The sequence below is a fragment of the Citrus sinensis genome, chromosome 9, assembly GCF_022201045.2.
Source record: "Citrus sinensis cultivar Valencia sweet orange chromosome 9, DVS_A1.0, whole genome shotgun sequence".
NCBI classification, from domain to species: Eukaryota; Viridiplantae; Streptophyta; class Magnoliopsida; order Sapindales; family Rutaceae; genus Citrus; species Citrus sinensis.
Genome location: NC_068564.1, coordinates 768,744 through 909,361, shown reverse-complemented (window position 1 = coordinate 909,361; position 140,618 = coordinate 768,744). Strand labels below are relative to the sequence as shown.

Sequence of the window (140,618 nt, the reverse complement as noted above, 5' to 3'; positions counted from 1 at the left end):
TTGTTCACAAGTTTGGATTTGGATTCTCAACAAGTTCATATTTGTAAGGCTTACATTTATCTTGAGCAATAAGTGTTGATGCTGAAATCTGCTCGCCCTTTGACCGACCAGATTCTTTCACCAACGTTTGTGTTATCTGTTGTTGCTCGTTCACTGGAACTGGAATCGTCCCCCTTCCTCTCAATAGACCTGCGCTCACTAAAAACGGATCAGAGACGCCGGTGGTTTTGCCGGCGTAAACCCTCTGATGCCTAAGTTAGCTCAAGGTGTTTACGGGAAAACAATGTGATTTGGGTTCAAGAAGTTTATCTGAAATTCGTAGGACAATGGTCTGGTTGCAATTTGGCAGCGTTTTCCCTCTCTCCGTTTTTCTGTCCTTTTCTCCGTTGAGTTCCTTTTCTTTTATAGCCGCTGTCCCCACCTTTCCGTTTGCCCTTCATCCCCCCCTTTTTCGGGTAGTGGCAGCCCCTCACGGGACTCTAACCGTTGCATTGTCGCAAACGTGGGGACTTACGTGTCCTTCAACGGTTCTGGGAAAAGCGTAACGGTCGCAATTCTGTGTTCTGTGAAAAGCATAACGGCCGCGATTCTGTGTTCTGGGAAAAGCGTAACGGCCGCGATTCTGTGTTCTGGGAACAGCGTAACGGCCGCGGTTCTGTGGGATCGTGTTCCCGCTTTCTGGGGGACAGGTATCGTTTTCCCTCTCTCCGTTTTTCTGTCCTTTTCTCCGTTGAGTTCCTTTTCTTTTATAGCCGCTGTCCCCACCTTTCCGTTTGCCCTTCATCCCCCCCTTTTTCGGGTAGTGGCAGCCCCTCACGGGACTCTAACCGTTGCATTGTCGCAAACGTGGGGACTTACGTGTCCTTCAACGGTTCTGGGAAAAGCGTAACGGTCGCAATTCTGTGTTCTGTGAAAAGCATAACGGCCGCGATTCTGTGTTCTGGGAACAGCGTAACGGCCGCGGTTCTGTGGGATCGTGTTCCCGCTTTCTGGGGGACAGGTATCGGCTTGGTGTATACCTCTGGTCGGTACATTCCCCTAGCAGGGGTTCCCCTCTGGTCGGTTTATGCTTGTCAGGGGTTCCCCTCTGGTCGGTTTATGCTTGTCCCTGTGTTCGGCTCGTACCATAGGCTGAGGTGATCCACGCCGGGGTGGAAATAATAGCATGACCGACCTGGTGCTTGTATTTACTTAACACGCACAAAGATTCAATTCTACTAGTGAGCAAAAAACACGAGGGACATGATAAGACTTGCAGCCTCTCGGGGCCAAAATTTTGGTTAATGAACCGTAGATTGAGAATGTGCAAATGGATAAGTTCTAACCTCAAGTCGTAACTATTAGTTGCCTGCGCCCCCAACTCAGTCAAAAGGTGCTACACAAATTACATATTTATTGGGAATTTGTTTTTTGTTTTGGTTGTTTGATTGATTGTGTAAGAAGTCAATGTCTTGAGGAACCACAGTGTCTAGATACTTATTAGCACATAAGATAAGCATGCTCTGAACTCCGAAGACTCAGCCACTGAAGTGATGATTTGTGAAGGATTCACCTGTATTTAATTGAAGGAAACTGAAATTAAGCTTCGCTTCATTTATTTAAATTTTCCTTCCCCTTGGTTGATTATGTAAGCCTTAAGCGAGTTGTTTATTAATTTGACGATATACGTATAGAGCCTTACTGAGCTGAAGTACAGGCTATATGTTATTACAATTATTGTATATGGTGATGACGATGAAGTTGATTTTATTTTTTTCAGGTCTCAGCACTCGAATTTAGAGGAAGGAACGCCGAGACTGGTTGCTGGTGTTGAAATGGACAGCATCAGTAGGAGCGAGAGAGAAGCAACAGTATCTGCTTTCCTCACTGTGATCGAAAGCTTGGGTAATGGAGTAAAAACATCTCTTCGGCAGATTCGTAATCTGTCGAGACGTTTCCTGGAAGCTAATTTTTGGCTGATTTATGTGTATTCCATGGTATTTGATCCTGTTTTCTTGTACCTTCCTGTGACCAACGATGACAAAAAGTGCTTCCAATTTGACAAAGATGTTATGACGTTTGGTATTCTTGAACGCACGGTATATGATACACCTTTTTTGATAATTAGAGCTTTACCAATATGGGAGAATTGGCGTCGAAATTGTAGCATATCTCGGTTGCCCGTCTTCCTATTTGATCTCTCCATCATTCTTCCACTCCCACAGGTAAATGTTTGTTCTGTCGTACTTTTTACTTATTTGTTCCAATTAGCCAAGCAAGGGCACGCGCGCACACCTATGGGCGCCCAAACCAATTTATGTTGGATTCCTAGCAAGCACGCATAGGTTGTATTTTTTTTTTCCTTTTCATATGGAATCATATTTCATAATTGATAATTCTATCTTTATGGTGTACAAACTGTTCAGGTGTTGGTGCTTCTAGTTTATAATCGACTAATGAATGTCCGGAAATTTTTCCATGTGATGAACCTTTTTATCGTCCAACATTTGGTAAAGGTTATGCGATTGTATGCATTGATTAAAGAAAGGAATAATTCAAATAAATATACTAAATGGGCCAGATTTACGTTCAATCTCTTTTACCTACATGCTGCTAATGTAAGTTTCCTTGCCTCCCAAGTCTCCAATATATTATATTTCTCTTTACTCTTTTTGGGTAATTTATAATTCCTGATGATCTACTTGATGGTTGTTTAGGTGTTTGGAGCATTATGGTACTTTTTTGCTCTACAAAGAAAGACCGAATGTTGGAGGAAAGCCTGCACAGATTCTACCAAATGCCGTCTCCTTCCTTTGCACTGTGACAACAGTTTAACAAACTACACATTTTCTAATGATTTTTGCTCTACAAAGACTCAAAATGCAACTATCTATGATTTTGGGATATTCTTTGATGCTATTAATTCTGGTGTTATTGAGCAAAACAATTTATTTCTGAGGTTGTTCCCTTGTATTCGATGGAGCCTGCAAAATCTCAGGTTAAGTTGTGGATATACATCATTCTCCTTGTAACAATCTTTGTGCATATGCCTTTCTATGTTTTTGGTGCATATAATTACGCATACGTATTTTTATGTTTTTTTAGCAATTAAACTCAAAAACATTGGTTCTAAATTTCTAATAAATTTACGGGTTTGACTTCCGCAGTTCTTTTGGACAAGGTCTCCCATTCAGTACTAATGTCTGGGAAAACATCTTTGTGATTTCAATTACCATCACTGGAGTAAGGCTGTTTTTCTTCTTGATTGGAAAGGTCCAGGTTGGTGTATCTTTATTTTATGTTATTTTATTTTTTTCTCGTCTGATTCTTGTCTCTTAAAATTGGTTCTTTATGCTTGATTGAGATGAAGCGCAATAAATTTTAATTTTCCATAAACCATTATTCTCGCGCAATGTGCAGTATGAAATGTCAAAAGCAGAGGAGATAAGACAGAAGGTACAAGAAATATACCAGTGGCCGCCCTTTAGAAAGCTCCCTAAGGAACTCCAAAAGAAGGTCAGGAGACATCCGGCATCCAAATTGCGAGGAACCACAGGGGTTGATGTAGAAATGGTGAATAATCTTCCAGAGGACCTCAGAAAGAGCATAAAACAAAACCTCTGCTTAGACCTGCTAAAAAAAGTGAGTAAGAAATCTTTACAACTATACTTGTCCCTCCTACTTGTGAATTTGTGGAACTGACAAAGAAGAGGCTGGCAACATATAAACAGCAATCCGAAAAACTAATGAAAATATTTTCCTATTCTTTAACTCAATCGAATAAACTCAAGGGTAAATGTTTGTAACTATTTGAACTTCTGCATGGTTTTGAAAGCGCAATAGCTAAGGTTCACATCACCTCAATGGAAACTCAAGCCTGACATGTGTTTAGTGATGGGGAATGAATCTCATTTTAGCTGAGATAGTTCTAGATCAATTTTTATTCTCTTCATTCAGAAGCTGAATTTCATTATCAGCATCGAGCCTTCTAGATTATAGTAATGATATTGGATGTATGTTTGTTTAGGTAGAAGAGTTTGGAAACTGGAGTGATTCATCGTTGGAGACACTGTGTGATGTTGTGAAGCCAGTCGTCTTCACAGAGCGCTCTTACATTCTCCAGGAGGGAAACCCAATTGATCAAATGCTCTTCGTGCTGCATGACAAGTTATGGACCTACACTTCCAGGAGCATAGCTGGATCCTCAAGCAATTCTGGTAACCCGAACAACCATCTGGAAGATGGTGACTTTTCTGGAGAAGAACTCATTGCTTGGGCGAAGGCTGACCGCGACTCCTCCAACCTCCCTCTATCAACTAAAACAATTCAAGCACTTACAAAAGTTGAAGCATTTCTTCTTATGGCAGATTATTTGAAGCAGGTGCTTTTGGATATTGATCATTAAGCAAAACAATGCAGCCCGCTGCATACAAGTATTCCGACAAACTAGAAAGAATGCACAAGCGTCCGCGCAATGAACGCCACCATCGCCATCTACAATAATATTTTGGGCATTCAGATCTGGTGCAGCAACTTTAGTATTTTAAGCCTTGTTCGTGATCTTAATTAAGGACCTATCTCAAGAATAAATTTGGACGAGAGTATTTTGAGTGAGATATTAGAAATCGATGCCTGGAACAGTTGATGTGTATAAATAAAGCTAGCAAAACTCCCCTACAGTGTTAATTATATATATTTTTATATACTAATTTCAAGTTCGGATTGCAGTATGGAACAAAGTTTTCACGTTTCCACCGACATTTCATTTTGTTCCATTTTAAAATCACACTAATTTGAATATAATGCGTCCCTGATTTTAATATTTATTCCATATTATAATGGTTTTTGAGGATGAGCTCGTTGAAAATTTCGTTAATCGAGCCAGTGCTGAGATGGCCACTAGCAAAACTACTATAATAAAATAAAATCTAAATTCACCCATAATCATATGACTTTCATCGAGTTTAAAAGTAAGCTATTAAAATAAGTGGTCATGTGTTATTAATTGTCAAATTAGGGATGGCAAAAATCCTCACGGGGATGGGTACCCTCGGGGATTTTCCCCATTCGGGGAGGGTACGGGGATAATTTTATACCCAATTTTTTTTTCGGGGAGGGGACGGGGAAAATTTTTTACCCAACTTTTTATTCGGGGAGGGGACGGGGATGAGGTGGAATCCCCATCCCCTACCCATTTCCCCATTTTAATTTTTAATTTTATTTTTATTTTTAAAATTACTAATAAATAAATAACAAAATTATAAATATTGTTAAAAATAATAAATATCAAAATAGTTGTATGTTGGGAAAGTGGTCACCCTTTGCCGGGAATTAGTTGAAGAGTATTAATTGAAGTTTTCACCAACTGTTTATTGCTTTGATTATACTGGTAGTAGTTCTTCTACTAGATCTACAGGGGATTCTTATAAGAAAGCAACCAAATGGATGACAGGTTTTAATGATTATGTAAACAATGGAGATTGTGCAGTTGTTGCAGATGAATTAGATTCATATTTGGATGAGAAAGTTATATCTCGGATGGAAGATTTTAATATTTTGAGTTGGTGGAAGACAAATGCTAATAGGTATCCTACATTAGCTCGAATTGCTAGAGATATTTTGGCAATTCCAATTACAACAGTTGCTTCTGAATCAGCTTTTAACACTAGTGGTAGAGTTGTGAGCTCATACCATAACAAACTTCATCCAAGCACATTGGAGGCCTTAATGTGCTGTCAAAGTTGGTTACGAGCTTACAATAGCGGTATGAGTTTATTTTAATATGATTAATTTAAAATCGAAAATAAAAAATGTATTAGACTATTAATTATTCGGGGACCGGGGACCCTCGGGGATCCCCTGTTATTATTCGGGGAGGGGATGGGGATTCTCTCAAGCAATTTTGACGGGGACGGGGAGGGGACGGGGACATATGCAAAACATCGGGGATGGGTATGGGGAGATTGGTCCCCTCCCCTCCCCTCCCCATTGCCATCCTTATGTCAAATGAGACCCATCAGACATTGCTAGAATTAAATCATCAACAAAGTATCGAAGGTCAAGGTCAAGGCGTAACCCCTGGTCTACATATATCATAATCACCCTATAAACTATAACACGGGAAGCAGTAAATCTCGCTCGTCAAGAAATCATGTGACGATTGGTATGAATCATTAGGAGACGCATATTCGTTGACTTGGAGTTGGAGAATCACCAAGTACGCTCACCTCCCTCTTCAAAAATGCAGGCAATGCAAAGGCAGCTGAGTGAATCTGTCAACACAACACGAATATTAAATGCAACCCATCATACTTTCACATCTAATACTACCAAAATATTAACTCAATGTTAATACAGCCATACAAGCATTTAGTTTATCTAAGAAAAGGAGTCGAGAAGCAATGACCAAGGAAAGCTACGCTTGAAATGAGGAGCCTCGTTTACCTCCGAGTTATAGAACCTTAGTTCTCTTTTATGCTTGTCAGCTCCCTCCAACTTCTCAATAGGATTAATGGGGTTCACAAAATCAACATGAGGTCCCTCTGTTGAGCATATCAGAAACCCAATGATACCACTGTAACCAAGAAAAGAACAAAAAAAGATTTAACGGCATACATTCAATTCGATAATCAAATCTTGTGTCTGGACTAATGCTATCTAAAGCATAAACAACAAACTTCCCACTTCTCAAAACATCACTAGGTAGAAAATTCAAAGTTTCAACTCAATGATAAAAATGATCCCTAATATTAAGATTAGTATTGAACTAGTAGAGATGTTTCTGAAGCTGTCAAACTTCAAAAAATTGATTATCGAGAGATTAATAGAAGAACTACAGATATCAATAGAACCGAGCACAACATTACCTTGGGTATGTTGGGACACTTGCCCAAGCATAATGTACAGAACCCTTAAATGTTTCACGACAAATAGAAATCATGTCCTCAATAAGGTGAGTATGAAGCCACATACTTTCTGCCATGTTACAGAGGACACCTCCAGGCCTTAATGCTTTAGCAATTGTGTCAAAAAATGGCTTCTCTACAAGCTCTTGAGCAGGACCTAAATCAGGAAGGGAAAAATGCAACTATAATCAACTTTCAAGTTAACAGAAGTCAGCTGAGTACGATATAAATATTTAATATTAACCTACCGGGCTGCATATTCAGAGGAAATATAAATATCCTTTGCCAATGCAGTCCCAAGGAAAAATAAACATGAAAATGGCTTAACGCTGGACTTTGGTGATATCTAAACATTACAGAGAAAATTGAACCATAATAGAGCAGATAATGCAGACACACCTACAGGGTCTGATGAATCAACAATAATTGCATCATATTTCCCTCTGGGCACTTGCCGTAGGAATTCAACAGCTGCAAACACAATGAACATGGGATCGACAACCAGACATGTACTTCAATTCTACAGAAATCCATAAATGAGTATTAGAACTGTAGATATGGGACAAGTATATTGTTCATGCATACCATCACCAATGTGCAGTCGTACACGAGGATCCTCAAAACCAACAGCTAGCTCAGGAAAATACTTTTTAGAAACCTACATTAAAAGAAATTATCACAACAGTTAAGGAAAACCTACGCAATAGCATATTACAAGAAAAGATGTATAAATAACTACTTACATCTATAACCATCTTATCAATCTCACATATATCAATAAGCTCAACAGAGTCGTGACGAGAAATCTCCCTAAGAACACCACCATCACCACCACCAACAACTAGAACCTAGATCATACATTACAATAGTGTAAGCCAATCAATGAAAAGAGAACATTGATCATGCAAACATATGAGGGCAGGAAACACACTCACCATACCAGTCTCACATCTTAATGTATGTTACATGAAATCTCTTAACTTACAAAGAAGATTACAAGAAAAAGGCAATGAAAAAAAAAAATCAACACAAACATACATAGTTTCATAAGTAAAAGATAATACTGCAAAAGTTATTGGATATTACGGTTTTCGGAGATGGAATCGAACAAAGGGGAAGATGAGCTATCATCTCCTGGTAAGCACATTCATCTTTCTCCGTTAGTTGAACAATTCCATCAAGAACAAGCACTTTCCCATATGCCAATGACTGCAATAAAAAAAAGTGGGGGAAAAAACACCTCATATGTTTGAACAAACAGACGGACAAAATGTGAGAAAAAGTAGAAAGGCAAGGCAAACAACCAATAACAAGCCAGATCTATCTGAACAATCTAGTAAGAAGAGGAAAATGTCAAACCTCAAAAACCAGGACCTCTTGGTACTCAGACTTTCCCTTGAATAAAATTTCTTTTACTTTCAATGAATGGGCCTCTCCTGCAAATGAACATGAACAACATATGGAACATACGTGGTGCAGCAAGCGGTATGCTAAAGATAAAAACAAAGATGCTTATTAACTAAACAGGTAAATATTTACAATAAAAACAGTTCTCTTGTAAAGAGAGACATATAAACAAGCAATTTTTCTCGTTAAGTGAGCATAAGAAACTGTGTCTAATAAAGTTGTCCAACATTGACCTTATATGTCTTCATTCCACATAGAAAAAAGTGTATAAATTTGCCAGAGTTTTTTTTCACATATAATCAACATCTTATGATTTAGTTTCAATAAACAACAATCTAAAAAAAGGGGGAGAAAGAGAGAGAGAGAACAAAAGGTAATTATGAACAAAAGGTAATCATGAGCTACCTGGTCCACAACTAAAGTGTATTTAGTCCATTATTTATTAATACAAATACTCGTAGTTTCTTATAAAATAATAATAATAATTTATGAAGCTTCCTAGTACTTAGGAAGAGGTTTAGCACCTAGATGCCAAGTAGAAATGGCTTTGTAGGCGAACCAAAATGGGAAGGATTAGATGATAGAGAAAACCAAACCATGAGAGTAAAACCCACCTGGCCACATTGGATTGTTGAAGTACATTGTTTTGCCAGTTTTATCTGAAATAGAGAAAATTAGGAAAGTTAATGAATCAATGATGACATCCATATGTTTGAACAACCAACATGCAAATGCGTTTACAACTAAACAAAAAATGAAAAAAAAAAATTGGACTTGAAAAAAAATTGTAGATAATAACCAGAGGTAGACTGAGATTCTGAAAACCACCCAGAAACAACAGTGGAGTGGCATTTGGCATCAAGCTCTGGGGCTGAAGCCCTTGCTTTCAAGCAACAAGAAGGGATTGCCCCCGCTGAACCATTCTTGTTACTCTCCTTCCCATCCATAGTCTTCTGGCATCCCAAACCTTTTCCTTCGCCGCCCTCCATATATGATCTTTTTCTGCTGTAGCTCCAGCCTCTACATTTGAAGATACAGTCATAAGGTATTGTGAAGAGAATTTCAACAGTTCATATCAATCAAACAAAGAAAACACACTTAAGAGAAATCTCTGCTTCTGCAGTAAATTGAAGAATCCATTTCTAGCAGTTCAGAATTTCATTAAAACATAATTGAAATATAAATTCAAAAGGAAAAAAGCCAACAAAGAGAAGAAGGCAAATGCTCGAGTGGAAACTACTAGAAGGACCATCACACAAACGGCAGACAGCAGCCCTTAATTAGCAACCAAACCCATTAACAAGAGTGGGAAGTGAAGTCTTATCCCAATTAAAGTTTGATAACCAAACTTAAGTCAGAGAGACATTGCTTTTACAAAAAATAAAAACACATCCAAATTCTTTTGATAAAATAAACAAATAAATAATTAATTAGCTCAGTGACACAACATTAACTGATCCCAGCCTAGAAATAACAAAAATTTTCAAATCCTTTTGCAACCTTAAATAATCCCAGCAACCAAATTACTAACAAATTTCTATGTTCCTTTTCTCATCGCGCAAAGTAAACTCAATATTATTTTAACCAAAAAAAAAGTCAAGACTCAACTATCTCACGTTAGGCAAAAATAACTTTTTAAAATAAAAAATAAATAAATAAATCGCTTGCTGCAGGAAAAAAAAAAATTAATAGAAGATAATAAAACGAACTTGTCATTAGCTTAAAATACTAAACTCAAAATGCTCTATCACCACACACATAAAATTCTATTTTTCTATTCGGCGTGGGGTTTACTTACAGAGAAGAAATTTCCATAAACGGAAATAATCATATAGGCATAAATTGAGTAATTCAAAATCAAGTAAAATAAGAAGCAGATATAAAATAAATGAATCACATTTTGCTTGCCAGAGTGATTAATTACATTATAAACAAAAAATAAAACTCAAGAAATAGCTAAAACTTCATATGGATAGCAAAGATATGAGAAACAAAATAAATAAAGATTAAAAAAAAAAAAAAAAGGCTTGCCTGGCGTTAACGACAGTGAGAGTGAGATTGATTAAGCGACACCGTATCCGTGGAGAACAAAGGAATGAGAGCGGGAAACACAAATAAAGCAAAAATGAAACAAATTAAAAAAAGAAAAACCGGTTTTGCTTCTTTTTGTTTTATTTATTTTTTTTCTCCAGGTTTTGCTTTTGCTTGGACGGTAATGGCGTGTGCTAATGCCGTATCAATATATATACACACAGAGACGCCTTGATTTCTTTTTTTCTTCTTTTTAATTGTTTTGAACTTTATGTCTCATTTTTTTTCTCTGTGAAATGACGTCTGTGCCCATCGTCTATCATTGCATGGTAAGTACGTTTGTTCTAGATTCCTCTTTCTTTATCGAGCCGATTTTCAAACTATGCTCATCACATGTACGACCAAGTCATTAAGGGGCAAACAATACAACTTTTTTTTTTATTGGTAATAAATTTTTTGTTCCTGATATTTTTCATGACATGTATGTCGTAAAAATGATGAATTATATGCAACATTATTAATATTATCGTTATTAATAATAAAAAAAAAGTGTTACGGACGATATAAAATTTGTGATCAATATATTGTGAGTGGGTGGTGGTACGTGTATTCACTTTATAAATTTATTGAGACTATCTACATTTGAGTGTATATTACACAGTTTAAATATTTATTTTTATAAATATTGAGGAATTTTTACCCCACCTAAAAATCAATGAAAAAAAAGTCCATTCCATAGCTACCTAAGTTTAAATCAGGAGAGAAATATTTTCTTTCTTATAAGGGGATTTCAATGCGCTACTCTTCACATGACTTCTCGTGGTAAGTGAAGCTTCGATGTGGATTTTTAGTTGAATATAATAGATGTCTTTTCAGCCCAATATTGTCATCGAATCCAAAAGAATGATTATTACATTAATTATGCAATAATAAGCTTGATTGGGTTTTGTGTGAAACTACCACTATTGGTTGCATATAATATACATATATTTGTACGTTATTTATTAAAACGTGTGTAACATCGATGAAAAGATCTTTGATTCCATGAATAATAAAGGGAGGGCTTAAGTTACGTTTAATGTAACTTACGCCCTCTCCCAGTGGTACTGTTGCTGTAAGAGGGGTAAGTTACGTTAAACGTAATTTAGTTCCAGTCATAATACAAATATTTTGCTAAGAAATTTCTCACTCTCTCTCTCTCTCTCCCTCTATATATAGAAAATTTTAAGTGTTGTGTTTTCATATCTTTCTTAATATGAGCATGCAAATAAATTATATAATTTAATAAAATTAATATTAAGTTTATTATAAAGACATGTAATTCAATAGCATTTGAACTAATTCTATTAAATTATTTGATTTAATAGTGTATTCGCATGAAAAGAAAAAATGAAAACACTCACATAAGATAAAGACTATATATAGTGAGAGAGAGAAGACTATAATAAGAAATTTCTAACTCTATTAAAATTAGAAACAAAGTAAAAAAAAAAATTAATACATTACTAAACAAAAATATTTACACCACATTGGAATTTGTCTTTTTAACTCATTCTCATAAGGAATTCTTGAATTGAATATTATTCTGTATATTCATAATATAATTATGCTATTGCTTAAATAAATAAAGGAATTTCGGAATTTCGTTTATCACTCTAAACTAGCAAGTGAATAAATAAGCATTTTTTTATGTAGACATTAAAAGTAGCTAATCAAAGAAAGTAAATATATACTTCTTCTTTTTTGGGGGGGAAAGGAAGTAAATATATGTTTAATTACATACAAACAATGATAATTGCAGATCATGATATTGGTGATCGCAGAGATCATTAATAAGATTGATTGCATCATGATTGTTTTCCTTTACCTTCAACCTCATTCACTGCATGCACTTATAACATTTATTTTAAAATCAATAAGCACATAAAAAAAATTGATTAAAAAAGTATCTTACAGTCCTAGTAAAGCATGAAAACAGATGCCCATCGTCTATCATTATATATACATAGAGGCGCTTTAATTTCCTTTATTTTTTTTTTAAATTCTAATTGTTTTGAGTTTTATTCTCATTTTCTTTGTGAAATGACATATATGCCCACCGTCTATCATTTCATGGTAAATATGTTTGTTCTAGATTCCTCTATGTTGTTCGAGCCGATTTTCAAAGACGTGTGCGACCAAGTCATTTAAGGGGCAAATACTACACTTTCTTTTTCTCTTTTTTCTTTTTAATTATTGGTAATAAATTTTTGGTTATTAACATTTTCGTGGCATGCATGTTGCAGAAATGATATGTTACATGTAGAATTATTAATATTATCCTTATTATAAAAAATATATATATGTTACGGGCGATATATATAAAATTTGTGGTGAATGCATGGTGAGTGAGAGGTGGTATGTGTATTTACTTCACAAATTTATTGAGACTATCTAAATTAGAGTGTCCATTAGACAGTTTAAATATTTATTTTGTTATAAATATTGAGGAATTTTTACTCCACCTATAAATCAATGAAAAAAGCGTCCACATCTACCTAATTTTAAATCAGGAGAGAAATTTTTTTCAAGGAGGGGACTTCAATTGGCTACTCTCACATGATTTTTCGTGGTGAGTGAACTTTCGATGTGATTTTTAGTTGCTTTCCAGCCCATTTTTGTCATCGAACACGAAAGAATGATTATTAATTTATGTAATAATAAGCTTGATCGCGTTGCATGCGAAACTACTACGATTGGTTGCATATAATATACATACTCGTACGTTATTTATTAAAACGTGTGTAACATCCGTGAAAAAATCTTTAATTCCATAAACAACACAAAATACAAAATATTTTGTCAAGAAATTAACTATGTTAAATAGCGCGCACACGCACACACACACACATATATATAGGGTGAAAAATTTTTAGGTACGGTGCCTTTATATATATATATATTTTAATATGATCTTGCTATCAAGTTATATAGTTTTATAGAATTAGTGTGTTAAGTTTACCATAAAATCAAATAATTTAATAGTATATCTAAACTGACTTAATTACACTATATGCCTTAATAAGAGTATCCCCAAGAAAGAATGATTATATATATAAAGTAAACTACAATCAAGGATTTTTTACAATATTAAAATTAGAAACAAACTAAAAAAAAATTAAAACTCACAGATTTTAATACACTTCTAAGAAAAATATTTTCAATATAATGGAATTTGTCTTTTTTAACTTATTGTGATCAGGAATCCCTATTTCTTAAATTCTTAGATAAATAAATAAAGGAATTTCGTTTATCATTCTAAACTAGCAAGTGAATAAATAAGCATTTTTAATGTATAGACATTAAAAGTAGCTAATCAAGGAAACTAAATATACACTTAATTATATACAAACTATGAAAATTGCAGATCATGATATTGGTGATCGCAAAGATCATTAATAAAATTGATTGCACCATGATTGTTTCCTTTACCTTCACCCTCATTAATTACAGTTAAAACATTTATTTTAAAATTAATAAACACGTAAAAAAAATTAATTAAAAAAGTATCTTATCGTCCTAGTAAAGCACGAAAACAGATGCTGTATTCATAATCTGATGAATCATATTCTCCCCAAACCTTATAGTATATTTTATAGAATAAGATGGGGTTTGAATGCTCATTTTCATGCTTCTTTATTATAAGAAAAAAGCAAATAGAACATTTACTAACTTTAAATGAGCAAGGCAGCGCATCAATTTTTCTAGTGCCTAATTAATTAATTCAGTCATTGTATCATCTTTTATTTTGGCTTATCATAAAGAAGATGCCTCTGATTATATCCTTTCGGAACAAATTTCTTTTCTTTTTTTTTTCAGTTGATATTTATAATGTAAAGCGATGTGCTTTAACAAAAGAGCCTCCGCACGCCCCATATATAATATAATTTTTATAGTAGGAATTTTTCAAAGTGGATCAAGGACTGGTTCTTATCACAATCCATTGCCTCATTGGCTCATCATATGAGGCTGGTCCATAGAACTCGATATAACTAGTAAGATTTGAGCACGTGTTTCTGCATTATTTATTAATGATATGCGATTCCCACCTGGCATCAGAAACAAAAATGAGCTCGACTCATTGCTGTGGGGGGTTAATTTGATATTATATAAAAACAAATCTTATTAACTCACATTTAAAAACTAATTCGATCGTAATTACGAAGGTCGCCACAAGATAATTATAAAAAGATAATTTTAACTTTTGTGTTATCATCACCAAACGTTATTAACAAGTCTGTCTCATTTGTCGACAACGATCAGCACGCTCTCTTTTTGCTGTCACTTCCAATCTTTTGGCTAGAGAACAAGTAGGAGCATTGTGTAATGTTAAAGCTCGCGAGAGCTATCACTTTCATTTTCATGGCTCTGTTTCTGATCAACTGTGCACGGACCCCGCTGTTTAAAGCCTTGACTAATAAAAGCTCTTGATATCGACTTGACACGTGTGTGATGCATATGCCCTTTTCTTCCTCTTTTTCTTTTTCAGTTTTTTTTTTTTTGTGTATAATGCGTTATTGGTGATAGTTAAGAGATAGCTTGTCAAAATCACTCAAATCCACATCCGATGAGATGATTTAGACAAAACGTATAATGATAAATTAATTAAGGGTTTCGTTACGATGAAGTTGTTTTAAAGTTAAGCACTCTTTTATATTTATACTATTAGGGTTATAATAAATTTTTTATTATTTATTATTTTATGTGTGTAGTTAAGATTTATACTCTATCGTAAATTTGTTCTAACATAACCATAACCATTAATTAATTAAGCACGATCATCTCTTGGCGCTATTTTTTTTATAATTAATTAATTAAGCACGAAATATAATTCTATAAAGGTATAAAAAGTAGTCAAATTACTAAAATTGTCAAAGAATTTCATTTTTTTCTTTTGAAAAAAAGGGTTCTAATAACGTGTATGGTCTGGAATCCGATCGAATTTGAAAGTTTCTTTTAGTCAAATATTTTATTCTAAATAATATGCTCTCTTCTGTTTCTCATCCTCATCCTTTTTTTTTTCAAAGTATTAGAAAAAGTCAGATTCAATAACAATACACCGCCTGTCCACAATTTTTCACTAATTCTTATATAATAACATCATGGGTGATTCGAAAATTTCACTGTCATTTTCATATATAATTGGACTAATTAATTAAAAATAAAATAAATAAAATAACCCATAAACCATGCCTAAGCAGTAATGCGCACTCATTCAGATTATCTATTTATGGCGTGCGATAATTCTTCATTTGTTGTAAGTTCCTTTTTTTTTATCATTAACTCTCAAGAATATCGAGATGATAATCTTTATCCAGCCAGAGAAACAAAAGAAAAAGAGATAAAAGGTTGTGAAAAAACTTTGTTGATTGCTTTTGCTTTTACTTTTGCTTTTGCTGCATGCACGTTGGCCCTGGCTTGTAAATTAATGAATAATGATGAAAAAGGATTGTTAATGGAGGGTGGTGGGTTGATGAACGCTGATGGCGACTCCGACTCTCCTTGCTTTTGTTTCTTGAAATCATCATAATCATAATGATTTCGAGACACGGTTACCTTGACGACAACAACGTTTGGACCTGAGCAAACTGGCGGTCTCTGTCAATGTTCTATCAATCAAATCCCATTTCAGCCACGTGTTTTTAACTATCAAAGCATTTTAATATTGATGTGATATTTGACGCGTTATTTATCTCAGATTTTTTTGGCTAATTGATATATCTTCAGATAAGAGTTTTTATATTTCAATTTTTTTATGTGTTTTAGTATTTTAAAGGGAAAAAAAAAAACTCCAAAACTAATGAAAGAGAGAGGATTATAATGAGGGATTGATGATAGAGACTAATGATCATTTTTAAAAGTAAATCAGCAGTTAATTATTGTTAGTTGATAACATCCACTCAAACGTTTTACACGCGGCCCACCTACCCCTTCTCCATTTTCCCGTTTTACTTCAATCATTCAAATCGTTGCTTGCATATTAGATTTCCTTAAGTTCCATTGGATGTAACTTGAACAACTCAATTGTATGCATTAGATTTTAATCCAACCCATGAAAAAAAAAATTACAAAATGAGTAATTAGTGGGCCATAAACTAAAATGCCTTGTGCTTATTGACTGAACACACACACTTTACATTCTACAAAATATCATATGGTATCTAATAGGACATTGAATTCATACATTTATGATACAGCCTAAAGTTCTACCAAACATAGGTCATAAATAAAAAATTTAATGTCAACTAATAACAAGATCTAACCCCATGAATAGAGAGATATATGATTCCTATATATTTGCAGATGTATTTACCCCACATTTGTAACGCACCAACCCAGTCCTTTGCTCAATAGGTTAATATAGATGAAAAAAAGTAAAGCAACCCAGTCGTTAGGAGCCATGTCATTTCAGTACTTAAAACCTTTTTTTTTTTAATCTTCTTTTCTGAGAGTAAAGCAACTCCTAAACTTTCCACATTGTGAGTAATATTAAGTGCTAGAAGATGGAATATAAGTTCATATTTAATCGATATATAATTCAATATAGCTTGCGAAAGGAAAATGAAACACTCCGCATTCCATACAATAACGCGTTAGCTATATATTTCTACAAATGAAAACAAATTTGGCATTTGGAATCAAGTTCATAAATAGCATTATATATAACTTTATACGTGGCATCATTTTTACCTGTACATTGAGTTCTTAATAGTACATATTATATGTACGTTATGTTTCATGCGTATTATGCAAAAGAAAAATTACATATTTCATGCATGGTGACGTAGCTTATAACATGCAAAGTCAGCGTTTCCAATTACATTACTTCGGCTGTTGTTGACTTACATGTAGCGTTAAGTTACCAAAAGGTGGTCAATCGATACAAAAACGTCGTAATAAATGAAATAATTAGGAGATTATAGGTAGTAGTTATATTTGAATATATTATAAGTTACAGATGACGTAACTATTTCGACATTTCAATTATTAAGAAAATGTTATGTGCCCTTTCCTTGGTTGTTATAAATCCCTTATTTAGATAATTGACAATGATGTTCATGAAAATTGTCACATTGTAAATTTTAAAAAACTTCAGACTTTGAAAAACTTCAAACTTTGAAAAATAAACTTGAGTTTCGTTGCTAATATCGTCTTTACTAAGGTGTTAGCTAATGAAATTGGAAAGGGTTTGTTTATGTTAGATTTCACTGGAGTATGAATCTCAGCCACACATGTAAAGTGATAAATAATAAATAATAAATTATAATAAACTTTTTATTATTTATTATTTTATATGTGTGATTGAAATTCGTGCTTCACTGTAAGTGAACTCTAACATAACCATAGCCATAGCCAATTGGGAGCGGAAAAACATTTTTCCTTCTTATATAAAAGAGTAGTACCGGTCCAAGCCATCTGTACGACACCTCTAATTGACAAAAAATAACCTTACTATATATAAAACCAGGTTTCAATAGATTTTTTAGCAGTACCGATAGTCCAACCCGTTAATACAGGCCTACCATCCGCCAGGCCGGAAAACCCAATCTACAAGCCCATAAATTAAAAAGGCACAAATCACATGAAGAAACAAATAATTTATTCAGATTAATCAAGCAAGCTGTTAATATGAAGCTCCACTTTGTTCATTGGGCGAGGAAGAAAAAAAGAACAATTTAAAGTTGACCAAATGAATTAAATGTTACATACAACAAATCCCCCTTGAAAAGCTCGTCAATTCAACAGAGCTCCCGCCGCTCTCGGTTCATTTTCTGAATTGAAAACATGGTTTCTACCTAAACAAAACAATGGTTAAAATCTTCGAAACGAACTCTGTTGCTGTTTATTAAATTTTATGATGCACTAGGAATTAAACTTGGTAGGTTTATTTAGCTCAACTACTATGACGCTTATATTGTCACTGCTGCCCCGAGAGATGGCTAGCTCGACCAGCACTGCTGCTGCTCTGGCAGCGGGGTTTTGGTTCCCGGCGTCGACGGAGGATGCCCATTTTATCCGGCCGCTGAAACATCTCCTCACGACTTGGCATGCTGCTTCATTTGATACAACATCCCATAAGCCATCGCTAGCAAGTATGAGGAATTCATCGCGGTCGCTTCTTTCAGTCACCATCACATCTGGCTTTGATATCACAAATGGTTTCAAGTATTGATCGCCTACATGGTTCAAACTTACAAATACCACGTTATATTGACCGCACTAATAAGAACTTTTCTTAATAATTTTAAAAAATATATATATTCCATGAAATCAACCTCATCATAAAAACTTATGGGCCTAAAGTTAGCTCAAGAAGAATTAGCCGGTTATCCAAGCCAATTAATATACTTAAGATAACATCATGTATATGTACTCATCATGCTAATCATATTACTATCCAATTCATTAAATTGAGTGGTGAGTGATTTGTGTATAACTTTTCTTGATAGAATTTATTAAATTGATGTAATCTAAGATACTAGGCACAGGATGTATTTAATTACATACCTATAGATCTGGAGGTGGCAAGAACTCCTAAGATTCGGGGGCCGTTCCAGTTTATGACCCTTCCTCCAGCAGCTTCTACTCTTGTCAGTTCATCATGTCTGTCAGGCTTCGTACAAAAATCCATATCAATAAATAGTTAATATAACTATTAATTAATTGTGTCAATGGAACATACATACTATTAATTCTTTAATAATTGATAAATATTAAAGCTAATGTGAAGATGTTTGTATAGGCTTCAGCCCATAATCAAGTGAACTACTACGCATCAGCTCCAATGTTCCCCAAATTATGTACTTATCCATCCTTGGTGGCATGACTAACAGATCGGGTACGAGAAAGTATTGGTCAGGTACTCTCTCTCCCTCTCTCTCTCTCACTCTCTCTATATATATATATATATTCCAACCTGAATTTTAAAATGCAGAAAAATTTGTGAAAACACGTAAATCGTGCTGTTTAAACGCTTTAAGTTTTAAGCCTTTAAAACCCTACAACTTTTCCTTCACTTTAAGATTACAGACCGAATATATGTATATATGTATGTATTTATGCATACTATCATTTGCTAGATTCTTACTAAGTGTACTCTTTAATCATTACTACAATCTAATAAATAGAAGCGTACACTTGCATCCAAGATTTTCACCGTGCGGTACAAATATAAATAAAACATCTTCAAGATTCAAAGTGGCTGCGGAAAAGTGGATTAATTTGAAGAAAAGTTATATTGGACATGTGTAGCTAGAGGATGAAGTGAAGCTGAAATGTTGAAATTATGAATCAACCATGGCCGATCATAATGATGTATACAAAAATTGATGACATAATAGCAGGCCAGAGGATAGATCGAGGGCTCTTTGCTTTGTTTTGCTAAATCATTAAGAAGATCTGGATATTCTAAGGCTTGTTTGCTAGCTACCAGCCAAAGTCAAGCTGTCGTCAACAGTCCGTTGACAGCTAGAGCCTTTGGCAGTTTTGGCTAAAATGAAAGAAGGATATTAGAACAATGTTCATCCTTCAAAATCGATTTTTTTTTTCTTTTTTTATGCCCACCCTTCAAATTTATGCAGAGCCTCAGCGCAATCATGGGGAATACCTACTGTCTAATTAAGAATAAATTCCTTCACTTCCTCTCTCTGTCATATGCTTCAAGCTCTCAATGAGATCTAGTGTTAAATAATATTGGATGGAATGTTTCATGTTTATATAATTAATCTTGCCCCCCAAAACTTACAAATTCAAAGCATCACTTTGAATCTCCTCATTTCTTGACCCCCCATAAGCAAGGAGACAATTGCCATGTCTTCTTGTTCGTATTGGTATGCAATTATTAAAAGTTAATTAACTGAAGGAAAAAAAAAAACTCACTTTAACCAAAAACGATTCCACAAAAATTATAATTAATCCAAGAAGAACTTATTCTAATGAACTCACAACAACAAAAAGGAATTGAAGTAAATGTGTGTGCATATATATATATATAGAATTTAATTTATAATAATTAAGTACCTTATGATCAACGGACAATGGCACAACAACACCACCTCTAGAGAGCACGGCCCTAGAATCCCCACAATTGGCCACCACCAACTCCTCCTTTCCGACCACCGCCACCACCGCCGTGGACCCCACCATCTCCTCCCTTAACCTCCCTCTATTCACTTCCTCATCCATCTTCCCAAAACACCCCTCCATCACCCTCTCCCACTCAATATTCTTTTCGCCATATTCCTCTCCTGCTATCACCTCCACCAACACCTCGTGCATCCTCTCCTTGCACGCCTCCGCCACCCGGGCCCCACCGTGCCCATCATACACTCCGAAAAAATCATACTTCTTCTGATCATCATCATCATCGCCATCACCATCACCACCACCCCCACCCCCCATACACCCTAACTCAACTCTCACTGCATCTTCCATCTCCTTCCTCCTTCCGATGACAGACATTGTCCCGTGTGACAAGCACGTGACAGTATTAGTGCGTGCCTTCTTTTCTAAAACGTCGTAGTTTTCTGAAGAAGAGGACGACGACGAGGAGGAGGTCAGCGACAACGACAAAGACATCACCGTTTCTTTGTTTTTAGCACTCAGTCGCCAGATTTGCAGCCTTTTATTCCGGCGGGCTTTATTATTCTTTGTTCTGATAACACCCAGCTGGCGCATTTCTCTCCGGCAGCCGTTCTTGTCCTTCTTCACTAGCATCATTGCATGAATAAAAAAGTTAGAAGCTAACAAGTCATCGAGTCATCAACTTTTTTTGACATTAAAGTGAAAGCTTATTTATGAATTAAAATATCCGAGACTATAAAAAGCATTAAATCGCGGCCGTTGAATTGATCGTGGTCCATCTGGTGGTTGCCACATGGGCCTTTGTGAGCCACTGACTTGGATTTTTCAACGGGAGACGTGGACGGTTTGAAATCTGTCTGGAGACACGTGGAGCTCGGATTTGGGAGCCAGTGATTCGATTTCCACCCAATGCGTGGTTCTGGGGCCCAGGGCTCTTGATTGGGACTCTAGAATGTGAGTACGTGTCCTCTCTGTGCAGCTGCTTTTTGAGTTTTGGCTTTTTTGGTGTGTTTTTGAAAAAGATTTCACAAGGAATGTTCAGTTGTCATGTCGGGCGGACACGTGTCCGGAAATTGAGGTAGCGTGTAACGAACCTCGTCACTGACGTGCCGATATTTCGTGTTCGGTGTTGAGTTGTTAAATTTTTGTCTAAAGAAATATGTCAGATGAGATTTTAGATTTGGACACATTCGCAAAACTGATTGGCTAACCGAAAAATTATAAAAATGATAAAGACTATTTTACCCTGAACCAACCCTCATCAATCTAACTTTTTATTAACAAGACCGAAGCATTAAAAAATAAAATATATTAAAAATTATAACAAAAAGATTTTGTCTTTGACATTTCGTCTTGGGACTCCATTCCAAGATTGAAGCTTATGAGCATCTTTGATTGATTCACATATTTGAATTTTATATAAATTTAGTTCAACCGTTGTGATTACTTGATTATAAGAAAAATACAACATGACTACTCAATTTGATCATGGTTGGCTTTTTAAGAGATGTAAAAGAAAATGGTTTCATCATGCTTCATATTTTTCTTGCCTTCCCTCTTAATTCAATTTAATATTAATATCTATTTGATTTTACATTTCTCTTCATAATTTTTTTTGTTATATTTCTTAAGATATTTGTTACCTGTCTCAATTTATGTCAATTTATGTTACAAGGCACGAGTATCATAATATTAAGAAACTTTAAAAAAAAAAAAAAATCTTGTGTACGATAACAAAAAAAAAAAAAAAATCTTTTGTATGATGAAGGCAAGTTGGCATTTTCCTTTGTTTAAAAAATAGTTGCTTGTCGTGATCAAACAATATCAAGAATAGTCATTGAACCATTGGCCATGAAATAAAATAAGCTCAAGCTTTTGTTTCAAAGGCAAACGGGCAAAGAAATTAAATATTTGGTATTCTGAAAGGCAACAAAGTCGGGCATTAAAAATGGATTTTCAGGAAGGAAACTAATTGTGACACGATAAGCAATCTAGGTACATGTGTCACTCACAGGATTTAACGAGATTGGAGCTGAGTTGAGAAGTGGAACTCTATGATTGGTTTGTTGGCTGATGTGTGGCAGTGACCCCATCTTAAGTTGCACGTGAATGCATGTGACAAATTACAGGAATTCAATAAACTTTTCATGACTTTTGGATGGTGAAAGTTTGCTTTGATGACTCGTATATATTTTGATCACAGAGAGGTTTTTTTTTTACAGTCAAAAAAGAACAGAGGAAAAGAATCCAAGAAAAACGGACAGCAGAACCACCACCAGTAAAGCTAGTGAATGTGTACATAACCAACTTTAATTTTTACACACAGAACAAAAGAAAGCATACAAATGAAATGATGCATCCTTAGCCTTACTGAACCAGCAGCAAACAAGACCTATTTATAATTGCATCAGCAGAACAAGCAATGGATGCTCTAAAATGGAAACAATGATAGTGTACAATTACTTAAAAAACTGATGACTAATCATAGCTACCAGTTATCTCCTACTTCTACAACAACTTGGGAGTGTTGTCCGCAGCATAAAAAATGAAATCGGAAGCATATCACCAGTAGTCATTGCAAGAGCATTTTCCATCCTTGATATGGTGAAATCGGTTTGAATCTCTCAAGACAATTTCACGCCCTGTAACCATAGAGATGTATTTGATAGCCGTGTGACAATCTCCACAAACACGGAGATTCTTGAACACCCGGATGGGTTTTGATTTTGATGTGCTAATAAGACCAAATGCAACAGCGATTTTCTCACTGTGTTGGAACAGATATTGCACCTTTTGTTCCTCCTCTAATTCGTGAAGAACAAAGTTGGTATCAGGGAGGTAGCCAAATTCCTTTATCTTTAAAGCCAATTGGTCGAGTTCAGCATAAATTTCCAGGGTTTTTGGGTGTGACGTTTCTCCCACATGGAACTTGTGTACCTTATTGTCCGCCTCTATCCAGCTACAGCCCGCTTCTTTAATCAAATTTCTCTCTTTCATTCTCTTTCTGATATTTGCCACATATTCCCAGTGGCCTGCAGAAGCATACAAGTTTGATAGTAAGATATGTGCTGCTGGATCTTGGGGATCCTGCTCAAGTATCATTTCTGCAGCATGTTTTCCCAGCTCTGTATCCCCATGGACTCGGCAAGCTCCAAGAAAAGTACGCCATACCAGAACATCAGCACTGAGAGGCATTGATCTGATAAACTCAAGGGCTTCTGTGAGGGACCCTGATCGACCCAATAAATCAACCATGCATGCATAATGCTCCATTCTTTGAACAATCCCATGCTCATCATACATTGACCTAAAGTGTTTCCATCCCTCAGAAATTAAACCTGCATGGCTACAAGCTGACAAAACAGCAATATAGGTGATACCATTTGGTTTTATACCATCTGCAAGCATTTTATAAAATATTTCCAAAGCTCTTGCTGCAAATCCATGTTTTGCAAAACCAGTAATCATTGAAGTCCAAGATATAACATTCCTATCTTCCATCTCCTTAAAAACTTGGAAAGCAGCTTCTACGTTTGCGCACCTAGAATACATGGATATCAAAGCATTATAAATGCAGTGATTTGATTCAAACCCTGATTTTATTATCCGGGCATGGATTTGCTCACCCTTACCAATTGCACCAATACTTGAAGCTCCACTCAAGAGACTAGCAAAGGTGTAAGCACTAGTCCCAACCCCTGTATCTTCAATTTCATGAAGAAGTTCAAAGGCCTTTTCAGAATTCAAATTCTTGGCATACGCATCAACCATCGTATTGTAAGAAACCAAGTTCTTCTCAAATAAAGATTCAAAAGCCTTCCGAGCATCTTCCATCCTCCCAGACCTAGCATACATGCTGATAAGAGAATTTCCCACACAATCGTCCAAAGCACGGCCCCTTTTCACGGCATGGGTGTAAACCTGCTCTGCTACGCTTGAATCCAAAAGATTTCCACATGCTTTTAGTACACTAGCAAATGTGAAATGATTTGGCGCCACTTGACCCTGTATCATGTCAGAAAACAGTTTCACAGCCTCCTTATCACGCCCTCCACTTTGGACATACCCTGTAATAATTGCAGTCCAAGACATAACATTATGATCCAGCATCCTATCAAACACCTTCCTGGAATCATCCACAGAACCATCCACTGTACACTTTGCATACATATCCACCAAACTACAACCAACACAAACATCCAAAGCCAATCCCGTCCTTATAGCCCACGAATGTAACTGCTTCCCTGAAGTAAACAACTCTAACTCAGAACAAGCTGAAACAACCCCACTCAGTGTAAACCTATCTGGTAGAAACCCACTTAATATCATATCCAAAAACAACCTGATAGCATCTCTTGGACAACCCAATTGTGTACATCTCGTTATCATCAAAGTCCATCCAACAGTATTTTTCTCGGTCATTTTATCAAACACCTTATATGCTGACTCCAAATCAACACTGCCCTTCACAAACATATCAATCAACGCACACCCAACACACACATCGCTATCGAAATAACCACATTTTAGCAGAAATCCATAAATTATGTGCCCTATTGCAACATTCTCTGTGTTCGAACAAGCCCTGATGACAGCCGAAAAGCAATACTCATTTGGGCAAAACCCCAATTCAAGCATTTCAACAAACATATGAATTGCGTCAACTTGTTTACCACGATTTACATAAGAAGAAATCATTGAACTCCAAGAAACTATGTCTCGTTTATTCCCCATTGATTTAAATATCTTATTGGCTTCATTCAAGTCACCGCATTTCGAATACAAGCTAATTAAAGAGTTCAAGATAACTGAGTTCGGCTCGAGTTTCGACCGAGTCAAGAGGGAGTGAACAAGTTTGCCGAGGTGAAAGTTGCGTGACCGGATGCAGGATTTGAGGAGAAGGGAATACGTGTCGAGATCCGGGTGGTTGCCTTTTTGTGTCATGAGATCGAGGGTGAAGATTGCCTTCTGGACACGGCCTTCATTGAGGTGGTAGATCAGGCGGTTGCTGAGAGGTTCTGAAGTGGTGGGTTGGGCGATGAACGGTGGTGATGACGACGGAGGAAGGTTTTGGCGGGAAGGGTTTGAGGGTTTGAAAGAAGAAAGTGGAGGGATTTTGGCGGGAGCGGGAAGAGAGAGCGTCATCATCTTTAACGGCTAACTGGCTGTGGTTTCCATTCTGTTTATATATATTTTTTTTTTTTAAGATAAGGGGTGAGCAAGCTCAAATAAATAAATAATAATGCTCAATTATAATTTTTAAGAAAATAATAAAGGAACTAAAAGAAGAATAAAGGACGACAGAAATGCAGCGCTCATTGCTGTTTCTCCGTTTTTTTAGTCTTCTTTTAGTTTTGCGTGGGCCCATAATAAATAATAAAATAAAGAATTAATTGTATGGAAAACAGGTATAAATTCAGTTTTTTATCTCCTCCCTCCCTAGTTAGATTTTCCAGTCCTTAGTTTACTCCCCTCCTTCGTTCTTCCCTTTCCGTTCATTTGGAAGGAAGAGGAAATCAATCCCCCGCAATTGGTCATCTCCATTTCTACAAAATAATTAACATTTGTATTAAGAAACTTATATAACATTTTTGTCCAGTAACGAAAATTCCTAACAATTTAAATATATAAAACACATCCACAAATTTTTATAATTTATTCCATTATATCCGGCAATTTAAATTATAAAATCCTAACAACTTAAATATATAAAACACATCTGGAAATTGTTATAATTTATTCCATTATTTTCAGCAATTTAAATTAAAAAAAATCCTAACATATATAAAACACATTTAGAAATTGTTATAATTTATTCCATTATTTCCAGCCATTTAAATTAAGAAAAATCCTAACATATATAAAACACATTCAGAAATTGTTATAATTTATTCCATTATTTCCAGCCATTTAAATTAAGAAAAAATCCTAACATATATAAAACACATTCAAAAATAATTATAATTTATTCCATTATTACCACCCATTTAAATTAAAAAAATCATAACAATTCATAACAATTTAAATATATAAAAAGAAAAAATCTATGAATTTTTACAATTTAAGTTAAATATTCTAACCATTTAAATATATAGAACACAACAAAAGTTTTATTTGAATGTAATGAGAGTCACCAACTTACCAATTAATCAGTACCAATTTTATCAAGTTGCCTCTGTTTGCAGATCCAGATCTAACTTCTTCCTTGTGATAAGCGAGATACAAAGAGAGAACTGATTTTTCCTTGTTAAATGCAGATGACTCACGTTAAATGAGAGGTGAGAGATGGAGAGAGAGAGGACAACAAGAAAAATTAATTGTAAAAAAGTGTTGCTATTGTCATCTCTTTTCGTTACTTTTGTGATTTCCTTTTCATTATTTTAATATTTTCTTCTGATTATTTTTATTTTTTAAATAAAAAAAGTAACAGATAAATGATGATGAATGGAGTTGAAGCAACAGACAAAGAGACCCACGTTTCTGTCGTCCAAGAGTTCAAATAGCAGAATTCTAATTTTTACTCTCTTATTATCCTTAAGAATCAAATTCGGATTTTGATAGTTAGCTCATGCTAGTTAGCTCTTGTTACAACTGCATTGCAACCAATCTGACCACACCCTTAGAACTATTTTATTTGTATAGTTAGCTCATGCTGGTTTATTATTTTTTAATTCATTAAGGAACTTAATTAGAAAATTTTTATATTTTGTACTGCGGAAAAAATACACAACAGCTAATAATAAAAAGCATTTTTTTGCACACTCTACGCTGATCACAACCAAAAATCATTATATACAAATTTATAATTGGAGGCCTAAGCAACTGGAGCCGAAAATCATGCATGATCATCATCATCATCATCCGCAGCAGCAGCAGCAGCAGGTAGTGGCGGCAATCTGGCAGGAGAATTTCTACAGACAGGACAAGTAGCATTCAAGCGAAGCCATTCATCAACGCAATCTGCATGGAAGCAGTGGGTGCACTCCGGTATTGTCTTGAGTGTCTCCTTGGGCTTGTACTCCGCCAAGCAAATAGGGCAGGTGTTGTCATCGGGCTTCGGCAGTCGCCGGCTCTCTCCGAGGACTATTTTCGGGTACGACTCGATTGTCGGGCCATCGAGGCCGGCGATGACTGTGGGCTGCGGGGCAACTGTGGGGTTGAATTCCGGGAAATTATAGTTGCTGCGGCGTCTTCTTCTTGTGTCGGGGGAGTTGAGCTTGGCACAGATGATGCATGCAAGCCCTAGTAAGCATAACATTGTTGGCACTCCTGCTCCCACCATTATTGCAATCCGTGCAGCCTTTGGAATTTCTGCGAGTTGATTGAATTTAGTTAATTTTTAGTAACAATTCTTCTGTTTGGTGATGATTAGAAACACTACTACTAAGTGGTGATTACGTCTGTATGTTTATGTTCTTGCAACTGTTGCAGCCACTTGTGAATAACCATCAAGTATTTTGTGGAACATGAAAGCTTGTCAGGTTCGAATGGCATCAAGCCTCAAGCTAGCTATTTGCGGTGGAAAATCTTCTTATGCTTAATATTTAAGGTATTGACTAAAATCAATCAAGCCGTTGGCTCGGCGGTTTCATGTCAAGGTCAACTTAACCGAAAGCCATGATTAGAGTCTGGAAAGCATATATTGAACCCACTCAAAAGAAATAATAATGATCGCTCCAAATCTCTTTGTTGATCGTCCATATTTTGATAATTTTGGAGTTATATTATAATATTAGTCAGCCCTTATCTTCAATAAGGCCAATCACTTGCCTTATATATAACAATAATAATAATAATAATAATAATTTTAATCAAGGAAAAAGCACTGAAAAATCCGCACACAAGGCTGGCTCAAAGTCAATACAGATTAAAATTAAGTTGCTGACTATTTCAATATTGATCACAGTTTAACTACTTAAATATTTGCAGTACATAAATTACTAAAATAAAAATCTTAAGCCATAATCAAATTAAGTCTAATGAATTCCTTAAAATGTTAAATCAATCTTAGTCCTAATGCTTATTATTTTAGTATGCACATATACTGTTTCTTCAACCCTTTACTTTGTCAGATTGCGAAGTACTTCGAAATTTTTATATGGGGTTGACAAAGACCGAAGAACACATCTTAATCTGCATTCTCTAAACTCAAACTTGGCATGTATTAAAAAAGATGAATAAAAAAATTAATTAACCCTATTTTATTATACTACAATATAACTGTTGTACGGCACAACGCCCTCACTCTCTGATAAACTCTAATTTTTTGTTACGACTGCAAGTTTTGTCCTGCTGACTTTTAAGTTTTCTGTAATTAATACACAAATTATCATAATTAAATCAGCGTAATGAAAACTTAAAAACCCAACTATGAAAAACTTGAAGTTTCCAACAGAGAGACTGAGGGCACATTGTATCAAAGTTTCATAACTTTGATCTTATATTTTGCTCGGAAGATAGAAAAGGCCGGCCTAACTTTTATTTAACCTAAAGAAACGATCTACAACCCAACTTAATTCCCACAAAAAGAAAGAAGAAATGCCTTCTGTCAACACTAATTATTTTTAGTACTAAATGACGAATCAAGCAATTAGAAGAAAATTGAAAAGTGCATTAAGAAAGTTAATTAGTTAATGGAAGAATTATTACCTCTATGATGTAAAGATAAGCAACCAATTTCGGTGCTGGAATTGTTCTTGAACCCACAGCGCCCCCCTCCCTTCTCACAGTCTCCACACTGGGGTTCATCCCACGTGAGCCTGAGATTATCACTCAGGTCCGAAGACACCACCTGGTCATAAAATGGCCAATCAACAGGAACCTGAACCCTCGCGACAAAGCGACACGATGACGATTGTATAAAGTTATTGACAACTCTAGTCGATGAAGTAGCAAAGATTGTAAAATTTGCACCACTCAAGCAACCAATCGGATTCAAACGGTACTGCAAGTAACTCGAAGAGCAATTAAAGAATGTGAATTGTTGATTGTAAAGAGCTTTGAATGGAGAGCCTGAGAGGTTAAGTGAGAGAATCTTTTGCGGGAGGCAGTTGCTTTGGTCGTTGATCCAAATTTGTTGTGCGTCATAGTCTATAGCTTGGAGGGAAAATTTTCCTGACGGGAGTTCAAGAATTGTTTGGCTTGAACTACTGTCACAGGATACATTGAAGCCTGGATAGCCACAGGATTCCGGCTGCCGGGTTGTGATCCGAAAGGGGAACCGAATCCAGGGCTCGTCGCGGCGACAGCTGACGGAGCTGCAGTTTTGTATGGTGGTGGTTGCTGTGAAGAATGAGAGGGACGAAGAGATGACGACGATGATGAAGGAGAGCTTGAAAATGTGCATTTTGGTAAAGAGAATATTAGTGCTCTTGGATTGATGCGTTAAGAGTATTATTAATTAAAGTTCAAAGCGTGACATTGGAATTTTATATTACAAGGTTTACTTAATGAAAAATTTTTGATGAGGTCATGAGTTTGTTGACCTTTAATATATGAAAGGCCACAATGCACCGTGCAAGATGGCTTCACTTTGGTGTCATTTTGCTAATGGGAAGAAGGCAAATGTGATGTGAACGATTCACTTGTTTACATAATCCTATTTTAATTAACTTTGGTGTCTTTTGCCCTTTCGAGATGATTTTATTTCATCTATATTGGGGATATGAAATGTTTCTTGTAATTATTATATAAGCAAAAACAAAAGACAACACTTCCAAAACTTTTATGTGATAGAAATGGAATGTCAAATCCGTTATATCAATTCTCATGTGAATAAATTCGACCTCCAAGTCTCTTATATCAATACCACTCTCTTCTATCTTTCTCTATTTGTTGTCAAATGTGATTTTTATTAAGCCAATTTAAAATATATATGTATATAATATTTCTAACATTTATTGGATTAATGAATTTAAGCCTAAAGTTTTTACTAATATCAATTCTAAACTTGTAACTATGCGCCCAATCTTATTATTCAATGCAGTGTCTGTTCTAATATCAATTGATATAATTTTATATGTAGAATTAACATAGTGAAAACATAATAAAATAGTGAAACATAAAATTTTAGATAATTCCGTGGGAAAATAGAAGTTTTGTTGATCAAAAGATCATTAAACATGTAAGATAATATTTTTGTTAAACTAATAAATTCAAACTCCAAGTTTCTTATATCAATACCACTCTCTTCTATCTTTCTCTATTTATTGTCAAATATAGTTTTAATTGAACCAATTTAAAATATATCTATATAATATTTCTAACATATATTGGAATAATGGATTTAAGCTTAATGTCTTTACTAATATCGATTCCAAACTCTGTAATGATTCTTCCAATCTTATTATTCAATGCAGTATCTGTTGTCTTACCAATTGATAGAATTTTATTTGTAGAATCAACATAGCGAAAACATAATAAAATAGTGAAACATAAAATTTTAGAGAATTCCGTGGGAAAACAAAAGTTTTGTTGATCAAAAAGATAATTAAACATATAAGATAATATTTTTGTTAAATTAATAAATTATGTAAGAAAGACTATCCTACTTGAAAAAAAAAAGGACTTAATAGCATAACAATCCAGATGTGACTAACAATAAATCTGAGTTGACTAACTAATGGAGGCTTCCTAAATAACTAAACCTTAATTTTTTTTTCCCGCATGAAGAATTCATCGCAGCTTATATGCGAGTTTATGCAGTTTACAGTAAACACCCTTGTAAATCAGTAATTTTATCCCAAAATTAAGACGCAGCAATCTAAAATGTTTGATAAGAGGGGTATTTTAGCACTTTCTCATACCAAATTGAGGTAGAATTGCACAACTTAAGATAGAGTGGGCTTTTTTTTTTCTCTACCAATACCCACTAAATTACTCAAAATTCCATTTTTTAATAAAAAATTATAGTACTAAAATGCTCCTAATATAAATTACTGTTATAGATAAAGCATATGTTTATATTAAAAAAAATTACTCAACTTTCGTCTTGAAACTATTTGTAAATATACTTTATATCCACTCATTTTTCTTTGAATTTTTCTTCATCACCCCCTTTAATCACAAGAAGATCCAACAAAGTTGTTAAATGTTTAGGTTAACAGCTTCTCTTCAATTTCACTAAGAAATTTTCCCCATGCTAAAATGGGCCATTGTTAATTGCTTAAGTTCTACTGTTTAGCATGATTATAAAACATTGTTCATCAATTGTTGCTTTCCTAAATTTTATTCTAACAGTGCATTTAAAATACATGGAGAATTAAGGAGAAAAAAATAAAGCGACTAAAGTCGATGAAGTATTTGATTTGTACATGTCCTTAACATTAAATTAAAAGGAGAAAGAATTTGAGAAAGGGCTGTAGAGAAGTAGAAAGAGCCACTTAAAAGAATTGGAGAAGGAAAGAGGCTGCAGAATTCTGAAAATTGAGTTATTGCCAAGGGCATATTAGGCATTAAGATGAGTTTTATTATTTTTATTTTTTTTACTTGAAATATGAGTTTATATAATATTAAAATTTAGTGAGTGGGTAGAGGGGTTTAAATAGTCATTCTCTTTAAACAGCCGAGCGTAGTAATGCAAAATGCTAACAAATAATTTTATTTTATCTTTTGCGATTTTTCTTTCCTTTTAGAGACAGAGCTGAGCTGATCAGAAAGCAAAGAAAGAGCAAGTTCAAGTGAGAAGCAAAAACGATGAGGCGAATTCCGCGAATTAAGTTCCCACAGAGACACCCCAAATCATCAGCCTCAGGTAAATTTTTCTCTTTGTTTCTTAGTTTTAATCTTTATTACTTCTTTTATGAAATTGTATATAAATTTATATGATTGCCTTTGACATTTTGCTTCCTTGTTGCTTGCGCTTGCTGGGTTCCAAATGTTCTTTGTATTAAGTCATGGCTTTGCCTGCTTAAATTTTGCTCTTTGATTGGAATAATTGGTGGGTTTTCCAATTTGGTTGAAAATTTTGATCTTTAATAGAATTTGGACTTCGTATGTTGAAATTTAGTGGAATGATCTTCAGTTTGACTCATTTTTGTGTCTGAAAGTATTTTGAGCTTTTTGAATTGAACGAAATGCCTTGAGTTACAGATGCTGGATTTAGTATACAGTTGGTTGTTGTGAATCTATTTAGTGTTGAGGACACTGTTATCGAAAGATAGTTATAATATATGAAGTTTCAATGAGGAAAAGAATAAGATTAGTGGGGAGGGTCCCATTAATGTGGGAATAGGGCAAAGACTGCTACCATAGAGAAGGAACTCGAACATGAACATACTTTGCATATGTATATCAGTATGAGACATTAATAATTGGTTCTTGAAACGACATTTCTTCTTAGATGGCTTAATTCCAATTCCTCAGACAGAGAGGAGGATTTTGAATCTATGTTTATCCTGAAGATTTGATTTCTTGAAATTGCTTTGTGTACATTGTATCCCAAACAAGGAAACACGAATAAGTTGAGATAGCTGGTTTCATCCAGATAACACAGATTTTGACAATCTTGAAAGTTAAGAGTGAAAGTTGTGTATCTGTCACAATTTTATAAGGTTGAACTCTATTTATTTCTTGTTTTATATTCTCCGTTCTGGATAAATCATGTTTCATATTCATAATCATCTTAAAGAATCTTGATTGTCTATGAATAGGCTCTGTTTCACAAACCCAATCTGCATCAAATCAAAATCTCAGTGCTAGATCAAGCTCAGATGTCCCAGCAGCACCTGCAAACACTGCTGTAGGAGGAAAAGCTTCTCTTCAGCCAAAACGTACACCTGTTTCTAACAGGGAGATAGAGGCTATAATGGTAAGAATATAATTTATTTTTCCAACTTTACTAGAACTTAAGAGTTCATAGCTTTTGTGTTGTTTGAAGTAAGCTGCTTGCCGAAGCTTTAGAATATTTCATGAAGGGCTTTTCCAAGCCATGCTTTCAAAGTGTAAGTGAGTCCATGAGGCCAATTTGCAATCTATGATAACCAGAATTTCAGTTAGCCTCCGTTACATGTGATTGTCTATACGCCTTTCCAAAGAACTTGAAACTTTCTAGGAAAGATTTTATTTGATGTATATAAGGTTTCGAAACACCCAATGTGCATGACTTTGTGCAAACCACAATGCAATCTAAGTGCGCTGTTTATTTGTGTGTGTGCGCTTTTTCCCTAGTTTCTTTTCTGATATTTCTGTGTGCGCGCTTTTTTTAATTTTTTATTGATCTTATGCAGATGGGATTCACTGAAGAAGCTTGATGTGCAAACCAGAGTTGGAGGTGGAAGCATCACTTATGCAATCTAATAGTTTTCTTTGCTGATATTTGTATTTGATGATTTCATGGGGTGATAGATGAAAGAACCTCCTTAATTCCACCTAGCTTATTGTGGGTTATTGAAATAATTTTTGCTTCTAATTTCTTGGATTGATAAAAAGATGGGGACCGGCAGAAATATTTAAGGTCTTTTAAAAACTTGCAATACAGTTTAGCCTTAGCAGCTTCTACATGAATTCGTGACCTGAATTATTCAGAATTGGAATAAAGATTTTGGCAACCTTGAGAAGAGAGAAGAGCTCCTAAATAAAATACCATATTTTCTTTCCCAATCAATAATTAAAAAGAGAACTGTACAATGTTCCGTCATAATTAACCAAACTCATAACCAACCAAAGCGCCGCAAAACTATAAACAAGAAAGAACGCCAAGTTTTACTTTAACCTAAAAGGCTAAAAAAACCTATATTGAATCGCCCAATGCCTGCCTTCTCGCTTTCTGCTCAAGCTAAACCTCGCAAGTCCCTCACCTCAGCCATGTCTCACTAGATACCAACAGACTTCATCATTTAACTAGCAGAATCCATGGGGTTCTGGAACAAACTTTTGTGTATTGTGTACCGGTTCTGTTTCTTTTTAACCACTGTATGAGAAAGAAAATAATTGGGATCACCTAAGTCATGACAATGTGTTGCTGCTTCTTGTTCAAGTCTTGCGGCCTCTTGGTGAAGCCTTGTTGCATCTTGACAAAATCCTCCTCTTGGCTGTCGCTAGAAGAGCTGAGGTAATTGTCCACTTGAGCAGCAGCTTGGCGGCCCTCTGAGATTGCCCATACCACAAGAGACTGGCCACGCCGGCAATCCCCAGCTGCAAAGACACCATCCACACTGGTTGCAAAGCGACCGTATTCTGCCTTGAAATTTGATCGGTTGTCTCGCTCCAGTCCCAACTTTTCTGCCACCGTCTGGGGGGAAGAAAATCATCAAATATGAGAAATACTTTCAATGGTTTTAGTACGAAGAAAGTGTAATCAATAGAAGAAATTTAGAATACTTACCGCTTCAGGGCCAAGGAATCCCATGGCCAGAAGGACTAGGTCGGCCCCAATTATTTCCTCAGAGCCTTCAACCTCTTTGAATTGAAACTTCCCACTAGTATCCTTCTCCCAATGCACACGTACTATCTCTAGTCCTTTCACAACCCCATTTTCATCTCCAATAAACCGCTTTGTCAATACCTCATATGACCTTGGGTCTTTGCCGAATTTGGCAGCAACTTCCTGGTGTCCATAGTCTACACGGAATACACGAGGCCACTGCCAACCCAAAAGGAGATGATAATAAGTACATAAGAGTAAAGACATGTAAACAAGGTGCACAAGTGTGATATTCCCTTGCTCAGTACACTATACCCTGACAGAAGATGGGACAGCATTAGAAAACATAGTACCTGAGGCCAAGGGTTGCCAGGAGCCCTAGTTTGTGGAGGCTGAGGGAGAAGCTCTAGATTTACGATGCTACTACAACCATGACGAATAGATGTACCTATACAGTCCGTACCAGTATCTCCTCCACCAATAACAACTACTTTCTTCCCCTTGGCAGAAATGTAGCTATCATCCTCGAGATTGCTATCTAGCAAGCTTTTGGTATTTGAATGAAGGAACTCCATTGCAAAATGGATGCCTGACAAATCCCTTCCGGGTACAGGAAGATCCCTGGAACAAAAAATAACCATGTTTAGATAGTCATTCACTTAATTAATTAGTTCTAATGATGCTGACTAACATAACTAAAAACAGATAGACAACGCAACAATAAGAAATTAGTTATCGACCATCTACGACATCCTTTTATCTGTAGCCTACCTAGGTTTTGTGGAGCCTACTGCTAATACAATAGCATCATTCTCCTCCCGAAGCTGATCAAGAGAGTACATAGGATCAATTCCAACATTAGCATTCACCACAAACTTGACACCTTCCTCGGCCATAAGGTTAACCCGCCTTTGCACTACATCTACTTTGTCAGCCTTCATGTTGGGAACACCATACATCATAAGCCCACCAATTCGATCTGCACGCTCATAGACAGTCACCAAATGGCCCATTTTGTTTAGCTGATCAGCTGCAGCCAACCCAGCCGGTCCACTTCCAACTATTGCAACTCTTTTCCTGTGATTACAACACCATAAAGGATGGTCTCAGAGGAAGAATAAACTATGAACATAAATAGCTGGCAAAGTTAAATAAAAAGGGAACATTTCAGTCGAGAAACTGATTGAATAGAATTAGTCAAAGATAGCTTGGGGAAAGAAAAGGACATACCCAGTTCTCCTTGGAGGTGGGCGGGGCACCATCCACCCCTCTTCAAAGGCCTTATCTATAATGGCACATTCAATATTCTTGATAGATACAGGATTCTCAATAATGCCTAGTACACAAGAACCTTCGCAAGGAGCAGGACAAACTCGGCCAGTAAACTCTGGGAAGTTATTTGTCTCAAGAAGCCGATCTAGTGCTTCACGCCACCTATTTTGGTACACCAACTCATTGAATTCTGGTATTTTGTTGCCAAGAGGACACCCAGAGTTCTCCTGCAATAGTTATGTGAATGGTATTTAGTTTAGGTAAAAGTTTGAATAAAGAGAACCTAAAATGGTGCAATACATACCTGATGGCAGAAAGGAGTACCGCAATCCATACAGCGGGCTGACTGCGTCTTCAGAAGAGGGCCAGGTTTTGATTCCTCCATAACTTCCTTCCAATCATTCATACGAATGTTAGGATCCCTATATTGAACACCCTCACGCTCATAAGCAATAAAACCTCGATGCTTAACAGCATCAGCAACTCGACTAGGCCTCTTGGTTGGTTCAACTTGTTCTGCCTCCTGTAAATTTCCACATTCGCGCTAAGATTAGACACATGCGCAAACTAATACAAGCCACCATTAGGCTAATTCAAACATCAACAGACACCACTTTTTACCACAAAAACTATGTGTTGGTTAATTCCTAATCTCAACCTGGAAACAAATACATCAGCTCTCAAAAGGTTTAAAACCGTTATTTGTTGACAATAATTACACAACAATTTAAAGGATAGAGATTTTCCTTTAAAAATTGCTTTTAAAATAATTTATCTACCCTTTCTTTTTTGGAAAAAAAATAGATTAGAAATATAAGAAAATAAAGATGGGGAGAGAATTAAGGGTAGAAATGGACTAAAAAATGCAAGTGTTAAGGACTACTACTACCATGCACAAGCTTCTTGAGATAATGAAAAGGAGAGAAGTATAAAATGCAAAGGCCAAAACCCGATATTCTCTTGTTATTATCGGTGAGGTAAGAACAAATGTGAAGATTCAGTTTTAGGTCTTACCTGATTTGATTTCTCATTCAAAGATGCAATTGCCATCTTCTTGAGCTCCTCAAAGGCATCTTTCTCCTTGAAGTCTGCCTCATCAGGCTCCTCAGCATCTTTAACAGCATCTTCCGCTGCCTCTTGGGCAGCTGCTACTTTCATGCTTGCAAGAACACGTTTGTAATCCCTAGGGAAAACCTTTATAAATTTAGGCAAAAGATTCTCGAAGTCAGCAAGTACTTCTTTGGCCAACTGGCTGTTTGTGTAACGCTGATGTTGCTGTATCATCATTCTCAGAGTTATAATATCCTCTTCTTCTTCAACCTTATCAAGATCAACAAGCTCAGGATTGCATCGAGATCTAAATTTTCCATCCACATCAAGAACATAAGCTATACCACCACTCATACCAGCTGCAAAATTCCTTCCAGTTTTGCCGAGCACAACAACCGTCCCGCCTGTCATGTATTCACATCCATGATCACCAACACCTTCTACAACAGCCCTTGCCCCTGAATTACGGACACAGAATCTTTCTGCTGCCATGCCATTAAAATATGCCTCTCCGCTTGTAGCCCCATAGAGAGCCACATTACCGATGACTATGTTTACCTTTGGATCAAAAAGACTTCCCTTTGGAGGATACGCAACAATCTTGCCACCTGATAAGCCTTTACCAACATAATCATTGCTGTCACCTTCAAGCTCCAACAAGATGCCAGGGCAAAGGAAAGCTCCAACGCTCTGTCCTGCACTTCCAGTAAGTTTTATGTGAATGGTATCCGCAGGAAGACCCACCAAGTGGTAACGCTTAGTCACTTCATGGCTAAGCATTGTCCCAACAGCACGGTTCACATTGCAGACAGGTGTTTCAATGTACACGGGAAGAGCTTTCTCCAAGGCAGCCTTGGACAGTTTGATAAGCTTTTGGTCCAAAGCCATGTCCAAGCCATGATCCTGTTTTTGGACACAATACTGAGCAGCTTCAGGCCGTAAGTCAGCAGCAGGTCTAAGTAACAGGGAGAGATCAATATTCTCCAGCTTCTCATTGGTCTTTGTGACTTCCTTGTCAACTTCAAGCATATCTGAACGACCAATCATCTCAGTTATTGTTCGGAAACCAAGCTGAGACATAATCTCCCTCAACTCTTCAGCTAGCATAAAAAAGAAATTAATGACGTGCTCAGGTTCTCCAGCAAACTTTTCACGAAGAACTGGATCTTGAGTTGCAATGCCAACAGGACAGGTATTCTTGTGGCACTTCCGCATCATAATACAGCCAAGCGTAATAAGTGGTGCAGTGCTGAAGCCAAACTCTTCTGCACCAAGAAGTGCAGCAATGGCCACATCTCTCCCAGTTTTTAGTTGACCATCAGTCTGGAGAATTGTCCGGCCACGAAGATCATTAGCAACTAGAGTTTGGTGGGTTTCAGCCAAACCAAGTTCCCATGGGAGGCCAGCATTTTTTATGCCAGTCCATCGAGAAGCCCCAGTACCTCCATCATGACCTGATATCAAGACATGATCAGCGTGCCCCTTCACAACCCCACTGGCAATAACTCCCACACCAGCTTCAGATACTAACTTCACACTTATCCGAGCCCCAGGATTGGCATTCTGTGGAACATAGAACAGTGTCAGGTGGAAACAATTCAATGGGAATTATTTTTCCATTCCAAATAAATCTATTTTCTAAAAACCAAGACCTCAAATTCTACTTCAAGGAAATAGAAATAGAAAGAAGTTGAAGCAAGGCTTGAATGGCCATAACAACAAGCATATAAACCATACAGACCAAAGAAATAAGTAGATAAAGCAGCAAATGCATGTACCTTAAGATCGTATATCAATTGGGCAAGGTCTTCAATTGAATATATATCATGATGCGGGGGTGGACTGATAAGTCCCACCCCAGCCGTAGAATTTCTGGTGACAGCAATGTCTCCTATAACCTTGTGGCCAGGAAGTTCACCACCTTCACCAGGCTTGGCTCCCTGTTTAACCAGGCAGGGCAAAGTTAAAATAAAATTCATCACAAAGAAGAAAAGAACACAGTTAATATTTAACCTCACCAAATTCAAGTGTAGGTATCAGTTAAAGATGCAAAAGCACCCAGAGGTGCTTAGGTGCTTTTGCAGAGACAGCATCATCTGCCATGAACATAAAATCATAAACATGGGAACCTCTGTTCCAAAAGGAATACAGGGGCTAAATAGGAAGAGATGACATTAAGAGGGTAACCATATAACCTTTTAGTCGCATAATTATCAGAAGAAATATTGTCAAACATGTACCTGAGCCATTTTTATTTGTAGTTCATCAGCATTTGTTAGGTAGTAACTTGACACTCCGAATCTTCCACTTGCGACCTGCTTGATCGCACTTCTTTTTGGATTCATGGAACCATCAGAAAGAGGCTCCATACGAGATGGTTGCTCACCTCCCTCACCTAAAAGGATATTAAAAAAAAAAGTTCAAAATTTTCATCAAATAACATAATATAGAAAAGCTAATAAGGAACCAGTTGAAGTGCGCGAAGATTAAAGCCTGGAAGCCAGCAAACGCTAGAAACCATAACTTCAGGCAATTCCCCCGGAGTTGACCCCCCCCCCCCCCCCCCCCCCCCCAAAAAAAAAAGCTATCCTTCTTATCAAGGAAAGATTATAATTTTTGGTATATTAACATTAACATATTTTTAGAAAAACAGATAGGGAGCTTTGATAAAAGTTATACCATAGTTCTAACAGACACTTCAATTAAAAGCAACAACACAACACGGTACGCCAAAAACGTACCTGTGTTTGATTTACCACCAATTTTATTCATAGCAGTCGCCAGTGTTGTGTGCGCTTCCAATGATATAGATCCATAACTCATGGCCCCCGTACAGAACCGTTTTACAATTTCACTGGCTGGTTCTACTTCCTCCAGCGGTATTTTCACATCTGCCTCCTTAAATTTTAAGAGCCCCCGCAAATTGCAGGTTTTATTTAATTCCTGGATGCGCTTGGAATATTCCTTATAAGCAGCAACACTGTTACCCCTTGCAGCTTCTTGCAACTTTGCTATCGCAAGAGGATCATTCAAGTGAATCTCACCACCTTTCCTCCAATGATAATCCCCAGGATTTGGCAGAGCTACAGCTTCTGCACTTCCAGGAGGTAAAATCCGAGTTGGAAAAGCCAACTCATGCAAGTGAAGAGCGTCACTGGCAAGCACCTCAAATGTTGCTCCGTCTACTCTGCTAGGAGTTCCTGCAAAGCACTTTTCTATCACTTCTGATGAAAGGCCCAAAGCTTCAAAAATCTGAGCACCCTTATACGAAGCCAAAGTGGAAATCCCCATTTTCGCAAGAACTTTCATCATTCCATAGTTGCTTGCTTTGAAGTACTTCTTGACCAGCTCATCCTTTGAATGAAATTCACCACTAGCTTTTGGTGGAATTTTTCCATCAACTTGCAATCTCCAAATTGCCTCTGTCGCCAGGTAAGGGCATATAGCATCTGCACCAAATCCAACCAGTGTACAGAAATGATGCACTTCTCTTGGTTCAGCCGATTCAACTATCAATCCTATCCGAGTGCGCTCAAGATTTTTGACAAGATGGTGATGGACAGCACCAACGGCTAGGAGGGAGCTCACAGCAACACGCTTCGATGAGAAAGCTGCAGATTAAAAGGAATGGTCAAAGAGAGAGAGACAGTTTATAAATTTTTTCAAAAAAAAAAAATCAGACGGATAAGATGTTTTCTTGTCATAGATTTGAGAATATAAATCCACTCTCAATGCAGCCAATGTGATACCTCTGTCTGAAAGAACTAATAACGTATAACCCTCCTTGATTGCATCACGTGCTTCAGCACAAATCCTGTCCAGAGTCTCCTCCAATCCCCTCCTCCCATGGTCCTTTGAATAAGTTATGTCGAGAACCTTGCTTCGCCAACCTCTATAATTCATCCTTTTAATTGCTTCCATCTCTTCAATAGACAATAGAGGACCTTTTAGAGAGAGGCGATGACATTGTTCCTCAGTTGTTTCTGTCAGGACACCTTCTGGACCAATCATGCACTCCATGGAAGTAACTATCTTTTCTCGGATGGGATCAATTGGAGGATTTGTTACTTGAGCAAACATTTGCTTGAAGTACTCAAAAGTGAGTTTTTCTCTATTAGACATTACTGCCAAGGGTGCATCATTGCCCATTGAACCAAGAGCCTCTGTGCCATCTTTTGCCATGGGAAGCATCAACATTTCCAAAGCTTCAACAGTGTAACTGCAGATGGACACAAAAGTTTGAATGTTATTTAAGATCCACAGAGGCATATAAAACAAGCCTTCTATACAAAATGAAAGACATAAATTAACCTACCCAAAAGCTTTTAATGGAGCCAATAAACCATGAATGCCCATATTCTCCATGTTGTCATCGTCATTAGATGCCTAAATTTACATTATAAACCATCATGAATATCAACTGAGAAGGAGGAAAATCATTGTAAAGCATCAAAGTGAAGCAAGACGTACAGGTAGAACTCCGGCTATGCCAGGAGAAACCCTTTCAGATTTGTGAATGGATTCAACTATATTCTTGAGTTCTATCTTTTGCCTCTGAAGCCACTCCCCATAAGGCCTTGCCAGTGAATATTGCTGCTTCAAGGCTTCATCATCTACAACAATGCGCTTCTCAAAATCTACCAGAAGCATCATACCAGGGTTAAGTCTTCCTTTTCTGAGAACATCTTCAGGGGGAATATCCACTACACCAACTTCACTAGCCATGATAACCCGTCCACTGTGAGTGATGTAGAATCGACCAGGACGCAGTCCATTGCGATCCAAGGTAGCTCCCAGATAACGGCCATCAGTAACTGCAAATGAAATTTTCCATGAGAAACAATTTATTTTAAAAAAAAAAAGAAGGAAAAAAATTCCCAAATAGAGCAATTTAAATGGAAGTGAAATTTACATGATATAAGGGCGGGTCCATCCCATGGCTCCATAAGAGCTGAGAAGTATTCATACAAGGCCTTCCTCTGAGGATCCATGTTCTTATCATTTTGCCACGCTTCAGGGATCATCATCATTACGGCTTCAGGAAGACTTCTACCAGCTCGAACCAGAAGCTCAAGGACACCATCAAAAGCTCCTAATTGTGGGTACCAGAAACATCAGATACATACATTTCAAAATTGATAGCTGCCCATTTGACATGTCTTCATAACTTCTATAGAAATTGAATGGCCAAACATAAAGTATCCATTCATTTGATAATTCTAAACCTTCGTTAATGAATAAGCATCAGTCAATGTAAAGTTAAAATTCACCTGAATCAGATGAACTAACATCTACAATTGGCAGAAGCTTCTTCATCTCATCCTTGGACAGGCCAAGTTCCTTGCACTTAAGTAGACCCTCGCGTGCCTTCATCCTGTATGGTCAGTCAGTATTATTTTAATTACTCCCAAATTTAACAAGATCAGTGAAGTAAAAGTATTCATACAAGCCAGCTCATACATTATTCAACAGTATAAATTACTAGTTTCTTTAGTGATTACCAGTTTACATTGCCTCGTAGGGTGTTAATTTCCCCATTATGGCCCAAGATACGCATGGGTTGAGCACGATCCCAGCTAGGAAACGTATTTGTAGAAAATCGTGAATGTATCTGCGTCCAACAATAAAAATAATGCAGATTGTTATACAGAATTTGATCTAATACTCTAATTCAAATATGGGAAACTGATCTGAAACTTCTGATATGAAATTGCGCCCAGGGCACTTAAATAAACTTCATGCAACAGTGCAAATACAAAATGCATGGAAGCCCTAGCAATATTGGCCAAACACAATTGCCTATCCACCACTAAATTGGAAGTTCAACCTCAAACAACAGACCATTGAGAGCACTGCAGCAAGTTTCTGCAAACATGATGTACTTGACAATGAGGTTCCTTACCAACTCACCCAAGGCATCCAATCCGGCATCCAAATTCAAATAGTAATCAAGGGAGTGGAAGAACTTAAGAGATCATTCAAACTTCAATGCCTCAGAAGTCATTCCTCAACCTTGCATCTCTTCAGTTACCGATGGATCCATGCTGTTTGTTAAAGTATGAAGTTAGTGGACAAAGAAGGAAAGTGAATGGATTATATATTTACCAGGGCCATGTAGCTCGTAAACCTTTCATTGCCAAGATCTGCATAATAGTAATCCTTCATCTGAATGGGTTTTAACTGACCTTTGTAAACAACAGTCCTGCATGAAGAGTAATGATATTTAATATATTCTCTATATTATAATAGATTATACCATAAACCAACAAGATAGCTTTTTCTGCACAGACCGTGAGGAAAGGGAACATATATAGAAGTCCTTTGCACCCCCATGTTCAAGGTTTAATGACTCTCTTATAGCAGCCATTGAAACCCTCCTGAGTATGTACATCTGTAAAGCAGTACAAAGTACAAACATCAATCAACTGTTTGAGCTAAAAACAGTAATCCAACGATCCCATAAAGATATGAAGCTATGGTACTCCTGTAGAAGATCAATCCATAAATTATTTAAATGAATGAAAAAAAACTGAAACTAAAGCAAATGCCCCATACTATCCATGCCAAATTTATCTTATTCACAACTTATAAGGTTGTTAAGTTATTTCAACAAGTATTGTTAGATTATTTTTAAGAAAAGAGAATGACACAATATATGTTTGAAATCCTAAGTCAATACACAAAAGTTGCACCTGATTCTCAAAATCAACTTTTGACCTAAGGGAGGGTGTAAGGAACACTTGCTCCACCACTGGCTCTGTTTGCAGGGCAGAATTGCCCAATCCAGAATTATCAGTTGGCACAGCCCGCCAGCCAAGAACTGTATGGCCCAAAGACTCGGCAACCTTCATGGACAACAATTTTCCTCAAAATATTAAAGCATGTACCATCTTTAAAAGATGAAGAAAAATTTGGCAACATAAAAAAATGATGGGCAAATGAATATATGAGAAACATACTTGGTTCTGAAAATTACCTTAGTAAATACTTTCTTGCTTTCCTCCCTCCGGTTCTCAGATTGGGGCAAAAAGAACATACCAACAGCATACTCACCAGGCGGGGGAAGTTGAAAACCAACATTCTTGGCAGCCTGATTGGCAATTCAACAATAATCATTATCAAGATTTAAAAACCCTGAAACAAACTACCACACACTGAATAGTAGTGAAACAGTTGAATGACTAACAAATCTATGCTAGTAACATACCATAAAATTTAACCCACATCAATTAAACTCAACATTCAAAATCCAAAATTGAATTTTGTAGAAGAGGCGTTATTTAAAAACACACCACACTCAAAATAAAATAAAATAAAATAAAATAATATAAATTCAACAATAATCATTATCAAGATTTAAAAACCCTCAAACAAACTACCACACACTGAATAGTAGTGAAACAGTTGAACGACTAACAAATCTATGCTAGTAACATACCATAAAATTTAACCCACATCAATTAAACTCAACATTCAAAATCCTAAATTGAATTTTGTAGAAGAGGCATTATTTAAAAACACACCACACTCAAAATAAAATAAAATAAGTGCTTATTTCATATAAACAATTCAAAAGAATTAATTTTTTCTCCCTGAAAAAATATCAAATAACAAAATAGAATAAAATAAATTGAACAAAATTCCTATTTTATTTTATGGTTACATGAAATTATATATAAAATTAAAAAGAAAAAAAAGCAAAAACACAAAAAAAAATTTTAAAAATCAAATTACCTCCTTAAAGAAATCGTGTGGAAGAGCAACGAGAATTCCTGCTCCATCACCAGTATTAGTTTCACATCCACAAGCACCTCTATGCGCCATCCGTACCAACATTTCTAAAGCATCCGTTATCTACAAACATCACAATTAAATAATAAGTCAACCAAAACGCCAAACAAAACACGAATGCATTCATAAATTCCAAAACGCACCGTTTTGCGGCTGCTTTCGCCGGACAATTCCGCGACAAACCCGACACCGCACGAGTCCTTATCAAACTTTGGATCGTATAATCCGAGCGGCTTCTCTGGAACTCCAGACAATGCCGACCGGACCACCACTCGAAGCTTCGGTGACTTTCCTGGACCGTCAGAGCGCCACAAGTGCACCCGCTCTGATCCGGCCAAGCGCAGCTGGTTTCCGAAGAATCTCCTCTCCAAAACCGTCGATTTTTTCGCCGCCGCGCATCGTGCGGCCTTCGCTCTGCCTCCGCTAGACAGAGGACTGACAATATTCGACTGAGGATAACCGGACTTTCTGCTAAGCGAAGTAAGCGAGGAATTCGCTCGTAGTTGGACGAAAGAGCTCGAGGCCGTTGCCGACATTATTGAAAAGTCGTCGAATCAAAATTTTTGATTTCGTTTTCGTTTGATTAATAGTAATATACTTTTCGGAGTAGGCTTGACGTTTTGATAAGTTACGGATCCGATGGTTAAAATTTGAATTTGGTTACAAATCAAACTATCCCGAAACAGATCTATCCAACGAAATTTTTGAAATAGAAAATCCAAAATCTCCTTAAAAGGCGCGCGGATTCTTCGAGATTGAGGTTTGAAGGACTGTAACAACAACAGAGAACCGAAAGAACTCGTTTGTTTTGTTTCCCAGGAAAATGAACAAATTTTCCCAGAAAATGAGCGAGGTAGCGAATAAAGAGATTGAGAAAAAGAAATTACTTTTTTTTTTTTATTTGGATTAGGGCAGAGCGCCTACCTGAGAGGGGCTGGCTGCTGCGCTTAAGTTTTATCTTGAGTAAGAAGTAGCTCTTTGGGACGGAGATAAGCGTTTGGATTTATAGACAGAAAACGTAGAGTGAGGGGGTGCATGTGGGGACCACAAACCGGATCTCACCATCCCTGGTTACGTGACAGCTCAGGATCTCAAAAATAGCCACGTGGACTATAAACTATGCGGCACGAGACAGCCGCTCGTGGTGGGCCCCACCATTGGCTGGGTCCTCTGCGGTTGGGATTTAGGTTCGGCGCCGAGCCTCCGCGGGCTACCGTGGTTAAAAAAAAAAAAAATTGTAAAAAGTGTTTAATTATTTGTGCACTTATAAATTTTTATTTGATTGGATAAGAATGAATTTATGAGTTATCTGTTATTTTGCCTTATTGGAACGGCAGTTGTGGTGTGTGCTTAAAAGGGAATAAATTAATACAGATATCTTCAAAATGGAAGTATGTGCCGGATTTTAAGATGTGTTTTAAATGACTGATTTGCCCTTACTAAATGCCATTTTCGTACCTCATATTTTTTTAACTAATTTTTATAGAATTTGAGATTATTTTCTATTTGTTAGACTTAAATTTATCTTCATCAAAAAGTTAGACTACAAAAAGCAATCATCTTAGGAAGTATATAATATTCTTCTAATTAAGATTGGACTCGATATCTTCCTAGAAAATTCGAGATAAAAAATTACAAAAAAAATTTCAAGCATTGAATATGTAAAAAAATACGTAAATATCCATTTTATATTATTACATATTTTGGTAGTTAAGAGTTGGCGGAAATCAGTAATAGCCGAAGTACAATTTTAATGGATAAATAAATAAACAAGAAATCAGTAAAATAAGTTAATATCCACCAAATAAACGTTAACAATTTATATTTAAAACCTAATTTATTGTATAATATCATTAACAACAATTTTTTTTATCATATATACAAATAAATGGGTACAAAAATACTTTGGGTAGTTGAGTAAAATGGAGTAGCCGCCGCAAGTTGATTGTTGGCCACGTAATGTGACGCTATGCATGACGAAAACAGACATATGTATTAATTACTCCACGTCACATACGCGGCCAATGGTAAATGTGTAATTGGTCCGCCAGCTGATTTTATGTGGCCAACAGTTAAACCTTTTCTTAGCCTTATCATCATTGACTTGACATACCAAGTTAAGGACTTGCTTTTTAATTACTCGGTTTTTAGTTGTACTTAGTAAATTTATTTCTATATTTTTTTAGTCTAAACTAGCTGCGCCAATTGTTTATGAGTTGTTTTTGACAATGCAAAATAACATAGAAGAGTTCTTTATTTACCATAATAAATGCTACGCGGAAAATACTCCTTACCTCAATAGAAGTTAAGAATAGAAGTCTCTTCTGATCTAAGTTTTATTGAATTTTTAAAGATTTTATGTTATTATATGTCTTTTAGTGATAGTGTATGGGTAAGATTTAACTTTTTTAATTTTTTTTATTTACTAACAACCAATTAATAATTAAGTTATTTACTCATAACATGATTAGATTAGAAGAGAATCATGATCATAAAGTTTAACCATCAAAACTACCGAATTAGGATGTATTGATGTGATTCCTCTATTTTTAAGATATTAAAATAACGAATCATGAATTTAAAAAGACACCCGGAAAATATATAATAATTAAAAAATCCTTATATATTATTGGAGAGCCTACCCATTAAGTAATCATACAATAAATTAATTTATTTTCACCTACGTGTTGGTAAGTTTAATTTCATACCTTCGACTATGGTATCCCATATCTCAAGGGGTACAACCTTAGTAATCCCTAAATTCTTGTGTATTTTATTTTTTTCTTTTCTTTTCTTTTTTTTGGGGGGAGGGGGGGGGGGTGCGAATGTGTCACAAGAGATTTCTACACAACAATAAAAACACTTGCCAATGATAAAATATTATAAATACATTGAATTTTGAGCCAATCGTATTTTCTTTTGAGTTATTAACGAAATCTCACGAGTTCCATGCTCTATTCAAATTATTATTTTTTCACTATGGCCTCGCCACTTCTAGTAAAAAAAGCTAGTGCAAAATGTATAATTTATAAAGCACAATCTCAAAGAAAATTATGAATCTACCAATCAATTTGTGGCATCATGTCAAAGAAACTACATGGAACGTTTACATTTTCTTTTAATTGCAGCGCAGGGAACATATCCTAACGGAGAAAATAATAGTAAAACTAGAAGCTTTAAAGAATAAATAGGACCGTTTTACTAAATTTCGTTGTTGGTTTTTCTAGAATTTCTTTGAATAAACATTCTCTTTTTTCTATTTTCTAATAAATTGATGTTTTTAACGACGTAAACTTATATTTTTAATGATGATACACCCTATTCATGTCAACATGAACTTTCTCGCTACACACCATATTTTTTTTTATAAATTTTTTTTGTAATAGTAGATTAATAAAAAAGCGATTCGTAATTTAATGAATTATCTAGAGTTATAAACTCAAATAACAACTAAAACTTCTTGAGATATGAACAGTGTTTATTGTTGACGCACCAATCAAAATTTATCTCTTACTAATTTTTATTATAGTATTAATAAATTTATATACTATAACAAATAGAAATTTCTACGACACGTGCAGAGATTTTACATTTTCTTTTATATGTCAATAATTTAATCATGATCATAAGATGCTGTTACCGCTCCCAATTCCCACTCATTACACCACCAAAGTCACAAACTACCGTCGACAAACTCAAAAGGGACTTAGAAGTAAACTTATGAAAAATGGAGGCACCTGTTGTAAAATAAAGTTATAAGGACTCCTCGTTATCAAATCTACCGAAAAGTACGGAGGCTTTAATGTTTAAATTTTCCTCGTTTACAAAACGAAGCCTGTTGCACGTCTTTTCATTCAATCACAAAGTTCTAGATACGGTATCACAGATTTAAGTTAAAATATAATTATATCCAATAACTGAGTGACACGTAGACACATGAAAAATGGCAATGAAACAACCACCAACCTCCCTCCACGATGGCACGATGGAGTGGCTTCGGTGCAAAAGTCAAAAGGGTTAAAAGTGAAGGACACAAAAGTTGACCGTTTGTCCATGCATCCCATCAAGAATTTTTTTTTATTTTTTTTTTTCTAATTAGTATATGGGCTTTGGTTACCTTTAAATTATTACTACGTAAGGTACTTAATTCTCACACAGTTACGTGATAAATATTCAACAGTTACAAAAATAATATAATTTTATATTTTTACAATCGTTAAATTTTTATTAAATAATTATAAAAAAATTATATAACTTACATAATAATGTAAGGTAACAATCATTTCCTTCTCAATTATTAGATTATCCTTTTTATCGCAATTCAATATTGTTATACTCACATTTTTTTCATAACAGGATTCTTTCACATAAATGAATGGGCCCTCATATCAAGTCCTAAAATTCAATAACATGTTATACTTTAAATAAAATAAAATAATACAAGTTTTTATTTTTTGGCAAACTTAAATACTATAAAAGAGTAGATAAGTTTTTTTTTTAATTTAATTATACTTTTATCATTTCTCTTATATAAAGAGACTACAATTAAAAATATAGAGGATACATAATAAATAGATATATTGGAGGAAGGAGTATAATATCCTCTAACATTTTCTCTTACTCTTGTCTCGCGCTAATCTCGATCTCTTTCATTATTTATTTGTTATCATGTTACTTTTGATCTCTAATACCTTCAATGACCCCTAATGGACTATTGTTTTGTAAGATCCCGACAATCAAGCTCTTCGCTTTCAACAAACGGCAATTCCGATGACTTCAAGCTCCCTAACAGCTTATTCCCAAATAAAACAACTATTTTTTTAACTCTTATCGTCGATCCAAAATTTGGTATCAACAAACACAATAGTAGAATTGATAGAAAAATAAAATTCTATGGTCGCAAACTTTTTTAATTCCTCAAAACAAATGTTTTTAATTTGATTGGAGGAACTTATGGTACTTCAATGATTATATTCACAATATTTTAAAGTCTAATTTAGAACATGGATGTTAAATTGTCGCAATAGGATATTGAATCGTTGATGCAATATATGATGATATATTCTATTAATTGATAATTAACTTTAAAAACACAGGAAAAATGCTAATACTTTTTATTATTATTATTAATGTAGTGTAGCACTTTAATTTTTTTTGTCATGATTTTTTTTAATTGAGATTGAAATTAATTTCAACATCATTTATTAAAACAAAATAACTTTTATTCAATTTTTAATTTTTTTTAATATTAAATATATTCGGTATACTAAAAACGACCCAACATACTGTGTCTCATGAAGGTAACATCAACGTAAATATTAGTGCAGATCAGAACGCAGTTGTAGTCATCGGGTTGCTTCAATTTTTGTTCTATGTAATCAATAATGCATGTGGTCCACTTCAGATCATGACCTTTTATGCTTAAGTTGATTGAATCAAAATCTTTTCTATATTTTGTTTGTGCATGATCAAAATTTTCCAATGGATAGGGAAGGTTCTTCTATGACTTACCATGTTTTAATTTATTACGAGTTGGTCATAAAAAAAATATTATTATTTTACCATCAAAGTTATTTTGACACATCATATCAATATCACGGTTGGCCGAAAAGTTTATTTTACCACCAAACAATTGTGTCGTTATCAATTTACTACATTTTCGTTAAAAACTGTGGTACTGATACGATATATCAGAATAACTTTAGTGATAAAATGATAATATCCTTAAAATTAATTATAAATATTCGAACATAATTCTTATTTATAATTTAAACTCATTTCAGTTATGGCATGAAGTTTGAAATTCGAACCTCCGTAAATATGTATTTAAATTAAAATAACCTGAAAGTCTATTTACGAGTTGGATGATAATGATTTTGCATAATTTTTAATTAACCATTTCAGAATCTATATAATAGAAGCCGTGTCATTTGGGATTTTTCAAAAAATAAACAGTTGGAAAAGCTGTAATTACTTTTTGACTAACCCAACTTTTTTTTAGGTAGATTTTTTTACTATTAATGCGAGAAATTAAAAAAATAAGGTGAAAATTAAAAAAAAAAAATGAACCAACAACGAAAGGTAAGTGCAAAATAAATAAATAAAAGGGAGGAAAAGGTGAGCGAACAGTAGATGGGTGGACCACAAACACTGAGACAAAGTTGCGCCCGTTTCAGTGACAGCGAGTGTGAGGCTGAGAAACTAATTGGCTTTGGTCTAATGGGGAAAATTTTGTATTTATAATATTGAGCGTAAGGATTTAAGTTTTTATAAAAATATTATAAAATATTAGTTTTAGTTCTTTTTTAATTATCAACTAATTAAGTAGTGACGGTCTTTTTTTTACAAAATATGAGGGGAGTAGGTACTCTTTAAATATTATAAAAGATTTAAAGTATTTAAGTAAGTACTTTAATAAATTAATATATGACGGTGGTCTTAATTATTTAATATAATTATAAATATTATAATTATAATATTTAATATAATATCAGTAACAATGTGGATAACAAAATTTAAAAAAGAAAATGTGAGGCTGAGTCGAAGTGTTGTGTTGGGTCGCGTGGCAGATGCATGCAACCTGATTTCAAAACGACTTCCATGTCATCAGCTTAACTCTTACCAAAAAAAAACCACTAAACGACATTTTACACGACATCCGATCTCAACTCTTCCTTTGTTATTATTATAATTAATTTTTACATTCTTTTTTTTTTTTTTTGTCTTTAAAGATTTTAGATCCTACTTTTCACTTTTCGCAATCTCCACGAATTTACCGCGGAGAAGATCTTGTGAACGTGAAAATAACGTTTTCTAATGGAGACAATATTGGACAAATGGACACGTGTGGAGCAGGCACACTACCTTAACTTTGCCGATGCATTTGGTCGTTAAAGACCTGCCAAGATTGTTACGATATAGCATGAGTTTTTGGTGTGTCAAGACCATAGACAATATTGGACGAAGCTCAAATTTGAGTTTTTGGTGTGACGAGCAGATCGTCTCGACTTGGAAGGGTTATTTGATGATCTCGAGCAGTCACCTCTATCAACAAGTTATTTGCTGATCTCAAGCAGAGAAAATGATTCTCTCTTGATTTGATTTCTTTTGAGTTTTTCAAGATCTTTTATCATGTGTCTTTTAGTGATAGTGTATGAGTAAGATTCAACTTCCTTTATTTTTTTATTTATTAATCACTAATCAGTAATTGAATTATTTACTCATGATATGATCAGATTAAAAGAGAATCTTGATCCATGAAGCAGACTACTTTAAAATATGAGTCTCAATTTGATTGTTGGTATTGTCATTTTAAAGGTCAGATTAAATGAAAAAAAAATTGTTATTATAAAACAAAAGTTTATAGCATTCATTAAATATAATTTTTAAATAATAATTTTAAAAAATTATTAAAAATATAATAAATTCTTTATAATACAATTATAAAATTAAATCAACTTAACTTCTAAAATATAAAATTAGTGTTTATTAAACACGTTATTATTGTAATTTTATAATTGCCCAACTTCAATCACAAATAGGTCCTAAATCTTAAAAGACTTTGAAAGGTATTCATTATTGATTCAAATTCAACAAATCCGAGGAATTTTAACTAAAATTAAAGAGATGAATACGACATTTAAGAGTGGATATATAATATATTGCTTATATGGAGATGCTTCTAAAAGATAGTGCAAAGTTAAACCAACTACCAATAAGATCAACATATCGCCGGCACTAACAATTTAACTTGAATTTGACAACGAATAGACAAGAAACCTTAAGCAATGAATGATGTTTTATTTCTCCAAAAAAAAAAAAAAATTCAACCAAGTAAACTCAATAATTGATCCAATTTTTCTGGTTTTGAAATTTCAACGCCAATAAAACGAAAATCCAAACGTGTGATAAAGTAAGATTCTATGGCTCCATGCACCACACTATCACACTTATGCTAAAGTATAATAACAGATCTAGAGATGGCCAATCGGCCTGGCCAGGATCAAAGTAAGGCTTATGCGTGCTTGTGTCTATGTCGTACCACATTCACCATGTGTTTCGTGTCGTACCGTGTCGTGCTGAATTTTTTTTTATTTAGGCCCAGCCTGGCACACGCGTCGTACTCACACGTGCCATGCCATGCTGTACCTAAGAAAAAAAGTCCAATAAGTTTTTTTTTTAAGAGTGCATGCCAAGTTGTTCACATATTTTTTTTCAAATCTATGTATTTTTTTTTTAGATCTATGCCTTTATTCAAATTTAATAGAATCGAAAATTCAAAACTAAAGTCTATATTCAATAATAATAAACTAATAATAGTAAGAGAATATAATATTAATTACTAAGTTTGACCTTATAGTATTAGAATTTTTTAATACTTAATAACAACAATAATTATTATTTTTTCTTAAGGGTTAACTGAATTGTTAACTTGAACTTACATAGAGTTATAGATTGTAGTTCACAATAATATTAATGTATGTTTATAAATTATGATATTTATAATTTTATTCATAAAAATCATGATATCAATTGTTTATTTAATAAATTATAAATATAAATCAATTACAATATTTTTTTGAAACCAAAATAAAATGAATTTAAAAAAATTAATTTCAAGTTATTTGTAAAATTATAAAATTTAAGTTTACTTTTATTAAAAAATAATAGAACGTGTTTATTGCAGGTCTTTCTATCGTGCCGTACTTAATCCATCTCTAATCGTGCCATATTTTTAAGACCTGCGTATCTAAAATTCTAAGCCTAGCCCGATTCACATCCTATACTCATATTGTGCCATACTATACAGACACGTGCCATAATCGTATCGTGCCATGTGTCATTCAGCCGATTGTCCATCTCTAAATAAATCCACACAAAAACATCTTTCTCAAAAAAGGAAAAATCAGCCACGTATTGGGGTCCGTGAAATGACCCTTTAAAAATGGATCAACAAAAAATGGGACTCTACTAGGTCCACACGTGCCTCCGCTTTCCCAAGGAACCTTTCTTTTCTAAAAGTGTAGAAAAGACGCAGAATAAAATTACAACTAAAGTTCTCTTTATTTATTTTGATGAGAAAACATAAAGTGATGTTGCCACCTTCCCAAGTGCCGCGGAACTAACCATTTTTTATTTAAGTGCCGTGGAAGTGTGGAACTAGTGATTCTTCTTTGTTTGGTATGTTTATGTATAACTACTTATTTAATCTCATAATTTTTTTTAAATTTATTATTATTATTTTTTAAATAATACTTTTGATGATTAAATAAACATTTTGCTTTTATTAGTAAAAGATCAGGTTTTTGAATTTTTGGGAATAAAAGTTAAAAAGTTATTGAAAATATTAAAATTATTTAAAATATCTTTTACTTATTTGAAAATCTTATTTCATTCATTATATAATATAATTTTAAAAAATTTATTTATTAGAGTAATTTTATAATTTTTAATAAAAACTTTGGTTGACAACCAAACAACTAAATTTTTTTAGTGAAAACTCTACTTAAATAAGCTTAATTTGAAAAGTTATATCAAATGGAGCCTAACTAATCATAATTCTATCTAATAAAAGATCATTGCATCTATTACCATAATTTACCTAACATTAATTTTAATTAACAATACCTTTATTAGTGAGAGAATGATAGAATATGTGCGTAATTCTTTCTTTACTTATTTCTGAAAATACAGGTTTGTTTTGATTTAAAAATTAAATAAAACCTAGATAATGATTAATGACTCTTTACTATCAAATAATGTGCTTATATTGTGATTCTTATTCTGGATAAGTAGTTTATTTTAACGACCAAGGATTAAAGGAGATGGATATGCTTATTATGTGGTCTATTAGTGATAATTAGTTTGATTCACCAATTAAAGATTATCTCTTTATTCTTCAATCTTTAGCTCCAATTATTGGGTTCCTTCTTATCTGTTTCTTTACCTCGATTTATCTATTTCAACTAAATTTATTCTCTGTAATATGACTCTGCATGTGTTTCTTATTTATGAATTATTTATTCGATAAATTATTTCATGGTATTGTTGCTAGGTTGGCCTAACATGGGAAAAAAGAGAAGTTAAAAGCCAGCAATTTGCATTATGTGGTTGAAGATTGTGAAGTATTAATATTTTTCTGTAGTTGTTTTTTAAAATTAGTGTGATCTCCATTTATGTATTGTAATCTTTTTATTTTTTTCAATGTATTAAATCATTTAGTATTCGAACATCATATTGGACCCCGATTAATCCTGATTTGAGCCGAATAAGACCACTGGGGCTCGATTAATCTAGATTCGAGCCGAGTAGGACCACTAGAACGTCAAAGCTCTCCCAACAAATATTTAACGTAATTGCATTCTTAAGTTTCAAACCGAGAACCTTGGTTAAGTTAGAATGTATTCCCAATATTTAACGCAACTGCATTCCCAAATCTCGAACAAAGATTGATTAAGTTATAACATCTCTATACCAGCTGATCTACGCACTTGTTGGTATAAATGAATGCTTTACTTTAGTTATAAATAAAATAAAATAAAATAATCGTCTTAATAAATAATACCAAATGTAAACCCTAGCTTCACCAACCAAAACGGATGAAAAATAATAACAAACCTTCGGTTTCGGCTGATGGTAAAATTACAGAAGCAAATCCGAACCAAAAACTTAGGTTAGGGCTCCAAAATCATGCAAGGAAATTCGTTTCATATCTTTCATCGAAGAATAAATTAAATAATTCAGACAAACAAGATATTAAAATATATAGAAACTATCTCTCTCTCTCTCTCTCTCTCTCTCAGCATTTTTAGTAAGCTCCGCTTTGCTTTTATTAAATTACACATCAATTAATTAATGAATTGCCTTCATATTATTCAAGAAACAAAAGCAATGAGAACAAGAAATATGTTGGCCCCGCGTTATATTTTAACACAAGCTTTAATCATTATTTAACTCATGTTACTAAGTGCAAGGAACAATATTAATGGAATAAAATAATTAAGGTGCAATTGATTAGTGTTAATTTAGTCTTAGTTGCGTGTTATGCGTGACGAGTAAGCAAAAACGAAGTTGAATAGAATTACTTAATAATTAGGAAGCGACAATTAAGTTTTATTAGTTGGAGGACGTTGGTTGCGAATTGTGAATCTAATTGATATGGATTATTTAATCATGTATCAGGGGAATTAATTTAATTAAAAGTGTCGTATTAGCCATTTGAAAGACACGAAATCTTTCGAATCTCCAAGGCTGGCCGCCGGTGGGGTTCCAAGGGAAATAAACAATTAATAAAGAAGCCTTGGAAGAGTGTGCATGCCTGCTTTCTTTTTTAAGTATTTTTAGAAAACAAATAAATCTAGGGCAACAGAAACAATTCAAACGAGGATGACCTGTTATATTTCTCCTTATGTGTAAAAATGAAGCACTTATTTTCAAAATGGGTATTGAATCAAACAATGGCAATGGCATGCCCTTCAGGAGATATTGGATAAGCCATTAGAGGCAGTAGATTCTTTGCATGAAAATAGAAATGGGAAACAACTAATGTTGGGATTTCAATTTGGTGTTTGCCCTTGAAAAGTCATTAATTACATGCAAAAGTGATAATTAGCTATACCATATTGCTTTTATCAATCAATTATATAAGCTAACTAGGTCTAATTTGGTGAGTGTTCATGTGAAGAAACAGTTCGTAAAGTTGGTGGCCCTTTACCCTTTCACAAATCAAAACTCCACAGGACAAATTTTAATTATTAGGTGTTCCCTGGTTGAATATCAGCACATTAGAATTTTTGGATCTAACGCCTTTCAATGCCATAAATAGAGCTAGCGTCTCATCTAAAGCTTTGTTTGGACCATGTGCATTAACATGTGACCATTGACGATTCTAAAGAAATTAAGTAACAGCTGAATAACTATTCTCAATCAAAATCAAAGATTACAAAAAAGTCTATTTATGGCTCCTGAATAAACGGTTTGGGTACTTATATTTTCTTCTTACTTCATTTCTTATTTGGATATCTTATGGTGTAAGAAGACACAACCATGCACATTGACTCTTCTTGCAATCAAGAATCAACCAGAGACTTTTTATTTGACAAGCAAAAATCAAATGCGGCTTCTCGCAGCGGATTAACAAAATCTTAGTTATAATATTTTCTTTAAAACAAAATTATTTAACTTCTTTTGCGAGAGGGTAAAAGCTTGTTTAGTCCCCATATTATAAGGTTAGTGTTCATTTAGTCCCTGTATTTTTAAAAACACCTCAAAACGTCCCTACTACTAAATATTGACACTTATGCCATTATTATTTTTTTATTTTTAACTTGTTTTTACAATATTACATTTTTACAATAATGTTTCTTTTTTGGATATTAATAAAAAATTAAATTATCAAATTAAACTAAAAAATAAAATAAAAACAAAAAAGGTATATATTAATTTTTGTGGAAGCTCACGTATGTCTAAAAAATTAATATCGTAAAAAATTACATTATCAATTTTTTTAGAAAAATTAATATTTTAACTCAAGAGTGTGTTCCACAAAAATTAATCTATATATATATATATATATATATATATATTTTTGGTGTTAAACTAGTAATTTATTTTTTTCTTTTTAATAATGTCTAAAAAAATTATTATAATAGGGTTATTTTTTTCTTTTTAATAATGTCTAAAAAATTATTATAATAGGGCAATATTATAAAAATAAGTTAAAAGGAACAAAAGATAATGACAAAAGTGTCAATAATTTAATGGTAGGGATGGTTTGAGGTATTTAAAAAAATATAGGGACTGAACGAGCTTTTACCCTTTGCGAGATCCAAAAATTGGAAGTTGCCTCATGTGTGTCGAGGTAGTAAGTGGTCATGATCCAATGAATTTGCGCCGTGTAAAATTAAAATACGAATCCTAAGCTTAAACCGAACCGACTTTCGGCCAAAAAAAAAAAAATTAATACTTAAAACCAAAATTGGCCATAAATTATAATTATATTCAACACTTGGATCGTGGTAATATATATATAATTGAAATGAGCTTTTAGTTAGTTTATTAAAAGAAAGAGAGAGGGGGGCAAAATTTCATAGAAGAAAAGGGCAACTTTGGCCGTTTGATTAGTTAAGAAGTTGCTAACCTTTACAACCTTGAGAGATTCCAAGGGTCAATTGACCAAGAGTTTAGAGGTAGAGCCATGCCCATGCTACACCAATATTTTTTTTTATTTGGTTGTTTAATTTTGGAAACGCACTCACCATTTAAGTAGTTGTTGCCAATATATGTTTCTTTATTATCTAATAAATTTTCATTTGAAACAAAATTAAACAAAAAGATACTTTAGGAAAACAAAAGGCAAAAGAAAAGAGAGCATTGTCACTTTTTAAGTCTTTAGTGGGATTATTGCATGAATCACGATTTCACGAGTTGTTTTGTAAGTATAGATAGGCATATGATTCCTATTTAGAACAATAAAGTTGCAATTGAAAATGAATTTTTTTGGCACGTGGAAGGCCTACACACACTTTAGTAAGAACACGAAAAGACTTTTATCGGTAAAGATGTTTTTTTTTTATGGCTATGGTTATTTTGGTGCTGATATGGAGCACGAATTTATGTCAGACACACGCAAAATGATAAATAATAAAAAACACATTATAATTTTGATTGTATACTTATGAATGAATACTCTACCTCAGAGTAGTTTCAACATAACCAGACCCCTTTTTTATTTCTTACTTTATAGATGATTTTCTTCTTTAATTTTCACTTTTTCTATAACACAAGAGATTTTGTTTTTATTTGACATTCAAACATGATTTCTAAGGCTATGGTATCCCACAAATTGGATATTGTCATATGATAACAAATTTAATAGAAATTAATAAAATACGACTATTTAACGGTGTTTCAACTATGAGATATAGTACTCCATAAATTCCACAGTAAAAACTTTACCACAAATTTAAAACCAATAATTTATAATTTAATTTAATTTATTTTTCTTAAACATGATACATGTTGATAATATTATTGGGTGCTAGTTCATGAACTTAAACTTTTAGATTATAACTAAGATTAGTTTGCATTAATCTTATGAAGAAGTCAAAATATATTTGTTTTGAGATGTGTGAAGAGTAAATGTTCTCCCATTAGGTCAAAAATTAGATAACAACAAGAGCTTTCATTAAGCTTCTCTTTTCTTCAATAAAAATCCGTGCAAAAATAGTTTTAATTCTTGGGAGTGAGCTTATAAATAGTAGGGAAGCTTCTTCATCAAAATTTCCAGATGCATATACCATGAAAAAGAACCGAAGAAGTACACATTCTTGACAAAGCAAAAAATATTTGTGCTAATTTTGTTGCCGGGAGTGGGATAGATGGTGTGGGTGTTGGCTATTTTTAAATTAAGAAGTGGTAGGTTTTGTTATAAGTAGTTGATGAACCATCGCTGCTGCTTCTGGGTAGCTCAAAAAAAGATTCTAAGTGAAGTTTCATTGGTTTACTTTCACTAAGAAAACAAAACAGTGAACAATTTCTACTTCATTTTCATTCATTATCATGATGTAAACTACTACTCACACCAACTCAACAAGCACTGTTGAAAATGACTACTATGCATCGGCTGTATGGTTCAGCCCTCACAAATAGTCACAATCTCCCTTGAAAAGTTCAGACTTTCGGCTACCCTCTTCAAATTTCATTCGTGACCCTCCACTTATAATATATTTTTGTATATTGCGCGAAAACTTAAGATGTCAGCAATGGAATACTTCAAATTTTCAACGGAGAGAGCAAGGAGTAGTTGACGTGTGAGCACAACTGGTGTTCTGTAGTTGTTGTAGGCACACACCTTGAATGGTAACTTTCTTCCAAGCTATTAATTCAAAAAGCAATCTTGTAAAAGTAGGGCATTGGCGTTGAGGAATGGCTCGTGTATCACGACTGTGATGGTGATCTTTGAATATATTCATTTTCAAGATTGTGGACTTCAGATTTTCTTTAACACACCAACCTTCGTTGGCATTAAAAAAAAATGTGTATGTTGGTTTGGTGAGATATGTTGGATTAATTATCATTAATTGACTGATCAATAATTTGTGAATGCTCACAATTTTCTTTTTCTCATTCTTTTGCTTCAGCTTTTAATAAGCTACAGCCTACAAGGACAGAAATTATTAAACACTGTCACCTCAGACTTGGCCCATAGCTTCAGCCTCCATGCATTATTCAGAGATGCAGACAGATCTTTTGTCTTGACATTGATTTGCTTGTTTGTTGATTTAATTTCTGATATTTCAATCAAAGTTTCGTCGGCTTGGGAAACAAGTTTTGGTAGTTGAAGGACATTTCTCTACTTGGGGGTAGGTAGGTAACTAAAATAAAATTATTATTAAAATTATTAAATTTTATTAAAAAAATAAATTGAAAAAGGTAGTTGAAACTTGGAAGATGATTTCACATATGCTTTTTGGTGTAAAGTTCATTTCAAATAGGGGTTTTATTAATTTATAATTAATGTAACTTAAAACCATCTAAAATATGTAAAAATAATAATATGATAGTAAAACCTATTGATTTTTTTACTATTAATTGTAACTTAACAACACCCTACACATAAAATCCCAAACAGAGACTTTACAGGACATGTCTCACCATTTACGTTTTGGGGTACCTTACTACTTCGTGGTATTTGCATGGCGTGTAAATTTGGAGATTGTAATAGCTTTTGTCAACGCTTTTTGTTTGGCCATTGGTGACGCAGTTGATTCTCTCATCCGTCTTTCTCTTTCATCATGCAATTTTTCTTTTGTTTTTTTTTTTCCTTTCATTTAACACTCCCATTTTTATTAAGATTCAAATTCAAGACTAAGTCCTAAGAATCTTGTTACTTACCAATAGAGGTGGACCTTTTTATCATGCAATTTCATTGACAGTAAATTCTAATATAATAAACTTCATCTGAAGGGAACCATTTGACCCAACTTATTTTAGGTGCAAATATTCAATCGTGATAGAGTTGCTTGATTATATTTGAGTAGATTTTTGATACATGAAATTGTAATGTTGATATTGAGAGAGAGAGAGAGAGAGAGAGAAGGACAAAAATGTGCTTTACTGAATGAAATTACATGGGTTTAATGGGTTTGTTTAAAATGCAGAGGCTGTTGAGTTTTTTCCTCAATTCTGTGTTACCCATAAGGATATCCGTTAAAAGGCCACTTACTTTTGCCCATAGCTGATGGAAAGCATGGTTCTGGCCACAACTATGAACAGCCATTGCCTTTTGATAGTCCATTACAAAATGGCCCAATTTTCAAAATCATTTTGCCCCAATAGGCCTGGTGAGGTTTTCAGTCCGAAGGAAATCCAATGATATGCAGAAGTTTCGACTCATAATGGATGACAAAGTTGCATTTAATACATGCTTTCGTCAAGCTTTTTGCAAATCATTTGCTCAGACTGGACCAGCTTCAGTTGAATACAAGAGGAGCTCAAATTGATGATTGCCAAAGCTTTAACCAAATTTAGTGGAAGAGAGAAATCAGCTTCAATAAAACCAGTCTGTGCCAACAACGAAATCTTTAGTTTCAAAGCTGAGTGCACAGAAACCAATCCCGCTACCACACATAAATGCAAGAAAAATAAACTACACGAAACTGGAAAATATGCAGAACTTATTAGCACAAAATCAGCATCGTAGTAACAAAGTTCAATGAATTAAAGTGTTCCAATAGCTCAACTGGGAGCAGGAATGGAAAGAAGACAGATATGGACCCAAAAATTCTTTGAGTGTCTCAATCGATGAATCTCCAATGAGTTTGAATAGTCTTAGAGTTCTGTGTCACATAATCGGATCATCAGTTCAGATATCATTCTTCGGGCAAAAGGAATATAGCTTAGACTATACCTGCAATAGTTCAAACAAAAAAGCAAGAGTAATGAGGATAGAGAATAACAAATATAAGATGAAACTTGTAAGTGCAACCTAGTATCTCACAAGGGAAGTCATTTGTCGAAAACCAAGCATCAAAGTATGAAAAAGAAGAATAAAAAGATGTTCTGAAAATAAATCAAGACATAATGTGCTTATAATCCCTAGGATTTTCCACAAACTTTGAGATTTGGGCAGAGATGGGTGAAGGCAAAAGTCAAACTTACCAGAGAAGGGCACAGATTTCACAAATAATTGCAAGTATTGTCAAAATTTTGCTATGGATCTGCAAGGAATAAATATAGTATGAATAGTTACAACTGTTTTAGCTAAAGTGAAATCCATCATTAACATCAGAATGATGACAAAGTTGTTCCCACCCTTCAGCCCCAATAGAAATAAAGCTGGAAAAAGAAACTTGGTTGCAGGGATTGCACAGGTGCTAACACATGAATGTACACCAAGAAGAAGGGTGGGGATACATTTTAACTGCTTTACTGAGTTCAGTAACTTTCAAGATTTAGTCCCGTTTCAGAGAATCAATAAACTTGCGAGTGAGTTTGTGTCAGAGTGAGATGTATAAATTTTCCAGTAGAATATGGAGGATCACGAGGACCTCTTGGTGCACAAAAAGAAAAGAAAAGGTCATAGATTCACCATTTTACAGATAAACAATTCTTAAATTTCATGTGATACTAATACTTTCCAGCAGCTTAATTACTCGAGGAAGAAAAAAGTAACAAAATAGGTATTAAAGAAAATTTGATATCTACTGAAAAGAAGGATCAGCACTCAGGATTCACCATTAAATTGCTTCTTGGTAGATATAAACTAAGATGAAACCAACAGAACCAACTCATGTCATTTGCTAAATAGTTACGGGAAATGAGAATGATTCAGAAGAGCCAAGTGCTTTACCAGGATAATCTGTGCCTAGGGGACATGAATACCTAAGCATGGACCATCTTCACAAGTTATACACTACCCATTGTTCGCTACCCACCAAACTTCCCTAAGTTTATACATTTAATTCACATCATTGGGTCAAGATTTCAAGCTTACCAAAAGAGCACAAATGAGAGCTATCAAAACACATACAAGGTAAACAGTTGTTGCATAAATACGGGCAGAATCAAACATCATATTTATTTGCTGAGCAGGCCCGATAACGAAGGCTGTGCTGCCAAAAGATCGAAAAAGAATTAGAATCTGAGAAATGTTGGGAAGAACATCATTGCAGGAGAAAACCAATTCTGAAAATGAGACATGATTGTCCTTTTGAACATTACAAAATCATCCTTCAAATTTCAATAGCTAATCAAAGTCCAAAATTGATCATTAAATACCACAATGCTCTTTTCTTTATTATTTTTATTCTTTTTTCATGATATCCCGAGCTAGAATCAGTCACCAGTTACTTGATTTTCTTCAGCATAAGCACGAAAATGAAAAAGAGGAGTACAGTTTCTCATATTACAAAAACCATGGTCCTCAAACATGAGTGATGCCGTCATCACCAGGACCAATAAACTTGTTGTGGTCCAAAACTTAGGATATCAGACTCAGTAGAAGTAACATTGAGAAGACTATATAATCAGTAAAGCCCATCTGTCAATTAAGTAAACCAGTGAACATACCTCCCAACAGCCAACAAGTTGCCAAAGGTGAATAATATTGCAAATTTGATGGGCCTGACAAACACAATTATTGACTGCAAAAGAAGCCAAAGTTATGAGAAAAAGTAGTAGAACCACCAAATTTCAAAATTTCAGTCCACTTATCAACTGACCTAAAAAATTCACATGACTCTATTAAACATTGCAAATTTGAGAAGTTAATTTCCATTAAATCCAGCATTTTTTACTTTGATCATAGCAATTTCTCATTATAACATTCCAAAATTCTGTCCCCGCAAACTAAATTTTACAACTTTACCTCCCGTACCATAATAGGCGATTTTACTAGTTGAACCAATTAGCACCCACAATACGAAGATTTTTTCTGTTTTATTTTGAGGCAAAATAGATCTCCTAGTCGGAACATTACTGCTTCCGGGAACTACACAACTATCTTGCCTAAGCTATAACTCTGCCTTGAGTATCAGAGATATGCACCCAATAACATTTCTATACACTAACTTAAGATTGCTAGCTCTGAACATAATCCAGCACACTATAAGTTTTGCACATCAACTATTATGAATCTAATATGTAGTCAGCGATCTGCTTTGTGGCTTGCTTATCAGCAATTCAGCTCTTCACAAGAAATTCTTGCTTCCAAAAAGCTAAGACAATAAATAATAAAAATTTCATATAAACACAAAGACCCATTTGTTTTCTTGATAAAATAAGCAAATGAAAAGAGCATAAATGGTCATACCAAGAACATACAGACCAGGCCAGCAAGCAAGCATGCAGCAAATGCATACATTCTCTGTATGAATTAAAAAAGTCCCACATCAATTGTGAACCAAAAAATGAATTTTGTGGACTAAATATTGAAATAGGAAATGTTGAAAGCAGGCACCTGTGTGTAAGAGAGTGAACAAATCCCATCTGATTCATCTTCCAAGAAACTCTCCTCTCTCTCTTCATCTCCAGCTACAAGCTGCTTCAGCTTCCACATTCAATCTCAAACTGTCAATTATTTATTTATTTTTCTTTTCTTGGGGCGAAACTAGAAAAGAAAACTCGGTTCTTCCTATGAAGTTGTTTGTACAAAAGTGATTCTGCTTTAAAATCTTGGGAGAGCGTTACTTAATGTAACCCACAAATCGTACAGCTTGATAATATATAACCGACACGTCGGTTCAATTAACTACCAACTTAAGTAAATATTAAATGATAAATATTAAATTATTTGTAATTATGCCATATTATGATTTATTTAATAATGGCAAGTTTTATTTAATTCCATAAATATTTATTATAATATTTATTATTATTTAATTATTTTTTGAATAAAATCTTTAAAATTTAAATAAGTTATTTAATTTTTATTAATAAAAATTTAAATTTTAAATTTTAAAAAATAATAGTTAAAAAATTATTTTTAAATGTTAAAATATTAATTATTTATTTTATTATTTTCATAATGTAACTTTAAAAAATTTATTTATTGAAATAATTTTATAAATTTTTAATAAATTTTTTTATTAATAACTAAAAAAATAAAATTTTTTAAATAAAAATTAAATTTTTAAAAATTATACTCATAAAATTTTTATTTTTTTATTTAAATAAGTTTTACTAGATAAGTAACAAAACGAGCTCACGTCTCCCCTTTAAACGGGTCTTTTTTTTTTTCTTTTGTGTTGTTGGCTGCAAATTTTAATTCAGACGTTCAGCAATACAAAATTGAAAACCCCTAACCCCTCCGTATCGGCAATTTCGCAGAGGAGCAAACAATGTCGTCGACACTGTTAGAGGTGACACGCGCGGCCCACGAAGAAGTGGAGCGGCTCGAGCGGCTCGTTGTGAAGGACCTACAAACTGAGCCAAATTCGAACAAGGATCGGCTGGTTCAGAGCCACCGTGTTCGTAACATGATCGACACAATCACCGACACAACGGAGAGACTGGTAAGTTCTCTAAACCAAAGAGTAACAATTAAATTTTTACCTTATTCGTCGAAGCTAAACGATATCTTTTTTTGATGTTCGATTTCAGATTGAGATTTACGCAGATAAAGACAATGCTAGGAAAGATGAAATTGCTGCTCTTGGAGGCCAAACTGCTACCGGAACTAATGTATTTAGTTCATTTTACGATAGATTAAAAGAGGTAAGTAGATTTTTTTTTTAAATTTATAGTTAGAATCAAAATCATTGGTAAAATTGTTTAATTCATGTGAGGTTCAGTAGAAGTGTTCTTTTTAAAAAAAAAAAATTGAAGTTGACGATTGTAATTAAATGTATAATTTTGTTCAAAGTATTAGTGAAGAATGTTCAATTATGTGCAGATTCGTGAGTACCATAGAAGGCACCCATCTGCTCGTGTTGCTGTTGATGCTAGTGAGGATTATGAAAATCTGCTTAAAGAAGAGCCTTTGGTTGAGTTCAGTGGAGAGGTAAACAGTGGTCTTTGTTGTGAACTCAATGTTGTGGAGAGATAAATACTAGTTTTATGTTGTGTTAGAAAATTTGTAAGACAGCAAAACTTTCTTTGCCAGCCGTGGTTTTAGAGGTGGATTGTTCGGTTGAGTGGAATGTCAGTTGTGGATTTTTTAAAAAAGTTTTTATAACTGGATACCCACTTTCTTTTTTGTTGTATTCTTACTTTTTTTTTTTCATTTCCTAGCTATTTTTCTCATCATTACCTTATATGGGATTTTGTTTCAGGAAGCCTATGGGCGGTACTTAGACTTGCATGAATTGTACAATCAGTATATTAACTCTAAATTTGGCAAAGAAATTGAATATTCAGCTTACCTTGATGTTTTTTCACGACCACATGAGATCCCTCGCAAATTGAAGATGACTAGGTAACTTTTCACATCTGTTCTTTCTTTTACTAAAATTTTTGTCGATATTTTGACTGGTAATCTGGTCTTCTGCATTTGCATTGATTCATCTATTATGATTTTTTGCAGGCAATACAGGGAGTATATTGAAAAGTTACTGGAGTATTTAATATACTTTTTTCAGCGGACAGAGCCACTCCAAGATCTCGATAGAATATTCTCAAAGGTTTGTTTCATGCGACATATTGTTATTTTATTAGTTATATTTCAAATTTTTTAATCTAGATTGTAAGATAGCCTTTATTATCTCTGATGTTACTTTATTCTATATTCATTGACAAGGAATTATTATGTACGTGTGTGGATTTCAAGGGAGATTTTATCAGCATAATTTTGTTTTCTTGGTATTAGTTGTGATTTGTTCACTATGTCTGAATTATTCATGGTAGGTTGTGGCTGATTTTGAAGAGCAATGGGTCACTAGCACTCTACAGGGATGGGAAACTGAGGGTCAAGAAAATGGGCATGTTCCTGCACAGCATAGTGAGTTAGATCTTGACTATTACAGCACAGTTGAAGAGCTAATGGAAGTGGGTTCTGAAAGGTTAAAGGAGGTAAGGCTGCCTAATCTTTAGTTAATCATATCATTATTCGTGGGTATGACCTTTGTTGCACAAAGTTTATTTTTCATTCTTGTGACCAGAAGCTGTTAGTGGTGGAGTCTGATTAAGGGCCAAGGACATATTTGCCAATTGCCACACATTTTCAACTTTTATATCACAGCTACAACCTTTTTTCTATAGCAGCTGTAGCTTGTAAGCCATAGCACTCAATACCAAAAAAGAGTAGTGTCAGATAAAATTAATTTAGCTTCTAAACCACAATAGCAAGTGTTTCTTAAACACTTTAGAACTGTAGCTTTTAGGCTACACTTACCCAACTGCAGTACCAAACAAGGCTTAAGCAGAGTTATGGTTCTTCTGCCTTAAAAGCATGCAGAAATTAGGATTTGTCATTTATGTTATTTTTAATGGTTGGCATTTTTGTTGTTTCTTTTCTTTGTGTAATTTTTGTTTAGTTAATCTGAATATGGAATGTTAAGTCTTAATTATATGAAAATTTTGCACTTCATTTGGGGTGAATTATGTTATCCAGTATGTGAAAAAAGGATTTGCACTGGTTCTTTTGCCATAAAATAATGTTGTACAAGCTTAACGAGTTTGAATGCAAGTTAAAAATGAGGTCACTATGCCTAAAAGAGTTAGAATTTTGAATCATAATTTTATTGTTACTGTTAATTGAAATGGGTATCTTTTTCACTTTGAAAGATAGGATTATAATCTCACCATATTTTTATTTTAGTTGTACATTGTGTTGTCCATAAAATTTCAAACTATATGCTATTGCTTTGTTTCCTTTTTCTGAATTTACTTAGTTGTTATTCATCACTACTTGGCAGGAATTGGCTGCAAAAGGACTAAAGAGTGGTGGCACCTTGCAGCAACGTGCAGAGAGGCTTTTCCTTACAAAGGTGATACTTTCTAGCTTTACGTCACGTAAGATTTAAGATCTCTGGGGAAAGATAAAGAGAAAAGAAAATATCTGAATTGCAAGTGCATCCACTAATTGTGCACTAGTTAAAATAATGTTCTTCATTTGACATTACTAATACGCTGGTAAAGAGAGGCTTTGCCTTGTGCCATTGTTTTGAGATTTGGTAATATCATTATGCACAGTAAATGGAGCATTACTTTTCTGACATTATTGATGACATTTTTAAATTAGGTACTATCCACATAAAATTCCTATGCTCTGTATCAGATATCTGAACTGACCTATTTCCTTCGTTGTCTTTTCTCCTTTGCACATAAAATTCCTATGGTCTGTATCAGATATCTGAACTGACATATTTCCTTCATCGTTTTGCTCCTTTTTCTTTCTTCTTTTGGTGCAGCACACTCCTCTAGACAAGTTGGACAAGAAACATTTTGCGAAGGGCGCACGTGGAAAGGAACAAAATGGAGTGGCTCCAGCAACCCAAGAAGTTGGCAATTTAAAAGACATTGCCCTGATGGAGGCTAAAATGAAAAAACTTTGTGACTTACTTAGTGAGGTTAGCACATGTATCTCATTAGTTGTCCTTTTTTTCTTGGTCCAAGGTGCAAGTACCACCCACCTATTGTTTGTGTCAGTCTAATCTGCGTTACATTTTCAGTGTGCATGATTTACAATTGTTCTTGGCTGCTAATGTTTACAATTGTAACAATATTTGGTGACTGCTTTATCATTCAATGGTATTTTGGGCTCGTGCAGACAATTGAGCGAACAATACAGAATGTCCAGAAGAAACAGGCACTGACTTATGAGGAAATGGAAGCAGAACGAGAAGAAGTAAGTTAATAGTTTCTAATTAAAGTTTTTTAAATATTGTCAATGCCTGTACAGATCATGACTTTATAAAACTTCTTTACAATCGATCGTGACTTTATAACACTTCGTTACAAACTTAAATAGAGATGCTATTAACAGATGAGAGTATACATCTTTGACAATAACTCCCCTCTTCATCCACATCCTCAAATAGAGCTCATTAGAGGTTCACTTCGTCCATCAAATGTATGAGGTTTTACACTATGATGATTCATGTCTGGGGGGAAATCTGGACCTAGGACTTTGTGAGAATGTTTTGCTTTTGAGAAACGATATCTGTGGGATTTTGTTCGTTAAGAAAAAGACCAAAATTTTTGGCTACTGTCTTGAGTGAGTAGTGTACTATATCTATCAGAGTGGGAGGGGCTTCGATTGCCTACTAACCATGCTTTTTGCTGCTGCATGTGCACTTATTAATATGAAATTGGTATTTATGTTATGATTTCTGATTAGCCTATTTTGCTTGTTTTTTAACATTTCTAGCAGGAGGAGACACAAGTTGACACTGAAAGTGACGATGAAGAGCAGCAGATTTACAATCCCCTCAAATTGCCAATGGGTTGGGATGGGAAGCCTATACCCTACTGGCTATACAAGCTTCATGGTCTTGGTCAGGTATTTTCCTCTCTTAATTGTTATAATCTCCTGCAAGATTTGGGATTCTTGTGGATTAATGTTTTCTATGAAGAGTTATGCTTACACTTTAAGCTCAATTAAGAAAATATTTCTGAAATTCATATCCATATTTTGAATGGTTAAAGGCGACAGACAAGAAATGAACGTGTCACATGTGACATATTCCTTATCTTCTGGTTTGGATGCCATAGTTTTACATCGACAATGAGACACAGAGGACCAACTTGTTCTTTATCTTTGTTTGGGTTCTTTATGATTTGTTAAATTGCTATTTCTTTTATGAAACAAAAGGCTCCTTTCTGCTTTCAATTTCTTGAGGTTCTTTTTGGCTCACGAGATGGTGATTCTTTTCCTGTTTTCCCCTCTTTCATTATATCACTAAAGTTTCTGATTTCCTTGATGAATCCAGGAGTTTAAGTGTGAGATATGCGGAAACTACAGCTATTGGGGCCGTAGGGCGTTTGAGCGGCATTTTAAGGAATGGCGCCATCAGCATGGGATGCGTTGCCTTGGTATTCCAAACACCAAAAACTTCAATGAGATCACATCAATTGAGGTAATTTTCTAATTTATTTTTTATCTTTTTCAGAGTTAACTGATGTTTTCAAATTCATCTGGCAAGAGGGGTTATTGTATTTGATTATCCTTGGGACTTATGTTCATAGTTTTTGCTTTTCGATAAATAAGAGCAATACCAATGGCTATGACTTATAACTAGAAATGATCAATAAGCTTGTGGAAGCATATTATATATGGTAACAACATCAATTGATAGACCTTTTGACTTTTAACTGGTTTGTTTATGCAGGAAGCCAAAGAACTGTGGAAGAAGATACAAGAAAGGCAAGGAGGGATCAAGTGGCGCCCAGAGCTTGAAGAAGAATATGAAGACAAAGAGGGTAACATCTACAATAAGAAAACATATACCGACTTGCAGCGCCAAGGACTGATTTAAGAAATTAGTGGTTATCTTTGAGAAGCCATTACTGGGCTCGACTTTCATTTCACCAATTGCTTGAGAGACTTGCATGAGATCAAGATGCGAGGCAAGGGCTCAGACATAATAGCTTGCTAGACAAAACTGTAAAAACCTGGGCTTGGCCCAATCAGTAACGGTCAAGGTGAAAGTTTTGATGGGTGCTGTATTTTTGTTGTAGTATTTAGCACATTTTGTGGCAGTTAAATGTAGCCGTGGATCCCTAATTTGTATCTTCTTGCAATTCTCTTTGAATTTTATACGGTCTTCCAATTAATTGTTTTTCCATGACAATAGGATCTTGAAAAGCCAGTTATATTTCGATGCGGTGGCTGAAGTTGTATCAGTTCTTTATTTTCACTACCATATGTAAAGATTGAATGCTGCAAATACAAGCAGTTAATACAAGTATGTATGGTCGTTATTCACGACCAAGATCTGGTAAACAGTAATGCTGATCCATTCACTCCACGGAGGACCAGAAACCTAGAGTCAACATATGTTCCACACACAAACTTTGACAGATCGAACATTTCAGGTGGAATTTGAGTTCTAACTTCTTGAACAATATTTTTTGCCGCATCAACATTGTGATTTAATGGGTGGCCTAGGCTCATAGTCAACTCAATATCTCCGGAAACAAGCTTGGCCACCGAAAGGCTTGACGGGATGTCCTTGAAGGGAACTGCTTTCCTCCACTTTCTACCGGATAATTTCTGAACCAAAGAATTCTGAGCATCTGACTGGCTTGAGAATAATCCTGGTGTAGTCTTTTCTTCCTTTATATATAGCCTTCTTCCAGCCATCAATCTGAATAAAGAGTTTATTTGCAGTTTCCCCGTGATACCGGTCTTGTCATGGGGCCATTCCCGACCCGTCATGACTGTGAAGCTGATATCTGATGTGAACGAAAGGTTGGTGTTGGACTTTGATGGTCTTGTAACTGTTAGGCGCACATAACCAACTAGGATGCGGGCGGGAGGCTGGCGAAGGGTCAGTCCTATGTGTCTGCCAGTACAGTACAACATACGCCATTTTCCTGGCAGGAACTCCAGCCAATTCTGCATGTTCCAAAGAACAAGCATTACAATAAGTTCGTGATCATCAAATTTTAGTAAATAAATAACATAAAGCTTCATATTTAGAAGTTGTAGAAGGCACACTAAATAAAGTTCCAAAAGATTGAAAGATGAAATCTTGATAAGTACTGAAAGTTCTTTGAAGAGTTACCTTTGGCTTTGAGTGAGGATTCAGCATCTCCATTAATTCCACGAAGTAGGCAAGCCTAGCACGCTAAAACATGAAGATATCACAAATCAGCTTTTCTAACACCTGAAAAAGGTCCTAGTTTGAAACTTGATGTCTCTCTAGCTACAAAGTGCCACATTACACTTAACAGAAACTCTAAACTCTGTATAAAGCAGATGTTGCCTGCAATAGAACTTAATTGCCTGGACCAAGGTTGGCAGTAAAGAAAAATTAGCAACAGGACACTGGTGAAGCCACTTGAATATTTTTCAAAGTTCAGGTGAAATGAAATTATCGGATAGGCAACTATTGATCCTTTAAACACAGATTAGTTCAAGGTTCAAAAGTGAATTGAAAGGTACGACAAGAGAGACTGCATGGATGGCGGAATTATTTGGAGATGATCTAAGGAAATTCACATATACCTGAGGCTGGCGATAAATATACTCCTCTGTAATTCTCACTGCACTTGAACCAAGCCCCCATCTGATCATATCTATGGATGGGTCCACTCGCCATCTAGGTCCACATAGAAATGGGTGTCTAAGAGCATCTAGGCAACTGCAAAAAAAAAATAAAATGGTGGATTGTCATCAATAAAATCATCTCTCAGCTGTTTCAATATCCGATCAAAGGTGAAAATATGTAAATTTAAAGAAAAATTGAAAGCACGGAGACATTAATATCGTACACAATCGTTGGCGAGTCATGATCTTGCATTGCTTTTAGTATGTCTTTGTCCATTACATGTATAAAGTATGCATGCCAATGAAATTATTCTCCGTCTTTAGCTATTCAAGAAACTAGTGTTATGTGAATTGTTGGCAACCCATTATCCATATTTGATGAAAATAAACTTCAAATTTGGTTTTAAGCTCAAATGGGTTATAAATATGCATAAACTATGTAATCATTTGCTTTTACTTTCAAAAAGAAAGAGTTCTCCTGTGCTATAACATACAGTATACCTTATTCTTTTGGAAGGCTTAGTTGCTAGCAATAAAGAGAGAAGGTTCCAACCTGCTCCCCAATTCCTATCAAGTATCTGCCAAAAAAAGCAATAAATTGAAAGATAATCAGCAGATGGAAATCAGGGCAACAAACTCTATTCAAGGACTAGAATGTACCTGAAATCCAGTATTTCCAGATGAAGAATTCCTATTGAGGACTTGCAAAAGAAATTCACGCAAGCATGAAGGGTCAATTCCCTATCCTTGCACACAAATTGAAATATGGTTTAATTCAACTTCATATTATTGCAAAGGGTCACATACAGCAGATCCATATATTATACAGCTGCTCACACACATCAAAAGTAATGTCCTGAAAAGTAGAAATTTCTAAAATTTATCAAATCAATGCATAAAAATTTTCAGTTAGGTTTACAGATGTAATGAAGTCCAAACATTGAGTTAATATTTGGGTTATATGATTTAAAAGCTCAAATTAAGTAGAAAGATTTTTCAGATACTACCTTTGTCAGAAATGATTTGAACTTCGTGAAGATTAAGGGATCCATAAGTTCTCGCAACACCATTTTTGCCATCATGAATCCAACACATCTTTACATTGAATATAAAATAGAATAAGCTCAAGAAGTCCTCGTTAAGTTGCTAAAGCACAAATTAAGTCTCAGTCATAAATTTTGCAACATACCGCATATCAAATGCAATCATCATTTGTCTCCTGTCCATGTTGCTGTCCGGTGAGCTACTGTTTGGACCATCCTCATAAAAATCAGCAGCATTTCCTAGTATTCCTACCTATTAAGGCCAATTTTTTAAGTTATTAAATTGCAAGTATGGTACAAACTAGAAAATGAATATATTCAGTGTAAAGTAAACTTGGACCAGAATCTCATGAAACCCAGTTAATTCACATTGGGGTATCTCCTACTTTAATTAATTCACTCAGGACCTGCAAGACCTTTTCACAACAACCAACATCCACTGTACAAATTGTTAAGCATACATGCAGTTTTTTAGTTTTTATTATTTTATATGTATATCATTTTCTAATAAGCATACTAAGTAATCCAATTAATCCATGAACTGTGCCATGTTGTACACCATAACAGCTTTTCAACATTGTATATCATATTTTTTTCTTTTAATATGTCCTGAAATCTTCTCATATTTTAAGGGTCATGGTAACAACACTACTAGCAACAACAAGAGACATTCATAGCATAATTCATATAAAACATGTTCAAGAGTTCCTGATGGGAACTAGACCAAATGAATCCCTTAATGAATGCATAGTTATCATAACCTCCATATGCTAAATTAATTGTCCAGAGAAATTCAGGAAAAATTGGTACTTACTTTAATATGTCTATCTACTGGGCTTATGTGTACATTCTCCAGCCTCAGTTCTGTATGGGCAAGTCCATGACTATGCAAGTAATTCACCTGAAGCAAATAAACCACAAAAATACTGTTAAGTAACCAACTGCTAAGCAAAAATGTACAGCCACTACAACCGGCTAATATAAAACATACTCCAATTAGAAGATCCCTCATCAGTAATCGAATAAGCCGCAGCTGCCGAGAGGCTGCAGGACCTCCAATTGAATCATCTCCCACCTTCCTAACAGACTCCTCATCCAATACAAGAGTAGCTTCTAAAGTTGGAAGCCAGTCTGCTTGTTGAAGCCAATGTCTTAAAGAAAAACTACCATGATACTGCTAAAAAGGAATCATGAAAAATGCTCAACTTACATTTTTTTTGGTAGAAGTCTATGCATTTCAAAGAACCAAGTAAATTTATTGATAAATCTGACAATCCCATCAGGCCTCATTTCAATCTAAAAATTCTTTTAAGGAAACTTGTCATGATCACGTGTACAATAAAACTGAATGGATAGTAAGAAAATACATCTTACATAAGGAATGACTTACTCCATGAACAAGTGTAAACAAGCTACGGCCACTAGTTGTATGAGAAGAGACATAACCATGAACTTGCATTGAATAAGAATGGTACATAAGTCTCCGACGAACTAGCTTCTTCAGAACCTACATAACATTCCAACAATAATGAATTATGCCAACATTGAACTTTCATGAAATAAGTACAAAATTAAGTATAACAATGCACATACCTCAATCGCCCGCCTTCCTCTACGCTGAGCTTGTACAGAAATAAGTTGCCGAAGCACAACTTTTGTGTTATGCAAAGGGCTGCAGTTTCATAATACCATATCTTAAGCTTGTAACTAACGTTCTACCATTTAAAAGTAAAAAAGAAAAAGCAAAACATAAACACTCACCTGTTAGAATCCTTCACAATGGCCTCGAAAACCACCTCATCAGCCTACAACAAGTTCCAATTTCAATTAGATCATACAAAAAATACAAACCCCATCATCATATTTAATCGGGATGGTATCACTAGCTGTTGAGTACAAATGGGGTGGGTTGTTGAAAAGCACACCCTAGCTACCGAGCTGTACTTTCGAAAATTAAGCAGAAGCACAACGTTACAAGCATACTCTTCGCTATCAAATTTAAATTCTTGATACATACCCGCCCGGAAAGACCAATGCTAACACGATCAAGAATCTTGAAATCACCCATGTTGAACCTAATAACATGCCCAGAATCTGATTCGTCATCCACAGAAACTGATGCTTCATTTTGAACACTTTCTTCAGAAACAACTTTCCTCGATGATGAACACTGTATTGCAGAACTTCTCCTTTGAGCTCTAGCAGAAGTCTTCCAATTGAAATGTCTGTGCACCATCAACCTTGTCGAGAAATTCCCGCCTAAACACCATTTGTCGATACCCTCCAAAGTTTGACTCAAACCAATTCCACATAACGCCATTGATCAAACCTGTATAAAGAAATAAAGATCAAAATTTACAAGTGTTTTAGCTCCATTGATTTGACTTCTAGTTAAAAATTAATAAAACTTCCAGGAAAAAAAAAAACATTGCTAGAACCTAGAATCGTCTCTTACGAAAGAATCTTGACGAATTCTGAGAAAATCTAAGTCTACTTTGTAATTAACGAAAAAGTAAGGAGGTTCACGATAGTTTCCAAAAAGATAAGGAAACGTGCTTTTTGGTTTGCCGCCTGTAGCTCGTACGAGGGAGGAGGGACGAGAAATAATGGGGACTTACATGCAAAACTATGAAAGTTCTGGAGGTGAGAAATGAGAAATGAGGAATAGAAGAGGGACTAAAATGGAGAAGATAGAGAGGTGGTTTATATAGAGAAGGAAGCGTGTGAGAATTGCGTGAGAGTGTACGCTTGGAGTGCTGCGCCATGAGTTTTACTCATGTCTACGTCGTCCCCCCTTCTTATGCCAACAAATATCTTTTCTTCTCTTTTCAATCACGTTTCTCTTCAGTGAGTCTATCTAAGCATGTGTTGGGATACATTTTCCGGGTCAGGCCCATTGATTAGCCCAGCCTTTACTTGAAATGCCCCCGTTCTTGCTGATTTTTAAGGATTTTGTGACAGGTGTATATTCTTGGTTATGTATAACTATGGCCAATGGGCCGTGCCGGCACCAACTGTCGGCCCACAAGAGCTCGTGGGCCGTACCGTGCCTACATTTTTTTCAGTTGAGCCCGGCACGAGCCCTCTCGTGCCGTGCTCGTGCTGTGCCATGAGCCGTGCCCAAAAAAAACCCACCAACTTTTTTTTTTTTTAGTGTGCCTAAAAAAACCCACGTGCCTAGCATGCTTTATTTAAGCCCACGTGCCTGACGTGCTTTTTTAAGCCAACCAACATAATAATAATAATATTCACAATCATAATCATATTAATTTTTATTAAGAGACCAATTAACATTTTATTATTAGTTTATCACAATTTCACAACTATATATTTTATTTCACAATAATCAATCATAATTCATAACACAACAATACATAAATTTAATTCCATAGATCATAATAATAATTAATTAAAATTAAAAATACAATCCTCGAATAATCATTACAATAAGTCATAACTACGAAATATTAATATAACAAATCATAGGTCACAACTTACAAGTTACAACTACAAAACACGAACTACGATCAATTGACGAATAACAAGCACGAAAAAAATGTTTATTAATCACAATTAACTAAGTTATGATTTAATATTAATATGAAAAATATTTCATATGAAAAATATTTTATTATTAATTTTGTAAAAAAATTATTTTTGATTTATAATTTATAAATGTATGATATTTATAACCTTATTTATTAAAATCATGATATTTAATTATTTGCTTATTCATTTAATAAATTATAAACATAAATAAATAATTAAATAAACATCATAAATAAAATTAAATATCATAAATAACATTATTCATTTAATAAATATCATAAATAAAATTATGATATTTATAATTTTATTTATTAAAATCATGATATTTATAATTTTATTTATTAAAATCATGATATTTACTTATTCATTTAATAAATTATAAACATAAAATATTAGAATATTATTTAAACTAAGATTTAATGATTTAAATTAATTTTTAAAAGTCTATGCTAAAAAATATATTAAAGCATTTAATTTCAAGATATTGTACTTTAATTTCATAACATTTTATATTTACTTTTTGTTAAAAAAATTTACTTATATATATTTTGGCCCACGTGCTATTAATGGCTCACGGGCCGCGTGCTAGCCCACTAATGAACTGTGCTTATTACGTGTTTTTTCGCGTGCCGTGCTTTGGCCCATCTCTAATCGTGCCGTGTTTTAAGGCCCGCGTGCCTAAAATTCTAGGCCTGGCACGGCCCACGTGCGTGCCGTGCTGTGCCGTATGGACACGTGCCGTGCTGTGCCGTACGGACACGTGCCGTGCCACGTGCCGCCTGGCCCATTGGCCATCTTTAGTTATGTATGGTTATATGTATTATTTTATAATTTTTGTTTTTATCTGACAACAAATCAAGAATCAAGGGGTTTCAAAAACACATGTTAAATCCCTTTCAAAAAAAAAAAAAAAAACACATGTTAAATCAAAATGACTAGGATATGTGAAAGTATGGATATTTTATTGGATTGAATTCTAAATTATACAACATAGGTAGTACCTTTTAGTCTAAATAGACGATAGTTTCTTAAATACAAGGAAAATAGCAAATTGATCTAGAACAAGATGGAGATGGTAGCAAAAGTGAAACTCTTCAAGGATGTGGTACTATGCTGCTGGCATGAAGTCATCGTGCTTTCAAAGTAAAATGAGTTTAACTCGGAACTAAAATATTCATATGTGGTTGTAGGAATTTGGTTGATAGAATTGTGATCATGTATTCGCGTCAACGCTTAAATTTTGTTTGTTGGGGGAAACGATTCAGGGCTGCAGCTATCCCACTCAAGCAAATAACTTCGACGACAAACTCGCTAAGTTGGATCACCTGCACTCACAATATCCAATTAGAGGGGGGCCAGATGTTTTTCCGACGAAAACCCTTAGACGCTCAAGCCAGTAATCGAGTCTCTTTTGAAAAAACTCATGCCACAAATTCCTGGCTTAATTACATCAACTCAAAATTAGAAAGTTTAATTTTCTCAAAAAGGAAGAAAAATAAATAGAAAGAATTATCTAGAGAGAAAAATGAGAGAGTGTATATAATGAAATCAAAGAAAAATTGTCTAACCCGTTTTACCTTTGCTCTCTAAAGCTTTTATACCCAGTCGGAATTATCAGCTTCCTCTCCCCCACGACCATTGTTGGGTTAGTTACACAATTGTGACTAAGTGGGTATACAACTGCCATTGAATAGGCTTCATGCCCAAACCCCTTGGAGGAAAACCACTTGTTGACTCTTGTCTCTCCTCACACTTCCTCAAGTCAACTATACTCACGCGTCCAGCCACACGTCTCATCGAGGATGACTTTTCTCGAGGAGAAATTCTAAGCTGCGGAGAGCACGTTCTGCTCGCGCGTGCTTAGTCATGATGTTTCTCACCCCAAACATCATATTTATATAAAAAAAGTTTAGAAAACAACTTAAATTTTTATTAAGTTCTGATTGTGTTTGTCAAATAAAAATTCTTAAAAAAATTATGTTCACTATTTGCGCCAGAATAATAATTAAAGACCATCATTTGTTAATATTTTAACTATAAATTGTATTTATATTAATTAAGTTACACTTCTTTGTCTTGAAAAATAAATAAAATAAAAAAAGAAAGATAGAACATAGAAGGACTTATTTGTTAAAAATGATGGTTTATTGCCGCGGACAGTAAGTACAGCCGTACAGGGAGTGTGAAATCAAGAGGACTCCTTCTCATCGAAGCTAAACAGGTCAAGGTCCCACCAATTTCATTCAACATATAAACGTACGAACCTGATTTGATTAGGCCCAAAACTACATCTGGCCTCTACGACACGTGATTATTGCTAAACACGCTTGTTCCTACGTGTCACATTTTTATAGGAGTTTTTAACGCAAGCCAATCAGTAGATCATAATTATCGTCTTAACCCAAGAGTTCCCAAGCACAAGAAGGACGATACCGTAATAATACAAATTTTAAGGACATATTCGTCAAAGCAACCGCACCACCCCCAGGTCTCCTCCGAGTCTCATTAACTCCTCCCAACACGATAAACAAAAAACACAAAAAGCCCCCCGCAGAGAACAATATACGAAACACGCACAATATCACACGCTCTTCCGCATTTATCCTTACTAATCCCACCAAATCTCTCTCTCTTTCTCTGTGGCCTCCTTGTAATTTTCCCCATTTTCGATCCCAATCTCTCAACTTCGTTTCCTATCTCCGGCGATTTCAAACGACGTCGTTTTTTGTTTTTGTTAATTTTTTTAAATTTTTATACTTTTCAACTCCAAGTCCTCGCATTTTAATTCGAATTTATGGTTTTGAGTTTCGGATTCAGTTGAGTCGGGGTTTTAATTTTTTGAATTGAGTGTTCGATTTTGAGGAATTAGGGTTTCAGTTTAAGTTAGGGTTAGAGTGATGACGCGAAGTTCGAGGCACAAATCGAGCAAGCATAGTTCGAGGGAAGCGAGAGATTACTCAGATTCGGAGAAGGATTCGAGCGTCAAGGAACGAAAGGGTAAAGACGACGGCAGTAGTGCTAGGGTTTCGAAGGAGAGCGATAAGCGGAAGCTCGATTCGAAGGAAAGCAAGGACGCATTTGGCTCGGGAAATGGCGAGTATGCTGACGAGTATAGTTTGTCTTCGAAGCGGCGTAGAGACCGGGGTTCTGATGACGGCGTGAGTGACAGGTGGAACGGCGGTGGTGAGGACGAGAGAATTGAGAGTTCGAGGAAATCGAAAGGGTCAAGTGAGTCTTCAAAGAGCAAGAGGAGAGATGATATTGAGGAGCAGAGGTCTAAGAGTGAGGGGAAGCACAGGGAATCGAGTCGAAAGGAGAGTAGAGAAGAAAGAAAGGGGAAAGAAGGCAAGAATGAGAGATTTGTCGAGAGTGAAGAGCGCACTCGTGCAGTAAACGATAAAACTGGTAAGGTAACTGATTAGAAGTGCAAAGTCATGCATGTATAAACATGCTTGTGTTTTTTGATTTTGTTGTTTATCTTATGTTGACACTTGACTGATTTTATGGGTTGAACTGATTTTCCCACTAGTGATAACCCTGATTTTATTAGCAATTATAGTAGAAACGAAAAGGATAATTGATTTTCTTGTGGTGGAAAAAAAGGTGATATGTTGACTTTATCTGCTAGTGAATGAGATAAAAAGGGTGGGTTTATAATTGGCTTGGGGTTTTAACTAAATTCCCTAATCCATAGTTTTATTTCAAGTTTGTCATCTAGTGGAGTCTGGAAAAATGGAAGAATGTTGCAGACTTTGGAAACTCTAAGTAAATATATGTGTTATGAGCACTAGGACCAAGAAGAGCACGCCAGAATGTTGGGATCTGAAAAGTCTCTAAGAGGAGTTGGTTTTGACAGACTATACCTATCTTGTTAAACTGGAATATTTGAAAGAGTGTTAAAAACTTTATAATGCTAATAAGTGTCTGTGATTTGAGTGAGGAATAAGAAGTTTTGTCTTGGATGATTATATGTTGCAATATATATATATATATATTTAAAATATCAAATATAGAATATGTGCATATGTGTAAGATGGATTCTTAATACGGCTGCCCACTCTTTATCTTCGTCTTAGAATGTAAGGAGTTCATTATGTTTTTGAGGCAACTTTATCTCTTGTTCGGGGAACAAATAAATGCACCGCCATAAAACAATTAATTGACTATTACATGTGAAGTATGTGTTTTTCCTTTACATGGGGGTTTTGGTTCTATTAACAAGGCAATTTGTTGCCAAATGTGCTGTTCAAAACATTTGATTTGGGTGTATTTGGCTGAATTGAAAGGTTAGTGGCATTTAGCCACATGATTACTTTGGCTGTAGTATGAGTGCCTATCTGTTTTGGCAAAGATCAAACTGGTTTAAATGATGCAGCAGCTTCAGCCATGTCCAAACACTTGAAATATCATCATACAAGGAAGTTTGAGTGATTTCAGCTCTTTCATTTTAGTGGTTATGTATAGTTGGAAAGAGAAGGGAAATATCATGCGAGGTTTTACTTCAATTGAGTCTGCGTCTGGGTTCTCCCTTCCTCTGTCTACTTCTCTCGTGTACTTAATATGCCCTTACCTTCCCTGATTGAGGAGCATAGAGTAGATATATATTCATACCTATAAAATTTGCTAGGAATTTTTCTCAAGTAATTTAGAGTTTTAGTCTTTTTGCAAAATTTAAAATGAATTATTAGCTTTAAGGTATTGCATGGATGACTGTGTTTGGCATTATCTTGAATATTGAATGGTAAGCCTTGTTCCTTTTCTCTTTGTTATGGAAAATGTGAGAACTAGTTAGGATTTGTAGTTTGTGTGTGAATCCTCATTTTACATTTATGTTTGATATTCTTATATGCGTATTTGTGGGTTGCATTACATTGATCATCTTCTCATAATCTTTTGTTCTTGTATATGCAATTTCCTCTGTGATGCTAGTGGGAATAAAATGTCCACTTAGTTCTTTAGTTGCCTATCTCGCATTTCATACTGACTCGATGTTTTTGCTTTGATGGAAGTGAGACAAAAGGCTTGTTAGTCAACTGCTTTAGAGAATAAATGATCTTTCATCAGTTAGTTTTCTTTCTGATAGTCTGCTTTAAATTTTGTTTGCTGTCTTGTTGCAGATTCAAATACGCATGATCAATTGCCAAGTCCTGAATCAGAGAACCAGCTTGAGAGACGTGTCAGGAGAAGGAGAGATTCTTCTGGTGATGGGGACAAACACGAGGTTGATATTGGAGATGTTAATGATAGACGGAGGAATGATATTGCCAATGATGGAAGGGTCAAAGATGAGAAGCATAAGGATGATAGATATAGGGATAAGTATCGGGAAGATGTGGAGAGGGACAGCAGGCACCGAGATGACAAGCAGAGAGATGATCGTCCTGGTAGAGATCATACTAACAGTAGATCTGATGATAAGCACTTGAAGGATGAAAAAGATGCTACAGAAACTAGGCAAAAGAAATATAAGCTTCAAGAAAGTGACCGTGATAGAGAGCTTGATTATGACCATGATCGTGACGTTGATCTTGGTCGTGATCGTGAAAGAGATGAAGACCGTGATCATGATCATGACCATGGTCGCGACCGTAATCGTGATCATGATGGTGATCGTGAATGGGACCGTGATTGGAATCGGGAACTAGAACGAGACCGGGATCGGGACCGTGACCGCCGGGACCGAGATCGTGACCGGGAGCGGGAGCAAGAAAGAGATAGGGAACGGGACCGACACCGTGGTCGAGATCGAGATCTTGACCATGATCGTGAGAGAGATGTTGACAATGACTCTCATCTTGATGACCGAACTTTCAAATACAAAGATAGCAGGGGAAAGAAGAGTTCACCTGATGAGCGTGATTGCACTGATGTTAAATCTAGAGGCAGCAAAGTGCCCTATTCTGACATGGAAATTAAATCTTTGAGTGGTAATAGAGTTGAGTCAGATGGAGATAGAGGAAGATCTCAGTCACGTCAGGCAAACAGACGGAGAACTTCTCCCAGCACCAGCTCACATGGCTGCACAGATGAGTACAGGTATCCTTTTATGTTAAATGCTTTTAATATGGAGAAAAAAAAATGTATGGTTAGCCAATTTTTAGTTTATCTCCATGAAGTATAGTCTCTGACATCCTTCCCTTAATGATTTTAACATTGAGTATTTGTGAACTTACTAGTTTTTAGATCAGGTAATCAGGTTTTGTCAGGTTTCTAAATTCACTGTCAATGCATTGGTGTTTATGGATATAAAATGTTCATCATTTGTCCTTTTTTTCTTTTGTTTGTTATAACATTTCGAAAATGGGCTTCAGACATATGAAGCAGGATGATTCGAAATACAGAGATTCGGTGATAGAACAGAGGTCCAAAGCAATCTCATCAAAGGAGGCTGGTGGTTTTTCAGGAGTATCGGAGAGGGGTTCTAAGTATAGGTCTATGGAAAGATCCATGAAAACGGAAGATGGCCACTTGGGGGAGATAACAGTTGAGAGGTCTGCAAGTTCAAAAGCTTCACCCATGGGCTTGGTGGAAAGATCTCCGTCTTCAACAAGTCTTGACCGTAGATACACGAACAGAAATGGTACTCGGAGGAGTCTTGATATTGAAGAAACAGGACGGAGGAGCAGTATTGGTCCTAGAGAATTGTCTGCTACTGAGGACAGGTTAACTCGGGAGTCACCTTTAGAAAAGCAACTCATGGATGAGTCAGTCCAAATGGATTTATTATATTACAATAGAACCAATCAGAACAATTCATCTTCTTCATTGCCTCCATCATCTGCTTTCAGAGCTGGAGTTGGCAGCCCTTCTTTTATGGGTTCACTTGAAGAAGATGGCAGAGTTAACATCAGTGGCCGTTACCGGAGGAGTGGTGACCCGAGTGTGGGAAGGGGACAAGGAAATGCGTGGAGAGGTGCCCCAAACTGGTCCTCACCTGTACCAAATGGTTTCATGCATTTTCAACATGGGCCACCTCATGGTGGCTATCCAGCAATGATGTCACAGTTCCCCTCTCCATCTATGTTTACTGTTAGACCCCCCATGGAAATGAATCACTCTGGTATTCCTTATCATATCCATGATGCTGACAGGTTCAGTGGTCATTTACGCCCTCTTGGGTGGCAGAATATGATGGATGGGTCAGGCCCTCCTCACTTGCATGGATGGGATGGAAATAATGGCAGTTTTAGGGATGAACCACATATGTTTGGAGGGGCTGACTGGGACCAGAATAGGCATCCCATGAATGGGCGGGGATGGGAAACCAGTTCGGCAGATGTGTGGAAAGGAGAAAATGGTGATGCCAATATGAACTTGCCTTCAACTTCGCAGAAGGAGGATCACCCTATGCAAGCCCCTTCGGATGATGAGTTGGCTGGGCAAGAAGGTCCACAGGCTCAGCATGAAAACAATCAGGGTCAGGACAAAAGCATTGAAACAAGGTCCATTAGTTCTGCAGAAGAATCGTTTAAAACTTCACCCATAACTGCTGATGATGAGATGCCTGATCCTTCTAAAGTGTCTGGTGCTGATAATTTTACTCAGCGTTGCCATGCTTATCTTTCTAAGCTTGACATTTCAATGGAGCTTGCTGGTCCAGATCTGTATAGCCAGTGTATGAGCTTACTTGGCTTGGATCAGACTGCAACTGTTGATAAAGACACTGCTATAATTGTAAATTTGAAGGTAGGTTATCCAAGGCAACTCTGTTTCTTCTTCTCTCTCTCTATCTCCTTCTCTATACACAAACACATTTTACTTTTTTATTGGTCTTTCTCATATGTTTTTTCTGCTGTCTATGTGGTAGGATGGTGGAAGGGCAGTTTCAAAAAGTTCTAAAACATTGCTAAGTCCTCCACTTTTTCCTGTGGCAAATGATTCTATATTTCAGGTAAATTTATGATGAACAAGGCGTGTAGACCCATTGTATTTTTTGAGTTCGTTTACAAGTGAGACACAAATTGATGGAGTTAATTGAAGAGGCAGAGTACTGTCTATTTCCTAAAAAGTTATTCGTGATTGTGGTGATAAATGACTGAAGGATACTTGATTCAATCATTAGATTTATTCTTCTAGTTGTGCAATTGCTTTTCTTGTAATGTTCATATAGCTGATTGTGCATTTTCTTTTGTTGGAGACTTGGATATAAAGCATATTCAGATTTTGAAAGTATTAATGATGTTCTACCAATGTTGTTTCTCTAGTTCTCTTTTCCTTTTATTTACTTTATTCTTTGTTAGGGTGTGGGACGGCCATTGGCCAGTACTGTGGTTCTCATTTTCGTTACTTTAAAAGGATCTCATGGCATGCAAACATGCCATGTTTTAGTCATGGACTAAATTTTCTGGCTGTTATCACAAATGAGCGAGTGGTGAACTTAATTCATTTTTAGATATGAATTCTTGGGCTGGACTTTCTATTTTTAGATATTTTGCTTTCTTCTGGAATACTTTTCCTATGATGCTGCTAAGTATTGTTAGTAGCTGGTATGAATAAGTTCTCAATGTTGAAATGCATGATAAACTTTTGAAGCTTTTAAGTCAAACAGGACCTGAAAGTTTAGTGCATCTTTCTTTTGTTGACACACTGATTTTTGATCTGCAGAGGGCTATGGGCCATTACAAGAAACAGAGGGTGCAGATGAGTGGCTTGAGTAATGGTAGAACATTAGATATTGTTGCAACTTCTGATGGTGAGAAAGTGGAGCAGGGCACTCTGTGTCAGTTGGAAAAAACAGAGAAGTTGGTCTTGGCTTCTGATACGGACATGCCAGATGCTTCTGTTGTAACTTTAGATCAAAGCAGACCTGAAGCTGTTTCACAAGCTGAAGTCCAGGACACAAAGGAGGAGCTAGTTTCAACTCCCTATGAGGTGGTGCAAGATGACATTCATACCCAAAATTTGAAAGAGGCTGGTCAAAATTCTACTCCCAAGAGCTCAGAAGAAACTGAACCGGTTTTTAATGGGGATAAGGTGGATGGGGTGACTTCTGAGAAGGTCATCTCAGCGGATGCAGATGGCGATCGCTACTTATCTCCTAATAATGCAACCCAGGCTGCCACCATTTTTCCTACTGATGGTGACAACATGGATGAGATAAGCGAGACCAAAGGCAATAGCTCTGTCTACTCTGCCGTGGAAAGGCAAGCTGTTGCTGATGCAACTACTGGTCCTTTATTTTTTTCTGAAGGTTCTCCTAAAGTAACTGGGGCATTAATGCCTGGTTCAAATGAGTCTGAGTCGGTAATTTTAAGTCGGATACATCATTCTCCTGAAAGTACACATTGAGACAATTTCTATATCCATGTTTTTCTTAATGCATTTCTGCTCATTTTTGCTTTTCCTTTATTCTGTTGCATTTTCGTTCATGAAGAAATAAAAGGAAATCTGCTCTTTTGAGTCCTTGAATTAGGGTTCTCATTTTATTACCTTTAGCTCACTTAAGCTGCAGTGTTCATTTTGCTTGATCCTCTGGCCACGGCATTACTCTGCGAAGTTCAGGTAACATCATTTAAATGGCTGTTCCTTTTATGCACCAACACATTCCGTATGAGTGCATTTGTACTCTGGGCCTAGCGAACCTTATAAACACATGCATTACATTTCATACATTTGAGACTTTTGGGATTAGAACACACAGTACATGATTTTTACAACTCGAACAATGGAAGTAAGATATTATATCAGTCTAGTTAAATATATATTGGGGTTAATGTTGATAACTGAATAAGTATAGCATTACTTCTTAAAAAATGCTGATTTTTTCTTGTTGAAACTTGTTTTGAATACAATTTAATCTTTTAGATTTAAGTAATTTTTCTTTATTAAAAAAAAAAAAGTAATTTTTCTAACTTGATATGGATACTCGCCATGTGCAAACACTATCCAAGTTTTTTGTCTCATTCGTAGACCTCTTGTTTCTTACTCCATCCTTATTTCAGTCCACATTTCACACACGGAGACGTACCTTTGATATTGTTATTGTTCCTTTACGTGTTACGGAGTTGGTTTAAGTTTTATAATTTCTTTGGCATCTCCATTTTTACAATTTATGATTTAAGTTGAGAACTATTAGTTAATACGTTCTTTAATGACAGAGATCACATGAAATCATGGGGTTGTTAGATATGTGAATATGTATTTTTTTTCATGAGGGGAATTATTATTTTTTCACCGAAATTTTTCTGACATATCAATTTTTATTTTACGATCTGCCCAAGGGCTTAACCCACAACTACTACGTTGGATCCCAGGAGTACTTGATATACTTCAAAGATGCACCAACTCATAATGGCAATTGTTATTGTAAATGCACCAACTTAGGTCATCTCCAAAAAACTTTTCAAATAAAATTATACTTCTTATTTGAAGAGTTATATTAATATTAAATATTTTAAAATACACGTTAATTTAAATTTTTCAAATAAAATTTATTTCTCACTTTTCAATATTGCCGAGTGAGTTTCTCCCTCTTCTATTAATATTTTATTATTATTTATTGAAAAGAGAAAACTGTAATAATTATTATTTATGTTTCTTTTAAAAAACATAACAGCAATTCAATTTAATAGTGAAAAGATTTGATTAAAATAATATTAATTTATTCTTATTTGATGAGTCTTTTGGAGGAGATTGTACTTTTCCATCCATTTATTTACCACATCCGTAAGTAAATTGATATTTGAAGAGTAAAATCTAAAAAATCTTTTAGAAATACTCTTAGAGCAACCACCCATTGGAAATGAAATATTTACATTATTTATGGTCAGTTCGCTACTTGCGCTGGAAATTATAACCACTGGATCTTTTCTTTTTTCAGAGCAGTCGACTTCAAAAACTGATAAACACATCATCATCTGTCCGCACAGTTAAATACGTATACAATAATTTTGAAATTAACTAATATTTCCTCTTTAGAAAAGAAAATGAACAAATCATTGATAATTATTAACACACATCTATCTGGCCTCATGTCAATATGCTCTTGTCAAATGGGACATCTCGACTCTCGTTGCAGCAGTTTTAAGAAGAAAGCTTTTAAAGCGTACATAAGAAACATGATGATGTTTCAAGTAGGTTTTTATTTATGTCAATTGACATCCTTCATCTTACCAGAATTATTTGTAGTTAACGCACGAAATAAAGTCCGAATACTCGAAATTATAACACCCTCAAAAGAATTATTCATGAATACTTCTGCTCCAACTTGCTTGAAAAACAAATCATCAAAATTAACCCAAAATTAATTCAATATTCATGAAATCAATGAGGTAGTCGATAGGAGCAGCAATTGAGCCGACAAATCAATCCGATGGATATCCCTCCGTTACCATGTGAGGGTAGAAAATTCAAACTGTGCTATACAAGATGTCCGGCAAATTTAAAATCCCATTCTTAACAAATTCCACAATGACAACATGCCATCAATTCTCACCACTGCAGATTTACAAACAAAATTAAGAACAAAACCTTTGCGATATATAAATTAAGAATCATCACTTGCATAACAGCAGGGTGTCACATAACTCTCATACCATTAGGGTTCCAAAAGAATCGAACCAATATTTTGTATATCCATTCCTCTCAATACAATATATCAAGGAACAAAAATAATCCACCACATCAGATCACAAAGAGACACATCCACAGAAAACATTATAGACACCTAAATAGCTAACAACACAACACTGAACAAGAAAAATATCATAATAATAATAATAATATATCAACCAACGTCGGCCAGAATTAGTTTAAACACATGACAGAACATCAAACCTTAAAAGCTGTGAATTGTAAAATTTAAAACCTAGATGACAGAGACAGGGTTACTAAACCCAATCAACAGTAATATTACTTTACTAAACACAATGAGGATATTGAAAAACTTTGAAACAAAAATAAGCATCAGCAAAAAATATTGCTGCGCAATCTCACCCTTGATGTCAAGATGAAATGTTTACAGCTCGTCCTCTACTCGGATAGCGGTGTCATTTGCTCCCTCTTCCTGATATCAGCAACAAGCTGCGCAATCTCACCCTTGATGTCAAGACGAAATGTTTACAGCTTGTCCTCAAACTCAGATAGTGGTGTCATTTGCTCCTTCAAGCCCTTCCTCTTCCTGATATCAGCAACAAGCTGTGCAGCCTGTGTACCAGGCTCCAGTGGATCGGATGACATCATGTCCCAGTGATCAAACACACATTGTGGGAAGGCCTGTCCTGACGTTGCAGCCCTCAAAGTGCCTGAGAATCCAAAGGACTCGATGACGGGAAGGTAAGCCTTGATGTTGTAAAGGGGGGTACCAGGTCTCTGCATTTCCTCGAACACGTGACCACGTTTCTGATTGAGAACACTGTAAATACCACCAAGGGCCTGCTCGGGAGCCTGTATTTCGACCATGTAGACAGGCTCAAGAAGCCTGGGCTTGGCTGTGAGCTGGGAAGCATATATGACCCTCCTAGCAGTAGGAATGACTTGACCACCACCTCTGTGAATGGCATCAGCGTGAAGAACAACATCACATACTTCAAAGCAGATACCTCTCATGTTCTCTTCAGCCAGCGCACCTTCTTTCGATGCCCACTGGAAACCAGCAACAACAGAATCCTTAATTTCATTCAAGTATTGAACTCCCTTACACATATCAACGACCATGTTAGGGCCAGTGGTCTCAGGACCAAAACACCAAATCTTCTTCGCAAGATCCTTGTCCCAGCCGAACTCCTCAGACAAGATCTTAGATCGAGCCTTGGGATCATCCCTTGGACCAATGCGGCCATCATCTATGGCCTCAGCAAGACCTTCTTCCAGAGGTCGGGCTTCCATGTAGAGACGATTATGCTTGTTGGGAGACTTACTCATCACAGTGCGGCAAGACTTCTCAAGGACAGTTTCACGGAAGGACACAACAGGATCAGATTTAATAATTTCAGCACCTCCCATGAAATCGTCCTGCAGATCCTTCAAACAGATCTCAAGGTGAAGTTCTCCCGCACCAGCAACAATGTGCTCGCCAGACTCCTCAATTGTACAGACAACCATAGGATCTGACTTGGCCAAACGCTTAAGACCTTCAACAAGCTTAGGGAGATCAGAAGCGACTTTGCACTGGACAGCCACACGAACAACAGGTGAGACAGAGAACTTCATAGCACGGATGGGATGGGCATCAACTTCCTTCTCATTAGTCAAGGTAGCATTTTTAGTGATGAATTGATCGAGACCAACCATAGCCACAGTGTTACCACAAGGCACATCCTCAACGGTTTCCTGCTTCTTTCCCATCCAAATAACAGTCCTTTGGACGCTCTTAACATACAAATCTTTCTTCTCACCAGGAACATAGTTTGGACCCATGATCCTGACCTTCAAACCTGTTGACACCTTACCAGAAAACACACGACCGAAAGCAAAGAACCTACCCTTATCAGATGCAGGAATCATCTTAGATACATAGAGCATAAGAGGACCATTAGGATCACAGTTCCGAATAGCATTAGCATATTGATCATCAAGAGGACCCTCATACAAGTTCTCAACACGATATTTTTGGGCCGTGGAAGGAGAGGGAAGGTGAAAGATCATCATTTCCAAAAGTGCACTACTTGCAGGAAGCCAGGTCTGCATGACACGCTTCATCAATGCCTTGCCCATCAAATCCTTCTCTTCTGACTTCATCGTGACACCAAGCTTTTGCAACATGGGCCACAGCTTATCTTTCTGATCATTCATGCAAGTGTTGATAATCTGCTTAATCGGTTCATAGCAAAACTGAACAAAACCACGCTTGCATGTCGCACTACCAGTGTTCTTGGTTGTCCACTTCTTTGTGGCCGGGTCAAAGAAATTCTCACCCCAGAGCCTCTCCATCATCTTAGACTCATCGACTCCAAATTTTGATGCATACATCTTAGCAAAGTTGGTCAAAGTAAAAGCCCAGCCATGCAAACCAGCTGAGAAAGCAACGGTTCCTTTCTCAGGGTATACTTGAACATCCCCCAGGAGTGGATCTTCATAGGTAGCCATAATGACATTAGCATTCTCAACCACTCTGGAGAAAGTCTGGTAAGCCTCCTCTCCATCAACCTGGAGCTCAAGAAAGCACCTATCCATCTTATTCACAGTCAAGACTGGCCTAATCCTCTCACCCAAGGCTTGTCTAAGCACAGTTTCCGTTTGCACACAGACACCCTCAATACAATCCACCACAACAAGGGCACCATCAGTTATACGAAGAGCAGCTGTCACCTCAGATGAGAAGTCAACGTGCCCAGGGGAATCAATAAGATTGATCAGGTACTCATTCCCATTACGTTCTCCCTTGTAGCTCTTCAGGGCATCATCAGTCATCTCATAGTAGAGAGAGATACCAGTAGACTTGATTGTAATACCACGCTCAGCTTCATCAGCACGAGTATCTGTCATACGCACATCACCAGCAACCTCTTGTGCAATGATACCCGCAGCAGCCACAAGAGAGTCTGTAAGAGTTGATTTCCCTGGAGATGAAAAATGCAAGTTAGCCATTGAACCAACAGAATGAAGAGCAAAAATAAATCAAAAAACTGTAGGGTGAGAAAAATTGAAGAGCAACATTACAAAATGCATACAATTTGGAGCTTTTTCATTTATAAAACTAGAAAATAGAAATTTTCACTCTTACTATCAAATGAAAATCAAAACACAAATAACACTATGAAGTATTAGAATGATCCCCCCAAAAAAGGGCATATGCTACAAACAGAAATTGTTATAACAACATAAAGAACATATTTCTACAAAATTAAGTCACCTAGATACCAAGTTAATTGACAAAAAAAAAAATCAAATTTCCACAAAAATCTGAAATGAAAAACCATTCAGTTCATACCATGATCGACATGAGCAATCACAGACATATTACGGATGTTATGTTTGAAGTCCATAATCCTACGGAGTCCCTCAGCTGTAAACTTCACCTGTAAACATCAACCATATTCTCCATTAAAACAGTCTAAAATAATATTCGGTAAACCTTCAAAGAACACAAAATCTGCAAAGCACTTACCATCTTGACTTGTTAAGAAAAACTGGCAAGCTGTACACCAAAACCATAAGAAAATTTGTCAAAACTTAAGAAGAATAAAAAAGGAAATATGTGACATATAAAATACCACTATGCTCATATTCAACAACAAGAAGCACAATACATCAACCCAAAAAAAAAATTATATAGTTCAAATTCTACAGCTTGATTCTAATCAGCAGATTAATTATCTGATTGTATGATTGAGATAATAACAAAGATTTCAATTAAAAAAAGTTAAAAAAACGAAAGATCAAGTTTCCTTTCTTCCTCAAAAATAATTTTATTTCTCCCATAATATACAATTCAAGAAACTCAAAATCAACATACAAGCTCACAAATTCACACAGATCGATCCGCATAATAAAACATCAACTAAAAATAAATAAGAACACTATATCTCTTCCATAAATTCATAAAAAAGTAAAAATAATTACAGTAAATTAAATTCAATTATAAAAATATCATAAACTAAAATCACCTAAAAACCATAAAAAATCTAATCGTCCGAGTCACAACTCATATTTGGCAATCAATCACGTGAAAGCGAGCAAATCAGAACAATTAGTAACAATCGATCAGGATGAACGAAACAGCACATAAAAAATGGTTCAAAATCAGATCTCCCCCCAAAAAAAAAAGGAATTAGGGTAAAAGCAATATAATGAACAGACAAATTTGAAGAGCTAACCTTTTGTTTGTTCGTTTAGCTTGCAAGGGGTATAACCAAAAGAAAACGAGAGGGCTCTGTTTAGTCTTGAGAGCTCTCGATAGACGAGGCACTGAAAGTGGGAATATTTATAGTTGTTAACAGATGCGCTTTATGCGGAGTGAAACCCTATCCCTAGGGTTTCTCATTGGGCCTTAGTGGGCATGGGCTTGACGCTTTTTGGGCCCTTACGATATATTTTGTTTTGGATCTTTTGCTCTAAAATATTGAAAGAGGTCTTGAAATTTGACCCCTCATTAGTTCCACTATGATAATTTTTATTAATATATAATTAATTTAAAATATATATTAAAAAATTTAAAAGAATTTGGGTTTAAAAAATTAGATTAAATAAACTATGTATTAATATATAAATTATCATGTGTACATATTTAAAAGATAGAAGAAATTAATTTACAATACTTAATAGAAGATGATGAAGAAATATTAATTTTTTTTAATAACTATGGACGGTAGATAAAATGTTGAAGAAAAAGAAAGAGATTATAGGAGGGTACAAAAATTAAGACTTACGTTAGGAGGGTACAAAAATTAGATTAAATCTATTGATAAAGTTAATGAGATATAACGGAAGATTAAAAAATTAAGACTTACGTTAAAAACACTTTCATATCACTAGAACACAAAAAGCAGGCGTGAGCAACTGTTGCACTCGCTGCGTCGTCAGACGACAAGAGTTTTGGGATATGGACAAATGTGTCGGTTCGGTAAGTTAGAAAAGCCGTCATATTTTTATCTTCTTTACCGTCCACTTGAGCTGTCAAAATTACAACACTGCCCTCATCTTTTTGACATTCACATTTCACAAATGGGTAATTTTTAAAAACCTCCCCTGAGGTTTGGGCTTGTTGCAAGTAGATGGCGAGAATTGATTTATTTGTAAAATACCCCCTACCGTCAGTTAAGTTTAACATTGACCGTTAGTTGACCGTGTAAAGATAATATTACCCTTAACAATAGTTTGTAAACGAAAATAACTAAAAAAAAATCAAAATTATTGGTGCAAAAAGCACAAACCCTATTTTTTGACAATTTTATCCTTGTCAATTCTAAAAATTTACAATATCATAGGTAAAGATTATGACTATTTCATTTTTAAATTTTTTATTTTATCTTTCTTGTAGGAATTTTAAGGAAATATCAATAATTTAAGGAGGATTTTTTAATTTTTTAATTTTAATTTTTTATAAGAACTTTAAGAAAATATCAATAATTTAAAAAGTGTAAAATAGCTAATAATTTTGGTTTTTTTATAGTTATTTTCGTTTATAAACTATTGTTAAGGGTAATATTGTCTTTGCACGGTCAACTAACGGTCAATGTTAAACTTAACTGACGGTAGGGGGTTTTTTACAAATAAATCAATTCTCGCCATCTACTTGCAACAAGCCCAAACCTCAGGGGAGGATTTTAAAAATTACCCTTTCACAAACACGCTAGTGGGTGGCCACTGCTCATGAACTTTGGTTCGTTGACTGAATTATGCCTCCGTCTCCTGCACTTTTTTCAACCTCATTTTTTTTTGTTTATTGATTATTACACTGATTAGTTTCCATAAAAAGAAAAATTTCTTCTAAATTATCTCAAATTCTGACAAGATCCCAAGCCACTTTCTTTTGAACCATTATTTTCGTTAAAACATTTAATAATTTAATTTTTTTTTAAAATAAGATAAAATTATTATAAGATTATAATAGAGAATATCTAAAATTTTTATTTAATATTACAAAGGTCCTACAGTGATTAACTAGGGACATATTTCACAACACGAAAATATATTTCTACAACTGTTTTATAACTCTATTTAAAATACTATCAACAGAGAGACAGAGATAATGTTTAATTCAAAAGAGATTAGTTTTCATTTTCCCATATATAAAAATAGAGGAGTTGCAGGTGAGATTAAAAAAAAAAGTTATGAGAGACTTAAAGAGCTGTTGTGCTAAGGATAGTTTAGTCATATAAATTTGTTTTCGTCTATCTAATATAATTTCCTTTCAAAATCTAGTGCGGCATTAAGTATTTCTCATCGCGATTTTTGCTAATTTTTTATGCGATTGTTTCCAACAATATTAAAAGATTATTATAACACCAACAAAGTGTTGGTTCCACTGGTAATGGAGCCCCCTTAAGTGACTTGATTGAGTTTGCTCCCCAATTCGAATCACAGAAAAATCGTTTTTGTTGGGAGAACCTGTGTCTCTCGGTTCGAGTGAAAACTTCTAGTCTAGGTTGTGGTACGGACTTAAAGGTATCTCCTATAATTGAGACCCTCCCCAAGATACCTTGTAGTAAAAAAAAAAAATCATTATAACGTGTCAGTCAACCTTACATAGTATTTTATTATACTCGTTGGGGACATATTTAATAGAAAAATATAAATTATTTCCTCGGATATTTGTTATGGACAATACGTTGGCACTTGGAACGCAGGCTTTTTATATTATATAAACTGAAGTGACTCCCCCAAGAAATAAACATGGCATAAGCCCCACAAACGCCATCTATACCGTCATACAAACTAACTAGATGCCTCGTTATATATCATACGGATTTTATTGGGTGAGTGGTCCGCACATTTACAATATGGTCCACTCTTACCCTACGTTATGTGAAATAGCTATCTACCGACATTAATTAATTACAGTACTAATCCTCTACCCAAAATTGACCGCACATGATTTGCTATTGCGGCGAGTGCAACATCAACAGCATCTTCAAACTCACCGTCGTCACTCGCATTCGGATGCTTGTACGTTACTCTCGGAATCAAGTCAATCACTTTGTTCCTCATCTTCTCCACTCGCTTCGTCGGTATCTTCATCAGCTCATCTTCGATCCTCTTCCTCCTCGCATTATTCCCCTCCTCGCCGTTAATATAAACGGAATATTCCTCCGCATCCTGAGGTAAGTACCACGCGTACTGGGTGTACGCCGTGTGCTGCGAGAAGAACACCGGAATGCAGCCCGCCAGCACCGAGTCGAACGTTGACCGCCGAGTGAATGAATCGCCCGGCGCTTGCAAACAGAACTGAGACTTGCTCATGACTCCAAGTATTTCACTCGGTGAATAACACTTATTGCTTGCTCCCGATCTGTTACTGCATGTCAGGAGTTTGCACCGAGTTGACTGACCGCATTGCTTTATCAACTCGTCTCGAATCGCTGCTTTTTCTAAGCCCTTCCTCGGAGCTCCTATAAAAGTGAAAAGGTTGGGCCGCTTGGAGAGTCTCATTTTCTGCTGCCAAGTCAGCATCTGGGATGACGTGGAAGGGTGGAAGTAAGAAGGATAAGGGATGCCGTGCTGGTTCGATCCCCTCCAGGGGTTTCTCTCGACGGTCAGCACCGACACGTTCTGGACACGCGGCAGGTTGAGGAGAGTGTTCGCTCCGAAGTCGGGCCCACTCGCTGTCCTCATGAAATCCCATGCGGTTCTCCCCAGCACAACAAAATGATCCTTACCTTTAGCCCGCTGCCACCACGGCTGTGATTTGAGGAACTCGCTGAATCTAACGGCTAAGTCATCGCGAGCCGTCAGATTAGTCTCCCGGAAATTACTGGAGGCGTAGAGGCCGCCGTAGAAGGGTACGTAGAAGAGGGTGGCACGTGACGGGTCCCACGTGCGAAGCGGGTGATTTTCTAAACGTGCATGGAAAATCATCTCGGCTATGAACTGGTGAGTGGCAAACCAGCAGCCGGGGCTAACGGCGCTGATGTGCTCAAGCGGCTGGCCGAGGCCGTGATTTGCTACGTGGGGACACATGTCGGTGTAGACATTTAAGTGGTGGCAGTTTTTGACGAGGCCGAGGTTGAATTCTGGAGGCAAGTCGTAAATGTAAACGGAGAAAGGTTGTCGGCGTACGTGATTGTTGATGTTATGGTTACCGATGAGATTATGGGTTCGGTGGTGACTAATGTGTTTAGGGTTAGTGGGTGGGAGCCAGTAGAAGAGGAAGAAAAACCATGCAGTTAAAAAGATGATGAAGAAGAAGGAGGATTTAAAGGAGGAGTTGTTGATGACGAAAATTGGGAGCTGCGATTGCTTTTTGGAAAGCATGATTCAAGAGCAGAAGAAAATGGCGATGAAACTGAAGAAAAAGGAGCACAAGAGGAAGAAGTTAATGCGGGAAGAAAGGGGGAAACTAAGGTTAGGTGGGCAAGTGGGGACTGGGGACGGCATAAAATAAGACAAAGACAGAAGGGGTGCATTCCGGCTTAGATGTCTCGCCGCACATGTGATTGAGATACGTGGCATCATGTAATAGAAGGACTACAGAGAATTTTTAAAAATGGTGACGACGATGAATCGGTTCAAGTTGAACTGAACACACCATCAAATATTATGTGAAAAATGAAAGGGAGTACTATTGACACTGTCATGCACGTAAATGTATATGCCAGCAAATTTCGGGGAATAAAAAAATGTGTATATGCCAGCCACAGCCAGCACATGCACGCTAGTCCTTTTTGGTAATTCTATTTTGTATAAACATAAATTGCCCCTAAACACCACAAACATATTAAAAAAATTGGACGGAATATTGACACTAACGTTCGTGCAAATGTCCATGCCAGCACATGCATGCAAGGACTGTGGGACAGATTATTTTATTATTTGTATGGTTATTGTCTGTACGTAATGGCGACATTTTATTTTTATTATTGGTGACTTTAAAACTTTCAAATTTTATCTGTAAAACTTTCAAATTTCATTGGTGACTTTAAAAAAGTTCGGTTCCTAATTTCTAACTTACGACACAATTAACATGTATCTCCCATTTTAGAGCTAAAAAGAGTCAACTTTACTAGATTTAAGGCTTTTGAAATTTTATATTATGTTAGAGAAGTTTAGTATTATGAATTTATTTTTTTATATATAATTTGAGCTATTTTATTGTTATATTGTGTGGCACTAAGTACTTCTCATTGCTATTTTTGTTAACTTTTTAAGTGATTCTTTTAACCCGAAAAAAAAAAAAAAAAGGAATCACACTAACGCGTCTGTCAACATTAAATAGCGTTACTACAATTTTAATTTCGTTTACCGGATAAGTGGCCAAGAGCAAATAATACAAAAAGAACATAACAGCACATTCAGCTATAGCAAATTCATCGACATTAGGATCAATATACACAACTGAAATATATAGTAGCCTAATCAGTTGAGCCATTATTCACCCACTGATGTACAGAAGGATGATTTTGAGCACCACCAGAAGAAATTCCTAAGCTCTTTTACAACAACCTCGCTCCACCATCGTAATTGGTTCTTTCGATTGACACAATGATGTCCTGTCCTCGCAAATTTCTGAATCTGAATTTAGAGGACTTTAGATCCAGAAAACAACTCACCACAGCACACAAAAACACAAGAATCCAATAAAGCCACTACGGACCATGGTCGTCTAAGTGGAAGAAAAGCACCACAGACCGGAGGTTGAGTGGAAGAAAAGTCACTGCAGACCTGAGGCTGCGTGGAAGATTTGCTTTTGCATGGAGAGAAAGATAAGAAATGATAAAAAAAGAAGGAAAAAAATAATCCAAAGAAACCTCCTCCATAGTGGAGAGAATAGGAGACGAGGTTGGTTGCGACGAGTTTCAGAGGAAGATGATACTACTTACAAGTTAGGGGTATATTTCAATAGAAAAATACAAATTATGTCCTCGGATATTTGTCTGGACTGTCGGTTGGATTTACCAATAAAGAATTCATGGTGCCTTTTTTTTTTTGTTGGAATCGTATGGGCAAAAAAATCAGAATGGAGTGAAATCAGATTCATGGAGTATAATCATAATTAGGAATTTAAATTAGAATAAGTTATTTATTTTAACCGTGGAAATCAAAATTGTAATGGTCTATATTCTTATTGATTTATTTATTTTATCTTGTAGTCGAAATGAAATGTTTCAAATTATTAAAATGTCCTTAGTCACAATTATATACTTGTTTACTAAGAAAATAAAGAGAAAATATTTTTACTATAAATTTTATTATTATTATTATTATTATTATTATTATTATTATTATTATCATTATTATAAAATAATAATATAATATATAATATAATATAATATGACAATTATTACTATTATTATAAATCTTTAGTAAAAATAATAATTGTTTTTGTTATTTTATTTACAAATATTATTAGGGGTAAAAAGAAGAACTTTTATTTTATTTAAGAGTAAAAATATTAGATCATTCCTATACTCATTCTCTATTTTCATTTCCATCTTTGCATATGAAATTCTCATTTCTCATTCTTAAATTTGTGAGCCCCACCTACAAAATTATTCCCATTCCGTGATATTTTTGGTAAATAAATACTTTCTCATTCCCTAATTCAAGAAATAAACAAACCATCAATATCATGGATAATAGGATGGATCTTGGAGCTAGCATCTATAAAAATTAAAGTGAAAGCTAGAAGAAATAAGTCAAATAACAATACATAAGCCCGCACACTGTATATATATATATATATTATGAATTATGATTTAATGCGCATTATATCTTATGGTATGCGACGGGATATGTCATGATCTCATTGGTGGGATGTATTGTGGACCCTATAACCCCACAAATGAGGTCATGAAACACGATTCCGTCACACAACATAAGATACTCGACAACACACATTAGATCAACCCTTTATATACTATGATACAAACTAGCTACCTTCTTATACATTGTGTGTGTATAAATAAATAACAATCAAGTACATATTAATCGCAGTACTACCTCTTTACTAGGGTGGGCAAAAAAGCATGAGTCGGTCTAGCCCAAGGCCTAGATAAGGGCTCAAGAAAAAAGCCCCACAACTTTTAAAAAAATAAATGTATAAATTAGAATAATATGATTAAAATAAAAAAATAAACTTATATTTTTAATTTATAAATCAATGATGATTCAAAAAAACTAAAATTATAATACTAAGCTCTCTCTTATACGTTAATTAATTAACAGTGCTTAAATTAGAGAATCTAGTATTAAAAAAAATGAATTTTTAAACTTTTATTTACTTTATTGATTATTTTACTTTGAAATATTCATTTTCTTAAATTTATATATGATTATAACAGATTATTGATTATTAATTCATTTCACATTTACAATAATTAAAAAAAATTTAAAAAATAAATAAAAGTACAAGCCCACAATAAACCCAACCCAAACCCAATCCTCATAATTATCTTAAAGTAGACTTGGACCTAGGCTTAAAAAAACCTGACCCAAGCCCGTTTGTTTCCATCCCTACTCTTTACTTAATACTGACTGCACATGATTTGCCAATGCGGCTACTGCAACATCAACAGCATCCTCAAACTCGCCATCGTCACTCGCATTCGGATGCTTGTACGTAACTCTCGGAATCAAGTCAATCACCTTTTTCCTCATCCTCTCCACTCGCTCCCTCGGTATCTTCATCAGCTCATCTTCAATCCTCCTCGTCGCATTCCCGTTCTCGCCGTTAATGTAAACGGAATATTCCTCCGCATCCTGAGGTAAATACCACATGTACTGCGTGTACGCTGTGTGCCGCGAAAAGAACACCGGAATGCAGCCAGCCAGCACCGAGTCAAACGTTGACCTCCGCGTGAATGAATCGCCCGGCGCTTGTAGACAGAACTGAGACTTGCTCATAACTCCAAGTATTTCACTTGGTGAGGAACACTTATTGCTTGCTCCTGATCCGTATCTGCATGTTAAGAGTTTGCACCGAATTGACTCACCGCATTGCTTTATCAACTCGTATCGAATAGCTGCTCTTTGTGAACCCTTCCTCGGAGCTCCTACAAAAGAGAAAAGGTGGGGCCGTTTGGAGAGTCTCATGCTATGCTGCCACGTCAGCACCTGGGATGAGGTGCACGGGTGGAAGTAAGAAGGGTAAGGGATGCCGTGTTGGTTCGTTCTCCAGGGGTTTCTCTCGATAGCCAGCACGGACAGGTTCTGCACACGTGGCAAGTTGAGGAGAGTGCTCGCTCCGTAGTCGGGCCCACTCTTTGTCCTCATGAAATCCCATGCAGTTCTTCCCAGCACAACGAAATGATCCTTCCCGTTATTCCGCTGCCACCACGGCTGCGATTCGAGGAACTCGCTGAATCTAACGGCCAACTCATCGCGAGCCGTCAGATTAGTCTCCCGGAACTTACTGGACGCGTGGAGGCCGCCGTAGAAGGGGACATAAAAGAGAGTGGCTCGGGAGGGATCCCACGTGCGAAGCGGGTGATTTTCTAAACGTGCATGGAAAATCATCGCGGCAGTGAACTGGTTAGTGGCAAACCAGCAAGCGGGGCTAACGGCATTAACGTGTTGAAGCGGCTGGCCGAGGCCGTGATTTGCCACGTGGGGACACATGTCCCTGTGCATATTTAAGTGGTGGCAGTTTTTGACGAGGCCGAGGTTGAATTCAGAAGGCATGTCGTAAATGTAAACCGAGAAAGGTTGTCGGTATACGTGACTGTTGATGATATGGTTGCTGATGAGATGATAGGCTCTGTGAAGATTAATGTGTATAGGGTTAGTGGGTGGGAGCCAGAAGAAGAGGAGAAGAAACCATGCAGTTAAAAAGATAATGATGAAGAAGAGGGAGGATTTGAAGGGGGAGTTGCTGGTGATGAAAATTGGCAGCTGTGTTTGCTTTTTGGAAAGCATGGTTCAAGAACAGAAGAAACTGAAGAAAAGGAAGCAACAAGAGGAAGAAAGTTAATGCAGCAAGCAAGAAGGGAAAAATTAAGATTTGGTGGGAAGGTGGGGACAGGTTAAATAAGAAAGACGCTAAGACAGACGCGAAAGTGTTGCCGGCTGGCTTAGGTGTTTTTATGGACATGTGGTTAAGATACGTGGCATGATGTAATAGAAAGACTAATGAGAATCACAATCGGCAATGACATGATCGGTTGAAGTTGAACCATCAAATGTTTTGTGAAAAATGAATGGAATCATGATGTTGTTGTCATGCTAGCGCATGCATGTTAGTCCTTTTTGGTATTTTTATTTTTATAAACATAAATTTCAACCCTAAACACCACGAAAATGTTTTTTTTTTTTAAAAAAATGAATGGAATACTGATATTGACACGCACGCAAATGTATGTGCTAGTACACACATGCAAGTTTCTTTCTTAACACAAATTTTATACGCTAAATAATGACGGATGGCACAAAGTGTAGCTCAATTTGTTTGACTATTGCAGTGCAAGTCAAGAGGTATCGCGGGTTTAACTAAAAAAAGATACTTTAATTATAAAACTTTACGACTTAAATTGCAAGATTAAAACCCATTTTACCATAAACCGAAAAGATGACAGCCTTTCCAATGAGCTTAAGACTGCGATTAGCAAACCCATGTTACCATAGACCAAAAAGATGACAGCCTTTCCAATGAGCTGGGGCCTGCAATTAGCTTAGCGTTTTATTTTTTTATTTTTTTTGGGGTTAATTGAAATTTCTGTTGTTTCTTTTGGCTAGAGCACAAGTGTACAGAAATCATATTTGTTTACAATAAGCTGCTCTGTCTTCTCAAGTAAGGTAAGAAGTTCGAAACTCAGCTTCATCTCTTATCAAACGTCAACTGTTGGTAAGGGGCCATTGTCACCGGCTTCTAGAAGGGCCAGCTCACCTCCTAAAACCATCACACCGGCAACTTTTAGCAAGAGAGATGTCAAGCGACAGACGTAGATTGCCCAGATGGGAAGCATAACTGAGCCATTGCCGCGGCACTGGCTTTTATGGCCTACCCTGCAAAAAATTTCAGGATTTTGTTAGATTAAACAAAATCAAGAAAACAAAGTTTTGAAGCAAATTTGCAAGCAGACATGCAGGCAAACATGCCATGAATCCATTAGTATGTGAGAACATAGAAGAACCAAGTCAAACAATTCAATATAAAGGATAAAGCTAGAATTCAAGTTGCATTTACAAAGGAATCAAATCAGTTTCCTGACATTTTTTTTAATCACTACCTCATCTCTGCCTACTAATTGTCTTTCAGCCGAATGAAAATTCAAACTAAGCAAATTCAAGAAGGAAAGGAAAAAATGATGTAATTCTTGTAGTTTGTACTCTGGTAAGAGCACAAGAAGACCACAATAATGGTTTACATTTTCAGTAAGCTACTTTGCCTTCTTAAGCATGTTAGCAGTTTGGAACTCAGCGTCATCCCTGATAAAACTCCACCAAATGTAGGTAAGAGGTATAGTCGTCGCATGCCAGATAGCATGGGCATCCAGGAAACCATAATATGGGGGGAAATCATAGATTTCTAGCAGCATTGCAAGGGCACCTCCGAACACCACCACCCACAACTTCCAGCGAGAAGGATGCCGAGTGATACCAGCCCAAGTTGCCCAGATGAGAAGCTGAGCCACTGCCATGACAACACAAACTTTCATGTTCCATCCTGTAAAATGTCAAGGATCTTGTCAGATATGCATTGCGAACATGATGTGACTAAATGTTGCAATCAAAATGGTTTTGGAAAAAAAAAAAGGAATAGAAAAGAAAAGCAAATGACTTTTATGGTGTCTCTATGTGATATAGGTAACTGCTAAAGCAATAGCACTACTTCATACAGCATATTTATACCATAGTAAACAAAACAGGCAAGGGTTGTGCTTGTACAAACTGACCATTATGTGGTTACGACAACCTTAGCTCTATGAGACCTGGGGTAATGACGTGATGTATCTACCAAGATATAGGCTAATGATTGGCTTAAGCATCAATCAGAAATGAAGATATAGACAGAGAGGTCTGATACCATAATCTAGTTTATAGAAATTGAGGTACAATATATGGGTTGTCACAAAAGCGAGCAGTGGAGCAGCAACCATGACTCTAGCAGCCTCATCTCTCACGTTGAAACTTCTTAGTATCGCCAGAATGAGCGAGAACCCAAGTAATGCCACAGCAGATGAGTAGTCAAACTTCTCTGTCAAGTCCACATCTCTGCATTCCAATTAGGCATCACTATAATAGTTAGGAAATATACTAGAAGATGAACTTCCTCCAAATACATATAGGAAAACAAAGAATAAAAGGAAAATGAAATTTCTGTACAGATTTTGGGCAGCAGCATAGGCCCTAGTATAGTGGTGAGAGTTTTGGGTTCCCAAGTACTAGGTGGGGGTTTGAGTCATGAAGGAATTGAATATATTAAAAATTCCCAAGCTTACATACTCACAAGGTGTTCACCTGCCGAATACCTTATTTTAATATGACCAACTCTGATTTTCCACATAACATGATATCGTCTACTTCAACACAGTCTATATTTTTCTTACTGGGTTTTAACCTCAAAGGTCTCATACTTGTAACTTGTTGGGTAGATCTACAGATGGTTCTTCAGTGACCATCACTAACCAAATAGTGTGGAGCTTTGACACCACATTTTAACTCACCTCACATCAATTATCTTTGACTTTTCTGCATCAGGAGTTGTAGATCTTGAGTATAAACCCCTCAGAACCATATGTCAATGGTTTAACAGCCGCCCAACATCGTGAGGTAGATTCAACTATAACATCAATTTTAATGATCTATTATTCCAAGATATTCTTTAAGCTTTATCTTCTCATTAAATAAGTTAAAGGACAAAAACAGCACATTAAATAAACCCAAGTACCAATGACAACAAAGAACTCCTACTCTTGGCAATTTTAATGTGGTTATCTAGTCTGCACCAACCCAAATACCACGTGACAGTTTTACACTCTCAGCTGGAACTGGGTGAGATACCAGACAGGTAGGTTAAGGACCAAAAAAAATTGAACACCCTATTAATTTATCTGTTGTGCAATAAGCCAACCAAAGCAATCTTGCCCAGCACGATTGAGTGGTAAAACTGGCCTCTGTACTAAGCCTTCAAACTTTCTACAAATACAGATGGGCACATGAAGCTGACATACAGCAGTCAATAGAATCTGTCACGCAAAACTGCAACGTAGTAAAAAGCTTACCTACTGTGGAAAACTGCACTCCAGAACCAGGAATTCATTGACAAGAACCCATAGATATGCCACAAAGGGGAAAATTCATAGTATGCCTTCTTCGTTTGTTTTAGAGGCAACTTGTAGTACAGAAGGATGAAAAATGACAGCCAACCATGGAAATGCATTGCAAGGTTGAGAACGGAGAAAGCCACAGAAGCAGGCTCCTGAGTAAACAAGTAACAAGCCGAGATACTTCAACCATACTGAATTTGTAAGAAAGCTCCAAAAGTAAGTTTTCAATGAAGTAAAAAGCTGGTAAATAGCAAACCTGTATTCCGTATACACGAATGAAGGGCCATTTACCATGATATTTAACAGGTCCATGACCAAGTGCATCTCTCTTTATCTCTCTGTCAACCATACAATTGTAACGGCAATCACTTAGACAATCCCATTTCTTCCACTGCAAGTAAAGAGGTTCTTGCATGTACCATGGACCATTGATGGAGGCACCATCAGAAGAAAATTTGCAGTGTGGGAAACACTTCTGCCCAACACATCCAGTTTCTTCACATTGTTTAACGCACGCCCTGAAATTCAAACATGTCACAATTAAAGTTCTGAAATTCTGCCACAATATGAAATTATCCTCGTACCAGAATCTCAAAGATCGAATTATAAGAGAATCCGGCAACTGTTATCCATATCAAGAAAGAGCATAAAACAACAGAATCCATAAGAAATGCACATACTAGAGTCACTTGAAAAAAATTACTTGTAAAGACACCATTACAACGTTCTGATATTAGACATAAGAACAAGCATATACATTTAATTAAGCACAGAAACGAACCAGAATTGATGAAACCAAGAGTTAACGTAGAAGTATTTGCCCAACCATGGCTTGCTTTCAGAGAAACTGCACTGGGGCATAGCCCTCAGAACAAGTATGCAAAAACAAGAAGTGTACATTACCATGTGTTAAGCATCTCCATCACCAACCACAGTAATTTAATTACAAGACAAAGCACCTAGATATGTATTCGTTCTCACTCTGTCTCTCTAAAAGAAGACTGCACCAAAAACTCAAAACTACAAAGCCTTCTCAGAATACCTGTATAATAAACAGGATTCAAAGTGTAGCAATTATATCTACAAAGCATCTACATTCACTACAGCTTCCACTGAATTAGAGGCAAAGCAAATCTAGAATGTCATGAATACATAAAGTTTTCACTTTTCCACTGATTCATCTCTTTTATTGATCCCTATAGTCCATTTTTTTAGACTTAATTCATCTACACAAGGCAATAAGGGAACTATACAAAGAGAAAAGTGAAGCACAAAAATTCTAGAAATTGAAAATGAGCGAACTCAGAGTCACAAGCACAAAAACGTCAAATGAAATTTCAGTACACGAGTCACAGTAATTCATTTCCTAATTAAAGCTACAACACTATAAAACATTACATGAATAAAATTACAAGAAAATCAACAACTTTACCTGTAAAGAGGATCAGCATCGCCAGCACTGGCATCCAAAACGCCAAGAAGACATGAAAGCACCACAAACAAAGCAACCCAATTTCGAGTCGCCATCTGATTAGCAAGATAACACAAAAGCTTGAAACTTTGAACGAAAAAGATTGAACTTTGGACTTGATAATTAACAAGTAAAATAACTAAAGTTTACCCACTTCGTATAATGAACAGGGCAATGCTAGATATAGTTCAGCTATGCGTTCAATAAAGTAATATGAGAGATTGTTGGATCTTGAGTGAGTAAAATTGCGGTTAAGAGAAGATTAAAATTGAATGATTGATTAATTCAATGTGATTAAAGATGATAAAGAACAGATGATATTACATGCATTAACTTTCAGCTTTTGGCCAATCAAATCTCCCAGCTACAAGCTCAAGCAATGGCGGAGAGAGAATTTTTTTTTTTTTAATATTTCAATTTTTTCTTTTGTACCTTTTTAGATAGTCATCGTTGATATATTTAAAAGAGTGCACATCTCGTAATCTTTTCAATTTTTGATGCTTGGTACATGGAATGACTAATATACCCTCGAAAATGTTTATAATGCCGTTCGTAACCCAAAACGTGGAAGATATGTCTCTCAAAATGTAAACTTCAGTTCAATCCTCAGCAACTGTCAACATGTTAAGAGATGAAATGTGGCCAATAACACGACACATTCACTCAACAGAAAACAAATAATCGTTCATTTGAGTTTATTGAAGAGTTTCAAATTTTGCTTTTAACTTTGTTACCTATTGATACCAGCTCTGCATTGTTCACGGCAAAGAAATGTCAATCCCACCAACTGAGTGTTATTTTATGGGTGCTTAACTAACTAACTTTTATGCTAAATACATAACATGAAAAAACTAAATAACATGAAAAAAAAAAAAAAACCTAAACTTTACCGTTCAATAGGGTGCACTTTGGTTGTACTGTCAAATCATGTTCCAAAAAACTCTAATCAAATCAACATAAAATCTAAATTCACTTTAAATTTCTATTTTTAATACAAGTTAAATGACTTATTTGATATAGCCAAATTCTAAATAAGATCTGATTAATTCTACTCGGAATGAGATGATGTAACTTTTAATCCACGTTCAATTTATAAAAATGAAATGACTAACTAATGTGAAGTATATTTAAATAGATAGATGGTTAATAAACATTAGTTAAGGAGCAAAACGGTTATAGAAAATATTGCAAATGCCCGATATCCAAAACAAGAGATATTCTAGGATATTACAACCAATTGATGTGTGCATGAGATGATGTAACTTTCAATCCACGATCAATTTATAAAAATGAAATGACTAACTAATGTGAAGTAATATTTAAATAGATGGATGGTTAATAAACATTAGTTAGCAGCAAAACATTTATAAAAAATATTGCAAATGTCCGGTATCCAAAACAAGAGAAATTCTAGAATACTTCTAATATATTACAACCAGTTGATGTATGCATGGTATGTGTAATTGAATTTAATATAATCATCACTTACATTATAATTATTCAAAATAAATACATACATATTATAACATAATTTGCTTGTTGTATGGATGGCGTGGTATCTCTGATGTATTCTACATTTTCTCCCTAAAACAATCTCAATAATAAAAGCATTTCAACTTAGTTTTATTTTATTTTTTTTCAAAAGAACTTACATATATGCCGTGTACATGTTAGCTTCCGAATTCGAAGTATAAAGTTCATCCTAACAAACATCATAATATTACAATCCTACGATAAACTTTAGCGCAAAAATTACATAATCACACGAGTTTATATACGGGATACCTAATAGAGGCGGACATCCACTCCCCCCCTTCAAACTCGAATGGAGCTAGTGACCAACAATAGGATAATGACCACAAAAATATAAATAGGAACCTAAAACAACGCATTAATCTGAGTCTATAAAATAATTTCTGTCGTTGTTATTGCAACTAGTCCCGTCCGGGTTTAAAAAGAAAAGTTTGGACATTCAAGTGCAAACTCTACAACCGACCTAAGTTCATCCCAATTCTCTTGAGTGAACAATTCATGAAAATCATTTCCATTTGCATGTGGGTGGCTTGAAGATGATGCCATGGATTCATAAGGATTACTGGGTATGTTGCCGCTCAACTGCTCTACACTACTAAACTGGCTTATCTCATTGATCTGATGGACGGCGGTGGGCTTCAGATTATCGGTATGACGATGAATCCCGGGATTTTCAAAACTGATGTAAGCTTCTTCCTGATTGTTAGATTCTGTACTGTATGTAATTGTAGCGCTTGGTAACTCCGTTACTGATGACTGACGTCTAGCCGATGATTGCTCCTTCCAATTTGTGTACTTTCTGGATGACACATTTCGCTTGAAAACTCTGCAGATGGTCCATACTTCCTGAAATCGCGTAAAGAAATGAACGTCTGAAATAGAGGTAATTAACACAAACTAGACTATGTAGTAAGGTCTTCACAAACATTTCATGATTATTCAACTTTTGAACACTCGATGGAGTTAACCCTGTTACAAAATTAAAACTTTCAACTTACCGCTTCCGGCAAGGTTGTTTTAGCATTGGTGACATTAGTGTTGCCGCTACGATCGTCAGAAGGAAGGCGAAACTCGTTCATCATCCAATCCGTTTTGGTTCCTTTTCCGGCGGTTCCACGGTAGTATACAAGCGTTTTCTTGAGTCCAATGCAGTCTTGGCCTTCTCCTCCGTCAGAATATACAGGCTTGTCGATGCCAGTTGCCTTCCAAAATCCAGACCCCGTCACTCTATTCGGTCTTACGCTGTTTCTGTATTTTCTCCCTCTTTTGCAAAAGAAGTATCCTTCGTTGTCAGGTGTAGAACTGATTTCTGCATTATGAGATAAAGAGAGCAAAATTAGATGATTACAAGAAATATCCTGGACAGTCTGATTGGAGTGCATGCACACACACACACATATATATATGCTCCGACACAAAATGAGTATATATAAATTTAAGATGGGGTTTCCCCAAGTAAATGAAAATTTCTTTATAAGTGTTAAACCTAATTAAGTTCTAGTAAGTGAAGGATATATATATAAATTTAAGATGGGGCTCCACCATGTAATTTCGGTTGATAATCTAATTATGCTGGTAAATGAGAGAGCATGAATCTTATAGTTCGTCGGACTTTCTTTGCAAGTGTGGCAAGAAAAATGAAAATCTGGAAGTTGGAATCACAAGAAAATGAAAAGAAGAAAGAAAAGAAGCTTTACTTAAACTTCAAATTGATGATCCACTGATCAGAACTTAATCATTGTAATTAAAGTTCATGTGAAAAACCGAAAGTTGCACTCAAGAACTTAAGCAAGCTTCTCCCCACTCCTTTTAAGGAATAAGACAAATAAGCTCTAAGTTAATATCAAATCAATTCTGAAAAACCCATTAATAGCTTCATTTGAAATGAGATTGATTGGAATTTAGAACACATTGGGGAAAAAGAAGAGTTGAACAAACACTTTTAAGCCTTTAAAAGCTCTTTTAAATTTGATCCCAAAAAGAAAAAAAAAAGACAAATTGAGTACGTAGTTCATACTTGGAAGATCCCAAGGATCATGCTTGTAAATATCAATCTGTTTGATCAATTCGATGCTGAGCGGTTTCTTGTCAACTTTTCTTCGAAGATAAAACCCAACAAGTTCTTCATCTGTTGGATGGAACCGAAACCCCGGAAGCTGACGATCATCAGCTTCATGATCATCCCTGTAACAATGATGATCAATCTTGATATTTTGGCCGTTCATCGTTATTATTGTCTCACTTAATTGTAACCCTTTTTTTTTTTGGTTCTGCAGTATATAAGACCATTAGCTTGCTTGAGCATGAAAGAAACATTAATTGCTTTTTATTAAGTCTTAGGAGAGTTGGTTGCTTTTGTCCAAGTCTAAGTCGTTCGTCTTGACTATGTAGCCATTAAAGGAAAAGACCATGTATGTATGAATTAAAAAGAGCCAAAAGGAATATTAGAAAAAGTCTTTACACATCATTTTATATATAATAAGTAATATTGATGAATTTTTAAATGGTCAAAAATATTTTCTATCGAAGCTACTTAATCTTTTATTTATTTTTACTATTTATTAAGCTAGGTGTTAAGGAAGCAATTAATTAACTTATTATAGTAGTACTTCAGTTTGTTTTTCTGTGTCCCTTGGATATATATACCCAAATTAAAAACTGTTTTTCAAGCTCCGCTCTCGTATGGAGTCACCACTTTGCCCAGCACTTTACCCCTTACAGGCCAACCCGGTGCGACCGGAGATTAGTCTAGGTTGTGGTACGGGCTTAAAGGTGCCTCCCACAGTTGAGGCCCACTCAGGACCACCTCGTGGTTCAGATAAAAAAAAAAAAACTAAACTTTACTGTTCAATAGGGTGCACTTTGGTTGTACTGTCAAATCCTGTTCCAAAAAACTCCAATCAAATCAACAAAAAATCTAAAGTCACTTTAAATTTCTATTTTTAATACAAGTTAAATGACTGAGCTGATATAGCCAAATTCTAAATAAGATCTGATTAATTCTACTCGGAATGAGATGATGTAACTTTGAAACCACGTTCAATTTATAAAAATGAAATGACTAACTAATGTGAAGTATAATTAAATAGATGGATGGTTAATAAACGTTAGTTAGGAGCAAAACAATTATAGAAAATATTGCAAATGCCCATTGCCCAATATCCAAAACAAGAGAAATTTTAGAATACTTCTGGTGTATTACAACTAATTGATGTGTGCATGATATGTGTAATAGAATTTAATATAACCATCACTTACATTATGATTTTTCAAAATAAATGCATACATATTATAGCATTATGTACTTGTTTTATGACTGGCGTTAGGGGTGGGCAAATTCGGATTCGGGTCAATCCGATCGGATTTCGGATTGTTCGGATTGGTAAAAACGTTATCCGAATACAATCCAAACTCAAAACCGATCTGAATCCGATCCGAATTTGGATTAATTCGGATTCAATTCGATAATACCATATTGAAATTGGATTCAAATTTTCTCAAATAAATCAAATGAATTCAGGTCACTTTCAAGTTGAAATACAAAATTAAAATCACAGAAATAAGAAAAATGCAGCATGCTAGCAAATGGGGAAAAGAAATGCAAAAAATGAAAGTCAAAATCTCAGCATCTCACAAGCTTTGGATCCGACTCCATTGGAAACCCATGCAATAAATAAAAAAATGCAGTGGCTGGGTTTGGACTTCAACTTTTGCTTGCGGCTTCAGCTGGTACCACAGTGAAATTGAAACATCATCTTGAGCCCGAACTAAAACCTCATCTTGAATCTAACCAAACGAAGCCAATGCCACTCTTACTTTCACCTTCTTTTCTGCTCTTTCCTTTTTTCAGGACAAAATCAAAACCCCACTGCTTCACATTCAATATACAAGCGTCATCATCAAGTTCTCCCGAGCAACTCGCTCTCAACAGCAAACTAGAATAAAAGACAAAGTCATTGTGAAATTGAAATCTCATCTTGAACTCGAACCCAGCCACAGTGAAATTGAAACCCGTGCAGCTCATCCACGACTTAAGACTTGACAGCTAGCTGGCTTTTTCTCAAAGCGATTGACTGGGTTTGTGCGACTGCAAGTGCTTCTCTTATTCTTTGGCTAGGTTCGTGTGGCTGCAGCCTGCAACTGCTTCTTCGACTCTTTGGCTGGGTTCGTGCGGCTGCAGCCTGCAAGTGCTTCTTCAATTCTTTCTACTCTGATTTGGGATTTTAAGGATTTAGGGCTGCCTTTCAATTTTTATTTTTTTATTTTAAATTTAGTTATCTATATTTATTAATTGCAAATGAAATTCGATCGGATTGATCCTGATCCGAATCAAATCCGATCAGTTTGTAAAGTTTTCACCCGATCGGATTTGGAGGTCAATCTGAATCCGATCCGATGCTCACCCCTAACTAGCGTGGCACCTCTGATGTATTCTAAAATTTCTCCCAAAACAATCTCAATAATAAAAGCATTTCAACTTAGTTTTATTTTTATTTTATTTTTCCCAAAACATACATATATGCCGTGCACATGTTAGCTTCCAACTTCGAAGTATAAAGTTCATCCTAACAAATTGTTGAAAAAATAACATATCATGCTATTTTGAGGGCACATTTTGAGTGGGTCGCACTTAAAGAAAGTGAGAATTCTTGTGAGGTTCGGATTATATTCCGTTAATATTTTAAAAATAATATAATTTTATTTTCTCAAAATGGTACTTGGGTGAATGAGAAATTGTCTCTCAAAATTCACCCTTGAAGTTGGAAATTTGAAAGGAAATGAGACTTATCCCACATGGGAAAAAGAAGCCTAGGGATTAGTGTTTATATATAAACACTTAACTATGCATGAATAAGAATTATAAGGATAGAGGCTCTCTCTACACGCGCATGCGCAGGGGGGGTGCGAATCCAAGACCGATTTGGTTGAACTTGTGTGCGCCCGCGCATCATGCGTACACGAATGTCAGTCCAAAATCACTCAAGCTTGCATGACACGTTTTTAATTTCCTTTTAAATTTTTTGTGTAACAGTTTCATACTTCTTTGAATTCAAACGAGTTGTAACAGTTTTATAATTATTTCTTGCTGTTATGCAATTCAATTTTTTAATTGAATTGTTTAAATTCAATGACTGTTACAGCAATTTAATAACATATATTGAATTCGGAAATTCAATACAAAGCAACTGTTACATCCTCACATGACTAAAAACAGGCACATCCTCTTCTGTTTTTTGGACACTCGAAAAACCAGCACAAAGCCCACTTGTTTTTCCTTTCCTCCTTCTTCGTCGTCTGTTTTCTCTGATCGAGTTCGCTGTTGTGGTTCGCCGGAATTTCCACCCTGTGCTTAGCCGAAAATTCGTGCCCGTTGTATCCTGGGAAACAGTTACCAGCAGACCTAAAGCACTCTAATAGGTAGTAAATCTATTTTAAGGATACTGCCATGTGCAGGCCTCGGGTTCCATTTTATTTTTCTGTTTCCTTTCTTTTCTGTTTTGCTCTCTGTTTTCATTTGTCATTTCCAGTAGTTGGTTTTCGTTGTTTAGCTACTGTGTAAATTGTTATCTCACTGTGTTTGTTTTTCTTACAATCTTAAAATAGATTTTAAACAATCATTGAGATGGCAACTGAAACCGTTGATGATGTTCCGTATGTCCCAGTTTCATCTTCTGTTGCTGCACCAACTGTTGTGAAGGAACCAGCTTCTGTGGCAATTTCTGTCAATCATGCGGAAAGGGCAAAAAAATTCAATGGCCAAAATTTCAAACGCTGGCAGCAAAAGATATTCTTTTACTTAACTACGTTGAACCTTGCGAGGTTCTTGACCGAGGATGCTCCTAAACCCAAAGAGGGTGAAACAGATATTCAAGTTGCAAGTGCAATTGATGCATGGCACCATTCAGATTTTATATGTAAAAATTATATAATGAATGGCCTTAGTGATTCCTTGTATAACGTATACATAGGAAAGAAAACAGCCAAAGAGCTATGGGAATCCTTAGATCGAAAATATAAAACCTAGGATGCGGGTACCAAAAAGTTTATTGTTGGTCGCTTCTTAGATTATAAAGTAATGGATTCTAAAATTGTAATAAGTCAAGTACAAGAGCTTCAAATTATGTTATTTGAAATCCTTGCAGAAGGGATGCATCTAAGTGAAACTTTTCAAGTTGCCACAATTATTGAAAAATTGCCTCCTACTTGGAAAGATTTCAAGAGTTATTTGAAGCATAAACGAAAGGAGATGAATATTGAAGGGCTTGTTGTTAAGCTCAGAATTGAGGAAGATAACAAAAATGTAGAAAGAAGAGGGCTATTTCTATGGCAAAGGCAAATTTTGTTGAACATGGACCTAAAAAAAAAAAATTGGGTCCGAAAGGAGGAATTTCTAAGAAGCAAACAAAAATTCAAGGAAAATATTTTAATTGTGATAAGATGGGTCACAAGGCTTCGGATTGCATGTTGCCTAAAAAGAAGCGAGAGGCGAATGTGGTGGAAAACATCACTCAACATGTTTCAGACATAAACCTCTCTGCAGTGATTTCAGAAGTGAATCTGGTTGGCTTTAATCCGAGAGAATGGTGGATTGATACGGGAGCAACTAGACATGTTTGCTCGGACAAAGGGTTGTTCACTTCATTTGAAGCAGTTATCAATGGAGAAAAGCTATTCATAGGGAATTCAGCTACGACTGAGATTAAGGTCAAGGGAAAGTGATTTTGAAGATGACGTCTGGGAAAGAACTGACTCTGAACGATGTGCTTTATGTGCCAGAAATTCGGAAGAACTTGGTGTCTGGATCACTGCTGAACAAACATGGTTTATGAATGGTGTTTGAGTCAGATAGGATAGTTTTGTCAAAAAATCGGATGTATGTGGGAAAGGGTTATGTTAATGATGGGCTATTTAAGCTCAATGTAATGACTCTGAAACCAACAATTAATAATAAAGCTAGTTCTTCTGCTTATTTGCTTGAGCCTTCTAATCTTTGGCATGGTAGATTAAGACATGTTAATTTTAATTCTTTGAGTAAATTAATTAACATGAAGCATATTCCCAATTTCCAAATTAATTTGAACATAAGTGTGAAACTTGTGTTGAAGCAAAACTAACTAGGTCATCTTTCCAAATAATTAAAAGAAACACCGAACCACTTGATTTAATACATGGTGATATTTGTGATTTTAAATCCATTCAAACAAGAGGTGGTAATAAATATTTTATTACCGTTATAGATGATTGCACAAAATATTGCTATGTATATTTATTGAAAAGCAAAGATGAAGCTTTGGAAAAGTTTATTCTCTACAAAAATGAAGTTGAGAATCAACTTAATAGAAAAATCAAAGAATTAAGGAGTGACCGTGGTGGTGAGTATGTTGTTCCGTTTATGTCACTATGTGACCAGAATGGAATCATACATCAAGTCACGACTCTATATTCACCTCAATCTAATAGGATGACAGAACGAAAGAATCGAACTTTAAAGGAAATGATGAATGCATTGTTGATAAGTTCTGGGTTACCCCAGAATATGTGGGGAGAAGCTGTTTTATCAGTTAATTATTTGTTAAATAAGATACCCCGAAAGCAAGAAGATAAAACCCCGTATGAGCTATGGAAAGGTAGAGCACATTCATATAAATTCTTACGAGTGTGGGGGTGTCTTGCTAAAGTAGTGGTTCCTTCAAATAAAAAAGTAAAAATATGACCAAAAACTGTTGATTGTATTTTCATTGGTTATATACAAAATAATAGTGCTTATCGATTTTTGGTGCATGAGTCTAAAGTTCCAGATGTCCACAAAAATATGATAATAGAATCAAGAAATACATCGTTCTTTGAACATGTGTTTTCTTGTAATTCTAGAGTGGAATCGAGAGAATTGCGATAATTTCATAAAACAACAATTGAAAATGAAGAAAATGATGAAGTATCAGAAGAATAAGAACAAGAAATTGAGGTCAGACGTAGCAAAAGAGCTAGAATAGAAAAATCTTTTGGTCCAGACTTTCTAACGTATTTGCTAGAAAGTGAACCTCAAAGCTTCAAAGAGGCTGTAACTTCAGCTGAAGGCGCTTTATGGAAAGAAGCCATTAACAGTGAAGTTGAATCCATTTTACAAAATCATACTTGGGAGCTAGTAGATCTTCCTCCAGGATGTAAACCTTTGGGGTATAAGTGGATTTTCAAAAGGAAAATGAAAGCCGATGGATTAATCGATAAGTACAAGGCTAGGCTCATAATTAAAGGTTATAGGCAACGAGAAGGCCTTGATTACTTTGATACTTATTCTCCTGTTACGAGAATAAATTCCATTCGGATGATAATAGCAGTTGCAGCTTTGTACAACCTCGAGATATATCAAATGGATGTAAAGACGGCTTTTCTAAATGGAGATTTAGATGAAGAAATCTACATGGAGCAACCTGAAGGTTTTATAGCTCCAGGACAAGAAAAGAAAGTTTGTAAATTGGTAAAGTCATTATTTGGCTTGAAACAAGCACCGAAACAGTGGCATGAGAAATTTAATCATATGATGATCACAAGTGGCTTTAAGATCAACGAGTGTGACAAATGTGTTTATGTCAGAAAAACAGAAAATGACTATGTCATTTTATGTTTATATGTTAATGACATGCTCATTGTTGGGAGTGATGATGACATGATTAAATCTACCAAGAATATGTTTAAGTCTAAATTTGACATGAAAGACATGGGTCTTGCAGATGTCATTTTGAGAATTAAAATCTCAAGGGCTTCTAATGGACTTATTCTAAGTCAAACTCATTATGTAGATAAAATTCTTGAAAAATTTAATAAAGATGATAATACTATGTCTAAAACTCAATTAGATACTAGTATTCATCTATCGAAAAATAGATGATGGGGTATTTCTCAAGTAGAATATGCTAGAATAATAGGCAGTCTGATGTACTTAACAAATTGTACCAGACCGGATCTAGCCTATACGGTAAGTAAACTTAGTAGATGTACGGGTAATCCAGGAACTGATCACTGGAAAGCTATCGTAAGAGTATTTAGGTATCTTCGATACACTCGTAATTATGGACTGCACCATACTAGGTATCCAGAAGTATTAGAAGGATTTAGTGATGCTAACTGGATATCTGATGTAAAAGATTCAAAATCTACTAGTGGCTATGTGTTTACACTAGCAGGTGCAACTGTATCATGGAGATCTTCTAAACAGACAGTAATTGTCAGATCTATAATGGAATCTGAATTTATTGCATTAGATAAATGTGGTGAAGAAGCAGAATGACTACACAATTTTTTAGAAGGTATTCCAAAGTGGCCAAAGCCTGTGCCTATAATTTGTATACATTGTGATAGTCAATCAGTTATCGGCCGGGCACAAAGCAATATGTATAATGGTAAGTTTAGCCACATATGTCGTAGACATAATACTATTAGACAACTTATTTCTACTGAAGTTATTTCTATTGACTATGTGAGGTCAAAAGATAACATTGCGGATCCGCTAACCAAAGGGTTAAATAGAGAGCTAGTAGAAAAATCATCGAGGGGAATGAGATTAAAACCCATAGAATGATTAGTCAATAACGAAGGAAAACCCAACCTAGTTGACTAGAGATTCCAAGATCTAGGTTCAATAGGACAACCTATTTGTTAAAGACTAAAGTTGGATCACAGTGGGGGTCATTCTCTTAAAGTTGGATCACAGTGGGGGTCATTCTCTTGAGAGGATTACCCCATTGACCATTCCTATGATGAAACAGAGATGCATGTGGGGAATAAGGTTGAGCTAGGCTCTTAATGATTCTTATGCGTCGGAAAATTCGAGCAGAGTAATGCGGGTTACTCTTAATTAAGATATCACCTATGTGAGAGAGAAGTAGGGCCGCTTCAAAGGGAGCTATTATGGGTTCAGCTCTTAGGAACTCTCGCAGAACCAGGTAAATGTCCAAGGCCAAAACGAACATAACCATGAGAACTCAACAGTGTTAGGAGAAATACCTATGTGTAGTATATGATCGTTTACATTAATGGCAGAATTAGGGGTGGGCAAAATCGGGTTCGGATCAACCCGATCGGATTTCGGGTTAGTCGGGTTGGATAAAAATCGATCCGAATCCCACCCGAACTTAAAACCCGATCCGATCCGATCCGAATTAAATTCGGATCGGATCGGATCGGGTTAAAAAGTCGGGTGGAATTCGGATCGGATCGGATGCGGGTTAATTCGGATTCGGATTAAATTCGGGTTATTCGGATGAATTCGGGTTAATTCGGGTCGGGTGTAATCGGATCGGATTCGGGTTAATTCGGGTTATTCGGATTAATTCGGGTTATAATTAATTAATTTGCCAATTTAGCAATTGGGAAATCAAACGTAATTTTAATTGAGTTACTCCATTAATTATCTTTAATTAGAGGGAAGAGAGTGAAAGGGAGGAAAAAGAAATTGTATGACTTTTCATAAAATAACTTATAAATTTAGAAATTATATACATATGTTAAAATATTATTTGTTAGTGGTTTCATATTAGATTATGAAGACCCAAATCATCACGCTAGAATTTCTCCTGTCCAAAAGTTTTTCACAATCAAAAAATGAATTATTTTTTACAAATTTTAATCTTATCCTATGGTCATGTTTGTTCAAAATTCAAAGAAAACCTTAACAATTTGCTATGTGACACAATAATAAGTGTTAATGTCTTATAGTAAAAGATAAAACCCATTAAATTTAATATTAAAATATAATAAATCACAAAAAAAAAACCCTCTACCAAATGGCAAAACTCAATCAGTGGACTGGAATGTGGAATCCACATTAATTTTATCATGGGGCCACACGTTGATACTTGATACTTGATAAGGAAACATTTTTTTTCTATTTTTTTAATTCTTTTTGGCTTTTTGCCATGGGGACCTCTGGAGAAGTGGAGATACAACCGTTTAAAAGAAAATTTACATACACTTTGCATACACTTTATCTAATCTAAAAGACAAACACAGCAAACGTAAGGGATTGATTCATTTTCATTCTGGAAATAACAACATGAACGTGCATGTCCTTTATAAAACAAGGACATTTCTCTTCCACTCTTGTCACCTTGCTAACTAAGAAATTTCTTTCTCACCTTCCTTATCCTCCCTCATTCATTCATCCATTCATTTCAACCAACAAAAAAAGAAAATTACTACAGAATTAAATTCAAATGATTCAAAATTAAAAATTAACACAAAGCATAAAATTAAAATTAACACAAAGTTTAAATTTAATAGTCTCCATCCAAAGCGCAATGTCCAATTCTAAAATCTAAACATTAATATTTAGAACACAAAATTAAACATAATTAAATAGTTTCCATTTTCCAAAACACAAATGACAAAGTTCCAAAATCCAAAACACAACAAAGTTTAAATGTAAATCTAGATCAACTTCCTTCACGGCTCCACCGTTCCTCGCAAGCACTTTGACAAATTTTAACTTCAATTTCTTCTACTCCAAGTTGAAGAATTGAAGCATATATCCCTTAGGAAAAAATTGAAAAAATAATAGATAACCGTTTAACTACTTTCTTTAAGCCACATTACAAATAAAGGGACATTAAACACAAACACATATGCCCAATTCATGTGTGTACTTGATTAAATATAAGAAAAAAATAAGTCAATTGTGGCTTATTTCATGGCATTCATCATCAAGTAAATTTAATAATAATCCTAATTCCTAAGTAATACCATTCCAACAATTTCAATGTGTCTAAAATAAATGAAACAATTATAAATTAAAACTATAACAACTATTGTCTATTATTATAGTGTAAATTACAACCTAAACATATAATATGAAATTATAAATAATAATATATATTAAGAATTACCTTTCAAATATCCATAACACCCATATCAGCGCTCACTGTTTCCACCGTTGAAGCTTGTGATCTTACAAACTCTTTAAAATATAAAAAAAAATGAAATTAGTAAGTAACTTAAGTACATATAGATGCTATTTATAAAGTTATAATACATCTTAACTTTATAAAGTATGAGAAAAATATTACCTTCATGTAGCTCCATATGGAATATCTGCTCTTTAATATCTTCCTGAAGGTTGTAAACAGGATTAGCAAAAAGTTTAGCTTGTAACCAATTTTCGGTACATATCAATGCCTCAACCATACAAGGGGTCAAAGAACTCCGATATTCGTCAATGACGCGACGCCCTGTGCTAAAGGCAGATTCAGATGCCACTGTGGAAACAGGAACAGCAAGGACATCCCTTGCAATTTTCTCTAATATCGGATACTTTGATCCATTAACCTTCCACCAAAGCAAAACATTGAGCTTAAGATTGCTTGGATCTTCAACTGAGTCACTCAAATATCGTTCCACCTCAGATACTACTCTCTTGCCCTCATTCTGAACAAACACTTTCTGAGCATACCCAAAGAAAGGGCGAGAAACTCGGAAAATGTCATCACCATCACCACTAGGACCCTCCGGCAAACCAACCTCAGTTGTAAAATAAGGAGAATAACTTGTACCACCGTAGTTGCCGCTAGGAACACTCTCACTACACATCGATGGTGTGGAACTAGAGCACATTGCACTATATGCATCATAAAGCTCATTCAACAAATCTTTCACTGCTTTGGTCATTTCTTCAACTTTCCAACCATCATTGGCAAAAATGATCTCAAAAATATGTTTGGCAAAATCCATTTTAGCTCGTGGATCAAGAATAGAGGCAACAATTAACATTTTATTTATCTTCCCTGAAGACTCCAAATATTTATCAAATTTTTCCCTCATTTGATAAGCCATAGCCACCACCCAAGGATCTCTACTTCCCTCTAATGCAGTCAATGAGCTCTCAATTAAGCCAATGGTATCATAACAAAGATTAGAAGTCACACTCAAAGAAGCAGAAAATAACAATGTGGCATCATAAAATACCTTCAAAAACTTCACAATTCGCCCTGCACTCTCCCAATCCTCAGGTCCAAGCAGGCCCACCCTCTTAACGTTATTTTCTTTCTCGAGAAAATATGCCTCATACGGTTTATCCACCTCTGCCATTCTATCAAATGCTGCTTGAAACTTCAACGCAGTCATCAACATTAAATAGGTGGAATTCCACCTAGTAGGACAATCTAAAACAACCGTTCCATTTGGACATTTCACTTGTTGAGCACACTGTTTAAATGCCTGTAGCCTCGTTGTGGAGGATCTCACATACTTCACAGTATTCCGGATGGCGGCAACACTAGCATGAAATTCATTCAACCCCGAAACAACAATCAAGTTCAAAATATGTGCACAACAACGCACATGCATATACTGACCCGCCAATACAATTGCATCATCATTCATCTAAGCAAGTAATTGCATAGTCACATAATTAACCGCAACATCATTTGTACTGGCATTATCAACAGTTATTGCAAACAACCTCTCTATCCCCCAATCTTGTAAACAAGCTACAATCTTTTTACCGATCGTTTTCCCTCTATGATCTTCAATCACACTGAAACTAATAATCCTTCTGTTCAAACACCAATCACTATCAATAAAATGATCTGTGATCACCATGTAGCTCATGTTTTGAACAGAAGTCCATAAATCAGTGGTAAGAGACACTCGCTGTTTGTTGTTGCAAATCAAACTCTTCAACATTATCTTTTCTTCCAAAAATAAATCCATAACATCCCTACCAACAGTTCTCCGAGATGGCATAACAAACTGTGGAATGGCTACACTACAGAAATGCCTGAACCCTTTGTTATCCACAAAACTAAGTGGCAACTCACCCATAATGATCATTTTGGTGACTGCCCTTTTACAAGCGTCTTGACTCCACCCTTTAGCCAAAACCATATTACTTGCATTTCCTTCCCCACCCTCAGTTGTCAAGTTTTGTTGACTTCCCTCTTGTTGTTCCCGGAATGTCTTGTATGCAAGGCAAGCCAGTATATGATTTCTCATATTTGTAATCCCATCACGCCTTGAATGACATTGATATTGTCTACCACAATAGTTGCACTTGCATTTGTTTGGATTGTTCTCGAGCAAAGTAAAATGATTCCACGTCGCAGATCTTTTCTTCATCGCTAGTCTTTTCCGCTTTGCCTTTTGAGTTCCTTCCATTTGAACACTTTGATTGTCATCATCACTTATTGAATTCGATCTTGAGTGTCCAGACATCTAAACATGCAAATAAATAATTATTAATCATTAATTCATAAATTAAAACACAAAAAGACTATTAAAAAAATCTACTTAATAGTTAGTATTACAAATTGATTCAAATAATTGTTAATTTAATTTTATGAAACTTTTTGAAATCGATATTTCCAATTTTCCACCATAATGTTTATATATGATCAAGAATTCAAGATGCATATTCCATAAAAGAAAACCAAGAAATTAAACTAATTATTTAATTTATAATATCTAATTATCCATTGGCCAAAATAATATAATATTAATTACATATCCGTATCTTAAATTCTTAATTCTTATTATGCTCACATTATATGTAGTTAGCCACTTAATATTTACTTATTGGTTAATGGTTATCATGCAATTAATTAAATTGATTAATTATTTATTGAAGTTGAAACTTGAAACTACTGCAATTAAATTGGTTAATGGTTAATTTTTTGTTGATGTTGAAACTATTCTATAAATACACATATCATATGACATATACAATTATAATTTATATTGTAACATAATTTTTATTTTTTATTTTTAATCTAACATTACTATTCATACAAAAAATCAATTATTAATTAATAACAGAAAATTAATGCCATATTATTTTTATTTTATTGATAAAATTTAACAATATATAATTATATATAATTAACAATTTAACATACAAAATTACAATTAACATTTCTCATATAACATATAACAAATAAAAATTATAATTAATCATTAATGCATATATAATTATATAATATATACCATCTCTTAAATAACTTTAAAAGCCGGATTTGCTGTCTTGCACTCTTGCTTTGCTTATTCGGGCTTCAGCTTTCAAGCCTTCAAGTTCCAATTCCAAAACAGAGAGTGAAGAGAGTCAGAGAGACAGAGACCTTTTGAGATTGGAGGCTGGATCCGTGACCCGTGAGGCGTGACCGTGAATGGGTGTGGTGGCCGGATGTTAACACTCAACAGCCGTGACCCGTGGATGCCAATGGTGGAGACTCGAGTGGATCGGAGGCAGCTTGCTGGGTGGATCTTCAATCGGACTGCGTGTGGTGGCCGTTGAAGCTAGCTCCGTGAACTGTGCGTGTGTGTTTGTTGCGAGTGGTGAGCGACGAAGGCCGTGACTCCGTGAGGCGTGAATGAGCGTGGGACAGTGGGTTGGCTGCTGCCTACTTGTGCTTGACGGCTGCTGCCTGCTTGTGCTTGACGGCTGCTGGTTTCAGTGATTTTTGTGTGACACTGTGACAGTGAGGGTTTGTGAATTGTGATAGTGATACCGTGAGTGAGGGTTTGTGACTGTGAGTTGTTACTTGTTACTTTGCTTAATTGCTTTGCTTGTGTTGTTTGCTTGGTGAATTATTGAATTGTTTTGTAACTTTTGTTGCGGTGAATAGTGAATACTGAATAGTTTGGAGTGAATTGACTGAATTCCTGAATTGTTTTGTTGCGGTGAATACTTTGTGAAATGTGAAATTGTGAATTACTGTAAATCCGTGAGTCTGTACTCTCTCATGTGATATGTATTCTGTTTCTGTGAGAGTGTAAGTTACTGATTCAATGCATGTACTCGTGTGAGATGTGAGTGTGCCGTGTGTGTGTCTGTGTGATATTGTAAGTGTAAATCTGTAATTTTTGCCCAAGTTTTTTTTTTTGTCTCAACCCGATCGGGTTTTCGGATCGGATCGGGTGAAACCCGATCCGATCATGATCCGATCGGGTTGAGACAATTTCACCCGATCGGGTTTTGTTGACCACCCGATCCGATCCGAACCCGAAATGTTTCGGATCGGGTCGGGTCGGATCGGGTCGGGTCGGATAATTTGCCCACCCCTAGGCATAATAGTTCAAAGACATCGCGTCTACTGATCAGCTAGTAAAGTAATTATACTATTACAAGGGAATGTTCAAAGGATAACACCTACCTATCCTGTGCTAGGTATCAATCCAATAAACTTGATCATTAAAGTCAAAAATGGTTTTGATGTCAAAATTTAGCGGTTTTCCTATTTTTACTGCCAATTTTCATTCATATGGGGGATTGTTGAAAAAATAGCATATCATGCTATTTTGAGGGCACATTTTGAGTGGGTCCCACTTAGAGAAAGTGAGAATTCTTGTGATGTTCAGATTCTATTATATTAATACTTCAAAAATATAATTTTATTTTTTCAAAATGGTGCTTGGGTGAATGAGAAATTGTCTCTCAAAGTTCACCCTTGAAGTTGGAAATTTGAAAGGAAATGAGACTTATCCCACATGGGAAAAAGAAGCCTAGGGATTAGTGTTTATATATAAACACTTAACCATGCATGAATAAGAATTAGAAGGATAGAGTCTCTCTCCACACGCGCGTGCGCAGGGGGGTGCGAATCCAAGACCGATTTGGTTGAACTCGTGTGCGCCCGCGCGTCCTGCGTACACGAATTTTAGTCTAAAATCACCCAAACTTACATGGCACGTTTTTAATTTTCTTTTGAATTTTTTGTGTAACAGTTTCACACCTCTTTGAATTCAAATGAGTTGTAACAGTTTTACAATTATTTCTTGCTGTTATGCAATTCAATTTTTTAATTGAATTGTTTAAATTCAATGGTTGCTACAACAATTTAATAACATATATTGAATTCGGAAATTCAATACAAAGAAGCTGTTACATACTCACATGACTATAAATAGGCACCTCCTTTTCTGTTTTTTGGACACTCGAAAAACCAGCACAAAGCTCACTTGTTTTTCCCTTCCTCCTTCTTCGTCGTCTGTTTTCTCTGATTGAGTTCGCTGTTGTGGTTTGTCGGAATTTCCACCATGTGCTTAGTCGGAAATTCGTGCCTGTTATATCCTGGGAAACAGTTACCAGCATACCTAAAACACTCCAGTAGGTGGTAAATCTGTTTTAAGGATACTGCCATGTGCAGGCCTCGGGTTCCATTTTATTTTTCTGTTTCCTTTCTCTTCAGTTTTGCTCTCTGTTTTCATTTGTCATTTCCAATAGCTGGTTTTCGTTATTTAGCTACTGTATAAATTGTTATCTCATTGTGTTTGTTTTTCTTACACAAACATCATAATATTACAATCCTACGATAAACTTTAGCGCAAAAATTACATAATCACACGAGTTTATATACGGGATACCTAATAGATGCGGACATCCCCCCCCCCCCCCCCCCCCCCCTTCAAACTCGAATAGAGCTAGTCTTGTTGGATAATGACCACAAAAATATAAATAGGAACCTAAAACAATGCATTAATCAGAGTCTATAAAATAATTTTTGTCGTTTTTATTGCAACTAGTCCCGTCCGGGTTTAAAAAGAAAAGTTCGGACATTCAAGCGCAAACTCTACAACCGACCTAAGTTCATCCCAATTCTCTTGAGTGAACAATTCATGAAAATCATTTCCATTTGCATGTGGGTGGCTTGAAGATGATGCCATGGATTCATAAGGATTACTGGGTATGTTGCCGCTCAACTGCTCTACACTACTAAACTGGCTTATCTCATTGATCTGATGGACGGCGGTGGGCTTCAGATTATCGGTATGACGATGAATCCCGGGATTTTCAAAACTGATGTAAGCTTCTTCCTGATTGTTAGATTCTGTACTGTATGTAATTGTAGCGCTTGGTAACTCCGTTACTGATGACTGACGTCTAGCCGATGATTGCTCCTTCCAATTTGTGTACTTTCTGGATGACACATTTCGCTTGAAAACTCTGCAGATGGTCCATACTTCCTGAAATCGCGTAAAGAAATGAACGTCTGAAATAGAGGTAATTAACACAAACTAGACTATGTAGTAAGGTCTTCACAAACATTTCATGATTATTCAACTTTTGAACACTCGATGGAGTTAACCCTGTTACAAAATTAAAACTTTCAACTTACCGCTTCCGGCAAGGTTGTTTTAGCATTGGTGACATTAGTGTTGCCGCTACGATCGTCAGAAGGAAGGCGAAACTCGTTCATCATCCAATCCGTTTTGGTTCCTTTTCCGGCGGTTCCACGGTAGTATACAAGCGTTTTCTTGAGTCCAATGCAGTCTTGGCCTTCTCCTCCGTCAGAATATACAGGCTTGTCGATGCCAGTTGCCTTCCAAAATCCAGACCCCGTCACTCTATTCGGTCTTACGCTGTTTCTGTATTTTCTCCCTCTTTTGCAAAAGAAGTATCCTTCGTTGTCAGGTGTAGAACTGATTTCTGCATTATGAGATAAAGAGAGCAAAATTAGATGATTACAAGAAATATCCTGGACAGTCTGATTGGAGTGCATGCACACACACACACATATATATATATGCTCCGACACAAAATGAGTATATATAAATTTAAGATGGGGTTTCCCCAAGTAAATGAAAATTTCTTTATAAGTGTTAAACCTAATTAAGTTCTAGGTAAGTGAAGGATATATATATAAATTTAAGATGGGGCTCCATCATGTAATTTCGGTTGATAATCTAATTATGCTGGTAAATGAGAGAGCATGAATCTTATAGTTCGTCGGACTTTCTTTGCAAGTGTGGCAAGAAAAATGAAAATCTGGAAGTTGGAATCACAAGAAAATGAAAAGAAGAAAGAAAAGAAGCTTTACTTAAACTTCAAATTGATGATCCACTGATCAGAACTTAATCATTGTAATTAAAGTTCATGTGAAAAACCGAAAGTTGCACTCAAGAACTTAAGCAAGCTTATCCCCACTCCTTTTAAGGAATAAGACAAATAAGCTCTAAGTTAATATCAAATCAATTCTGAAAAACCCATTAATAGCTTCATTTGAAATGAGATTGATTGGAATTTAGAACACATTGGGGAAAAAGAAGAGTTGAACAAACACTTTTAAGCCTTTAAAAGCTCTTTTAAATTTGATCCCAAAAAGAAAAAAAAAAAGACAAATTGAGTACGTAGTTCATACTTGGAAGATCCCAAGGATCATGCTTGTAAATATCAATCTGTTTGATCAATTCGATGCTGAGCGGTTTCTTGTCAACTTTTCTTCGAAGATAAAACCCAACAAGTTCTTCATCTGTTGGATGGAACCGAAACCCCGGAAGCTGATGATCATCAGCTTCATGATCATCCCTGTAACAATGATGATCAATCTTGATATTTTGGCCGTTCATCGTTATTATTGTCTCACTTAATTGTAACCCTTTTTTTTTTTTGGTTCTGCAGTATATAAGACCATTAGCTTGCTTGAGCATCAAAGAAACATTAATTGCTTTTTATTAAGTCTTAGGAGAGTTGGTTGCTTTTGTCCAAGTCTAAGTCGTTCGTCTTGACTATGTAGCCATTAAAGGAAAAGACCATTTATGTATGAATTAAAAAGAGCCAAAAGGAGTATTAGAAAAAGTCTTTACACATCATTTTATATATAATAAGTAATATTGATGAATTTTTAAATGGTCAAAAATATTTTCTATCGAAGCTACTTAATCTTTTATTTTATTTTTACTATTTATTAAGCTAGGTGTTAAGGAAGCAATTAATTAACTTATTATATTAGTACTTCAGTTTGTTTTTCTGTGTCCCTTGCATATATATACTCGAATTAGAAACTGCTTTCAGTTTCCAATCCACTCTTGAATTCTATGCAGTATCAGCATATTTTATATAATTAGATTTATCGTTTATAATAGTTACGTTACTTGAATTTTCTTTTCTTTTTGGGTGAAGGTGGCACGTACAGTAGGGACCATGAATATATAGACAAGAAAAATCAACTTGAATTAAGGACCAGTTGTCAACATCGTTGAAAAATGCATTCTCTCTCTCATAATTATTTTTTAATAAACTTGTTTTGTTCAGTTGAGATTTTGCACTACTCCAAAAATGGAGGAATTCTAGGATACGTGAGAAGTATTACAATTAATTAATGTATGTACACATAACATATGTAATTAAATTTTATATAATCATCAGTTATATGTTGGTTTTTAAAATAAATACACATATATAATAACTTTACTTATTTATTGTATGTTTAATATGATACCTCATAAGCATTTTAGAATTTCTCACAAAAATAGTTTGACAATAATTAATAAATCACCAACTATTAATATAAATACATCCTTTTGAAATCCAAAAGTAATTTATACTATGATGTTTGAGGAAAATTCAAGGCTGGAATCGTTTAAGGAAAATTCAAGGCTTGAATGGAGATCCTAATAAAAATAGGTAAGAGTGTTTTTTCCCCCTCAACAAAAGTACCATAGACAAACATTACTAATAAGTAGTAAAACTGCTAAAAACAATGACAAATATACTCAAAAATAATTATTTTCTCTTTAGGTAAAACCACTAAAATGTTTTTTTATTAGATGTATGATGAATATGATGAGATCACTTCATGATATTTAATATGTAGAGAATTTTTTTATAAATACTCCTAAAACATTGTTGCTCTTGCATTCAATTGTTGTCATTTATATGTTTCAATCGATTCGGATAATATACGTGCACACATGTCAAGCAGTGAATACATGAATGAGTGGGTAGTGCTCTCTGAGAACTGCTGACGTGGCTAAAGTCTTATCAGTTACAGGCACGTGCTTTGAAAATCTTTTGTTATAATTTGGCGGCTATATTCTATTGTAGATTTTGTAGCATGCTTAGTTTACTTCAATAAAAGGACCTTTCATCGTTCACGAAAGTAAAACAGCTTGCACATGACAATTTTGACACAGTTGTTTGTCTTTTGTGAAAATTAACTGTACTTGGTTTATTAAAAAAAAAATATTTGACTAGGATTATTCAAAGCCTTGAAACTGAAAATTGTTTGTGGTAACATAATTTCGTCCTGTAATCATGTTATGATTGAATATAATATCAGGTTCGACTACGGTGTTACGGTGGTACGGTACCACCGTTTCATCCAGTCGTTGGATTCACTTAAATGGACGGATCCATTGAGATCCAACGGTTGGATGCAACGGTAGTACGGTACCACTGTTGTACTATAATTTTCTTCATAATATCATCACATTTTGTAGTGGTTAATTAATCGAGCCAAAGTCTTTCCAGAGATTATGTAGAATAATTGACTGGCAAGAAAAATCCAGTCTTGGCCTAAATTCAAGGTGATTTAGAAAATATCATGAAAACTTTGGAAGAAAAATTGAACAATTATATATATTAATATAGCTTTTGTTTCAGGGCGGTACCATATTTAGGCCTTAGGCAAAAATAATTTTTATGAAGAGTAATAATAGAACTATAAAAGTCTTTATATACGATGAGGTATATCCAAATATAATTAATGAGGTCTATATATAATTAAGAGAAATTATTAATCGTATACCCTTAGTTTACTCCGTTATCAAATTTACTACAACACTTTCAGGGTATATCAATCGTTTACCCTAAGTTGACAAAATGTATCTGCCGTCCACCAAACCATTAGTTACTGTTTAAATACGATGACGTCAGAGGTGTAATATGGTCTTTTCATATGATACAAGTGATAATTTAAGGGTATATAAGTAATAATAAGAGATTTTAAGGGTATACAAGTAATAATTTTCAAGGCTAAAATCATCAATTCAATATACTTTCGTTAACTTTTAAACGGCAGCTAATGGTTTAGTAGTCGGCAGATAATTTTTGTCAATTTAAGGTGGATGATTGATACACTCTTAAAATATTATAGTATTTTTTTTTATAAAAGTACAAATTTAAAGTATACGAATGATAATTTTCCTATAATTAATTTTTCATTCAGCTAACTTTATTTTGTCATTTCAAATTGTACAAAAAATTTGTGGCTCTATAATTACTCTTAAAAAAATATTATTTATATTTAAAATTTTCACACTTTCAAATTTGCAACTTTTAGGTATGGGTCTAGCTACTATGTCCAAAGGGAACCCTACCTTTTTATTTGTTGATTTGTTGGCTAGTTGTTAGATTCTAACGAGTCTAATCGAATGACTAAGGTTTTGGCAATGAATAGTAATGTAAAGTTGGGCTACCATCCCAACCCGTTACACCTTTGTTATTGGTCTTAGGGTACTGTAAACCATGATTGGAATTGCTTCTGACGGTTGTCGAGGAGTGATCTTGATGCAATGTAGTTATGGAAGACTTGAGGACAATGAATGTGATGGCGATGGACATTTATACAAAAAGTCGTTGGTTTGGTCGGAAATTTGAGGTAAGCAACGACAGTCTTTGTGGGTTGATGGTGGATGGTTAGAAAGGTTATGCTGGTAAAAAGGAGTTGATCGATAGCGGTGGTGTTAATAAATTCATGGCGAAAAATGATGAATGGAGGTGGCAATGTTTGGGGCTGTTATAGTTAATTTACATCGGTTTTTTTTGTGAGTAATCGCCAACAGTTTTGCTTGGGGTTGGATGAGTGGCTCGTTCTGACCTTGATGGAAGTTTGATAGACGGAGAAGGCCTCGACAAAGGCAGCAGTACCGCCGTATATAGTAGTTTGGGTTTTGATTTTTTTTCCTTTTTTTCTAATTTTTATTTTTGCTCAAATTTCTATGGAGCAGGTGGATTTAGTAGGTTGGACTACATCATGAACACTCCTAAATTCTTACATCTACTTCATATCATTTCATTGTTATTTTATTTTTAATTTCACTAACTTCATTTTTAGTCATCTGATAATATACTCCTGCGGTCACCTACATTTTATATTAATTGTAACAACAAAATTGTGAATAGCATACATCTTATTGTTCCTCACTAAATTACAAATATTTGTTTAAGCTTAATTACTCATTTATTGTTATATACACCAACATTTTTTTGTTCCCTTAAACAAAATAATGGCAACACTAATAGTTCCTCTCTAATGACCTGCAATCCCAATTTGCTTCATGTGCCACATGGCCACTTCACCGCTGCACAGTATTAGTGTATTACTCCTTTTCACCCAACAACAACTTTCACTACAAGACGAATAAAGGGGGTATGATGTCCAAGTAGATGGAGCCTTTAGTTATAACCAATTAACATTTGTTGTTTCTTCAATATAGCCTGTCTCGAACCAAAATCTTATCCTAAAGACTGCTCCAATGATATATCAAGATCAAGTATTGCATGTAGCAATATTCAACTACAGACAAATTTGGACTTGACAAAAGAACATTTTTTGATTTGTCGACACATATCTACCACAATATTAAAATAATTTGAGCCGCCATTGTAGAAAGTTACAAACACCCCAATCTACTATTAAAAGAAATTCAAAAATTTAACCCTTTTACTAATCGAGTTTCTTGGTCTCTCTAGGCAAATATCATTTGACCAAGATTTGTTGACATCGTTGAAATTAACGGTACATAAGGATAACATAATTGAATAGACCACAGTTTGGATTTTGCCCTTTTGCATATGCAAATCAAGGGACATGGCCGCCAAAAAGTGGTTGATCAATGATAATCAAGAATAGTTCTCTGCTGATGCCGAAAGATAATACCAAAGTTTCAATTAGAAACTGAGAATTGACTACTCGATTGTATTATTATTACCAAGTCAAGTCTGATCAACTGGTCAATTCAAAAGGCCAGCCCGGGTTTTACTCACTGAGAAGTGGAAACTGAGTTTGCAAGTTTAATTTGTTTTATTGAAAATTGCTTATGATTAATATTTTTAAAATTTATTGATAAGGGTTTGAATTACCAGCATGTGTAGGGGTGGACATAAACCCACAACTCATGGGTTTATCCAAACTCAAACCAAATTAAATGGTTTGGGTTGGGTAAATCATTAAAATAGATTAGATGTGGGTTTTATGTAGAAAACCATTTCATTATGGTTTGAGTATGGTTTACCCATGGGTTATGGACAAAATCTCAACACTCAAATTTTCAAATGAAATAAATGAAAACAAAATAAATGAACACAAATAAGTGAAAGACCACCATTAAATTTTTTACGGCGTGATCAATTGTCAACAGTTAGAAAATGAAAATAACAGTAAAAATAAATTTAAATTAAATAAATATTGTTATAAATAACATAAATTTTTTTTCTTATTTACAAAAATAATTCCTCCCACATGGAAGGATCATCATAGAAAGAGCAGGAGACTCTACTAATGATCAATAATAACTCGGCTTGGGCTGGGTCCGATATGCTAGATGGCGGCTAATTTTTGGTCAATAATTGAATGTAATGCCCATATTAAGTATTAAAACAAGGAATATATGTTTTGATATGAGCAGAAAAATTAATAATAAAATTTTTTCTTGTAATTATTTATTTTGTGAACATTTTCTTATAATAAATATTTTGTAATATTTTAAAATTAAATGTAAAAAGTATAGGTAAAATATTTTATTATTTATCTTATAATAAATTTTTATTTGTCAATCAAGTTTTCTTATAATAATTTTTTATCATTTGACTAATAATTTTCTTATATATTTATTATAAGAAAATTTTCACAAAATAAATAAGTATAAAAAAATTTTATTATTAATTTTTTTGTTCATATCAAAACATATATTTCTTATTTTTAATGCTTTATTTTTTATTTAGTTTCTATTCATGTGATTTATTTAATATAGAATAAATATAAATAAAAGAGTAGTTGAAAATAAGGGTAATATTGTAAACTTATACTATTAGAGGAGTTTTTGGCCATTATAAAAGCAGAAGGGGGAAAATTAATATATGTTGATTACAGTAGGGGGGAAACTGACAATCTCCCTAAAATTAAACATATAAGTAGACAACATAACGCAAAATTACCAAAACGATAAATAAAAATAAATATTGCATAATTAAATAAATAACAAGTGGCAAAATTTATTATTAGATTGTTAATGTCATGTTTGTGAAAGTTTATTATTAAAGTGTACGTTCTTATTTATTGAGAAATAATAATTTTTGTGATTAAACTTTATTTTGATTTTCTAGTATTCTTTAATTTAAGGATTAAGTTATTGTAAAATTTATAATTTTTATCCACTATATTTTTTTATATTTTAATATCAATTTAATAATTAATAACAATTAATAATTATTATAATTTTGATATAATTAAATTTTATTAAAATAAAAATTATTTTGATAATAAAATTCAAACCAAACCCAAATGATTTGGTTTGGTTTGGGTTAAAAATATTTGGGTTGGTTTGGGTTGGATCCAAATTTTTATGGTTTGGTTTGGGTTAACTTAAAATCCAACCCAAACCAACCCATGCCCACCCCTAAGCATGTGTATCTGTGGTAGTTATATTTTTTCATTTAAAAAGAGATCCGATATGTTTCTGAACCCAAATATCCTAACGACATCATCACTGAGTTGATGTAAAAAGTTCTTATTAATTTATGATTGCTAATATTAATGGATTTTTCTTGTAATATTATTCAATATAATTAGTAATTATTATGGTGGGCATCCACAATTTTTATATAACGATAGTTTAAGGCGAGATTAGATGATAAGGTAACCCAAAACGTCTTATAAAAATCACATGGGAAATAAAAGCGAAGATTTTTATTGGATGAGATTAAAAAAAAAAAAAATTGATGGAATATATGAGATTACATTGTTTGCCATATTTATAGTAGAATTGATAATCTTATTTGGATAATACAAATAAACTCAAATCATAAATAAAATTAAGTAACAAACAGCGACCCAAATACAAAATGTTTATGAGACTAATATTCTTTATAGACTACTAAATTCGTCTTACATAAGTAGAAATACAACTGTGAATTTGCAATAATTTGTGCAAAACCGAATTCAACATATTATTTAAATGGACGGCTCCTCTTGATAAATATTATTAAGATAATATATTTATCGATCTATTGTGATTTACATTAGCATCCTGTGTTCCCTTTACTTTGAATTAGTTTGTTATTTTTCGTTAAATATTTTAATTAAGGGAGATCATATGATAACAAATGAAGTGAGAGGGCTATATTTGCATCCCGAAGCAAGTGTTTGAAAGTTGAACAATGTAAGTTTCTTTCTAGATAATTAGATATTATTTTGCTGCTACACAAGTCTTTAAGTTGAAGAATAGAACAGATCAATTCAATTTATAATAAATGCTCTCTCTCTTGGAGGACTTTCTAGAAAGTTATTGATGCAATAATGCAAAAAGACTGTAGGTATAGTGTTTGTTGTACGCGCATGGTCAAAATTAATGTTCAATAGATGTCTGTCTAGTTTTTTTTTTTTTTTTGATGCATAGATGTCTGTCTAGTTGATGAATTAATTTAGGATTAAATTGTTCTGAACTCTTACCCTAGTGTGTCCATTGAAAAAAGTTTCCTTCAGAATGGGTAAGGTGACTCAGCGTATCATTTTGTCTTCCTTTCCATAAATAATACTAAGACTTAAGAAAAGGGGGGAAAATAGAAAAGAAAATGGAATAAATGACTCGTAAAGATGAGAAATGTATACTCGAAGTCCTTGGTCAAGAAACAGGAATATGCAGGCCTTGGAACATTCTATTTTCTTGTGAAAAAAAAAAAAAAAAAGAGTTCCATCAGCTGACACCAGCCCCTTTTTTAAAAAAATATATTATCGTTCAACACCAATATTGATATATTAGATTGAGATCTGTCTCGACATATCAAAATTAAAAATTAATTGACGGTGAGATAAGAAAGTGTTTCACCAACTCAACTGAGAAAGTCTCAACATATCTTAAATATATATTTTTTTATTTTTAAATATTTTTTTTTCAACCAGCAGGGGGCTCTACAGCCTCCACTGATCACATACTGCATACGCCGCTGTTTGAAAGTTTGAACAATGTAAGTTTCTTTTCAAGATAATTAAATATTAATTATTTGGCTGCTACACAAGTCTCAATTTGAAGAATAGATCCGATGAATTCAGTTTATAATAAGGTCTGCGTAAGTTACATTTGATGTAACTTATGGTCAGCCTGTAAAAATTCATCTAGCTCCCTATACTCTATGTTATTTATAATTTATTCGTACGTATTATAAAATTTTATGGATTGTAAAATTTCGTTCAGTCCCTTACACTCAATTTTATTTTATTGAAACCCTAGAATAAGAATTCGCCCCCTATAATTTTAAATCCCCAAAATAACCTCCATTTAATTAATAACTATTATTTTATTATAATAATAAATATAATTATATTTTTTAAATAGATTATTATTGTTATTATTAATAACAAGAATAAAAAGTATTATAATTAATTAATCTATTAACAATAATTAATAATAATTTTTCGTTAAATTGTTAATAATAATAATAATTAAAGATAATTATATTAATAATTAATTTATGAATAATAATAACAATAACATTAATTAAAATACAAAATAATTATTATGATAAAAATTAATTAAGGATTTTATAGCAATGTTACAATTTAACTCATTCTGATTTTGATTCTAAGACAAAATAAACAGATAAATGGTAATACAACTCATTCTAATTACGATTTCTGCAGTTCAAGTAAATAAATTATTATGATTCTAATTTCTCATTTTGATTCTACATATTCTGATTGTAATTCATTATGTTTCCAGATAAATTTGATTCCTATTTAGTGAATGCACTATAAAATTCATAATACTTATGAATAAATTGTAAATAATATAGAGTGGGCTAATTGAATAATTTATTTGCTTGAACTGTAGGAATCGTAATTAAAATGAGCTTTATTACCATTTATGTGTTTACTTTATCTTAGAATCAAAATCAGAATGAATTAAATTATAACCAATTGCTATAAAATCATTCATTAATTTTTATCATAATAATAATTTTATATTTTAATTATTGTTATTGTTATTATTATTTAAAAATTAATTATTAATAATAATTATCGTTAATTATTATTATTATTATTAACAATTTAACTAAAAAATTATTATTAATTATTGTTAATAGATTAATTAATTATAATACTTTTTATTCTTGTTATTAATAATAACAATAATAATCTATTTAAAAAATATAATTATATTTATGATTATAATAGAATAATAGTTATAATTATAATTCATTTGATAATAATTATGTTTTTTAATTAAATGGAGGTTATAATAGGAATTTAAAATTATAGGGGGTGAATTCGTACTCTAGGGTTTAAATAAAATAAAATAAAATTAGGTGTAAGGAGCTAAACGAAATTTTACAATCCAAAAACTTTTATAATGCTTACCAATAAATTATAAATAACATAGAGTATAGGGATCTGAATAAATTTTTACAGACCAGCCGTAAATTACGTTAAACTTAACTTAACGGACCCTAAATGCTCTCTCTATTGCAGGACTTTGTAGAAAAGTTATTGACGCAACAATGCAAAAAGACTCTATTTACTAGTTATAGTGTTTGTTGTACACGCACTCACCGTCCCATTTTCCTTTCCTTTCCTTAAATAATACTACGACTTATAGAAAAGGGGGGAAAAAATAGAAAAGAAAATGAAACAAATGGCTCGTAAAGAAGAGAAATGTGAAGTCAAAGTCCTTGGTCAAGAAACAAGAACATGTGCGCAGTGGAACCTTCTATTTTTTGCTGAAACAAAACGATTTCCAACAGCTAACACCTGTTCTTTTTTTTTTTTTTTTAATATTACCGTCTAACACGAATACTGATATACCGGATTGGGATCTGACTCGATATATTAAAGTTAAAAGTTGATCGAGGGTGAGATGAAAAAGTGTTCGACCAATTCAACTAAGAAATTACATACACTTTATATACTAAATAGTTTTTTTTTTTTACTTAATATCTCTCTGTTGAGATATAAGAATCAAATAAAGATCATAAAAGAAGTAAGTATAAGATAAAAAGATTTTTTTGAAATAAGATTAAAAAATATTTGAAAATCGTGGTAAAATTATAAAATCACATAAATATACTTCCCAATTAAGAATATTGGAGCCGAAATCTAGATTCTTATGACATGCATATCATACAAATATGGAAAAAAAATTAAAGGATCAAAATTGTGATGTTTGATTACAATCCTTTTAATGTCATTCATTTTCCTACGTATACTAATTGGACCACAAATTAAGCGGTTGTGAATGGCAAGAGCGAAAATATTTTCTCCTTCCATCGGTTTCTCCGTTTCTGTTTTTCTTTTTTGTTGTCAAATCATCTGGTAATTAATTTTATGTCAAACGTATTTTTTTTTTCTTCATGTATTAGCACAAGGCAAACCGAGAATTAATTAATCTTCCTAAATTAACAGGAGCAACTCAATCAATTTACACAAAAACCGGTTCACTAAGGATATCCGAAACGGCTAATCAACTTGATTTTCAATCAAAGGAAATCCTCGAATTGTGCTCTTTTAATTTAACATCTTCTCCCTTGTACATTCATGAAGAATAAACATGCATAAAATAAGACCATTTTCTAATTTTAAAGGGATACGTTTAATTTGGGGTGAAGCTCATTAATTGGAAGAAAAACAATTCCATTTTCAAGCAAGTGTGTATTGTTATATATGTTTATTTAAAAGACAATAAATACTTTGGGTCCTCTCTTGGTACAAGTCTTTTAGCAAGAGAATAGATCAATGGACAATGATTATATCATATTATTATATATTTTGAAATTGACATCCATAGATGGTTCTAATTGAGCATTTTACGAAGGAATTATAGGCATAAAAAATGTTCTAACGAGTAAGGCAGGAAAGAAATAGACCAAGTCTTTTGTCAAGAAAGGGGAAAAAAAAGAAAAATGAAGAAAGAAGTATGGATGCCTTGGAACATTCTATTTTGTGAGAAAAAAAAGGAAAAAAGTGAATTAAAAAAAGAACTCTTTGTACCGCTGTAATTATAAAATATTATTGGAATTTTAATAAATAATATTCAAATGAATTTTTCTTTCCATAATTTTATTTAGAACTTTCTTTGAAGGATTGATTCCACTAAGATATGTTATATTTATAGTTAATTAGTTATTAATTATTAATTGTCCTTTGTAATTAACTTATAATTAATAATGTAGTAAACTAAGAATGCAGTAAGTCCTGTTCTCGTATAAAGTCACCATTTTGCCCAGTACTTTATCCTTTACGGGCCGACTTTGTGCAAGCGGTGATTAGTCTGAATTGTGGTACGGGCTTAAAAACGCCTCTCACAGTTAGGGCCCACTCAACACCATCTCGTGGCTCAAAAAAAAAAAGAATGCAGTAAAATAATTAATTGTAAGTATGCGCCTTGGTGATAAAGAATGCAGTAGCCTAATTAATTGTCAGTTTGTAATTAGATAAATTTTTGCTTTTTATATTGGAAGGATAAAACTGTAAATACACAGCAAGGGGGATTTTATAAGAGAAGTAGAGGGAGTGCTAGTTGCGAAACCCCTTAATCTACGTACAGTTAAGTCCAGTAATCAAACGCAGACTAAATGATTATAGCCCAATTAGGGACCGGTAACTAAATGATCAAAACCCAATTAGGGCCCATTTGATAGTTTGAAATGGGTGTAAATATTATAAATGTGTATTATTACTCGTGAATGATTTTACCGAGGTAAAATTTATTAGAAGGTAACCTACTAAACTATTTATTAAATAAATTTATCCTCAAATTTTAAAATTTTAAATTTTACTCAACAATTAAACCTAAATACTCATCCTTACTCGGGGTTTTTAATTAAATATACTCCAAAAATAGAGTATTTAATTAAATATGCCCCACGCTTGAAAATTATGTTGGTATGTCATTTTATGTGGTGTATTGTCTAAAATATCCTTAAGAAAAATATAGAATATACACAAATTACCTCCAACACACTCTTTGCTTCTCACACTTTTTTCATTCCACACTCTCAAAATCACTCATGAATAAGTAATGTATTGAGATTTTAGTTTGAAGTTAGGTGCATTATTCATCCAATGAATAAGGTATTTGAAGCTTTATATTTATTTTGTATTATTTATCATTTTCTTGACATATTTATTTTTAAGGTTTAGCTTGGTTTATGATAAATTAGTAAAGTCAGAAAGCTCCATTGATGATTGCCTTTTGAAACAAAGCTAAAACCCACCCTGGTTTTTTTAGCACAAGATTGTCAATTTGAAGTTCAAAAAGTTGACAAGATATTCATAGGAGGGCAACAGAAAACAATTTAATTAAATCAGCACATGCTAAAAATCAATTGTAGATGTGGTAAATCACCCTTAATTTGGCCAATTTCCATTTAAAGCAGCAGATTGGGTGCTAGGACAAGCAGCAGCAGCAGCAGCCAGCAGCAGTAGCAGTGCGAAGTAACAACAACAGAAGCATCGTCGGCATTCGCCTCACTTCATAGCTCACCGGAGCGACCTCGCTGGACAACAACCCTTAATAAATGTTTAAATTTAAATTAAAAAGAAAACTAATATGTAAGGGTGGATCAACAACCCCTGAAGTTACTCTTATTTTTACATTTCTTATATTCATTGGATTAAATGTAAATCAATGAATCTGATTCATTGAAATTATTTTCTCAATGTATATGAACCCCACCTGAAATTATTTTCTCGCTATTGGTTATGCATGTGCTCTTTCTTTCTCTTCTCCTTTTTTTAATAGCTGGAAATCACTCAAATAAGCAAAATTTCAAGTTTAATTCAAACGTATTAAAAGTCACCAACACGTGATTAGATATTAACATGCAGAAAACAACATGATTTGCCTCCGCCACTTTCTTTGTCCAAGACAATGGCCTTGAAAGTGGCTTCGAGTTGTTGAAACAGCTCTTTGACATTCGCACAAGACGGACAATACAATTTGCTGAAAACGACGACAGAATCGCCATTTCTGTCTCACAGATCCTAGACAAAGTTTGCTGTGTGATGATGCGATTCAACCAAAATAAAATATGAATTGACTTAGATTTTCATGAAGATTCGGATGAATTTAGAGAGAGCACGTGAAGACGGAGAAAGAAATATGAGAAAGAAAAAGATTCGGGTGAGGTTCACGAGTAGAGACAAAATATTAAAAATTGAATTTTTAATTTTGATAAATCTCATTAAATTAATTTATCTTTTATCCAATGGATAATAAGAAAATTAAAAATAAGTGTATTTTTAAGGACCGCTGATACAAAAGTTAATATAATTAAAATTAAATTACTAGAAATTACATGTGAAATACAAACACACACAATATTAATACACAATTTAATTAATTTCTTTAACAGGTTATTATTGATTAAGTGAGGACGAAGATCCAAGATGAGCTTGATGAGAAAGTGAGTGCTATTGAAAAATGTGTTTAGTTAGCGGGGAAATTGAATAAAATAGAGTTATTTAGACTTGTGTTATTTAATATTTTGGGAAATTTACAACAAAACCTACGTATAGCTGCTGTAAAAAAAAATTATAATTATGAAACAAAAGTTAATAATTTGTAATAAATATAAAATTATTAAAGATATAATAGATTTTCCATGATGCAAATAAAAAATGATTTCAACATAATTTTCAAGATACAACAGTTAGTGTTTATTAAACTCTTTAATACTGCGTCTTTTAAAATATAACTATCTAACCTCAATTTCAAACGCACCCTTAATATTTTGAAAAATTCTCACTTACAGTTTTGTGCTTCATTTGGAATCCTTGTTGATTGATAATTGTAAAAGCATTGTTAATTAAGTCACATAACTAAATAATGATAATAGGGATTCATACTCGAAACCAATAGGGGATGCATTGCCTGATAAATGCTACGATGTTGCATGATTTGGTTTTATGTTTTCTCAAAATTTGAGGCGAATAGGCAAATGTTTTCAGTTATGTATTGTGAGGGGAGTTGTTGGCGGGTTCTATCAATCAGTATTCTCAGTGGCTTAAAACCGGACCTGTTTGTATTATTAGAAGAGCTTCAAGAAACAGATTGGTTTTGCGTGATTATATAATGGACTTATGAGAGAGTTACATGAGTTTACAGCTAGGCTACTCAGTGTTGAGTTGTAGAATACTATGTTTAGTCATTTGATGGCCATAGCCCATAGAATT

The 140,618-nt window shown here is 34.8% G+C and overlaps 17 protein-coding genes across 35 annotated transcripts in view; 4 read left to right on the top strand and 13 right to left on the bottom strand.

Moving 5' to 3' along the window:
* Nucleotides 1-4,668, top strand: part of LOC112495461 (cyclic nucleotide-gated ion channel 1-like) — a 4,828-nt gene extending 160 nt beyond the window's left edge. The window contains exons 1-8 of one of the 4 annotated variants that reach the window (XM_052433323.1): nt 1-689; nt 1,001-1,372; nt 1,760-2,204; nt 2,406-2,597; nt 2,697-2,977; nt 3,147-3,258; nt 3,400-3,621; nt 4,007-4,668. The exon at nt 1-689 is cut by the window's left edge and continues 159 nt beyond it. In XM_052433323.1, the coding sequence (XP_052289283.1) occupies nt 1,815-2,204; nt 2,406-2,597; nt 2,697-2,977; nt 3,147-3,258; nt 3,400-3,621; nt 4,007-4,384 (1,575 nt within the window). In that variant the 5' untranslated portion in view covers nt 1-689; nt 1,001-1,372; nt 1,760-1,814 and the 3' untranslated portion in view covers nt 4,385-4,668. The other 3 variants (XM_052433324.1, XM_025092206.2, XM_025092205.2) reach the window with 3 other exon arrangements.
* Nucleotides 4,669-5,976: 1,308 nt separating this feature from the next.
* On the bottom strand, nt 5,977-10,547 carry LOC102621922 (spermine synthase). 2 transcript variants are annotated; one of them, XM_006490454.4, is made up of 11 exons: nt 10,323-10,546; nt 9,091-9,311; nt 8,906-8,950; nt 8,244-8,320; nt 7,971-8,093; nt 7,628-7,732; nt 7,470-7,542; nt 7,284-7,355; nt 6,846-7,041; nt 6,424-6,553; nt 5,977-6,251 (listed from the first exon to the last, which is right to left on the bottom strand). In XM_006490454.4, the coding sequence occupies exons 2-11, from the start codon at nt 9,278-9,280 to the stop codon at nt 6,153-6,155; spliced, it is 1,110 nt and encodes a 369-aa protein (XP_006490517.1). In that variant the 5' UTR covers nt 9,281-9,311; nt 10,323-10,546; the 3' UTR covers nt 5,977-6,152. The 2 variants fall into 2 exon arrangements, with proteins under 2 accessions (XP_006490517.1, XP_015389563.1); XM_015534077.3 differs by lacking the exon at nt 7,628-7,732 and having other exon boundaries at nt 10,323-10,547.
* A 7,397-nt stretch (nt 10,548-17,944) lies between these two features.
* On the bottom strand, nt 17,945-21,158 carry LOC102621444 (protein phosphatase 2C 51-like). The gene is made up of 3 exons (XM_006490452.4): nt 20,382-21,158; nt 18,870-18,975; nt 17,945-18,538 (listed from the first exon to the last, which is right to left on the bottom strand). Exons 1-3 carry the CDS (start codon nt 21,078-21,080, stop codon nt 18,225-18,227), a joined length of 1,119 nt encoding a protein of 372 aa, XP_006490515.1. The 5' UTR covers nt 21,081-21,158; the 3' UTR covers nt 17,945-18,224.
* Nucleotides 21,159-22,703: 1,545 nt separating this feature from the next.
* On the bottom strand, nt 22,704-25,627 carry LOC102621162 (pentatricopeptide repeat-containing protein At3g49170, chloroplastic). The gene has a single exon (XM_006490451.4). The coding sequence runs from the start codon at nt 25,590-25,592 to the stop codon at nt 23,007-23,009; it is 2,586 nt and encodes an 861-aa protein (XP_006490514.1). The 5' UTR covers nt 25,593-25,627; the 3' UTR covers nt 22,704-23,006.
* A 1,537-nt stretch (nt 25,628-27,164) lies between these two features.
* Nucleotides 27,165-30,107, bottom strand: LOC107178637 (RING-H2 finger protein ATL20). The gene is made up of 2 exons (XM_015534049.3): nt 29,094-30,107; nt 27,165-27,755 (listed from the first exon to the last, which is right to left on the bottom strand). Exons 1-2 carry the CDS (start codon nt 29,788-29,790, stop codon nt 27,280-27,282), a joined length of 1,173 nt encoding a protein of 390 aa, XP_015389535.1. The 5' UTR covers nt 29,791-30,107; the 3' UTR covers nt 27,165-27,279.
* Nucleotides 30,108-32,027: 1,920 nt separating this feature from the next.
* On the top strand, nt 32,028-33,852 carry LOC102620871 (hypothetical protein). The gene is made up of 3 exons (XM_006490450.4): nt 32,028-32,196; nt 33,095-33,252; nt 33,671-33,852. The coding sequence occupies exons 1-3, from the start codon at nt 32,139-32,141 to the stop codon at nt 33,692-33,694; spliced, it is 240 nt and encodes a 79-aa protein (XP_006490513.1). The 5' UTR covers nt 32,028-32,138; the 3' UTR covers nt 33,695-33,852.
* Nucleotides 33,853-34,014: 162 nt separating this feature from the next.
* On the bottom strand, nt 34,015-45,897 carry LOC102620225 (glutamate synthase [NADH], amyloplastic). Of its 3 annotated transcripts, XM_006490447.4 has the most exons (22): nt 45,063-45,897; nt 44,863-44,982; nt 44,105-44,218; nt 43,821-43,973; nt 43,419-43,519; nt 43,234-43,330; nt 42,630-42,739; nt 42,399-42,502; nt 42,041-42,220; nt 41,599-41,942; nt 41,444-41,514; nt 40,878-41,347; nt 39,870-40,739; nt 39,369-39,523; nt 38,907-39,068; nt 37,093-38,691; nt 36,383-36,601; nt 36,037-36,305; nt 35,578-35,883; nt 35,160-35,427; nt 34,768-35,025; nt 34,015-34,674 (listed from the first exon to the last, which is right to left on the bottom strand). In XM_006490447.4, exons 1-22 carry the CDS (start codon nt 45,453-45,455, stop codon nt 34,384-34,386), a joined length of 6,654 nt encoding a protein of 2,217 aa, XP_006490510.1. In that variant the 5' UTR covers nt 45,456-45,897; the 3' UTR covers nt 34,015-34,383. The 3 variants fall into 3 exon arrangements, with proteins under 3 accessions (XP_006490510.1, XP_006490511.1, XP_006490512.1); XM_006490448.4 differs by lacking the exons at nt 43,419-43,519; nt 43,821-43,973; nt 44,105-44,218; nt 44,863-44,982; nt 45,063-45,897 and adding an exon at nt 43,039-43,172 and having other exon boundaries at nt 43,256-43,330; XM_006490449.3 differs by lacking the exons at nt 43,234-43,330; nt 43,419-43,519; nt 43,821-43,973; ... (1 more) ...; nt 44,863-44,982; nt 45,063-45,897 and adding an exon at nt 43,031-43,172.
* A 15,681-nt stretch (nt 45,898-61,578) lies between these two features.
* On the bottom strand, nt 61,579-64,594 carry LOC102619560 (uncharacterized). Of its 3 annotated transcripts, none has more exons than XM_006490445.4 (6): nt 64,379-64,594; nt 64,232-64,285; nt 63,490-63,563; nt 62,951-63,032; nt 62,080-62,138; nt 61,579-61,828 (listed from the first exon to the last, which is right to left on the bottom strand). In XM_006490445.4, exons 1-6 carry the CDS (start codon nt 64,475-64,477, stop codon nt 61,750-61,752), a joined length of 447 nt encoding a protein of 148 aa, XP_006490508.1. In that variant the 5' UTR covers nt 64,478-64,594; the 3' UTR covers nt 61,579-61,749. The 3 variants fall into 3 exon arrangements, with proteins under 3 accessions (XP_006490508.1, XP_006490507.1, XP_006490509.1); XM_006490444.4 differs by having other exon boundaries at nt 62,915-63,032; nt 64,379-64,592; XM_006490446.4 differs by lacking the exon at nt 64,232-64,285 and having other exon boundaries at nt 62,915-63,032.
* Nucleotides 64,595-65,139: 545 nt separating this feature from the next.
* On the top strand, nt 65,140-70,649 carry LOC102617436 (splicing factor SF3a60 homolog). 2 transcript variants are annotated; one of them, XM_006490434.4, is made up of 12 exons: nt 65,140-65,432; nt 65,521-65,634; nt 65,813-65,920; nt 66,192-66,334; nt 66,443-66,539; nt 66,763-66,927; nt 67,773-67,844; nt 68,268-68,426; nt 68,627-68,704; nt 69,230-69,358; nt 69,789-69,935; nt 70,188-70,649. In XM_006490434.4, exons 1-12 carry the CDS (start codon nt 65,259-65,261, stop codon nt 70,332-70,334), a joined length of 1,533 nt encoding a protein of 510 aa, XP_006490497.1. In that variant the 5' UTR covers nt 65,140-65,258; the 3' UTR covers nt 70,335-70,649. The 2 variants fall into 2 exon arrangements, with proteins under 2 accessions (XP_006490497.1, XP_015389573.1); XM_015534087.3 differs by having other exon boundaries at nt 65,141-65,432; nt 69,227-69,358.
* Nucleotides 70,650-70,688: 39 nt separating this feature from the next.
* LOC102617728 (probable plastid-lipid-associated protein 14, chloroplastic) lies at nt 70,689-75,897 on the bottom strand. 6 transcript variants are annotated; one of them, XM_006490439.4, is made up of 14 exons: nt 75,732-75,897; nt 75,131-75,442; nt 74,875-74,918; nt 74,707-74,785; nt 74,504-74,620; nt 74,105-74,290; nt 73,928-74,014; nt 73,260-73,366; nt 73,078-73,165; nt 72,731-72,811; nt 72,572-72,648; nt 72,029-72,164; nt 71,586-71,648; nt 70,689-71,416 (listed from the first exon to the last, which is right to left on the bottom strand). In XM_006490439.4, exons 2-14 carry the CDS (start codon nt 75,431-75,433, stop codon nt 70,781-70,783), a joined length of 2,004 nt encoding a protein of 667 aa, XP_006490502.1. In that variant the 5' UTR covers nt 75,434-75,442; nt 75,732-75,897; the 3' UTR covers nt 70,689-70,780. The 6 variants fall into 6 exon arrangements, with proteins under 6 accessions (XP_006490502.1, XP_006490499.1, XP_006490498.1 ...); XM_006490436.4 differs by having other exon boundaries at nt 75,552-75,895; XM_006490435.4 differs by having other exon boundaries at nt 75,569-75,895.
* Nucleotides 75,898-79,144: 3,247 nt separating this feature from the next.
* Nucleotides 79,145-86,070, top strand: LOC102617145 (peptidyl-prolyl cis-trans isomerase CYP95). Its single transcript, XM_006490433.4, has 5 exons — nt 79,145-80,067; nt 81,780-82,698; nt 82,974-84,348; nt 84,470-84,553; nt 85,267-86,070. The coding sequence occupies exons 1-5, from the start codon at nt 79,560-79,562 to the stop codon at nt 85,948-85,950; spliced, it is 3,570 nt and encodes a 1,189-aa protein (XP_006490496.1). The 5' UTR covers nt 79,145-79,559; the 3' UTR covers nt 85,951-86,070.
* A 2,280-nt stretch (nt 86,071-88,350) lies between these two features.
* Nucleotides 88,351-92,554, bottom strand: LOC102616841 (elongation factor 2). Its single transcript, XM_006490432.3, has 4 exons — nt 92,418-92,554; nt 91,709-91,738; nt 91,532-91,619; nt 88,351-91,160 (listed from the first exon to the last, which is right to left on the bottom strand). The coding sequence occupies exons 2-4, from the start codon at nt 91,709-91,711 to the stop codon at nt 88,720-88,722; spliced, it is 2,532 nt and encodes an 843-aa protein (XP_006490495.1). The 5' UTR covers nt 91,712-91,738; nt 92,418-92,554; the 3' UTR covers nt 88,351-88,719.
* Nucleotides 92,555-94,871: 2,317 nt separating this feature from the next.
* Nucleotides 94,872-96,889, bottom strand: LOC102616543 (probable xyloglucan galactosyltransferase GT17). The gene has a single exon (XM_006490431.4). The coding sequence runs from the start codon at nt 96,511-96,513 to the stop codon at nt 95,098-95,100; it is 1,416 nt and encodes a 471-aa protein (XP_006490494.1). The 5' UTR covers nt 96,514-96,889; the 3' UTR covers nt 94,872-95,097.
* Nucleotides 96,890-99,503: 2,614 nt separating this feature from the next.
* LOC102616253 (probable xyloglucan galactosyltransferase GT17) lies at nt 99,504-101,374 on the bottom strand. Its single transcript, XM_006490430.4, has one exon. The coding sequence runs from the start codon at nt 101,110-101,112 to the stop codon at nt 99,712-99,714; it is 1,401 nt and encodes a 466-aa protein (XP_006490493.1). The 5' UTR covers nt 101,113-101,374; the 3' UTR covers nt 99,504-99,711.
* A 453-nt stretch (nt 101,375-101,827) lies between these two features.
* Nucleotides 101,828-106,415, bottom strand: LOC102615370 (uncharacterized). 5 transcript variants are annotated; one of them, XM_052434228.1, is made up of 8 exons: nt 106,258-106,314; nt 105,895-105,989; nt 105,244-105,504; nt 104,719-104,980; nt 104,418-104,614; nt 103,220-103,407; nt 102,577-102,859; nt 101,828-102,193 (listed from the first exon to the last, which is right to left on the bottom strand). In XM_052434228.1, exons 3-8 carry the CDS (start codon nt 105,366-105,368, stop codon nt 102,187-102,189), a joined length of 1,062 nt encoding a protein of 353 aa, XP_052290188.1. In that variant the 5' UTR covers nt 105,369-105,504; nt 105,895-105,989; nt 106,258-106,314; the 3' UTR covers nt 101,828-102,186. The 5 variants fall into 5 exon arrangements, with proteins under 5 accessions (XP_052290188.1, XP_006490484.1, XP_006490492.1 ...); XM_006490421.4 differs by having other exon boundaries at nt 101,828-102,198; nt 102,561-102,859; nt 106,258-106,310; XM_006490429.4 differs by lacking the exon at nt 105,244-105,504 and having other exon boundaries at nt 101,828-102,198; nt 102,561-102,859; nt 106,258-106,415.
* Nucleotides 106,416-107,576: 1,161 nt separating this feature from the next.
* Nucleotides 107,577-109,730, bottom strand: LOC102607053 (transcription factor JUNGBRUNNEN 1-like). Its single transcript, XM_052433172.1, has 3 exons — nt 109,484-109,730; nt 108,465-108,775; nt 107,577-108,312 (listed from the first exon to the last, which is right to left on the bottom strand). Exons 1-3 carry the CDS (start codon nt 109,689-109,691, stop codon nt 107,884-107,886), a joined length of 948 nt encoding a protein of 315 aa, XP_052289132.1. The 5' UTR covers nt 109,692-109,730; the 3' UTR covers nt 107,577-107,883.
* Nucleotides 109,731-124,941: 15,211 nt separating this feature from the next.
* LOC102615092 (transcription factor JUNGBRUNNEN 1) lies at nt 124,942-126,876 on the bottom strand. The gene is made up of 3 exons (XM_052433171.1): nt 126,591-126,876; nt 125,568-125,878; nt 124,942-125,415 (listed from the first exon to the last, which is right to left on the bottom strand). Exons 1-3 carry the CDS (start codon nt 126,796-126,798, stop codon nt 124,987-124,989), a joined length of 948 nt encoding a protein of 315 aa, XP_052289131.1. The 5' UTR covers nt 126,799-126,876; the 3' UTR covers nt 124,942-124,986.
* Between the last annotated feature and the right edge of the window lie 13,742 nt (nt 126,877-140,618).

Coding starts and splice junctions, on each gene's coding strand:
- LOC102621922 (XM_006490454.4), bottom strand. CDS start 9,280: ATGGAGGGCGGCGAAGGAAAAGGTTTGGGATGCCAGAAGACTATGGAT. Junction 7,543..7,627: donor TTGATAAGATGGTTATAGAT/GTAAGTAGTTAT, acceptor CTTTTAATGTAG/GTTTCTAAAAAGTATTTTCC. Junction 7,356..7,469: donor ACGACTGCACATTGGTGATG/GTATGCATGAAC, acceptor TTGTGTTTGCAG/CTGTTGAATTCCTACGGCAA.
- LOC102621444 (XM_006490452.4), bottom strand. CDS start 21,080: ATGATGCTAGTGAAGAAGGACAAGAACGGCTGCCGGAGAGAAATGCGC. Junction 18,976..20,381: donor CATTGTCCGTTGATCATAAG/GTACTTAATTAT, acceptor TTTTGTACGAAG/CCTGACAGACATGATGAACT. Junction 18,539..18,869: donor TGCCACCTCCAGATCTATAG/GTATGTAATTAA, acceptor TGAACCATGTAG/GCGATCAATACTTGAAACCA.
- LOC102621162 (XM_006490451.4), bottom strand. CDS start 25,592: ATGATGACGCTCTCTCTTCCCGCTCCCGCCAAAATCCCTCCACTTTCT.
- LOC107178637 (XM_015534049.3), bottom strand. CDS start 29,790: ATGCACATTTTCAAGCTCTCCTTCATCATCGTCGTCATCTCTTCGTCC. Junction 27,756..29,093: donor CTTATCTTTACATCATAGAG/GTAATAATTCTT, acceptor ATCAACTCGCAG/AAATTCCAAAGGCTGCACGG.
- LOC102620871 (XM_006490450.4), top strand. CDS start 32,139: ATGAGGCGAATTCCGCGAATTAAGTTCCCACAGAGACACCCCAAATCA. Junction 32,197..33,094: donor CCCCAAATCATCAGCCTCAG/GTAAATTTTTCT, acceptor GTCTATGAATAG/GCTCTGTTTCACAAACCCAA. Junction 33,253..33,670: donor GGGAGATAGAGGCTATAATG/GTAAGAATATAA, acceptor GATCTTATGCAG/ATGGGATTCACTGAAGAAGC.
- LOC102620225 (XM_006490447.4), bottom strand. CDS start 45,455: ATGTCGGCAACGGCCTCGAGCTCTTTCGTCCAACTACGAGCGAATTCC. Junction 44,983..45,062: donor GCGAAAGCAGCCGCAAAACG/GTGCGTTTTGGA, acceptor TGATGTTTGTAG/ATAACGGATGCTTTAGAAAT. Junction 42,503..42,629: donor CTACGAGGCAATGTAAACTG/GTAATCACTAAA, acceptor CTGACCATACAG/GATGAAGGCACGCGAGGGTC.
- LOC102619560 (XM_006490444.4), bottom strand. CDS start 64,477: ATGTGGAAGCTGAAGCAGCTTGTAGCTGGAGATGAAGAGAGAGAGGAG. Junction 63,033..63,489: donor AACTTGTTGGCTGTTGGGAG/GTATGTTCACTG, acceptor ATCTTTTGGCAG/CACAGCCTTCGTTATCGGGC. Junction 61,829..62,079: donor GAAATCTGTGCCCTTCTCTG/GTAAGTTTGACT, acceptor GAACTATTGCAG/GTATAGTCTAAGCTATATTC.
- LOC102617436 (XM_015534087.3), top strand. CDS start 65,259: ATGTCGTCGACACTGTTAGAGGTGACACGCGCGGCCCACGAAGAAGTG. Junction 65,921..66,191: donor TGGTTGAGTTCAGTGGAGAG/GTAAACAGTGGT, acceptor ATTTTGTTTCAG/GAAGCCTATGGGCGGTACTT. Junction 66,335..66,442: donor CGCAAATTGAAGATGACTAG/GTAACTTTTCAC, acceptor GATTTTTTGCAG/GCAATACAGGGAGTATATTG.
- LOC102617728 (XM_006490439.4), bottom strand. CDS start 75,433: ATGGCGTTATGTGGAATTGGTTTGAGTCAAACTTTGGAGGGTATCGAC. Junction 74,015..74,104: donor TGAGGGATCTTCTAATTGGA/GTATGTTTTATA, acceptor TATTTGCTTCAG/GTGAATTACTTGCATAGTCA. Junction 73,166..73,259: donor ATGATTGCATTTGATATGCG/GTATGTTGCAAA, acceptor TTCAATGTAAAG/ATGTGTTGGATTCATGATGG.
- LOC102617145 (XM_006490433.4), top strand. CDS start 79,560: ATGACGCGAAGTTCGAGGCACAAATCGAGCAAGCATAGTTCGAGGGAA. Junction 84,349..84,469: donor CTATAATTGTAAATTTGAAG/GTAGGTTATCCA, acceptor TCTATGTGGTAG/GATGGTGGAAGGGCAGTTTC. Junction 84,554..85,266: donor CAAATGATTCTATATTTCAG/GTAAATTTATGA, acceptor TTTGATCTGCAG/AGGGCTATGGGCCATTACAA.
- LOC102616841 (XM_006490432.3), bottom strand. Junction 91,161..91,531: donor GATTGCTCATGTCGATCATG/GTATGAACTGAA, acceptor TTTCATCTCCAG/GGAAATCAACTCTTACAGAC.
- LOC102616543 (XM_006490431.4), bottom strand. CDS start 96,513: ATGCTTTCCAAAAAGCAATCGCAGCTCCCAATTTTCGTCATCAACAAC.
- LOC102616253 (XM_006490430.4), bottom strand. CDS start 101,112: ATGCTTTCCAAAAAGCAAACACAGCTGCCAATTTTCATCACCAGCAAC.
- LOC102615370 (XM_052434228.1), bottom strand. CDS start 105,368: ATGGTAATGTACACTTCTTGTTTTTGCATACTTGTTCTGAGGGCTATG. Junction 104,615..104,718: donor TTCGTGTATACGGAATACAG/GTTTGCTATTTA, acceptor TTGTTTACTCAG/GAGCCTGCTTCTGTGGCTTT. Junction 102,860..103,219: donor TTTCTATAAACTAGATTATG/GTATCAGACCTC, acceptor GACATTTTACAG/GATGGAACATGAAAGTTTGT.
- LOC102607053 (XM_052433172.1), bottom strand. CDS start 109,691: ATGAACGGCCAAAATATCAAGATTGATCATCATTGTTACAGGGATGAT. Junction 108,776..109,483: donor TGATCCTTGGGATCTTCCAA/GTATGAACTACG, acceptor CTCATAATGCAG/AAATCAGTTCTACACCTGAC. Junction 108,313..108,464: donor AAACAACCTTGCCGGAAGCG/GTAAGTTGAAAG, acceptor ACGCGATTTCAG/GAAGTATGGACCATCTGCAG.
- LOC102615092 (XM_052433171.1), bottom strand. CDS start 126,798: ATGAACGGCCAAAATATCAAGATTGATCATCATTGTTACAGGGATGAT. Junction 125,879..126,590: donor TGATCCTTGGGATCTTCCAA/GTATGAACTACG, acceptor CTCATAATGCAG/AAATCAGTTCTACACCTGAC. Junction 125,416..125,567: donor AAACAACCTTGCCGGAAGCG/GTAAGTTGAAAG, acceptor ACGCGATTTCAG/GAAGTATGGACCATCTGCAG.